Source organism: Zingiber officinale, chromosome 4B (genome assembly GCF_018446385.1).
Source record: "Zingiber officinale cultivar Zhangliang chromosome 4B, Zo_v1.1, whole genome shotgun sequence".
NCBI lineage: Eukaryota > Viridiplantae > Streptophyta > Magnoliopsida > Zingiberales > Zingiberaceae > Zingiber > Zingiber officinale.
The window spans coordinates 8,034,343-8,177,417 of NC_055993.1; the positions used below are offsets into that span (position 1 = coordinate 8,034,343).

The 143,075-nt window shown below is 41.1% G+C and overlaps 12 protein-coding genes across 13 annotated transcripts; 8 read left to right on the forward strand and 4 right to left on the reverse strand.

Annotated features, from left to right (window-relative positions):
- Nucleotides 1–13,254: 13,254 nt before the first annotated feature.
- Nucleotides 13,255–13,954, forward strand: LOC121977357 (transcription repressor OFP13-like). Its single transcript, XM_042529939.1, has one exon. It carries the CDS (start codon nt 13,271–13,273, stop codon nt 13,865–13,867), a length of 597 nt encoding a protein of 198 aa, XP_042385873.1. The 5' UTR covers nt 13,255–13,270; the 3' UTR covers nt 13,868–13,954.
- A 10,863-nt stretch (nt 13,955–24,817) lies between these two features.
- LOC121974633 (protein SMAX1-LIKE 3-like) lies at nt 24,818–27,862 on the forward strand. Its single transcript, XM_042525781.1, has 3 exons — nt 24,818–26,157; nt 26,308–26,533; nt 26,627–27,862. The coding sequence occupies exons 1-3, from the start codon at nt 25,007–25,009 to the stop codon at nt 27,572–27,574; spliced, it is 2,325 nt and encodes a 774-aa protein (XP_042381715.1). The 5' UTR covers nt 24,818–25,006; the 3' UTR covers nt 27,575–27,862.
- A 2,873-nt stretch (nt 27,863–30,735) lies between these two features.
- Nucleotides 30,736–31,558, reverse strand: LOC121977358 (NDR1/HIN1-like protein 3). The gene has a single exon (XM_042529940.1). The coding sequence runs from the start codon at nt 31,508–31,510 to the stop codon at nt 30,833–30,835; it is 678 nt and encodes a 225-aa protein (XP_042385874.1). The 5' UTR covers nt 31,511–31,558; the 3' UTR covers nt 30,736–30,832.
- Nucleotides 31,559–59,013: 27,455 nt separating this feature from the next.
- On the reverse strand, nt 59,014–60,552 carry LOC121974634 (U-box domain-containing protein 28-like). Its single transcript, XM_042525782.1, has one exon. It carries the CDS (start codon nt 60,495–60,497, stop codon nt 59,178–59,180), a length of 1,320 nt encoding a protein of 439 aa, XP_042381716.1. The 5' UTR covers nt 60,498–60,552; the 3' UTR covers nt 59,014–59,177.
- Nucleotides 60,553–65,646: 5,094 nt separating this feature from the next.
- On the forward strand, nt 65,647–67,552 carry LOC121974635 (subtilisin-like protease SBT3.17). The gene is made up of 3 exons (XM_042525783.1): nt 65,647–65,996; nt 66,112–66,209; nt 67,162–67,552. The coding sequence occupies exons 1-3, from the start codon at nt 65,770–65,772 to the stop codon at nt 67,269–67,271; spliced, it is 435 nt and encodes a 144-aa protein (XP_042381717.1). The 5' UTR covers nt 65,647–65,769; the 3' UTR covers nt 67,272–67,552.
- Nucleotides 67,553–69,803: 2,251 nt separating this feature from the next.
- On the forward strand, nt 69,804–72,725 carry LOC121974637 (zinc finger protein STOP1 homolog). Of its 2 annotated transcripts, none has more exons than XM_042525786.1 (2): nt 69,804–70,038; nt 70,831–72,725. In XM_042525786.1, exon 2 carries the CDS (start codon nt 70,946–70,948, stop codon nt 72,491–72,493), a length of 1,548 nt encoding a protein of 515 aa, XP_042381720.1. In that variant the 5' UTR covers nt 69,804–70,038; nt 70,831–70,945; the 3' UTR covers nt 72,494–72,725. The 2 variants fall into 2 exon arrangements, with proteins under 2 accessions (XP_042381720.1, XP_042381719.1); XM_042525785.1 differs by having other exon boundaries at nt 69,804–70,008.
- Nucleotides 72,726–73,087: 362 nt separating this feature from the next.
- LOC121974639 (probable NAD(P)H dehydrogenase subunit CRR3, chloroplastic) lies at nt 73,088–75,277 on the forward strand. The gene is made up of 2 exons (XM_042525788.1): nt 73,088–73,459; nt 75,011–75,277. The coding sequence occupies exons 1-2, from the start codon at nt 73,141–73,143 to the stop codon at nt 75,133–75,135; spliced, it is 444 nt and encodes a 147-aa protein (XP_042381722.1). The 5' UTR covers nt 73,088–73,140; the 3' UTR covers nt 75,136–75,277.
- Nucleotides 75,278–75,419: 142 nt separating this feature from the next.
- LOC121974638 (myb-related protein 308-like) lies at nt 75,420–77,386 on the forward strand. Its single transcript, XM_042525787.1, has 3 exons — nt 75,420–76,219; nt 76,333–76,462; nt 76,683–77,386. Exons 1-3 carry the CDS (start codon nt 76,087–76,089, stop codon nt 77,188–77,190), a joined length of 771 nt encoding a protein of 256 aa, XP_042381721.1. The 5' UTR covers nt 75,420–76,086; the 3' UTR covers nt 77,191–77,386.
- A 6,989-nt stretch (nt 77,387–84,375) lies between these two features.
- On the forward strand, nt 84,376–88,015 carry LOC121974636 (FT-interacting protein 7-like). The gene has a single exon (XM_042525784.1). The coding sequence runs from the start codon at nt 84,658–84,660 to the stop codon at nt 87,778–87,780; it is 3,123 nt and encodes a 1,040-aa protein (XP_042381718.1). The 5' UTR covers nt 84,376–84,657; the 3' UTR covers nt 87,781–88,015.
- Nucleotides 88,016–97,725: 9,710 nt separating this feature from the next.
- LOC121974642 (small nuclear ribonucleoprotein E-like) lies at nt 97,726–101,457 on the forward strand. The gene is made up of 6 exons (XM_042525791.1): nt 97,726–97,900; nt 98,026–98,052; nt 98,149–98,211; nt 100,899–100,977; nt 101,068–101,113; nt 101,197–101,457. Exons 1-6 carry the CDS (start codon nt 97,859–97,861, stop codon nt 101,204–101,206), a joined length of 267 nt encoding a protein of 88 aa, XP_042381725.1. The 5' UTR covers nt 97,726–97,858; the 3' UTR covers nt 101,207–101,457.
- A 1,853-nt stretch (nt 101,458–103,310) lies between these two features.
- On the reverse strand, nt 103,311–105,407 carry LOC121974641. Its single transcript, XM_042525790.1, has 2 exons — nt 104,045–105,407; nt 103,311–103,962 (listed from the first exon to the last, which is right to left on the reverse strand). The coding sequence occupies exons 1-2, from the start codon at nt 104,399–104,401 to the stop codon at nt 103,375–103,377; spliced, it is 945 nt and encodes a 314-aa protein (XP_042381724.1). The 5' UTR covers nt 104,402–105,407; the 3' UTR covers nt 103,311–103,374.
- Nucleotides 105,408–106,049: 642 nt separating this feature from the next.
- On the reverse strand, nt 106,050–107,831 carry LOC121974640 (gibberellin 20 oxidase 2-like). Its single transcript, XM_042525789.1, has 3 exons — nt 107,248–107,831; nt 106,850–107,174; nt 106,050–106,643 (listed from the first exon to the last, which is right to left on the reverse strand). Exons 1-3 carry the CDS (start codon nt 107,796–107,798, stop codon nt 106,374–106,376), a joined length of 1,146 nt encoding a protein of 381 aa, XP_042381723.1. The 5' UTR covers nt 107,799–107,831; the 3' UTR covers nt 106,050–106,373.
- Nucleotides 107,832–143,075: the final 35,244 nt, after the last annotated feature.

Below are 143,075 nucleotides of genomic sequence, written 5' to 3' on the forward strand. Positions count from 1 at the left end.
GTCCGCTCTGCCGAGCTACCGAACAACTAAGACTGCATGCCCGTCCGAGCATGCGACCGAGCGGCTCTCCCGCTCGGCCTAGTAACGGACAAGAGAAGAGGACAAAATGGACAGCTACGATATCCTTCTCGAGACATGCGCCGTCGACAGACAGCATGGTCGGCGACCAGACCGGACAGAAGATCGTACCGTGGAAGTTTCCACTATCATGTCAGAGATATACTTGGACGGTTGCGGTATGACGTTAGACACACTTTTCTGGCACGTCCATTTTGAGGTATGTTTTGAGAAGCGTGCAAACCTCGGCGAGCGTGCACACGCCCCCCTCCCCCGGGATCCTATATAAGGATCCCTAGACTTCAACGGAGGTATGCGATATTATTCACTGTAGCTACAGTCTCGTTACTCTGTTTCTGCTTAATCTCGTCGTTGCCTGACTTGAGCGTCGGAGAGTCATCGCTGGGAACCCCTTCCCGGCTCGGCTTTGTTGCAGGTTCGTCGGAGGTCCACGTCATCTGGGAGGTCATCCGAAGACAGCATAGAGCGCCACGTCCCCAGCATCCGTCGACTCGATTCTCGGACAGGATCAAATTGGCGCCGTCTGTGGGAACACACCTGAATCCGAGAGGAGAAGATGGAAGGAGCTGGACGACCACACACCGTGACGCTTTCTCAAGAGGAGCTCAACTCTCTTATCGAGGCAAGAGAAGCGAAAATCGCGGAGCAGCAGCAGCAGAAAACGTTAGCCGAGCGACTGGCGCAGCAGGCGACTTCGGCATCAAGTGGTCGAGCGGCGCAAGAAGATCGACCAGAGCAATACTCCACTTGGGCACAGAATAAGGGGCATACCGGCACGCCAGGAGATGCACCGCCAGCCCCGATTCCATTTCATCGAGCCCTGTTCCGAACACCCTCCGATCTCGCCCAAGCCAACCAGGGGTCATCCGATGAGGCTCTCGCGCGGGACGTCAAAAAGGGTAAAACGCCTCAAACCGAGTCATCCCCCAAACGGATTAATCGCCAGTTCTCCGAGGTGATTCTGCAGGATCTACTCCCGAGGCACTACGCCCCCCCTGGAGATTGGGGAGTATAGCGGCACAACTGACCAGTACGACCACCTTGGTAAGTTCGATAACGCTGCTACTCTCCATCAATATACTGACGAAGTTAAGTGCCGAGTCTTCCTCACTACACTGTCCGGCTCAGTGCAACGATGGTTCCGGAGGTTACCGAACGGATCGATTCGGAGTTTTAAGGACTTCTGGATGGCGTTCCTCCACCACTTCGCAAGTAGCAGACGATATCAGAAGACGAGCGTCAGCTTATTTTTCATGAAGCAAGGGCCGAGAGAGAGCCTCCGAGCCTACATCCAGTGTTTCAACCAGGCGGCCATAGATATCCCCATGGTCTCATCCGAGACAATGATGCATGCCTTCACTCAGGGCTTAGTCGACGGGGATTTCTTCCGCTCGCTCATCCGAAAGACGTCCTGCGACTACGACCACATGCTGAAGAAGGCAAACAAATATATCAACGTGGAAGAAGCTCAGGCGGCCAGGAGGAAAAAAGCCCTGTCCGAGCCTTGAACTCTGGTCGAGCGGAGGCCGCTGGCCAGCCATCAGCCACCAAGAGGACCCCGCGCTGAGGGAACACGCCCTCATCAGGAAACAAGGCCACACGCTATCCAGCATGTGGCGGTCGATCGACCCAAGCAAAAAGGAAAGGTATGGGCTCCCATGTTTTGTTCGCTTCACCAGTCAGCAACCCACAACATCCGTGATTGTTGGAGTCTTGGCCCGATTACTCACCCGGCGCCGAGAAGCTATCAACGTCGATCACCTTTGCCCGATCGACGCCATCGACACCAGAGTATCGGGCGATGGGTGGCTAGGGAGTCCCCCGAACGACAACATCATCATCAGCCAAGGGTCAATCCTCGAGTCTCGCAGGAGAGAATGAAACCGTCCGCTCGGGAGGAAGAAAACAGGAGCAACACTGCTCGGGGCGAGATCAGCATCATTGTTGGTGGACCAACATGCGGTGACTCAAATCAGGCCAGAAAGTCCCACGCTTGACAGCTAAGGATCCATGCAGTAGGCTGCAGTCGGGAGTGGGCACAGGGCCCCGAGATCAGCTTCGGACCCCGAGATCAGCTTCGGGCCCAAAGACCTGGAAGGAGTTGAAGTGTCGCACGACGACGAACTCATCATCCGGGCGGTAATAGAAAATTATACTATTCATCGCATATTCATTGATACAGGTAGCTCAGTCAACATTATTTTCAAGAAGGCGTTCGATCAACTGTAAATCGACCGGGCCGAACTGCTGCCCATGACAACCCCGCTGTATGGATTTACTGGCAATGAGGTTCTACCGGTTGGGCAAACCAGGCTGGCCATCTCGTTAGGAGAGGAGCCGCTCCGAAGGACGTGGACCACTAACTTTATCGTGGTCGATGCCCCCTCCGCCTACAACGTGATACTGGGACGACCAGCTCTCAATGAGTTCCGGGCGGTCGTCTCAACTTTCTGTCAGAAGATTAAATTCTCCGTGGAGGACAAGGTGGGAAAAAGTCCGCGGAGATCAGCTGTCCGCCCGACGATGTTATGTAGAGATAATTCGAGCTGAATCGATGTCCGCTCGGAAAGCGCCGCGCCTTGAGGTAAACACCATAACCGAAAAGCCTCCCACCTTAGTTTATGAAGAAAAGGAGGAGATACAGATCCAGGATGGCCGACCGGAGGCCACCACATTCATTGCATCAGACCTGGAAGCAGGTCCGAAGGAGGAGCTGATCAGGTGCCTACAGCGCACCCACGACGTCTTCGCGTGGTCAACGCACGAGCTACCAGGCATCTCGTCGATCGTTGTGCAGCACGAGCTCCATGTCCTGCCGGACGCTCGACCCGTCAAGCAGAGGAAGCGGGACTTCAGTGCGGAGCAGAACGTCATCATCCGAGCGGAAGTCGATATACTCGTGGAGGTCGGCCACGTACGGGAGGTGTAGTTCCCGAGCTGGCTCGCGAATATAGTGTTGGTCTCCAAGCCAGACAATAAGTGGAGGGTCTGCATCGACTTCCGGGATCTAAATAAGGCATGTCCAAAAGACTTTTACCCTCTGCCCCGAATTAACCAGATGGTAGACTCGACTGCTGGATGCGAGCTGATATGCATGCTGGATGCCTATCAGGGTTACCACCAAGTGTCGCTCGCCCGGGAAGATCAGGAAAAAGTGAGTTTTATTACGGCGGACGACACCTACTGCTACAACTTAATGCCGTTCGGACTGAAGAACGTCGGTGCCACATACCAGCGGCTCATGAACAAGGTGTTTCGGAAGCAGATCGGGCGAAACTTGGAGGTATATGTTGATGACATACTTATTAAATCAATCCGAGCGGCCAACCTTTGTGCAGATATAGAGGAAACCTTCCAGACGCTGAGGACGTACGACGTCGAGTTAAATCCCTAGAAGTGTCTGTTCAGAGCAAAGAGCGGTTGCTTTCTGGGGTATATCGTTACCGAGCGGGGCATAGAGGCGAATCCCAGTAAAGTGAAAGCGCTGCAGGACATGCCGCCTCCCAGAAACTTGAGGGAAGTGCAACGCCTTACCGGTCGGATAACGGCCTTATCGCGGTTCATCTCCAAAATAACCGATCGGAGCTTGCCTTTCTTCAAGATTCTACGCTGAGCCACCAAATTCCAATGGGACAGAGAATGCGACCAGGCGTTTGAGGAATTAAAGGTTTATCTAAACTCTTTTCCTGTATTAGCTAAGTCCAACACCGACGAGCCGCTCCACATCTACTTATCCTTGACCGAGCACGCTGTAGGCTCGGCATTAGTGCGACAGGACGACGAAGAACAACCCGTGTATTTCTTGAGTCACATTCTAAAGGATGCTGAGTCCCGCTACAGCGGTCTCGAAAAGCTTGCCTTCACGCTAGTCCTTGCCGCTCGGAGGCTTCGACCTTATTTTCTCGCGCACACGATAATCGTCATGACGAACAACCCTCTAGGGAGAGTTCTCCTCAACCCGGAGGCATCCGAGCGGCTGATTAAGTGGACAACCGAGCTTAGTGAATTCGATATCCAATACCAACCCCGCACGACCATTAAGGCACAATCGCTGGGGGATTTCGTCATCGAAATGCAGAATCCCGAACCCGAAGCTTTATGGAGAGTATATGTGGACGGGTCATCCACTCGGCTCGGAAGCGGTATTGGTATTCTATTGATCTCCCCTCAAGAAGAGCGAATGCATCTATCCATCCGGTTGGACTGTCGAGCAACCAATAACGAAGCAGAATATGAAGCCCTCATAGCAGGATTGCAGGCCGCTCGGCATGTGGGAGCGAGCCGAGTAATGATCTACTCAGACTCTCAGCTTGCCGCTCAGCAGCTCTTAGGATCCTTCGAGATAAACAACCCTAGACTCAGGCTCTACGCGGAGGCCTTCAAAAGGCTCAAAACCAACTTTTGCGAGGTTGTCATACAGAAGATCTCCCGAGCGGAGAACCAGGCGGCAGATGAATTGACCAAACTTGCAAGTTTAATAACGGTGATCATCATCCAACAAACGATTGAGCATGTAGCTTTAGTGGCTCACTGTTGGTTAGTCCTAGGAAGATCGTACCGGTTCTACTGTACAAAAATTTTATACAAGTGTCGAACCTTTCCTAAATAACCTATTGTGTTCTTTAGAAGTTAAATTAGGAATCACAACGAAACTTAACATTATTGATTCCAATTTAATTTATCTGTTCTTAATGGTTTAGACTTGGATCGCAAGCCGAACTTAATGCTATTGATCCAAATCCACCTATGTTATAAATTCAATTAAATATTAATTTCCAAAATTGGCTTTCAGGACTGCATGGCGAGGCACATGGCCTTCTTGGGTATGGGAGTATCCACCACCGTCTAGACAAAGTCTTTTAAGAAAAGCTAATATTTAATTTTCTTATATAACTCTAGGTTTAACGAAAAAGAACAATTGAATCACAAATTCGAAAAATAAAGAAAAACACAAACACGAATTACTAATTCGAAAAACTAGATCTAATGTCTCTTGTGTTTGGAATTCATACAAAGAAAAATAACTAGCATGATGCGGAAAATAATTGCTAATTATACCTTTTCTTTGTATGCTAATAACCTCGAGATCTTCTGTCGTATTTCTCGCCTCGCCTTGGAAGTCGTGTGGGCGACGATCCTCTAAGATGAACACCTCCCAAAGCCTTCTACCTCCTCCTCTATAATTCAGCCACCACCACCACTAAGGAGCAAAAGAGAGCAAAGGGAAAAGAGAGGGAGAGAGGGGCCGACCACCAAGAGGAACTCCACCAAGAGAATAAGAATTGATGTCTCATGAGGCCTCCTCACCCCTTCTTTTATATTACTTGCCCAAGGCAAATAAGGGAAGAATTTTTACAAAAATTAAAATCTTCCTCTTGTTTTTCTTTTTCCCTTTTTCTTTTTCCTTTTCTTTCCTCTTGATTGAATCAAACACCAAATCAATGATTGACTTGATTTAATCTTGGCCGGCCCCTTGCTTGGGCACCAAGCAAGGGTGGCCGACCACTTATAGGAAGGAATAATAATTTTTTTAATAAAATTTTACAAGAAGAAATCCTTTTATAAAATTTTACAAGCTCTCTTTCCTAAAGTGGATGTTAAAAAGGAAAGTTTTAAAAATTAAAACCATGTTTTAAAATTTAAAACTTCTCTTCAAAAATTTCCTTTTTTTAACATGAATGGAAAATTTTAATTTTTAAAACTTCTCTTTCTTTTTTCTAAAACCATGAGGATGGTTAAAAAAGGAAAGTTTTAAAACTTTTAAAACTCCCTATTAAACCATGTGGCCTAATTCAAATAAGGAAAGTTTTTAAAATTAAAATCCCTCTTTTAAAACTTATAGTTTTCTACAAAGAGAAGATTTTAAAAATTCAAAACACCCCTCTTATTTGAATTTATTATGGCCGACCCCTACTTGCTTGGTCACCAAGCAAGAGGGCCGACCCTCTTAAGGAGATGGTGGTCAGCCATTGCTTGGTCACCAAGCAATGGGCCGACCTCCTTTCTTGGACACCAAGAAAGGCTTTTAATGAGTGGTTTATAAGGCACTAATGAGGCTACGACAGAGACCTAGATGAGAAATTAGTTTTAGCCTTCCGATGAGCTTGAGTATCCCGTGTTCGCCCTGAACACACAACTCAAGTTCATCAACAATAACTCATTCCACTAGAGAGTTATTGTTGCACTACCGCACCAATCCCAAATTGCATTATGGGCTCCTTCTTACCATGAGTATGTTAGTCTCCCTGTGTTTAAGATAACGAATGTCTACTAATTAAGTAAGTTACTGACAACTCACTTAATTAATATCTAGATCCAAGAGTAGTATCACTCAACTTCATTGTCATGTCAGACTAAGTCCACCTGCAGGGTTTAACATGGCAATCCTTATGAGCTTCTCTTGGGGACATTCTCAACCTAGATAACTAGGACACAGTTTTCTTCTATAATCAACAACACACACTATAAGTAATACCATTTCCCAACTTATCGAGCCTATTGATTTATCAAGCTAAATCTCACCCTTTGATAAGTTAAAGAAATAGATACTAAATATATATGCTTGTTATTATATTAGGATTAAGAGTGCACACTTCCATAATAACTAAGGTGTTGTTCTTTTATTAAGTCAGTATAAAAAAAACTTACCTAAAATGATCCTACTCAATACACTTAGAGTGTACTAGTGTAATTTATTAGTCAAGATAAATTAATACCTAATTACACTACGACTATACCAATAATTTGTTCTTTTCCATCTTAGTTGTGAACAACTATTTATAATTTATAAAGAGCTGATAACATAATCTTCTGTGTGTGACACCACACACCATATTACCTACTTTATAAATTAATTGAACAATTATATTCAACAAATAAATATAGACATTTGACCAATGTGATTCTTTTATTTCAAAAATAAATATTTACAAAAGCTAGGCTTTTAGTATACACTCCAACACTCACATTGATAGGATGGAGGACCTCACATTCCCAAGCGACTGGAGGACGACCTTAATGGAATTTTTGCGATCGGGAGCTACGCCATCCGATCGGGAAGAGACCTAGTTGCTGAGAAGGAAAGCCGATCGGTTCACCCTCATCGGGGATCAGCTCTACAAGAAGGCTTTCTCCCGACCATTGCTAAAATGCGTCAGCTCGGAGGACGCGGAATATATACTAAAATAAATACATCAAGGGTCTTGTGGAGGACACCCGGGCGGCCGCTCATTAGCGAGGAAGATTCTGCTAGCCGGGTACTTTTGGCCGACCCTCCAGGAAGATGCCGCTCGGACCGTCGCTACCTGCCTTTCCTGTCAGAAATATCATAACTCCACCCACCGGCCCACTAAGGAGATGAAGGCGTCTACAACGTCCTGCCTGTTAGACCAGTGGGGCATGGATATTGTGGGACCTTTCCCTATGGCGACCGGGCAACGGAAGTTTTTACTTGTGGCGGTGGACTATTTCTCCAAATGGGTCGAGGCCGAACCACTAGCAAAAATAATCGAGCATATGGTCAAGAAGTTCATCTGGCAGCACATAATATGTCGGTTCGGCATTCCACGTCGGCTCATGTCCGACAATGGGCGGCAGTTCGTTGGACAGCAGCTCCGAGAATGGTGCGAGGGGTACGACATTCAGCAGCACTTCACCTCCGTGGCCTATCCGCAAAGCAACGGGCAGGCCGAAGTCGCCAATCGAGAGATCCTTCGGATTCTTCGAGTTCGGCTCGACCATGTCGGGGGCAGCTGGGTAGATGAGCTCCCAGACATGTTATTGGTGATCCACACTACCCCTAAGGAAGGAACGGGAGTCACGCCCTCCCACTTGGTGTACGGAGGGGAGACTGTCATTCCCGTAGAGGTCGTAGTGGAATCTGATCGGGTGCAACAGTACGACGCGAGTAACGCCGAGCGGAGGCAGCTGGAGTTGGACCTAATAGACGAGGTGCGAGCCAAAGCAGCCGTCCGGCTAATGGCGTACCGGCAGAGAATGAAGCAGAATTACAACAGGTGAGTAATTCCAAGGGCATTCCAGGTCGGCGACTTTATATGGAAGAAGGTGAAGTCGGTCGGCGATGTGAGCAAGCTGGAGGCTCCCTGGGTTGGGCCCTTCAAGGTCATCGAAAAGCTCCGATCGGGCACCTATTACCTCAACGATGAAGACGGACGACAGCTAGAACGACCATGGAGTGCTAACCATCTCCAGCCATACCAAGCTAGGTGAAAGGTGCGCCAATGTAATTCATTATATGTACTTTCCGTTCTTCGGCTCCCTTTGAATGCAGGAATGGAATCAAAAAATAAAGTATGCGCCGAACGGCTAGACTCCATCAAACCGTCGAGCGGCGACGTTAAACTTTAGAGTCGAACCAGCGACTATAAACCCCTCGACCCGAAGGCTATCGAGCGGCGACGTTAAACTCTAGAGTCAAACAAACGACTATAAACCCCCCAGCCTGAAGACCGTCGAGCGGCGACGTTAAACTCTAGAGTCAAACTGACGACTGTAAACCCTCCGGCCGGAAGACCGTCGAGCGGCGACGTTAAACTCTAGAGTCGAACCGGTGACTATAAACCCCCCGGCCCGAAGACCGTCGAGCGGCGACGTTAAACTCTAGAGTCGAACCGGTGACTATAAACCCCCCGGCCCGAAAACCGTCGAGCGACGACGTTAAACTCTAGAGTCGAACCGGCGACTATAAACCCTCCAGCCCGAAGACCGTCGAGCGGCGACGTTAAACTCTAGAGTCGAATCGGCGACTATAAATCCCCCGGCTAGAAGATCGTCGAGCGGTGGCATTAAACGCCAGAGTCGAACGGCTACTATAAAACTCCGCCTTGGCATCGTTTCAATCTGACAGGTTTTATGGAAAAGAGGTGGTCCTGTACTCGATTGTCGAGCAGCGGCTCAGAGATCAAAAGACGAGGCTCTCACGAATTCAGTAACGATAAAGGGAACAAATAACTCGCTCGGATATACACAACGATAGAACAAGCAAACAATGAAAGGCCAAAAGAGTTCTTTAATCAAAATAGGCCGAACGACGAGTACATGCAGTGAAATAGGCCGAACGGTCAGTACACATCCACGACTTCACTCTAGATAAGCAAAAATCTCATCTGGAATCATGGTAAGAAGCTCGACATGGTCACGGACAGGAATGGTGAAATCCTCAGGAAGCCGGCCCTTTGTCTTCAGATAGTCAGCTGTGGCAGTGATGGCCAGATCGAACGTGTGGACACACCGAGCTCAAGCTTTCTCTACAAATTTCTTCAAACGGATGTAATTTTGCTACATGACAGTGAATCAGCTAGGCTCGACCTCCTGATATTCTTTGAGGGCGGCTCGGGAGGCCTCCAGTGCGTCTTGAAAGGTCTTCAGGTCAGCCTGGAGAGCGATCACCTCCGCCGAGTGGCCAACTTTCTCGGCGGTGAGTAGATCAGTCAGCTCCTTAAACTTCAGCTCGAGCGCTCGGGCCTCAACATTCTTCTTCTCCATGTCGGTGATGACCCTATTCTTTCTGGTGTTGGCCTGTTCGATCTTTTTGTCATAGGTCTTAACCTCGGTCTTGAGCCAATACATCATAGTTTGTAGGCCAGAGGATTTGTGCTGCTCGGCCTCCAGCAGTCTCTTGGTCCTATCAAGATCCGCCTTCAACTCAGCGTAAGAGGGGCCTTGAGGGGGAGCACCACCAGAGATCTTGAGCTTCTTGAACTCCTCTTCTAGGAGCGCCAGGCGGTTGCTTACCGCAATGCTTTCCACCCAATACTGCAACCAGATCGGAAGGGAAAGGGTCAGTGCCGAATCGAAAGGAAAAAAGAGAAGGTTATAATAATAGTTACCCCGGTGGCCTGTTGTATGTGGCTGTTGCCGAGCAGCCCCGGGGGCATCAAAGCCATGCGCGCTCGAGTGTCCTCCCAGACATTTGCGAGGGGTCCTCGAATGGTTATTTGGTGTTCAGGGCTCGTCGGCTGTTCGGTCGTCTGCAGATATTCCTCTGTCGGTAGGTAGAGTAAGGCCTTGATAGTCATGCGCCGACCCGGGGTAGACTGAGTAGACGCTGAAGGGGCAGAAGACTGGCCGACAGGATTGGAACGGATGAGAGATCGCCTGATTGTCCGTTTAGCAGGAGGAAGTGAGCTGAGGGGCTGAGCAGCGATGGGGTCGGAAGGCCAATCGCCTTAAGATGGGGTCCGATCGGAAGATAGCGCTTCCACAGTCGCCGGAGCCAATGGAGGGGGATCGTCCATCTGCTCGGACACGTGTATAGTTGAGGTGGCCGAGCGGGTTGGTGTGCCCGTTTGGCGGCGTTTGCGTCCAACCAACGGAAGTTCGTCACCGGAAGACCCGGCTTCCTCGGGCCGAGTGGCCTGTTGAGTACCCGACGGAGCGGTCTCTTTTGCTGCATCGGTAGTGACGGTTCGAGCAGCAGACGCATTGCCCGCCGTCTGCGCCTCTTCGCTCTCGCTTTCATGAGAGCCGACTGAGGCGATGCCGAGTCTCTCCGCCTCCTGCGCTGCAGCTGCCTCTATTTCAGCAGCCTTGCGTTTTAGCATGTCGAGCACCACCAATTTCATCATGGTCGTAGCTGCAAAAAAGAGAAAAGAAATCAGTTAGACCCAAAGAAAAGGAGAGAAAGTTATTTCTTACCAGGACCGTTCGGAAGCCGCGTTCGGATCGGGCTTAAGTCAAACAGATACAGCATCCCTTCGGGCAGTAGCTTGTGGATGTCCAGCTTCAGCCCGGCCAGCAGGTTAGGCGCGTGTAGAAAAGCGGGCTCGGTCCTATACCTTTTCAGGTCGGGGGGAGGTGGCAGAGCAGTTTGCCATTGGGTTTAGAAAGGTGGCGACTCGGGAGGACTCAAAAAGAAAAAATAGTCTTTCCAGTGCTTGTTGGAGGTAGGCATCTTATCAAAGAAAACCAAGCCGATCCGAGATTGAAACAAGAAGGTGCCTATCTTGGACTGCTTGGGATAGTAAAAATAATGAAAAATCTGAGGCTTAAGGGGGATGTTGTGCACTCGGAAGAGCACAACTACGCCACACAGCAGCCTAAAGGAGTTGGGCACAAGTTGGCCGAGAGGAATGCGAAAGTAGTTACACACTTCTATGATGAATGGGTGGATGGGAAACCTAAGACCAGCTACGAATTGGTCGCGGAAGAAAGTAACAATGCCGACTGGTAGGTCATGGGGTCGGTCGGACGGCTCGGCCAGGGTAAGCTTGTGGTCGGCAGGGATATCATAAGTATTAATCAGATTAAAGGCATCTCCCGAGTCAAACCGACTCTCCATGGCTTGGTACTAGAAGCCAGGAGAGGGGTCGGAAGAACTGGCCATGATCGAAAAATGAAAACACAGAAGGTTCGTCGAAAAGATTGACGGAAAGAGCAACGAGAGAGGCAACACCAAGGAAAGCAAAGGGAAGCAAACGCGAAAACAAGAGAGAATCAGAGAGCTTACAAAAGGAGACCTAGGAGAGCAAGGTAGAAGATCGCCGAAATGCTGGAGGCTAAGGAAGTCGATGAAGCACGCGGAGGCAGCAATGATGGAACAAAAGTCGGTGCCGGTGCTTTATAAAGATCGAGCTCGGTCAACCCTAGCCGTCCGATCTAGGTCGCGGAGATCAAAGTTGGCATCCGACCGTTGAATTCAAACCGCTGCATGTCCCATTGGAGTCGACACCCCTACCGCACGATGACATCGACGGCTCCACGTGGCACCAGGTTACAGGGCAACATTTAATGAACTCCATTGCGCCGGCGTGGTCGCGTGCTCGACCTTAATGGTAAGGATTTGTACGAATTCCGAGGAGATCCTAAAGACATTAGCATTAATCGCCCTCGGGTCGGCAAGGCAATCAGCGGCAAGCAAAACTTTCCAAGGCCCAGCAGGTGGGCCGCCGAGCGGTTGCATGGCACTCTCACAGTGCCCGAGCGAAGAATCACTCGCATCAGTGGCCGAGCGGCCGTTACACCACCAAACTAATAGTCCAGTTAGTCAGACTTTCAGCCTCTTTCGACTAGACTTGAGGGGAAGGCACGTGATCCGGTGGTGAAGGAGGGGGCCCGACCGTACAGTGGTCAAAGACTCGTGGAAATCAAAGTCAAGATGGTCAGCCTAATGGTCTTGCCGAGCGGGGAGGTCACCTCGTCGATCGGCCGTGATAGCGCTCATGCCGGCGCGAAGACAACTCGATCGTAGGTCGGGTTTCCGATGCTCAGGGGTTCTCGTATAAAAGAGCCGATGCGCCGAGCGGCATGTCCGCTCGGCCGAGCTACCGAAGAACTAAGACTGCATGCTCACCCGAGCATGCGACCGAGCGGCTCTCCCGCTCAGCCTAATAACGAACAAGAGAAGAGGATAAAATGGACAGCAACATGCCACGTATTAAACACTAAGAGGCCAGGAAATTTTGTGTTTCAGAACATCTGATTCAATCTCAGCATCAGCATTCCAGTCCCTCAGAGATTTTGTGTTCCCTAACTAAACAACCCGACTAAGACATCTAATTACAAAACTATTGGAATTTTGAGATATAACCTTCAACACACCTAATTAGACATTGAAGAAGTTCTTCTGATAAACCAAAACACTCGTGTAACATTACTAAATACCTTGTTGTTCTTGATCTTTCAATTGTTCCTAATATTAGTTGGAAGTCAAACATATTTCTGTCAACGGAGCACAAGTTGTCATGATAGGTACCTTTAAACTCCAGTTAGTTGACTGTATCCTTAGACAGAGACATTAAAATTTGCCTAGGTGATGACCTTAATTAATCCATGGTCGTACTCTAAACCAATATTGATTCCTACTCAGGACCGATAATTTACTGTTTGATTACCTCTGATTGGCAACACCTAAGTGGTGACTTCATTGCCGGTGTTGGACAAAGAATATGATCATCTGAACACCCTGAGACATGACAACTAAGAGATTAAAAGACAATGCTGAATTGATCTGCTACCTAAACGACAACTAAACATTTCCTAATCGCAACCACTTTTCTCTTATGTGTGCATGTCCTGGCCAAATTGAGTGATCATCATGCACTCCCTTAATTTCTTCCTCCCAGCTTCCTCAACCTAACAGATGCCGACCTGATCTTCCACCCACTATTAAAGCCTCGGCAAGAGTTACCTCAGCACCATCGATCGTTCATTCTTGTCCTAGGAAAGAAACGGAATGGCTAGAAAGGTAGCCTTCGCCTCTCTCTTCTTCAAGAAAAGATCAGACATCTCTTCTCCTCCTACTTCTACTTGGCTTTGGCCTTCTTGTAAGCACCCAACGACAGATTCATTCAGGAAGGAAGACAAACAGTGCGATGGCAATGAAGCCTTGTATGAGTTGGATTCGAGTGAGCCATGCTTCTCGGGCTCATCTGAAGCAGAGTGCACGAGCTTCTCGTCGGAGTCGGAGACATCCTCAGCAGCGGAGGCTGCTGTCCTGGCAGTCGCTCACGGAAAGGGATCCGACCGTTTGTTCTTCGAGCCAGGCAGGGCGAGTTCATTAGCGGAAGAGGCAGCCGAAATTGAGAAGCTTCAACAATTTAAGGGAAACTTTGCGACGGAATTGGATTCCGAGGATCCATACTTGGATTTTAGGCTGTCCATGGAAGAGGTGGTGATGGCGAATGGAGAAATGAAGGCGCAGTGGTTAGAAGAGATGCTGTGCTGGTATTTGAAGATGAACGCAAAGAGTTACCATGGGATCATAGTCGAAGCTTTCCTGGATTTACTTCTGACTCTCGCTTCTTCCTTGGACTTAGAGATCGATGGATAAGGAGACTACTCTATTTTGTATTATTCTGTTTCTAGAATGAATTATATACACATTTGTTAAAAACTTGTTATTGTACTGGTATTTACGTGTTTCATACTGGACTCATTTCGCCGGAAACTTAAAATTGAACAGGGATTGGCACTGTGAACAAGCCGAGGCCCAAGTGAAATCTTTTCATCCTTCGCCTCCTACTTCCCCCTGGTTCTCTCGGATTGGTCTAGTACCTAGCGCATGAGGTATTATCATCATGAGGTCTGGAGTTCGAATCTCAATAAAGTCGAGGTAAATACCTTCCTTAAGTGCTAGTCACTATTCCAAAGGCTAGTAGCCGCCCGTGATTTACCTCCTCCGTGTTAACCCTAGGACGGATTGGCGAGGGCGCTGGGGGCGAGCGTATTCATCTTTTGCCATCACGAAGTGAACATTATTGTCCAGCAGAACGGGTAGATGATCATTCAGACAACGAAATATTTATCAGATTCTTACTAATGCGAGGTAACTAGAGAAGGCCACGTGGCTGGAGATGTTAACAGTTTTGCCAAGGGGCAGTCAAAGATGTACTCCCGACTCTGACTCCCTAACTCCCCGACTCGAACATAATTAGGTTGAGATCTGTATGATTGTGATATCAACTTCCTCCGTACGAGAAAGATATATTGTATCGGTCATATCCTTTTCAAGGTCCAAACTCTCCGACTAAGACTTAATCGGGTTGAGATTCGTGTGGCTACGATATCAGGGGGACAGATCTCCTGGTCCACATTTTTGTGGATTAGGGGATGAACTATATGGAATTGTAGTCGGATCATGACGACGATCCAGCCATAATTGATATCGATCCCTCCTTGGGTTCACCGTTCCCCTTGGGTTATAGTATAGTGACCTCGCCCACCGGCTTCGCTTGCCCACCCTCGCTCATGCTTACTCGCCCTCACTCATGCTTGCCCACCCTCACTCATTCTCTCTCCTCGACATCCTCGCTCGCGCTCATCCTCATAGGCCATCGGCCTTGCTTGCCCGCTTGCCCTCTCTCATGTTCGCTCTCGCTCGCGCTCGCCTGCACAGGTCGCCAACCCTGCACCTTTGCAATGCCACAAGACTAGCAGTCGCTCGCTCACGCTCACTCTCAAGAGGACCGCCGACCCCATGAGCGACCTCTGAGGTTGCTCGCCCCTGAGGGGTCGTCATCCCCGCGAGTGACCTCCAAGGACGCTCCCCTTGGAGGCCACCGAGCATAGAAGTGACCTCTTAGGTTGCTCGCCTTAGCTTTGTGGGCCGTCGACCCCTCTAGTAACCTCCGAGGTTGCTCATGCTCACTGGGTCATCTCCTCCCTAGCCGTGTGCATCTCCCTCACAGGGTCGCCGACAAAAAAAAGGCATCGAGTGTAGTCGTCTATCGTCATCTTGTATTGTCAGTAGTGATGATGAGAAATATACGTGTTATGGCAGAAGGGAATTGCTTTATGCTTGATTTAGGCGGAAGCAAAAAATAATGAAAAAATTATTCATGAAAGAATTTATAAATCTATCGATCTATTTGGTAAATAAAAGAAAAGAAAAGAAAAGAAATTCTTATGTTTTTCAAAGTAAATAAAAGAAAGAAATATAATCTTTCTTTGTCTACGAAGTAAACATAGGAAATTTTTTCATAGTTTTTATTTCCTTCCTTTTAAGTAAACAAAGCATGAGTTACAGAATTAATAGATGACACAACAAATGAATGCACTTTTAATTTCTTAGAGAAGGAAAAAACAATGAGTAGGTTATATATATCGATGATAAATTTCCTTGATGAAAATCATCCATGAACTAAAGGGTATGTTGCATTTGCATGAAACATTTGATCCAAAAGCATACTAAATTATGTGTGTTTAATTTGGGACAGTCAAATTCAACTGATGGAAATGGATGGAAAATTGATCGGGGCATCTAGTCAGCCTTGTTTATAATTAACATTCAATAGTATCGCTCACATAGTTTATCAGTAAATGGCACCAATTAAATGAGCACAAATGTTACAAGCAATTAGATTAGAGAAATGAAATCAGATGTTGTGGGCATCAAACCCAGATTCAAGACTTGCAACTTGATATTGTTGTATTGTAGTCTCCACATTAAATCACAAATCAAAAACAGCGCATGACGTTCAATAATTAGCAAAACTCGAATATCCAAATTCAAAATAAGATAACGCATAGGGAGAAGGCGAGAGCTATGAGATTCACTGACTTGGTATCGTAGAAACCACCTCGCCCATTTGAAGCCGATCTAAAACAAACAAACAAACAAACAAAAAAAAAATCAATCCCGGGGGAAAAGGAAACGATGAAGCGGGAAGGTAGACAACAAAAACTCATAGAGAATGGTGTTTTTTCGACATTGTCAAGGCTTAGGAAGCGTTTTCGAGCCTTGTGGCTGCCGAAGAGGATGGAGAACATCCGGGTGAAGAAGATGCCCATGGCTTTGATTCGGAGGACGCGATCTCAAACCCCACGAGCACAGATCAGTTGGTTAACATGAGAAATCAGAATCAACAAAGTGAAATAGCAAGAGAGCGAAATCTTGGAAGGTGAAGGGTGAAATGTGTCGGGTGAAATGTGTCGAGAAAAAAAAGAAATCATTTAGGTGCGTTTGATTCAAATTATCATGTATAAATTTGATTATATGATTACCAAATAATCACATAATCAAGATTATAGGGAATAAAACATAATCAAATGTCATTTAGTTCAATATAGGTAATGCAACAAAAACTTGTTTGTCTGAAGATTTTAATAAATAACTTAGTTTAATATTTTACTATATTACCCTTATTTACAAAACCAACTATATATTATTATTATTATTATTATTTAAATTCTATATTTTTTATTTTTTATTTTTTATTTTTCACATTTTTCTTTATTTTTATGTGTTTTTTTCTATGTTTTTTTAAAGTTTTTTAAATTTTTTCTATTTTTTTATGTTTTAAAATTTTTCCCTATTTTCCTATTTTTTTAATTGTTTATGTATTTTAAAAAAAAATATGTTTTTTTTTATTATTTTTACGTTTTTCTATTTTTATGTTTTTTTTCTCTTTTTTATTATTTTTAATTATTTTTATTTTTTTTCTATTTTAAAATTTTTTTACCTTTTTTTTATTTTTTTAAAAAGTTTTTTATTTTATTTTATTTTATTTACATTTTTATTTTTATCACATTTTTCTTTTATTTGAAGGTATTTTTGGATAAAAAAATTTTGTTAACCCCGGAATCAAGAAATATCTCAGTTTTTCGAGATTTTCCGATTCCGAGTTGCATGCCGCTTTTGCTGACGTGTCGGACATGGAACAGTACTCGGGAATCATCGATTACCTAAACCAAACATGATTAAATATGATTTTCATTGATAATCTTGGATGGATAACCAAAGTTATCAAGGATAATCCCGAACCAAACGCATTAGGATTAGTAAAATGGGGATAAGAAAAAGTATGTGAACCGGCTTAAACTTTTTACTTGGACACTTATAAATTAAAATTTTATTTTATATTTTATTACTTCATTCAATAAATATTATAAAATAAAATATTATTTAAAATTAAAAATACAGTTCATTTTTTTAACTAGTCTAAAATGATATTTATTAATTTTATAATCAAAATTGATTATTATATATTACTTTGTAAATAATCATCTTCGAAGTAATATGTGGCGAACTCTATGACCAATTTTTATATAGTACTATAATATCAACTTCCTTCGCACAAGAAATATATATCATATTTCTCGTGTCCTTTTTAGGGTTAAAAATCCCCAACTTAGAAATAATAGGGTTGAGATTCATGTGGTTGCGATATCAACTTCATCTACATGAGGAACATATATTGTATCGCTCATGTTGTTTTCATGACACAAACTTCCTAACTCAGACATAGTCAGGTCAAGATCCATGTGGCTACGATATCAACTTTCTCCTCATAAGGAACATATATTATATTGCTCGTGTCCTTTTCAGGACCCAAACTTCCCCACTTGGATATAGTCGGGGTCGAGATCTATGTAGTTGTGATATTTAACTTCCTCCACATGAGTAACATATATTGAATCGCCTGTGTCCTTTTTGTTAGAGCAATCTACCTATGTTTTGATATTTAGGTAAAGATTTAAGTTATGTTTATTGTTGTATTTGATATGCATTGTGAGTATGCAGGATACAGGTACAATAAGGAAAATCCAAGTGTAATTTTGGCAAAGGAGAAAAGTCCAAGAGGAGTCTTGGCGGTGTAAGTCCGAGTATGTAGTCTTGGCAACGCAAGTTCAAGTGTAACTTGGCAATGGTTAAAGTCCCGGAGGTGAGGAGCCTCTTGACAAAGGAAGACCCGACAACTAGGACAAGACCGAAGGAAGCTCCAGAAGATAAGATGTGAAGGAGTATCCGAGGGAGGTGAGGTTGATGGAGGAGACTAGAAGGTTAGGTCTAGGTTGGTTGTGCAAGGACGAGTGCTGAGTGAATGTACTCGGGGGGGGGGGTCAAAACCCTAGGGTTAGGATTTTACCAGTCGATTGGCAATTGGACCATTTGATTGGGCTAGGGCACAGAATATTTCTGTGCCCGACAGTTGAGAAAATAGTAAATTGGCACTGCTGCAATTACTGTAGTAGTGTTGGTGCGGTTAGCACTAACGGTCTAACTCAAGTTTTGATAAATGACAAAATAAGTTAAGTTAGGTTTGTTGTAATCTAATGATCTAACCGAATATGCAAGAGAAGTCCAGATAGGTCGACGGGTTGATCGGATATCTGGCAAGAAATCCAGCTAGGTCGACGGGCTAATTCGATAGCTGGTACGAAGTCCAACTAGGTCAACAGTCCAACCGGATAGCTGGCACGAAGTCCAGACAAGTTGATGGGCTGATTAGATGTCTAGCAGGATGGTAAGTTAAGTTAAGGTAAGTCAATAGAGGGGAGTGACTTGGTGAGGACGCGTTCCCTATTTGAGGGAACTATAGATGTCGATCCAATTTAGATCCATTTTAGAAATCTAAGTTGAGATTGTGATTAGATTATGGTCTCAAGGAGACAAAATCTAATTATGACTCTGCTTTTATTATATTTTGTGCTAACTTTTGTTTTGCAGGGTAGTATAATATTTATTGTCAGACTAATCTTTTTCTTGCAAGAAAAAGCTTTTGCTGGAAAAAAGGGGTCCGAGCACTCGGAAGGGATCGGGGCGCCCGGAATGCAAAAGTTTATCTCGTCACAACGTGGAGCGCGTTGATTGGCTGGGTCGACGTCACGGTCCAAGCGCCCAGAGCTACCTTTATAAGGAGCCCTCCACCTGGAGCAAAGATACACAACTTCCTTCTACGATTACTCTATTGCACACTGTTCCTGTGACTCTGTGAAGCTCCTCCGACAGCCAGAGACTCAATTTCTTTTTTCTTGTTGTCGGTATTCTTTTCTTAATTCTTGTACTAAATCGTGTAATATTTTTACGAATTATTAGTCATTGCCCAACGAAAGCACTTTCACGTATGAGTCTTGGAGTAGGAGTTGACGAATGCTCTGAACCAAGTAAAATTGATTTTGTTAGCGTTGTGTTTAATTTTCTATTTCTGCTGCTTACTCGATAACAAATTTTCGACGATCGCTATTCACCCCCTATTGAACTTTATGATCCAACAACAGTTACTATAGCAGTACTGTAGCAGTCGACTGGTGTTTTCATCAGTCGACTGGTATAGAGTCGTTGACATGTAACAGTCGAATTATATAGAGGGCAGTCGACTGGTATACTTACCAGTCGACTGGTATACTTACCAGTCGATTGGTAGGTGGGATTTTTCAACCCGAGGCCTATATAACCAAGACTTTGGGGCTTGATTTGGGTTGATGAAATATACTTGGTTAAAGTCTATTAGAAGTCTCCTAAGTGCTTCAAGCACTTTTTGTGATCTAAGGGTTTTTTGATCAAGGTTGTGGTGAGGTTTTTCCACCAAGAAGGAGGTTTGAGCTAGCCGGAGTTTTTCGGAGAATCAACCGCCGACAGATCAAGATAGTCTACCTTACGAACAGTCATGGTGTAGGAGCTCTAATCTCTGAACCATGTTAAACGAATGTGTATTGGTTTGCTTCTTATTTATCATTTTTCAGGGTTAGCTTTCCTTTTGTTTGTTAGTATTTTTGTTTCTGCTGTGACTAATAATTGTAGGAATCTATTCATCCCCCCTCTCGCGGGCATCATTGTCCTAATACTTTTTAGGACCTAAACTCCTCGACTCGGGCATAGTCGAGTCGACATCTGTATGACTGTTATATTAACGTCCTCCACATGTGGAGTATATATCGTATCACCCACCTTTTTTAATTCGACGTGGTCGAAGTCAAGGTCAAAACTACAACAAATTGTTAAAATCCTAGAAAGGGAATCAGGGAACCAAAAGTTTCATTAACATAAAAGGCCAATTACAAAAGTAAATGGGTCATAAAAAGAAGGAAAGTTTAAGTGAAATCTGTCACATCTTATTCGAGGATACTATCTGAGATCTTTGATAGTTTAATGATTGGAAGAGGCTTATCGGCGAGTAAATATCCGAACTCCAGTAATTGTTTCAGGGTCTTGTCCATGCCATATTGTACCATTCGAGCATAATGGTGCCAACCATACCATACAATTCCTCGAATTTGAGGATTTCCTTCTTTCTGATAGACTCGCGTGCGCCCTCTCGAGCATGATACTCTTTGAGCTCAATCGTCAAGCTTTTCAGCTGGTTTCTTTGGGCCTCGAGAGTTGTTTGTAGTTTGACCTTGGAGAATTTTAGTGCCTTGGTCTCAGCTTGGTTGGTCTCGGCTTCAGAGCGAATAGTCTCAAACTCATGGAGTCGGGGTCTCAGCTAATACTTGGGCAAATTTCGTTTTTTGGTGCATGACTCTAATGTTGCCCAAGCTCATTCTTGCCTCATGTGAGAGTAGCCTCTATGTCGCCGTGAAAGGACTCCAATTCGCTCAATTGATCCTTCCCCAAAGTCTTGCTGGATTCAGTTCCTCCCGAGTAGCTCCTAGCTCTACCTTCAAAAGATTATGCCTCTTCTGATAGGTGTCCAACTCACCTTTGACAATATTCATCCATGCTTCAGCTACCCCCCAGCTTCACCTCTTGCACTCCCACCATGGTTTTTAACTTCCTAACTTCCTTTCATTGCTTTTTCCTCCCCGACTACAACTTTTGGCTTCCAAGGAATTTATTTCTCTTTTTAGTAGATCAATCTCATACGTTGCTTAGAGACTATCCGACTTCCCCTCGAATATAATCTTCCTTAAGTGAAGAATTTTCGATTGCTCTACAGCTAGATCACCCCTCAGGTTCTTCAGGCATGTCAACTCTATTTGGGCCGGGAAGCTTTGGTTTTTAAAGAAGCCAACTGAGTCTCCAATATTCAATTATACGAGTATGCATTTCTTAACGACCTTGCCACACTTCTGGGAATCATCGACTAAAGACCATCAACTTTGACATATCATCGGTCCTTGATCCCATCAACTCCTCTACTAGAGCTTTGAGAGAAAGACCTTCTGTGACTGCTTCACCTTCCTTCCACCTCCCCGCCACCGGGCCAAGGAAAGTGAGATCTAAGTAGAACTCCTCTGGGATTGCTTGTCCTTGGGGTGGTATCGTAGTCATTCCGGCTCGAGGGGCCAAGAGATCGAGCTCCAATTGGGGGACATGAAGAGATGGTCCCTAGGTCTCTTTGCAAGAGGGAAGTGGGGGTTGTGGCCTCAAGAGGAGTTGGAGCAAGTGGATGTAGGGAACTGACATCTATTGGATCCCTTGTTGCCTCGGCAAGCGAAGTTGGGAGTTGGACAGGTAGAAGCGAAGGACCACCAGCAGGTAGAATCCTGACACAAGAATTATGTGACTTGAGAGGAGAAATTGAACCTTGAGCCCATGACTGAGAGGGCACCTTTTGTGAGTTATCCGAAAGGGAGACATAGAGTCGTCCATGTTTGTGGGTTATGCGTCTGTTGGTGCAGGAGGGGCAGCTTCCATCAAACTGGTACTGGGTCGGATAAAGCCTCCTTATTATTAATTTCTGCCACCCTGGTCAAATCAACAATTTCAATGTTGTGGGCCTCCAACTAGATGTCTAACAACCTCATCGCCTGACCCAAAAAGGCTTTTAAAATGGTAGCAACTATAGAAACAAAGATAAACTTTTAGTTAGAAATCAAAGCTCAAAGAAAAAGAAAAAAAAAAGAGCATGTACCAAAAGAGAGTTGAAGGGGAGATAGAGTAGGGCTCAACCCAAATAGGTGAAGCAACCCTTCCTCCAGTAAAAAAGTGTTGTTGAACTTTAAATCTTGTAGTTGTTCAAAGGTATGAAAATAGTATCACTCCATGTGATAATTTTTTAAAGATAGGAGATAGGGGTAATTCACGCTGCCAGCTAGTTAGCCAAGACACAGGGTTGGGGGGTCGGATGAAAAAGAAGAATACTCCATCCTTTTATATGATGATGGAAGCCCCTTAAGTGGGTCATGACAAACTTCAGATGAAAAAAGAATACTTCATCCTTTATTATCTTGAGATAAAAGAAGCAGTGGAAGAGTTGAACAGATAGAGGGATTCAATACATGCGAAACAGGATGACTACTTTGATTAAAATACTAAATGATTTTGGCCCCAACTGAGACAAAGGAATACAGAAATATTGGGACACCTCAGTAAAGAAAACAAGAATAGGAAAGCATAGCCCACTAATCAAGTGACTGCGAAAGAAAGTCACACTTCCCGAAGGAGGATAATCGAGACAGTCATTACCATTAGGGAGTATCAGGCCATGGTCGGCTGGAATCCCATAGGTGACTCTTATTCAAACTAATAAAGCATTACTAAGATTAGACTCTATGGACTAGTACCAAGGAGTAGATGAAGATTTCGTAGTCATCACAAGGCCAATAAGGACACATGCACTAGCAAAGAAAGGGAGGGCTAAGGATAGGTTGGTGAATAACAAACATTATGGAGACGAGTGACTTACTCAAGGACGGAAATGCAGAAAGCTTGAAGTGAAGATGACGAAGAACAGTGCACGCACAAAAAAGGGTTGCACAAAGTGACAACAACCCATGCAACCTAATCTACATATTGTAGGCGTTTGAACAGGACCCTTGGATCCGTATCATCTTAAAAGTAGGGGATCATTGGCCGCTCGATCAAACACAAATTGCGACAATTCTTAATAATTATTACATTGAGATAGACGTTGAATCTTCCCTGTCAAGGGTCACTTCATATTAATGTGATATAATTTCGGAGATAATGGTACCTTTGGGGCTCGAAAGTCGAAGTTGATAAAGCATGCCTCACATTTAAAAGGCGTGGCAGTAATTATGACCTAGATCTTATTAAAGGTCATGCTAGGGATTTTTTTTTAGCCATATGCCCCGCTAATCAAGATGTCCTGCCATATAATATTAATATAGTCAGTCGAATTTTCGCTTTCTTCGACTAGAGTTAAGGGAGATTAGTGATATGGGGGTAACCAAATGAGATCATGTGGTTAAAGAGGTCAACAGTCTTACCAAGAGGGCAATCGAAAGTCAAAGATGCACTCCCGACTCCTCAACTCCTTACTCCAACTCAAGTTACGAGTGCTCTCTGGCTAAACTGAAACGGGTCTAGTTATCAATAATTAAAGCAACGAGTTGTTATTCATTGAGGACGTGGATAACTTAGCTGTTATCACGAGAAAGGTACAAAGCACAACTATTTACTCTAAAATAAATGGGTCGTAATGGTCATTTATTTCGGGAAATGTGCCAATGGTTGCGAAGAATGAGGGGAACAAGGAGAATGTTGTGGATAATCACGATCCTATAAAAGGTAGCTAACCCTTGTAAGAAACAGTATGCGCACATCATTTTCATAAACCCTAATACTGTTTATTTTCTTCTTCACTCCACCGAAATCCTAACTTGAGCGTTGGAGTGATAACACCGGAAAACTTCTTGGTTGTCCCTCTAACCTCTTGCCCTTCGTCTTCTCTCCTACACAAGCATCGACGAATCTCCTCGTGATCTTATTGTAGCCTAACGATTGATGGTTTAGTCAACACTAACGTCAACTCACCAGTGACTCATCCATCGACGTCCCAGATAAGATCACTTGTCCTTCCTATGCAATGGTCATTGTTCAAAAAAACAAAAAAAAAGTTGATTTACCTTTATACAAATGATTGTGGGACCGATCATGTGAAGTGTCTCTGGTCATTATATAACCTTTTGCCACTACTAAGAGAGAATTTTTATCCTAACGAGTTAGAATAATTGATATTTATATGAGTGTTTACAACAATAAATTTTAGGATCAATACTTAATATGTGTAAAATGACTTGTTATGTATTTAATCTCTTTAGGATAAAATATCTTCAATAATTTATTTATATATATTTTATCATAGGAACGAGGATAACAGACCGTTTCACAAGAGCAACATCATTTTTTACTATAAATACTATAAAAGAAGATAGTTTATTTAGTCAAATCGATCAAAAGATGCATAATTGATCAAAACATGCATCATTAGAGCTACATTGTGTACGTATGGTATGTCCTTGGTTCTGCTTGTTTACTACACCTGCTCCACTTTCCACCACAGGATCAAACGCTTTGCCCTCCATTTTCCCTCCCTCGCAAGAAAAGCACCCTTCTTAATTCCTTTCCGTCCATCTCAATGCATGGCGAAGTGCCAAACCATTCACCCCTCGGTCCCATCATCAACTCTCACGTTCCTCCAACCCAGAAAGAAACCGAATTTCTCAAATCTCCAAAAGGATTTTTTGTAAAAATAAAAAATAAAAAAAATAAAAAGAAGTAAAATTAAAGCGAACAAAAGCGGCCAAAGCAGAGACAGCAACAGCCATGCAGCTCCGCTCCCTAACTCAGCAATACCCAGATGTTCTCGGCTCGACCAAAACTAAAAGCACCTCTACAAAGTCCTCCTCACTTCCTCTGCCTCAGCCATCTCATTCGTTCCCTCCCAAATCGCTCCACCATTAATTCTTCTTCTTCTTCATCATCATCATCGTATATATATAGAGAGAGAGAGGGGGGGTTGGTTTGTTGTACAAGTCGAATCGAAGACGAAGAAGAAGAAGAATGAGAGGAGGCAGCACGGTGCAACAATCGCTGAGCCCGGAGGCGGCGAGCGTGGTGGGACAAGCCGTCGGCCTGGCGCAGCAGCGAGGCCACGCACAGGTCACTCCGCTCCACGTGGCTAGCGTCATGCTTTCCTCTTCCGGCGCCGGCGGTCTACTCCGCTCCGCCTGCCTACGCTCCCACTCCCATCCGCTCCGCTGCAAGGCCCTCGAGCTCTGCTTCAACGTCGCCCTCAACCGCCTCCCCACCGCAGCCGCCGCCGCCTCCCCTTCCTCCTCCGCCTCCTGTTCCCTCCTCGGCGCCTACGCCCACCACCACCACCACCTCCACCGTCCCCCGGCCCTGTCCAACGCCCTCGTCGCTGCCTTCAAGCGCGCACAGGCTCACCAGCGCCGAGGCTCCGTCGAGGCTCAGCAGCAGCCGCTGCTCGTCGTCAAGGTCGAGCTCCACCAGCTCGTCGTCTCCATCTTGGATGACCCCAGCGTGAGCAGAGTAATGCGGGAGGCCGGTTTCTCCAGCACACAAGTCAAGTGCAATGTGGAGCAGTCCATCTCTCCCACGTCCGAAGACACCTACGCTCTCTCGCCGCTACCCAAGAAAACAAGGTCCCTAGACGCTGCTCGAGCGCGAGAGAACGACGTCGACGCCGTCATGGAGTCGCTAGTGAAATCCAAACAGAGCGGCTTCGTCATCGTCGCTGAAAATTTAGCCACCTGCGAGGCCGTCATGAGAAGGGTCATGGAGAGGGCCGTGAGTGGCGACGTTCCTCATACTCTGAGGAGCCTCCAGCTCACAAACCTCTCGCTCTCTTCTCTCGAGCGCTCGTCGAGAGCAGAGGTGGAGGAGAAGACCAAGGAACTGAGTTGCCTCGTGAATGGAAGGAGCAGCGTAATCTACCTGGGAGATCTCAGTGGATTCAAGATTACAGATCAAAAAGAAGGGATCTTGTGTTCCCCCATGGAGCACGCGGTCAAGGAGCTCGGAAGGTTGGTCTCTCATGGTGTCGAAGGCGGCAAGATTTGGGTCGTGGGAATCGCAACCTACCTCACTTACGAAACTTCCATCTCTTGGCTTGATGATTTAGGAGTTCATGATATCGAGCCACTGTTTGTTCCAGGTGGAAGCTTGGAGCTGAGCCTCAGCTTTGACAGGTACATTTTCTCAAACTCCACTTTGAAGTGGATTTTTACGTTTAGATGGGCGACTGATGCAATCAGTCACTAGTTGATGTAACCTTCCGAAAGATCTCTTGCATTCGCCTAGTGGAAATAATACCTGATTGATATCTACTGTCTTTCTAGCACTGGAGTTGATAGACATGTCCGAGGAAAGGGGCTTGGAGTGGAACCATCATGGCAACTGGATGCTCGAGAGAGGAACAAGAACTTTGGCTCTGCTGACTGGTGCAGCATAATTAAAGGAGCTCAAAGAACTGGTGTTAACGGTGGCCACGGCCCAAGACCTTCAAGCTGCCTACCTTCATGGCTTCAAAAGTTTGAAAAAGGAGGCATATCAAGTGACTCTACTGTATGCATGCCTCTTTGTGTTGTTCCTTTCATATGCTAGCTCAAAATAGTTCATGCCGATTTATGATGAATGATCACCTTCCAACTTTTATAGGATTCTCCCCAGATCACTGATCTATGCAAATGGAGCAGCTCAGGCAATTCAAATCAGCCCAAGAAAACACTCAATTTCTCTTGGAGTTTTCCATCATCTTCCATCCAGGGGAAGGAAAAAGATTCCTGTCACGAGTTCGATTTCTGGACGAGTGGAGCTACTCACAAGGACCAGGATGAGGATCCAGTGCCATCAATCAATAGTGAGAAAGTACTCTGTGTTAACATGAGCTCCTCTAGTGACTCCATGGAAGTTGAATACACCTCAAAGTTCAAGGAGCTCAGTGCGAAGAATCTCAAGACGCTATGCAGTGCATTGGAGGAGCAAGTCCCATGGCAGAAGCACATCATCTCTGACATAGCAAGCACCATTCTTCAATGCAGATCGGGCATGCGAAGGAGGAGTGAGAGATCGGAACCAGAGGAGGCCAAGCAAGAGACATGGCTGCTCTTCCAGGGTAGCGATTTCGAAGGCAAAGTAAAGATCGCCATGGAGATAGCCAGATTAGTCTTTGGTTCCTACACCGACTTCATTTCGATTAGCTCCGAAGCAAGCCATGGCTACATTGAAAGGTTTGCCGAAGCAATCAGAGATAATCCTCACAGTTGTATCTTGATGGAAGACATGGAGCAAGTGGACTACCAAACGCAACAAGGTATTATGAACGCGATAGGAAGTGGAAGAATTAAGAGGTCCGGTGGAGAGGAGATTAGTGTGAGTGATGCAATCATCATTTTGACCTGTGAAAGCATTGAGTATTCCAGTTCCAGTGCATGCTCTACTCCAACAGCCAAGCCAGGAACCGATTTTGACGACAGGAAGGATGCCAAGGATCCCCATCCTTTTGTTCTAGATCTGAATCTATCTGCTCCTGGTGATTTGGATGGCGCGGAGATTTCTGAACTTGTTGATAGAACAGTCCTTTTCAAACTCCCTGAACACAATTGATTACGTCGAGTCGATACAGCAGGGTGTGCATGGTGGTGCAACTGGGTTAATTAGGATGAACACAAGTGCAACGTGTGTATTTGCAGCTTGTTATCCACACTGCTAGAATCCAAATATTCATTCTTCATCTTACAATTTTGTCATCTGAATTAGATATTAGCAAATTCATGGTAAAGACAGTGTTAACTTGTGCTTTTGACAGTCTTGTAGCTAGTTCATATATTATGCTTGTTGATTAAGCTCCATATCTGAAGGAAGAGAAAAAAAAAAGGAAGATATTTTCTTTAAGTCAAAGAATCTTTTGTTACCAAAAGAATGAACAGCAAAAAGGATCATGTATGCTTAAATCATTGTCACTTTGAGTGCTGCTCAAATCACTTTTGCTTAACTAGTAGCAATAATGCTCTTTAATAATTTTCATCATGTCTTCAACTTTCCAGCCACTGAGGGAGAGAGGGTATAATTAAAAAGAGAAATTTAATTACCCTTAAGAAAGAACTGCAGTTTGGGTTAAAACTTAAGAATATATAAAAGAAGCGAGCAATGTAGATAATGGCAAAGCTTTTCGAAGGATGAGCTAAATTTGAAAGGCAAAAGCAGCACAACATCTTCACTAACAATTATTAAAAGGAGCTACTTTCATGCATAATGATGAAGAGGAATCACTTTTCTCCACTTTGGGGTACAAGACTCAACATTCTCATCTTTGGAAACTAGTGAAAGTGAAAAGACTAACGCAACTAAGGATAGCATATTGCCTTTAGGCCTCAAAGTTGATGATTTGGAATCTTACTAGTAAGATAATCTTGAGGCAGGCAGGTGTTTGTGCTCTGTTCTGTGTGATCTTTGGTTTACAGTCTATTAATATACTTTCACAAATGAATCGTGCGATCTTAAATAGTGATGCTTGCCTTAAAATGAGAGGGGATTTGGGAGTATCCTGTGGAGGGTGTTAAAAGCTGAAATGAGATATGGGGGAAGGGGAGTTAACAATGTTTTAGTGGATTCTCTTCCTTGGATTGTGCAAAAAAAAAAAAAAAAACAGCAGGAACAGCAACAGCAGGGTAAAAAGTCACAAGTATATAATATATAAATTACAAAGTGAATGGTGCCTTTAAAAAAACTAGCCTCCTCTTCTCACCTTTTTCTTGTCTACCTTTTGACTGATGTCTCCAATGACTGCTTTGTTTGCAGACACATTCCAAATACCAAGTTGTTCATCTGATCTGCAGGTTTCTGTGGTTTTTTTTTCATCATCCATTTTGTGCTTGTGTTTTTTATGATCACCACCCAGATTGCTGTTTTGTAGTCTACACCTGATGCTTTACTGGTTTGACTGATCAGTTTCGACCAATTAATTCGAATCATTTATAGACTTGAAAAGAATCATTATATGTTACTGAAAGATAGTAAAAGAGCAAGTATAATACAACTTGATTGCACTGCAGATATTTGGGCATTGGAATAATATATATGAACTCCAATGGATATATTATGCATTTTGGATTAGCCATAGCCAAGAATATCATAGAAAAAATTTAACACGTTGCAAAACAAACTTTTGATTTTCTTTCTTTTGTACCATTCGGTAATCTCCTATATGCAATAGTGTTACTGATCCTCAGTTTGGCCACTTGAGTAGAGACAAACTTTTGCTTTTCTCCTTGTACTTGTGTTTATTTTAGAACTCTGGATGATTCATAAACAACTTCTAACTTAATTTAACAAGAAGTAAACATATTTGAACATTTTTTTTAAGCATGACAAAAAAAAACAAGCTTTATCGATCGAATACCATGAACTTATATAGAACAATTCATACACAAAGTTATAAATCTCATTTTCTTTACTTTTCTGTTTGAAGATATAAAGAATATAAAATTATGTACATATTTATAATACTGTGTCATATGTATCGGAACTACGATTAGATACAAGCAAGTAAATCAGGGGGTATTTTACTCTTAATATGGAAGAAGTCAGGCAAGTACCGACTATACCAATCCATAGGGGCATGTGTGTCATATTGATGAATTTAAGGTTAATAAGCTCAAACAATAAATATTAAGCTTGGCTAATAGTGAACTTTGCTTGAGTTTGATGGGGACTATGACAACAATCTTCATCCTTCACAGTAAAATCATCTTCAAGTCTATAATTAGTAAATAGAATGTCGAAGCATGTTCTATGATTAGTAAATCATCTTTAAGTTTATTTAGTTTAAGCCGATATAAAATGAACCGATCGAAGACAAATATTGAATGTATATTTAATTACTAACAATTCGTTTACAAGCTTTAATCTAGATTTCTGAAATCTACGTACGAAAAGAAAAACTAGAGATGGGACGATGATATCGATCCCGGGACTGAGAGACAAAGTTTCCACGCCACAAAATCTTTTGCAGTAGCAGCAGCGCTTTGAGATATATAAAAGGGGAAGCCATTAACGTCCCTCCTCGTTGAACGCCTTTCTCCTCCTAATCCCATGCAGATGCATGGAAGTAAGGGAAGCCTAAGAATGAATCTTTCTTTCTTGCTTTCTTCCTTTCCTTCCTTCTTTCTTTCTTTCTGCAAATGGAGGTCATGATTGTGTTCGATGGAATAAAATCATAAACGGATGGAGATGTGTGTGTGTGTGAGAGAGAGAGAGGGGCAGCAATCGATCGATCTCATGATTTCAAAGGTGATTGAGGCGTTGAGGGATCCGAGGAGATGGGCTGCCTCTCTTTACTTGATACTTTGCCCGAGAAATTGAACGCTTGGGGCTCCTCGCTGCTCTCTTTAAATTTGCTGCGGTGGCTTCCTCAGAGAAGAAAGGAAAGGAAAGGAAAGGAAAGGGTGGTCAAAAAGAGAATGCATATGGATGTAAAGATAAAAGGAGGAGGAGGGAACGAGGAGGGAATTGAAGCCGATCAAGCTCAGCTTTCGGTCACGGAGTCTTCGCTCCCTTTCTTTCTCGAATGCCGACAGGCGGGATCTACATTTGTTTTGTTTAGTTTTATGTCGGCCCAAGAGGCCTTTGACCCGGTTACTTTACATAGCCCAAATAATTAGCAATCGCAGCCCAAATTGAAGCGCCAGCAGAGCCCATCACGAGGCCTGGCCCTGGGGAGAGCCACGCACGCTCGGGCCTAAATTTTCGATGCAGAAACAAATTTCTGATAACTACGAATATGTGCCAAATAAAATAATAGGGGGAAAATGACATATCGAACAGTACAGATCGATCGAAATATAAATGAGATATCGTATTCTATCAGAAGACGTCCACGTCGCAGTCCGTGCTCTCGAACTTGCCGCCGGTGCCGGGCACCGGCAACTTCAGCGTGCAGTCGATGTGGGGCCGGTTGTACCGGAGCTTAAATATCCAAACTTTGACCCTCATCTTGCCCCGCACCTTGACGTCGATGTAGTAGAAGCCCTCGCTCGTCTCCCTCAGGTAGGTTTCGCCGACGTCGGAGTCCCCGAGCAAGCGCTGCGTGCCGTCGAACAGGATCGAGCCGATCACTGTGGTGTTCTTGTGTCCCTGGTAGAAGGTGGGAAGGCTGGAGAAGCCGAAACGGTTTTCGTCGTACTCCGCGAGGGCCTCCAGGCGGTCGTAGTAGAAGGAGAGCCGCCGGTTGGGGTTGCGGACGGTGAGACCGAGGGAGAGGTTGTAGCGGAGGGTGGAGGAGCCGTCGAGATCGAATCGGACGAGAGAGGCGGTGTCAACGCGGGCCGTGGGCTGGTTGGGGCGGAAGACGAGCCAGAGGACGAGGACGACGACGCCGAGGGCGACGAGGAGGGAGAGGAGGAACATGAAGAGGTTGCAGAGGAGGCAGCCGCAGCAGCAGCGGGAGGATCGGCCGACGCTGCGGAAGGAATGATGCCGAGGAGGCACCGGAGGGCCGTAATAGGCGCCGTTCAGATGCACTTGTTGCTTAGCGTCCGCCATGACGTACGATTACAGAGACAGAGGAGGTGATGGTTTAGCGATGCGGTGGCGGTACTGGATGGTGTTTGGTTCTTATAGCGGATGAGACGAGAAGGTTCTGAGAACCGCGGCCGTGCGTGACGTTGGTTGCCGGAGGGGAGAAGGAATTGAAATGAATCGGGTGGCGAAGCAAGCGCGTTGGGAGAACTGAGAAGGTGGGCCGCCGTCGATTCACGCGTCACGCGGGAAAAAAAAACAAAAAAACAAAAAACAAAAATGATAAATCCACTAGCTGGTTAATCCGTCCAATCATAATAAGTCATTCCCATATCTCCCCCTTCAATTAGTCATTATTTTATTTTTAACAATCAAAATATTTTCATATTCTAAAAATACTCTTGATCCAAAACTAAAATTTTTTCCCTTAATATCAAATATCAAAACATATTTATTTAATTTTTTTTTCATATCATTTTCTCTCTCCTCGTTCTCTCTCACCATATTTTCTCTCCCCTCATTTTATCATCCACTTTCTCTCTCCTAAATCTCTCTCATCACACTTTTTTCCTCTTTTTTTCTCATTACACTTTCTCTCTCATCACACTCTTCCATCACACTTTCTTCCATTTTTTTTTTAATCATACTTCCTCTCTCATCATATTTTCTTTCTTCTTAATCTTTCACATCATACTCTTTTTTCTCTTTTTTCTCATCACACTTTTTCTCTCATCATGTTTTCTATCTCATCACACTTTCTCTCTCCTCAATCTCTCCCTTTTTTTCGTAACACACTTTCTCTCTCATCATACTTTTTCTCTCATGATATTTTCTCTCTCCTCAATCACTCCCCTCACATCTGTTTTTCTATTTTTTTCTCATCACACTTTCTCCCTCATCATACTTTCTCTCTCCTCAATCTCTCCCATCGCACTCTCTCTCCTCTTTTTCCTTTACACTTTCTCTCTCTTCATCTCTCTCATTATATTTTCTCTCACACCATATTTTCTTTCTAATCTTCTATCATCATACTCTCTCCCATCATACTCTCTTTCCTTATTTTCTCCCATCGTACTTTCTCTCTCTTCATTCCTTTTCATCATACTTTCTCTCTCATCATACTTTCTCTCTCAACATTCTCTCTCATCATATTTTTCTCTCACATTCAACTTTCTCTCACAACTAATTCTTTTCTTATTTTCCTTTAAGGTTACGTTTGGTTGGGTGCATGTGTAATGTAATCGAGCTTGTAATGTAATTAAATTTGTAATGTAATGTAATGTAATCTTGATTACATTACTACGTTTGGTAATATAATGTATGTAATCTTTGATTACAAGGGTGATTACATTCTTTTGTTTGATATCAATTATTTTTTATAAGGAATGTAATTCATATTATTATAAAATAATAAAAATATCCTGCGACTTCTATAGACGGTCGTCGCACCTTTGTCGGAGCTTACGACCATCGGCGGTCGGCGATCGTTGCCGACCGGTGGTGGCGGCAGCCGGCGACGGCGATGGCCGACGACCGGTGGCGGCGGTTGACGACCGACGGCAGAGGCGGGCGGTGGGCGGGCGATGGCCGACGGGCGGTTGGCGGGCGACGGCTGATTAGTGGTATATTCGGCATTCAAATTTTGATTAAACAGTGACCTCGTAATGTAATCGGATTACATAGTATTTGTTTTGTAATTCAAATTACAAAACTTCACTACCTTTTGTAATCGAGATTACATTATATTATATGTTTAAAGTTAAAATAAACAAAAATAATCAGCCTTGTAATGTAATCCTGATTACATTAAAAGGCATATTACACGCTACCAAACGTAGCCTAAGGGTAAAAAAAGAAATTTTGATTTATTCCGATAGAAAATATTCAGCTAACCAAACATTACTTTTAAGAGTGATATCCATGCGCATACTCATTCCTATTCTACCATACTATAATTCTCATTCCGATTCCTATTCCTAGGAAAGAACCAAACACCCCCTTAATCTGTGTCTGTTCTTACAGTATCACACTCAGATTTAGGAAGTCCAGCCGGCTATCAGCGATAGTTGACTACCCGACCTCAACTGTCGTGGACACCTAGTGATGTGATAAATCTATAAGTGCTGTTAGGATGTATACTAAAAGCCTAGCTTTTGGTATAAACATTTATCTAGAAATAAGAATCACATTGGTCAAATGTCTACATTTATGATAAATGAAGTTGTTCAATTAATTTATATTGTAGATAACATGGTGTGTGGTGTCACACATAGAGGATCATGTTATCAGTACCTTATAAATTATAAACAGTAGCTCACGATCAAAATGGAAAGGAACAAACCATTGGAATGTCGTAGTGTAATTAGGTATTAGTTTATCTTAACTATATAATTACACTAGTACACTTAGAGTGTATTGAGTAGGACCATTAGAGGTCGTTTCTTTTATACTAACTTTATAAAGGAACAAATACCTCAGTTATTATGGAAGTGTGTGCTCTTAATCCTAATATAATAACAAGCACAAATATTTGATATTTATTTCTTTAATTTATCAATGGGTGAGATTTAGTTCGATAAATCAATAAGCCCGATAAGTTGGGAAATGATATCACTTATAGTGTGTGTTGTTAATTATAGAAGGAAACTGTGTCCTAGTAATCTAGGTTGAGAATGTCCCCAAGAGGAGCTCATAAGGATTGTCATGTTAAACCCTGCAGGTGGACTTAGTCCAACAAGACGATAAGGTTGAGTGGTACTACTTTTGGACTAAGATATTAATTAAATGAGTTGTCAGTAACTCACTTAATTAGTGGGCATTCGACATCTTAAACACAGGGAGACTAACACACTCATAATAAGAAGGAGCCCAAAATGTAATTTGGGATTGGTGCGGTAGTTCAATAATAGTTCTCTAGTGGAATGAATTATTATTGATAAAATTAAGTTGTGTGTTCGGGGCGAACACGGGATGCTTAATTTTATCGGGAGACCAAAACTAATTCCTCCTCTCGGTCTCTACCGTAGCCTCTAGTATATAGAGATTTATACCCACCGCATACCCACCTTCTTACTCATCCAATGGGGCTGGCCAAGCTAGCTTGGAACCCAAGCTAGGGCCGGCCAAGACCAAGTGGATGAGCCATGTAGGTGGCCGGCCAAAGCTTAGGTCCCAAGCTTAGGTGGCCGGCCACTAGAATATTAAAAAGGATTTTTATTAAAATTATTTCTTATGTGGATATCATGATTTTAAAAGAGAGTCTAAAAAATAAAAATTTCCTTTTATAGCTTTCTACAAAAGATTAAGAGAAGAGATTAATCTCTTTCCTTATTTGTAGTTTAAAACGATGGTTTTAATTTTTTGGTAAAAACTTTCCTTATTTGTAAATCATCTACATGTTTAAAAGAGAGTTTAAAATTTGAAATCTTTCTTTATTTGTTGATTAAAGGATGATTTTAAATTTTAAGAAAATTTTCCTTTTTAATCATGTTCATGATTTAAAAGAGAGTTTAAAATTAAATATTCTCTTTTATAGTTTCTACAAAAGATTAAGAAAAGATTTGATATCTTTCTTTATTTGTAGATTAAAAGAGATTTTAATTTATAGAGATAACTTTCTTTTTATCCACATGTTTAAAAGAAAGATTTTAATTTATTAAATTTTCTTTTTATAAACCAATCATGAAGGGATAAAAATTATTGGAAATTTTTTTATAAATTTCCGGAAGCAAATAAGGAAGTTTTAATTGGTGTTTAAAATTTTATCTGCTTGGAGATTTTATTTGTTATGGTCGGCCATTGTAATTTGAAAAGAGAAAATTGTTTTAATTAAATAAATTTTCCTTTTCAATGGCAAAAGAATTAAGGAAGTTTTTATTAAATTTTCCTTATTTGCCAAGACCAAGGATTATAAAAGAGGGGGTAGAGGAGGCTTCAAGGCTAAGGACTCTATTATATTTTTCTCCCTCTTTTCCTTGGTGTGGTGGCCGGCCCTTCCCTTTCTCTTCTCTCCTCTTGTTGTGGCCGAAATCTATCATCTCTTGGAGCTTGGAGGATGTGGCCTGATCAAGGAAGGAGAAGGAGAGAAAGCATGCATCCCTTGGAGCTTGGTTGATGAAAAATTCTTCATCCTTTGGAAGTTCTTGTGCTTGGCCGATACTTGAAGGAAGAAGGAAGAAGGTGTCTAGGTGGTTCTCATCTTGGAAGATCGTTGCCCACACAACGTCCGAGGTTAGAAGAGGAATACGGTAGAAGATCAAGAGGTCTTTCTAAAAGGTATAACTAGTATTTTTCCTTTCCGCATCATACTAGTTATTTTAGGAAATAATACTAAATACAAGAGGCATACGATTCTAGTATTTCGAATTTGTTTTCGATGTTGTGTTCTTTTTGTTTTTTCTTTTCCTTATGATTTGATTGTTCTTTTCGGTTGACCTAAAGTTATTTAAGGAAATTAAATATTAACTTTCCTTAAAAGGCTTTGTCTAGTCGGTGGTGGTTGTTCCCATATCCAAGAAGGTCATGTGCCTCGCCACGTCAGTACTGGGAGCCAATTTTGGAAACTAATATTTAATGAAATTAATAACCTAGGTGATTTGGATCAAACGTGTTAAGTTCCGCAGGAGATCCAAGTCAAAACCTAAAAGAACAAATAGATTAAACTTTGGATCAAACGTGTTAAGTTCCGCAGACGATCCAAGTTTAATTTAAAAGAACACATGGTAGCTAGGAAAAAGGTTCAGACCTTTGTACAAAATTTTTGTACAGTGGAACCATTAGGTTTTCCGAGTAGCAACCAACAAATGGTATCAGAGCTAGAGTTTTGCCTCTGTGTATTTGGTATTAGTTTAATTATGCACATGTCATACATAATTTAGGCAGGATAATAGTAGGATGTGCTAACTTTGTGGATGCAGGATCCAACTATTATGGCTTATAGTTATTATGTGTGTGATTGGACCCTTGGACATGTCAAGGGCATTTATTGTGTGTGCATGATTGTATTATAAAATACAGCAGGAGCTGTATTTAGTTTTATTAGGATTTTATTTTTGATCTAGTTACATGTACATTCCTTTTATGGAATATAGGATCGATGGATGTAAATTTTATTTTATGTTCGATCTAGTTTACATGTACATTCCTTCGAGGAATATAGGATCGAAAATGTAAAATTCTATTTATGTCGCGGATCGAATCTTGCAAGGCGTGGAACCTTTTGAGGACCAGAGGCGCAGCGGAACAAGGAGCAAGATGGATGCGACAACTAGACCCAGTGGCGGTGGCTAAAGATGGCAACAGCTAGGGTTGGCGACACACGGAGGACAGAAATAGATAAAAGCCATAATAGTTGAAAATTAGGTTTTCTATTTTTTGCTTTTTATGTTGTGTTGTGTGTGCTTGTTAGTATGCATGCTAAGTAGGCTAGCATAGTCAAAATTCCTCAATTTAAATAACTAAGTGGGAGAGAGATTTATTTTTAAATAAATTCCATGGTCTCCATTACTAGTTTATAAGTGATGCAATAAGCTTGCACGTTGGCTCTGAGTGCCTTCCTCCATATCGGATGAGCTTGTTTGCGGATCACTAGCTTAATCTTCCATTTTGGATGACTATAGGAAGTTAATTAAGAGCGTGTGATCTTCCCCATCGGAAGGGGCACAATCTTATTAATGGACTTAGTGTCAAGTAATGGTATACACTTAGGCACGTCTAATAGTATCTTCCCCATCGGAGCCACTGCTATTATTTGTGTGACCGAAGAAAACCAACTATTAATTTGTCAAATAAATAAGTTGACAAGATAATAAAATTAAAAACTCCTCTTACAAATGTTTGATTTTGTATACGTCCACACTATCGTGGCATACAAAATTCACGGTGTTTGAGGTAATTTTCTTTTGTCATAAAGATTTATTGACAAGATAATTAATGGGTAAAACCCTTCTCTTACAAATGTTTAAATTTTGTATACGTCCACACTATCGTGGCATGCAAAATTTACGGTGTTTAAGGTGTTGGTGAATTTAAATAATATTGTTTGAGGAATTAATGTTATTTTAAATTCAAAAAGTTTTGACCAAATATTTGATCAAAGACAGATCAACTATTAATTTTATTCGTCATAAAGTAAAGTTGACGAGATAATAAAATTAATGGATAAATTTTTTTTTTGATTTTGTATACGTCCACACTATCGTGGCATACAAAATTCATAGGGATTTTAAAAGAATTGATCTTGACCAAATATTTTTGTGATTCTTAGGATTTAAAATGTTTGTCAATCCCCTAGTTGTTATACTATAGAAAAGACTTAGTAGTCCCAATTGTAATGATTGGAAATAGGACTTGGACATTAAGGTAGACTGTCTTCTTAGAACTAAGAACAATTTAGGTGTATTTAATCATTAGTTGAAACATGTCTAGTGGTGTTATCTACCAGAACCTGGAGTGTAGATACGATGCCATTAATCATGTCTGCAATTCATTACAGGGTTCCAAGAAACCCGACAACTAAATGAAAATTAAAACACCGTCCACATGGGCATTACTGCAAAAATAACAGCTGTTGCAGTGGGAGAGGTTTATTCTCTAATAGGAATAAAATATGGATTATTAGAAATTGTCTTTACATACTAAGTTTAGAAAGAACCTGATTTCAGTTTCTAAACTATTATAGAATAGATATTGTGTCTATTTTGATAACAAAGTTGTTATCAAGAAAAATAGGGAAGTTATCTATTCTGGTATGTTGGTTGACAACTTATAATCCAACAAGCTCGGCCAAGCTCCTCTCCTTGAGATGAAGAGTTTCGACCACTACCACCAAGCTCCAAGGGATGCTAGAAACAAAGTCTCCTTTCTCTCCTTCTTCTCCTAGCTAGAACCGGCCACCAACAAGAGTTCCAAGAGAGGGATGAATCCAGCCACTAAAGAAGAAGAGAAGAGGAGAAGAGCAAGGTCTAGGGTCGGCCACCACCAAGGAAGAGAGGGAGGAAAATAGAATAGAGTTGTCTTTTGTTAGGATCGTTCATACTCGGCTAGAGAGGGGGGTGTGAATAGCCGACCCCTAATCGTCGTTTCTTTCTACAAAACGTGTTAGCGCAGCAGAAAATACAAAGAAACGAAAGAGAAGAAAACCAAACCTTAACACAAGGATGTAACGAGGTTCGGAGATTATGGCTCCTACTCCTAGGCATGTCCGTAAGGTGGACGAGTCCAGTCAATCCGTCGGTGGATGAGTCCCCAGAAACCCGGCTAATAGATACTCCTTGTGGGTGGAGAAACCTCGCCACAATAACTCGCAACAGCAAGATAGAATACAAGGAATACAAGAAGTAAATACAATGAATGTAACAATACAAGCTTGCCTTCTTGTCGTCGACTGAAGTCCTGGAAGCAACAACTTCACGGACGAATGCCAACAAGCAGCTCAGCTGGGAGAAGCTCACGCGGGGCTTCGGAAGTGAGCTCAACAAAGCTCAGTCGAAGCTGAAACTTCAGCAGCAGAACAGAAGTTCTAAGGAGGAAAAAGGAAGAGTGAACTGCACAGAAGATGCCTTCGTCTCCTTATACCTGCGAAGAAGAAACAGCGAAGAAACTAGCCGTTGCGTCACAACGGCTAGAACTCTGATCGGTCTATGGACCGATCAGGTAACATCCTGATCGGTCTGCAGACCGATCAGGGAAGCTCGCCGTTCTGATCGGTCCACGGACGATCAGGGAACCTCTCGATCGATCCGTAGACCGATCGGCTTCTCTCTCGCTAGTTTGCCATCTCGATCTCGATCGGTCTCCGGACCGATCGATAACCATCGATATCTTGATCGGTCACCGATCGGTCACCGTCGGATGAGCTATCATTGGATCGATGCGCGGCCCGATCCAAACTTCTCGACCCTAAACCTAAGGCTTTCACACCAACATCCGGTCAACCTTGACTGTTGGTACATCATGCCTAGCATCCGGTCACTCCCTTGACTTGCTAGCACTCCCGCTAAGTGTCCGGTCAATCCCTTTGACCCACTTAGACTTTTCCACACCGGATGTCCGATCATCCCGATCCATCTGGATTTTCCTCTTCGTGCCAAGTATCCGATCATTCCTTGACCTACTTGGACTTTCCAACACCGGAAGTCCGATCATCCCCGATCCATCTGGCCGGGTTCACTCACGGGACTTTCACCTAGCTTCACTCACTAGGGTTTCGCCTGCCTAACATCCCGTTAGGACTTTCTCCTGGGTTCACTCACGGGACTTTCCAACCGCCTAACATCCAGTTAGGACTTTCCCACCGCCTCACTCAGGACTTTCCAACCGCCTAACATCGGTTAGGACTTTCCTCGTGCCAAGCTCCTGCTTGGACTTTTCCGTCCAAGCTGCTTGGACTTCTCCGATGCCAAGTCTCCATACTTGGACTTTTCGCGTGCCAAGCTCCCTGCTTGGACTTTTCCAGTGCCAAGTCTCCATACTTGGACTTTTCAGGTCAACCAGGTCAACCTTGACCTAGGGTTGCACCAATAATCTCCCAACTATCTATTCTTGTCTCACATCAAGAATAGAACTCTCTCACGAGTGTCAAACATCAACATGCAACTCAACTAGGTCAACCTTGACCTAAGGTTGCACCGACAATCTTCCCAAGTCAAACATCAAAATACAACTCGAGTCAAGTCACCTCGAGTCGGGTCAACCAGGTCAACCTTGACCTAAGGTTGCACCAACAATCTCCCCCTTTTTGATGTTTGACAAAACCCATAATCAAGTTAGGTTAACCCGATAACCTAACTTAGGTTTTCCAACCATCTTCCAATGTCCAATGTTCTTTCCTTGAACATTCTCTAGACATTCTCCCCTTAGGTTAACCCGATAACCTAACTTGGGTTCTCCAATAATTCTCCCCCTTTTTGACACACATCAAAAAGAATTCCAATGTTCTTCCTCGAACATTCCTTGACATTCTTCCCCTAGCTTAAGTTAACCCGATAACCTAACTTGGGTTCTCCAATAATTCTCCAATGAACACTCTCCCCTTTTTGACACACATCAAAAAGAAGAAAAAAAAGGAGGGTATCAAGGTCAAGAGTTTCTTCCTAATGAAAGTCTCATACCTTTCATTGAAACTCTTAATTTTCCCCTTGATACTAAACTCAACAATCAACTTAGTGATAATCTCATATCACTAATCCTCAAAAGTCTTAAGGAGTAAAAACTCCCCCTAAAAGTCAACTCCCCCTTGACAATTAGGTAAAACTCCCCCTAAAGGTCAACTCCCCCTTGACCATTGCACCAACAATGTCTTGGAGAGTTTCAAACCTTTAGAAACCCGAAACTCACTCCCAAAAACTGAAATTTCAGACACCTGCTGAAAATCAGAAACTGGCACGCTCGGACCGATCAGAAGCCCCCTGGATCGGTCCCCAGACCGATCCAAGCTTCACTGATCGCACTGGATCGTCACTGATCGGTCACCAGACCAATCAGGCCTTCCCTGGATCGGTCCGGTGACCGATCCAGCCTCTGAAATCAGAGATTTCTGATTTTCTCCCCGGGAGAAGTTCAGAAACTCACAGAAAATTCCAAAAATTACGAAACTTTGAGGATACATTCCTCATATCATACACTATCAAGGAAAAATAGTTTTCTATGAAAATAGTTTCCATTTTTCAATCTTGATCAAAGTTCAAAAACTTTGAAATAGTTCAAGTTTAACTCAACTTTGTATCACAATGTTCAATGATGAATGCTATCACTAGGAAAGCTTCATCAAGGTTTTTCAAATCAATTTTGAAATGATTTTAAACCCTTTAATTTAGGATCATAATCTTAGAACTATATGTACATGACTTGTACACAAGTTTTCCCTATGATCCTCCATTTCTTGAATTAGGCTCATCTAGGTACAAGAACTATGCACCTTGATCCTAACTCATGATCTTAATATCTCACACACATCTAAAGTGTATCAAACACATCCATGTCAATTTTGATGTGAGATATGGGTTTAGATCAACTTAGGCTAAGTTCTCATGCATTTTCTAAACACCAATTTGATCTCAATATCAAATTATATGTTTGTCCTTAAATCAATTTCATTGATTATAATGCAAGAGATGATGACATGGCATATAATGATATCATAAGTAAAAACATGTGCCAATGTCATGATGTCATGGGCATAAAGTTTGAAAACTTAAATAAAGCATGACATATAAACTAGCCTAAGCATTATCATGACATTTCAAATGATAATAAAACTAAACATGATGTCATGACATGTGAGGGCAAACAATCATGGCAAGATTTAGCATAAATAAATATACCTAGATTACCTATCTAAGTATCCTTAACCACTTTGCTAACCTAAAATTTAACCCTTGATTGCCCTAAAATGCCAAAATCCTAATTTTGACACTTCTTGAACTCTAGATTAATTCATGCCACTTAAAGATCAAATTTATCCTCAAAACTTGGCATGTTTCATTTTTCCTCCAGAGTTCTCTAGATTTTCTCAAATTGTGCCAATTGAGATTAAAAATGAAATTTCCAATCTTTAGGCACATTTAACTCTTCAAAGGAGTAAATGATAATTCCATTTCATTTTCAAAAGTTCTCAAAACCTTGAAAATGCTCCTTGAGTGTCAATTTCCTCAAAGTTGGGTTAACTACCCTTCTAATCGGAGTTGACACTCTCTAACCCATCTATGGGGTAGAGAAGATGCTCCTAGGAACCCAATACCTATTTGAGCTCATTGGGTTGACTAAATATTCACTAGGGATAACTTCCCTAGCAACCCTCCTAATGACCCTCTTAGGCTTTGAAGCCTTGGTCATTTGGGACTCATCAAGATCAACTCTAGGGGTGACTCCCCTTGTGACCTTGGTGGTGGTCTTCCTAGCCCTAGGTTTTGTTCCATAATCGAATGGAACATTGTGGTAAGTGGGCTTAACCACTTGGGACTTAGATTTGTGACCCAAACCTTTCTTGTCCTGGGACTTTTGACCCTTAGGCCCTAGAGTTGACTTCTCTAAATTTTTAAGGGCCTTTTCTAGGGTATCAAACCTTGACCTCAAGACTTGATTCTCCTTTTCTATTACCTCAAGTTTTGATTTGTCATTCTTTCTTGAGGTGTTCCTAGGCATGTGTCTAGTTGATTTAGGGTTTCTACCTAGGTTTTCTTTAACCTTAGAAGTGTTAATCCTAGGGTTAGCATTCCTAGTAGTATCCCTATCTAGGTTGACATGTTTAGCACCTAAGCACATGTATTGATTTCTAGTGTTAACATGCTTATCATTATTGACTAATGCAATAAAATTACTAGCATGTATCCTACTAGAATTGCACGAATGAGCCTTAAAAGATACCTTAGGGTTTGTCTTAGCTCCCCCTATCGATGTGCATCCCTTGTCCTTGTGAGGTTTCCTCCCCTTCGGACATTGGCTCCTATAGTGTCCCCGTTGCTTGCACTGAAATCACACCACGTGCTTCTTGCCTTTGCGTGTTGGGACGCCGGTTTCCTTGACCTTTGGTGCCGGTGGAGTCTTTCTAACCCTCTTTGGACACTTGCTCTTGTAGTGCCCAAACTCCCTACACTCGAAGCACATTATGTGTAATTTGCTAGAAATTAAAATGCTTGAGTTACCTAGGGTTGAGGATGGATGAACGCTCTCATCTTCATCCCTTCCGGAGGTAGAAGCTTCTTCTTCTTGCTCCGACCTTGAAGAGGAACTCTCCTCCTCTTCTTCTTTAGATGTTGAGTGGCCCTCAACTTCTAAATCTTCTTCTCCATGATGTGAGCTACTTGGCTCACTTAGCTCCTCTTCATGGCTTGAATTTGAGCTTCCCTCATGGAACTTGGCCAAGTTATCCCATAATTCCTTGGCATTGTTGTAACCTATCTTACACAAGATGTTAGTAGGCAATGAAAATTCAATTATTCTCGTTACCTCCTCGTTGATTTCGGATTTGTGAATTTGTTCTCTTGTCCACTCCTTCTTCTTAAGTGGTTTTCCTTCCTTATCCACCGGAGAAGTAAAACCTTCTTGTACACAAAACCAATTCATTATGTTAGTCATAAGAAAGTACTTCATCCTTACCTTCCAATACGCGAAGTCGCCGCATTCGTAGAAGGGTGGAATGGTGATGTCTTCTCCATAGAGATCCATTCTCTAGCTTTGCTCTCACGGGTGTTGATCCGACGAAGAGCGCGCCTCGCTCTGATACCACTTGTTAGGATCGTTCGTACTCGGCTAGAGAGGGGGGTGTGAATAGCCGACCCCTAATCGTCGTTTCTTTCTACAAAACGTGTTAGCGCAGCAGAAAATACAAAGAAACGAAAGAGAAGAAAACCAAACCTTAACACAAGGATGTAACGAGGTTCGGAGATTAGGGCTCCTACTCCTCGGCGTGTCCGTAAGGTGGACGAGTCCAGTCAATCCGTCGGTGGATGAGTCCCCGGAAACCCGGCTAATAGATACTCCTTGTGGGTGGAGAAATCTCGCCACAATAACTCGCAACAGCAAGATAGAATACAAGGAATACAAGAAGTAAATACAATGAATGTAACAATACAAGCTTGCCTTCTTGTCGTCGACTGAAGTCCTGGAAGCAACAACTTCACGGACGAATGCCAACAAGCAGCTCAGCCGGGAGAAGCTCACGCGGGGCTTCGGAAGTGAGCTCAACAAAGCTCAGTCGAAGCTGAAACTTCAGCAGCAGAACAGAAGTTCTAAGGAGGAAAAAGAAAGAGTGAACTGCACAGAAGATGCCCTCGTCTCCTTATACCTGCGAAGAAGAAACAGCGAAGAAACTAGCCGTTGCGTCACAACGGCTAGAACTCTGATCGGTCTATGGACCGATCAGGCAACATCCTGATCGGTCTGCAGACCGATCAGGAGTTTCTGCTTTCGATCGGACTGTGGACCGATCAGGAACCTCCCGATCGGTCCGTAGACCGATCGGGCTTCTCTTCTCTGCTAGTTTGCCACCGATCTCCTTGATCGGTCTCCAGATAACTCATCGATAACATCGATCGGTCACCAGACCGATCAGATGAGCCATGTATCATTGGATCGGTCTGCAGCCCGATCCAAACTTCTCAGCCCTAAACCTAAGGCTTTCACACCAACATCCGGTCAACCTTGACCTGTTGGTACATCATGCCTAGCATCCGGTCACTCCCTTGACTTGCTAGCACTCCCCGCTAAGTGTCCGGTCAATCCCTTTGACCCACTTAGACTTTTCCACACCAGATGTCCGATCATCCCTGATCCATCTGGATTTTCCTCTTCGTGCCAAGTATCCGATCATTCCCTTGACCTACTTGGACTTTCCAACACCAGAAGTCCGATCATCCCTGATCCATCTGGATTTTCCCTTGCCTGGGTTCACTCACCAGGACTTTCACCTAGCTTCACTCACTAGGGTTTTCGCACTGCCTAACATCCCAGTTAGGACTTTCTCACTGCCTGGGTTCACTCACCAGGACTTTTCAACTGCCTAACATCCCAGTTAGGACTTTCCCACTGCTTGGCTTCACTCACCGGGACTTTCCAACTGCCTAACATCCCAGTTAGGACTTTCCCTCGTGCCAAGCTCCCTGCTTGGACTTTTCCCGTGCCAAGCTCCCTGCTTGGACTTCTCCAGTGCCAAGTCTCCATACTTGGACTTTTCGCGTGCCAAGCTCCCTGCTTGGACTTTTCCAGTGCCATGTCTCCATACTTGGAATTTTCAGGTCAACCAGGTCAACCTTGACCTAGGGTTGCACCAATAATCTCCCAACCATCTATTCTTGTCTCACATCAAGAATAGAACTCTCTTTCACGAGTGTCAAACATCAACATGCAACTCAACTAGGTCAACTTTGACCTAAGGTTGCACCGACAATCTTCCCAAGTCAAACATCAAAATACAACTCGAGTCAAGTCACCTCGAGTCGGGTCAACCATGTCAACCTTGACCTAAGGTTGCACCAACATCTTTCATAAAGGCACCCTACCCCCTCTTTTATAATCCTTGGTCTTGTCAAATAAGGAAAATTTAAATAAAAACTTCCTTATTTTTTTTACCATGAAAAGAAAATTTTAATTAATTAAAATCAATTTCTTTTTCTTAAATCCATATGGCCGGCCACCTCATAACTCCAAGTAAGGAAAGTTTTAACACAAGAATTAAAACTTCCTAATTTGTTTCCGGAAATTTTTAATAAAAATTTCTCTAATAATTTTTCCCTTCATAGTTGGTTATAAAAGGAAATTTTATAAATTAAAATCTCTCTATTAAAACATGTGGATGATTTCCAAAAAGGAAAGTTTTCTCTAAAATTAAAATTATCCTTTCAATATACAATAAGGAAATATATCAAATATTTTCTTAATCTTTTGTAGAAACTTATAAAAGGAAATATTTAATTTTAAAACTCTCTTTTTAAATCATGAACATGGTTAAAAAAGGAAAGTTTTCTCAAAATTAAAATCTTCCTTTCAATCTACAAATAAAGAAAGATATCAAATATTTTCTTAATCTTTTGTAGAAAGCTATAAAAGGAAAGATTTAAATTTTAAACTCTCTTTTAAAACAATGGAATCCACATAAGAAAATTTTTAAATAAAATCTCTTCTATTGTTCTAGTGGTCGACCACCTAAGCTTGGGATCCAAGCTTTGGCTGGCCACCTTAAATTGGCTCCACCTTTAGCTTTGGCTGGCCCTAGCTTGGGCTCCAAGCTAGCTTGGCGGCCATCTCAAGGTGGGTAGAAAAGTGGATATAGGTGGATATAATTCTCTATATACAAGAGGCTACAATAGGGACCGAGAGGAGGAATTTGTTTTGGTCTTCCGATGAAATTAAGCTTCCCGTGTTCGCCCCGAACACTCAACTTAATTTCATCAATAATAATTCATACCACTAAAGAATTAATATTGAACTACCGCACTAATCCCAAAGTACATTTTGGGCTCCTTCTTATTATGAGTGTGTTAGTCTCCCTGTGTTTAAGATGTCGGATGTCCATTAATTAATTGAGTTACTGATAACTCATTTTAATTAATATCTTTGTCCAAGAGTAGTACCACTCAACCTAGCTTATTGTCATGTCGGACTAAGTCCACCTGCAGGGTTTAACATGACAATTCTTATGAACTCCTCTTGGAGACATTATCAACCTAGATTACTAGGACACAGTTTCTTCTATAATCAACAATACACACTATAAGTAATATCATTTCCCAACTTATCGGGCCTATTGATTTATCGAGCTAAATCTCACCCTCTGATAAATCAAAGAAATAAATACTAAATATATGTGTTTGTTATTATATTAGGATTAAGAGCACATACTTCCATAATAACTAAGGTCTTGTTCTTTTATTAAGTCAGCATAAAAAGAACTTACCTTTGTTGGTTGGTCTTAGGAAGATCGTACCGGTTCTACTGTACAAAAATTTTGTACAAGTGTCGAACCTTTCCTAAACGACCTATATATTGTGTTCTTTAGAAATTAAATTAGGAATCGCAAACGAAACTTAACATTATTAATTCCAAATTTAACTTATCTGTTCTTAATGATTTAGACTTAGATCGCAAGCGGAACTTAACACTATTGATCTAAGTCCAACCTATGTTACAAAGTTAATTAAATATTTATTTCTAAAATTAGCTCCCAGGTCAAATATGGCGAGGCACAAGGCCTTCTTGGGTATGAGATTGTCCACCACTGTCTCGACAAAGCCTTTAATAGAAATTCAATATTTAATTTTCTAAAATAACATTAGGTTTAACCAAAAAGAACAATCGAATCACAAATTCAAAAAAACAAAACAAAAAACACAAACTCGAATTACAAATTCGAAACTCTAGAATCATATGCCTTTTGTGTTTGGTATTTCTAAAAATAACTATACAAAGAAAACTAGTATAATGCGGAAAACAATTACTAGTTATACCTTTCTTTGTAAGCAAATAACCTCTTGATCTTTTACCGTATTCCTCTTCTAATCTCGGACGTTATGTGGGCAACGATCTTCCAAGACGAGAACCACCAAGCTCCTTCTTCTCCAAGCTAGATTCGACCACCATCAATTCTCCAAGAGAAGTAGAGGTCCGGTCACCACCACCAAGCTCCAAGGGATGCAAGAAACATATGTGTTTGTTATTATATTAGGATTAAGAGCACACATTCCATAATAACTAAGAACTTGTTCTTTTATTAAATCAGTATAAAAAGAACTTTCCTTAAATGATCCTGCTCAATACACTTAGAGTGTACTAGTGTAATTTATTAGTCAAGACAAACTAATACCTAATTACACTACGACTATTCCAATGGTTTGTTCCTTTCCATCTTAGTCGTGAGCTACTGTTTATAATTTATAAAGAACTGATAACATGATCTCCTATGTGTGACACCACACACCGTGTTATCTACAATATAAATTAATTGAACAACTACACTCAGTATATATAAATGTAGACACTTGACCAATGTGATTCTTATTTTTAAATAAATGTTTATACAAAAAGCTAGACTTTTAGTATACACTCTAATAACCTTAAATGATCCTGCTCAATACACTCAGAATGTACTAGTGTAATTTTATAGTTAAGATAAACTAATACTAAATTACACTACGACTATTCCAATGGTTTGTTTCTTTCCATTTTAGTCGTAAGTTACTGTTTATAATTTATAAGGAATTGATAACATGATCTTCTACGTGTGACACCACACACCATGTTATCTACAATATAAACTAATTAAACAACTACACTTAGCATATAAATGTAGACATTTGACCAATGTGATTCTTATTTCTAAATAAATGTTTATACAAAAAGCTAGGCTTTTAGTATACACTCTAACAATCTCCACTTATACTAAAAGACTATGCTACCATATCCCCTGCCATACATCTGATTCCCAACCCTTTAACATGCCCATCAAAAGTTCTTGCCTTAAGGGCCTTAGTGAAAGGATCTCTCAGGTTATCATCTGATGCAATCTAGGCGGCAACAACTTCTCATCGTTATACGATGTCTCGTATTGGGTGGTACTTGCGCTCTATTGTGTTTACTTGCCTTATGAACTTATGGTTTCTTCGAGTTTACTGCTGCACCATTATTATTACAATAAATTATAATAATTTTTGGACAAACCAGAAATCATATCTAAGTCCATTATGAAGTTTCTGAGTCATTCAGCTTCTATGGTTGCCTCAGAGGCTGCCACATATTCAGCTTCTATGGTGGAGTCCGAAAAACATCTATGCTTAACACTCCTCCATTGTTATAGCTTTACCTCCTAAAGTAAACACAAAACCCCAAGGTCGACTTACTATTGTCCCTATCTGATTGGAAGTCAAAATCCGTGTAACCCATAGGGATCAAATTATTTGCCTTGTAAACTAGCATATAATCTCTAGTCCCTCTAAGGTACTTTAATATATGTTTTACGGCAATCTAGTGTCCTGGTCCTGGGTTACTTCGATATCTGTTAACTATGTCCTGGGCAAAATAGATATCCAGTCTCGTACACAGCATTACATACATTAGGCTTCCGATAGCCGAAACATAAGAAACTGCCTTCATGTCCTCTATCTATTTTGATGTCTTCGGGGACATCTATTTAGATAAAGATTCTCCATGCCCAAAAGGTAAAAAAACATTTCATGGAGTCTTGCATGCTAAAATGAGCTAGGATAGTATGAAGCTCGGGATAAGCACAATATTTTTTTCTTGCGATCTCTTTGATCCCGAGAATATGTGTGCATTCTCCCAAGTCCTTCATATTGAATTGCTTGGACAACCATACCCTTACTTCTGACAACACTTTGATATTGTTTCCAACTACCAAAAATATCATCTACGTATAGTACAAGAAATACCACGACGTTTCCATCACACTTCTTGTATACGCAAGACTTATTTGGACACTGAATAAATCCATAGGTCTGGATTACTCCATTAAACCGGATGTTCCAAGACCTTGAAGCTTTACTTCAGTCCATAAATAGACCGATTGAGCTTACATACTAAATGTTCTTTGCCCTTTGCAATGAACCCCTCTGGTTGCTTCATATGGATGCTTCCTTTAAGACTTCCATTAAGGAAAGCTGTCTTGACATCCACTTGCCAACTCTCATAATCCATATGAGCAGCAATAGATAAAAGAATCCGGATAGACTTAAGCATGACTATTGGTAAAAGGTTTTCCTTTTTCAACAAGCCTTGCTTTGAAAGTTTCAACCTTCCCGTCTGTCCCTCTTTTCTATTATAAATTTATTTTCACCCAATGACTTTTACACCATTTGGTGGTTTTATAAGTTCTCATACTCTATTAGAATACATAGATTCTATTTCAGTATTCATTTCTCTTTGTCAAGATGCTGCATCTTTATCTTGGAGTGCTTCATCATATGTCTGGGGATCAGGTTCATGTTCACCAAGGATCAAGTCCAAAGACTCTTCCAAAACATGAATCTTTCAAGTTGCCTAATAACCCTCCCACTACGACAAGACACTTTATGCAATTATGTATCATTTATGATACGTGTTACAGTTTCTTGTGATATTTCATCTTGTACAGTTGATACTAGATTAGACGTGTCCTTTATTATTTCCTTAAGAATAAATTTACTTATAGGCTTATGGTTCATTACATAGTCCTCTTCTAAAAATCGAGCATTGGTGCTAATAATGACCTTCTGATTTTTATGACTATAAACATTCTTTTGTTTCTCTGGGATAACCCACAAACAAATGAACTCCTGTCCAACTTATCAGTGTCTCCTTTCAGCACAAGTGCTGGACTACCCCAAATCCGAATATGATTCAGACTAGGCTTACGCCCATTCTACAATTCTATGGGAGTAGAGAGTACTAACTTAGAAGGTACTATGTTCACTTCCATTTCCAGAGTATATCTTCAAAATGAATTTGGTATTTCTGAATAGCTCATCATCGATCTAATCATTTTCATGAAAGTCTTATACCTTCTTTCTGTCACACCATTCTGTTGGGGTATACCAGGTGCAGTTAGTTGGGATTGAATCCCGATTTCTGATAAGTGACTCCTAAATTCTCCTAAGAGGTACTCGCCACTACGATCTCACTACAGTGTCTTGATACTTTTACCTTGACATTTTTCTACATCAGCCTTGTACTCTTTGAACTTATCAAAGTACATAGACTTGCAGCGCATCAAGTAAATGTACCCGTATCTCAAATAGTCGTCTATAAAAGAGATGAAATATTCGAAACCACCGTTTGCCTGGATAGTTATAAGTCCTCACAAATCAGAATGAATCAATTCCAACACTTCTTTGGCTTTATACCCCTTAGACTTAAAAAACCTCTTGGTCATTTTTTCCTTTCAAGTAAGACTCGTAGGTTGAAAAGTTTTCCACCGTCAATAAACCCAAAAGTTCATTGACTATTATCCTTTGAATTCTACTCAAGCCAATATGACCTAGCATTAGATGTCAAAGATATGATTGGTTCATTTCCGAATGTTGCTTTCTCTTATTAGAGTTAGAAGATGTGTTATTAATTTTCATTTGTTGTATCGTGGGAGCTATTGGATTATATATTGTCAACCAACGTACCAAAACAAATAACTTCCTTATTTATCTTGATAACAACTTTGTTATAAAAAAATAAAATATCAAGTTCTTTTGAATAGTTTATAAACTGAAATCTAGTTCTTTTTAAACTTGGTATGTAAAGACAATTGCTCAAAATTCATGTTTTATTCTTATCAGAGGATAAACATCTCTCACTGCAATAGCTGCTACTTTTGCAGTAATGCCCATGTAGACGGTGATTTTCCCTTCATATAGTTGTCGGGTTTCCTGGAACCTCTGCTCGATTGGAGTCACCATCAATAGACCATCCAACTATCATATTAATGCTTCCTCTAGCGGCATTGCTATGATTCTCTTCTTGCCACATTGAGGGTTGCCCTCGCTACTCTTGTCAAGTTCGAACAGGAGCTTGAGTTTGATCAGCCTGTTGTTGGGGCGCTCTTGGTTGTTGCTCAACCACCTGATACTCAATTATGAGAGGACTGTTGGGCTGGTAAGGTCGGCGATTAGGTGCTGGAGAATGCCGATGATGTAGAGGATTATTCTGTTGATTTCGCAGAGTGTAGTAATCTTCTGTGTTATGGGTGGAAGGCCGATGATAGGTGCACCATCTTCATGGAGCTTCTCTAGTAATCTCCACATGTTGATCAACTTGCGGTCGTGTCTCTGGATGATAATATTGAGGACCCGCGCGGGGTCACTTAGGAGGAGGAGCAAACAACATTGGCCTTTTACTGGCAGGAACAGGAGCGGGCGTGGGGGCCTCCTTCCTATGAGCAGCTTGTACTTCTTTTACATTAATAAATTTAGTTGCTTTTTTAATTAATAGATCAAAGTTGGCTGAAGATTTTTTAACCAAATCCTTAAAAATACTCATTATCATTAAGTCCTTGAGAAAAAGCATTTACCAGCATCTCTGTGGCGGATGTAGGAACATCCATGGTCACCTGATTCAACCTTTTGATATAGGCTCAAATGGACTCCTTGGGTCCCTATTTGAGTGAAAAGAGGCTCCAAGGAGTTTTACGATATCATCGATTACTAGAAAAGTGATGGAGAAATACCTTGTGGAAATTCTTGAATCGACGAATAGAATTGTCTGGTAATCGTTTGAATCATCGTTGAGCTACTCCATCGAAGGTGATGAGAAACATTCGATATTTTACACCATCCGTTAATTGCTGAAGAAGGGTGGTGTGCTCAAATTTGAGGAGATGATCTTCTGGATAAGTCGTTCCTGAGTATTCTCCAATATTCAAATTCTGATAATGCTTTGGCAGGGGATCATCCATCACTCTTTGAGAGAATGAGGTAGCAATTCACTCAAGGGAGCTATCACTTGCTACTGCTTTTCCTTTGCGGCGATCTCGTGCAGGTGCTTCCCTTGAAGACTCTTGGAGCGCCCCTCCTTGTGCCAACTGCTCCACCGGAGTACGAAATAGTACATGAGAACAAATCGGAGAAAAAGGTGCAGGAAGCAAACGAGTAAGACCCTCTTCTTGTCTCCCTTTTTCCCATTGATGGGTTGTTGTTGATGCCGCCAGATTTGGTGGAGGCAAAGTACCTCCAGTGTTTGCTTGTTGTTGTAAAACCTTTTGCACTCGAGCCTCCACTATCATTTCTAATTCTTCCGGTGTTAAAGAAATGGTGGTAAGTTTTCCATCCTCTTCTATCCCGAAGCTTCAGATTCAGGCGAAGATTCCCACAGACAACATCAAATTTGATCATGTTTGAAAGCTGAGAGATGACACGCTAGTGTTGATGGTGGCTTGGTTGTTGACCGAAGTTGGACTTACAATCACCGAGAGGGAATCTCCTTCCAATCTTGCACACAATCTGATGATCTAACATAACGTTAGTGACTAAGACCGGGGTGGGGATCCCTGGCAAAACCTCCGATGCTCAAATTAGTACGAATCTGATGGAGAAGAAGAAGAACAGTGGTAGAGAAAGTGCTTGCGTGATAGTAAAGTTCAAATGCAAATGTTTGTGTACCTTACCAGCGGAGAGGATTCCCTTTTTTATGCCACTTCACTTAACCTCCGCGATCATTAGGTGGTCCCTCAGTACTTGGGAGTTTTTTAGAAAATAGAATAAGTACAGGCTAAGCCTCATGCAATAATTCTCTGAGAAATTTTTTTTCTACCCCAGATGTACCTTTCTTGTCGTTTATGAAGGAAATGTGTTGTTACAACCGATCAATAGATCGTGAGGTGGCCCCTCGGTACTTACGAGTTTGTTAGAAGATGGAAGTAGTACAGCCTGGGCCTCATACGATAATTCTCCGAGGAATCTTTTTTCTACCCTAGATGTACCTCCTTTGTTGTTTATGAAGGAAATGTGTTGTTACAACCGATCAATTAAGGAAGAAGCTTTGAAGTAATATCCTCCGACAAACTGCCAAGCTGTTAAGATATTGTTTGTTGTTTGTCTCTCAGATATGCCTCGGACTATCACTGAGTCGATCGAACTCGTGAATACTGACCAGATGCTCACAATACCTCTTGTTGAACATACTTCAGCCTGTCACCGAGCCTGTCGTACATTGAGAATAGCGTCAGTTGAACATGCTTCAGCTGGTCCTTAAGCCGGTCGTGCATTGAGAGTACCTTCTGTTGAACATATTTCAACCGGTCATTAAGTTGGTCGTGTATTGAGAATACCTTTTGTTGAACATACTTCAACCGATCATTTAGTGGGTCGTACATTGAGAATACCTTCTGTTGAGCATATTTTGGTTGGTCATTGAGTTGGTTGTGTATTGAGAATACCTTCTGTTAAGCATATTTTGACCGGTCATTGAGCCGGTCGCGCATTGAAATTCTCATCAAGTTGAGTACCTTTGAACTTTCCTAAGCTTCACCCAGTTGAGTATATATGGTGCCTTTTATTCGATTGGCCTCTGCCTAGCCAATCATATTTTAAGAACTTTGGGTGAAGTTAAGTGTTTTAAGCTTGTTCAGGCTTTGCCCGGTCGATCATGTATAAAGAGTCTTCTGTTTGTTCGACCTTCGTCCGATCAATCATATGCTAATGATTGTGCATAAGGCTGAGTATCTTTAGGCTCATCTAGGATTTTCCCAGTCGAGCATGTATGAAGAGTCTTCTGTTTGTTTAGCCTTCGTCCGTCCAATCATATGTTAATGACTGTGCATAAGGATGAGTGTCTTTAGGCTTGTTCGGGATTTGCCCGGTCAAGCATGTACAAAGAGCCTTCTGTTCGTTCGGCCTTCGTTCGGCCAATCATATGTTAATGACTATGCATAAGGTTGAGTGTCTTTAGGCTAGTCCTAGCTTTGCTCGGTCGAGCGTGTATAAAGAACCTTCTATTCATTTGGCATTCGTTCAGCCAATCATATGTTAAAAACTGTGCATAAGACTGAGTGTCTTTAGGCTCATTCGGGCTTTGCCTAGTCGAGCGTGTACAAAGAGTCTTCTGTTTGTTCGACCTTCATTAGGCTAATCATATGTTAAGAACTGTGCATAAGGCTAAGTGTCTTTAGGCTCGTCCAGGCTTTGCCTAGTCGAGCACACACGAACAGCCTCACGTTTAATCGGATTTATAATCAGTCGACCTTATCCAAGCGTTCTATTCAGGGAACATCCAGGCCTAACCTCAGCACTTCTACTATGAGGCGCCCAACGGAGTTGAGTAGCAAATATCACCCTATTCCCACCTTGACCGCCACCTCATCTTAACTTCAATATCTACATCATCTTCCAAACCTACCCATCATAACCCATATCAACGGGAAATGGAAGTGAGTGACAATGTAAAAGGATAAAAATATAAAAGAACTATGTGAGCTTTGATTTCCCTATACCCTAAGGGGATACATAGATAACTTAAATAAGTGCTAGCCTTTTTTACATCAAATTTAAATTTATAATTTTTAATTTTTTAAATATAATAATCTTGAATCGTGGCTAATAGTGAACCAGCGGTTTCGAATCGTGAATTATAACCGTCTTGGGTTGTTAAGGTTAAGGGTTGACCTGCCTGGAACCGTCGAACCAATGATTCAGAATCGTCGAACCGTTAGTTCCGAACCGTGAAAAGGTCTAGCAGGTACATAAGCATAGGCATAAGCATATTGGCACACCATGACGCCACGTTCACAACCATGTTTCTAAAAAGGATTATATATCTTAAAATCTTTTTAAGGCAAGGTTGAATCGTTGATAGTGACTAGCTATCATCATAGGGTCGATTGATCAATCTTAGCATATAAAATCATGGTATCAAGCGACAGGACATCAACAACCACTTTTCCGTTACTGTGTCTTTGGCGAGGTCTCCAATAACCCTTTTATCACTGGACCATGCCCTATGGAAATATGGTGTTGGGCTCCCTCTAGGGCCCTGACCTGTAAATGGAGTCTCTTTGGGATCTTTTCCCTCACAGTATTTTCATCAAATCATTATCATTTTGTCACAGTCAACTTACCCGATATTCGGCTCCCTCTCGGGCTTTTTTTTCCGCAAACGGGCTCCCTCTGGGGCCTTTTCTCGTAAACGGGTTTCCTTTGGGGTATTTTCTCGTAAATGGACTCTCTTTGGGGGCCTTTTTCCGTAAATGGGCTTCCTCTGGGGTCTTTTCCTTACGGTATCCTTATTAAATCTTTATCATTATTATTATCACCTTATTACAGTCAACTTACTCAATATTGGGCTTCTTTTGGGGTATTTTTCCGTAAACGAGCTCCCTCTGAGGCCTTCTCTCTCCCGGTATCCACATTAAATCTTTATCATTATTGTAATTATCTTCATAGCATGTTAAATCCTAAGGATTCACAAACTTAACATGTAACCTATAAATGTTATCATGATAAGATGTAAGAACAAACATAAACATATACCTAAACCTTGAATTTCGTAATTTACCTCTATCACCTTAAGGTATCATAATCAGACATAAGAAGAACATGACATAAACTTAAGCACAAGCGTGCAATATTCATAACATAAGCTTAAGTATAAACTTGTACATCAACATAGCATGAGCATGTATAGCAACTTAGACATGACATAATCATAAACTTAAACGTAAGCATACAAATTCATATCATACATATAGATTACTAAACTATCATAATGTGAATCAAGAGTAAGCACAAGCACACTAAGCAAATTCCGAAACTTACAAATTTATAGGAGCTAACATGATATCAAAGAAAACACATTCCAAGGGGTTTATGCTCCATTTATGCTCTCGAAAGACATCCTATCAATTAAAATAAAAAAAGTGTCATTCTCCGAACTAAAAGAGTAAAAATAACGAAATCACATAGAAATAAGATGCGATAATATAAATCATGCTCATAAAATGTAAGTAAATGTATGATAATTAATGTTTAGAAATATGCATAATCTATGCTCATCACCTGGCCAATGGCCCGACAACCTTCAACAACTCGGACAAAAGGTGACACCTAGTCAAGGACTCGACGGTGTCAAGGTACGGTCCAATGGTTGTCACCTCCAGTGCTCTAACCGCCTCGTAGGTAACACAGTTGGTAGGCACGTGGTATCCTGCATGGAGATTCCGCTTGACTATATCAACATACGATTCAATTGTTGGAGCAATCCCAATGGTTCGTGGGACCATGTATTTTGGTGTTTGGGCAAAGGGTTTAAGTTAGGTTTACCCTTGTTATTTGATATGTGTACTTGAGTTGTGCAGGACTGCAGGTGACACATGTGACTCAGGTTGACAGATTCGGGTCCGGTGAAGGATGGAGCATCCGAGGGACCATGGACAAGGCAGCAAGGACAATGGCCGAGGGAAGCGACTTCGAGGCATACGCGAAGGATGGCATTGGAGACAAGCCGCGGGCTTGGATGCATCCGAGGGACGAGAGCCAAAGGAAGTAGGCTTGAAGGCAAGAGGTCAAGGCTGCAAAGAAGAGTCAAATGAGTCGCGAGGGTACGAGTGCATGAGAGATTGTACTCGGAGTAAAATCCTAGTTTTAGGGTTTTACTGTAGCGGCACTATAGCAGTTTCTGTAGCGCACTGTAGCAGTTACTGTAGCGTACTGTAGCAGTCGACTGGTGCACTGTAGCAGATAGCCGTTGAGAGAGCCGTTGGGCTGGCATCAGTCGACTGGTGCAAGGACCAGTCGACTGGTAACGGGCAAATCAGGTTCTGATTTGTTCCAAGCTCTATAAGAAGGAGCTTGGTATGGCCGGCCAAGGTGACGATATTAGACTTGGTTAAAGCCTAATTAGTAGTCACCAAAGTGCTCAAGGTTCCCTTGTGTCCAAGTGTTGTTGGCGAGTGTTGTGGTGAGGTTTCTCCACCCACAAGGAGGTTTGAGCTAGCCGGAGGTCTTCCGGGGAGTAATCCACCGACGGATAGGGATCGTCCACCTTACGGAGACGCCGTGGAGTAGGAGCTTTATCTCCGAACCACGTAAATCGGCGCGTGTTGGTTTGCTTGCTCTTTCTTGTTCTTTGTATTTGTATTTAGCTTTCGTATTTGTGTTTGTATTATTTGTATTCCGCTGCGCAACTAACAAATACGTAGAAAGCGAACGATTTGGGGGTGCCGTCTATCCAACCCCCCTTCAAGCCGGCCACCGATCCTCCAACATCAATGACTGTCTTCTCCGGTACCCTAATTGCCTCTCAGGCAGACATTTAGTGAGCATGTGGCATCCCACGTAAAGATTTCCTTCGACTATATAAGGATCGATTGAGGTAAGTGAAAGGTATGATGGTTTTTTCTTACACGCGGATATAACGATTGCACTCTCTCTCCCATGTCTGTGAGTTTCATTTCTCAACTCATTACTAACTTGTTCATTGGAGGTACGTCAATAACACCGACTCCCGTTGACTTGCTTTGCGTCACAGGCCACCGTATATTGACCAACTAGGAGATTGTCACAGCTTCAACTCCAAAGGCATTGGGAGAGGAGAAGCCCAAGCGAGTAAATAACAATGTCATCAATGTCTTAAAAAAAAAAAGATAGCCCAGTGCACGAAGCTCCCGTCATGCGGGGTCTCGAGAAAAAATCCATTGTACGTCTTGCCTTACTTTTTGCAAGAGGCTATTTTCAAGATTCAAACTCGTGACCTTTTGATCACATGATAATAATTTTACCGTTGCGCCAAGACTCTCCTTTGATGTCATCAATATCTTATTGACTTTATATTTGTCTTCTCCACATGGGTCATTTGGATTGATTTCGGAGCATCTTCTTTCCCTTTGTTTTTTCTTCCATTGGAGATCGAGATGAATCTTGATGAGGTTGCACCTTAGAACACAATTTAAAGAGAGAGCACCTTGTTGTTGGTATATCTTCAAACTTTACCTCCTTTTCCATGCAACACATAAAGCAGACACACATTCTTTGAATGACACTTCTTTTTCTCTTCAGGCTTTTTGAGGCCTTTGCATATGCGATATGATATGCAATCGTAGGTAAGGTTTATAAAGGTTCTTCACCGACGAGATGTTGGTCTAATTAAGTCCTAGTATGAGCACTTCGTTTAGTTGTTTATTATTAAATTTCAGTTTCAAAATTAAAAAAAATTAATTCAGATTAAAATTGTAAGTTTTTATTTAACATTAATTGAGAATTTTAAGATCTAATTTCTCTTCGGAGTTGAGCATAAGTAAGCTCCTTTTTACGCTAAAGCTGAAAATTTCCAATAATCAAGAACAAAGTGATCTATGAGACCAAGAAAAAGGATAAAGTGGTCAAAAAGTAAAGAGGCATAAGTTGAATATTTTAAAAGCTTCAAATTTCCTCGACCTTTTTAGATCACGATGCAAAAAAAAATGTCTTCCCAATTTCTCTAAAATTATAAAGTGAATTTATAAACAAATTTTCAATGAATATTTTGTATTAATTTAATCATACTTAAAATATAATTCAATAGTAATTAAAAAAAAGGACAAGCTAAGCTATTGTAATGATGAGATGGACCTATACAGACATGAGTTATATCAAACTTTGGTTGTTTTATTAAACAAAACTTTACCCTTTATTTTATGTGATTTCCATAATCCCAAAATTAATGAGATTAATGTCTACCCATTTACAACAGGCATCATTATCACCTAATTAGCTGCAAAAACATGCCTTGAGATTAAGTTAGAGCATTATTAGTAAGGCATTATGTGAGTGCTCTTGGTGTGGTAGCCAACGCAGCAGCCCTTGGCGTCTACCCTAAAGATCTTCAGCAGTTCGCCCGCCATCCTCGCCGCCGCCGGCGAGCACTCCCCTTGCATCACCATCAGTATCTTCACAGCGCCGCCCTTCGCCTCCGATACCGCCTCCCTCGCCCTCCGGTTCCCCTCGGCTACGCACGCCGTCCACAGCACCGACACAGCCGCCTCCTTCCCCTCCCGCCTCACCTTCATCAATCGCCCCATCACCGCCCGCACGCACGCCTCCGCCTCTTCGCAGATCGCTGCCCGTCCCTCTGCGCTGCCGGCGGCTACCTCCATTGCCCGCAGCGCCAGCTCCGCTGCCTCGGCCGGTACCTCGGCGGCGACCAGAATCCTCGTCAGCACCGGCACCGCCCCGGCCCGCACCAACAGCGCCTTCGCGTGCCTTCCCTTGGTCACCGCAAGTAAGCACCGCAGCCCAGAGTCGGCGGCTTCAGGGTCCACCGCGCCGCGGTCGTCGTCGATTAGTAAGAGGCGGATCAGCTCGGGAAATAGATATGGCTTCTCCACGATCGAGATCGTTTTATCCCCGTCGCAGGAAGAGGACGAGAGGATCGACTCGAGAACCTTGGCGGCATCGATTCGAGATCTAAGTTGCGACTCGTCGCCCCGAAGGATTTCGATCAGGGCGGCTACGGCACCGTCGAGGTCGGCGAGGATCGCTTCGATAACGATCTCCCTTCCGCGATCGTCGGTGTATTCCATTCCCAGGACCAAGGCGAGAATCTCGGTGGCCAACCGCGACACTTCGGATCCGGCCGTACTGTCGGCGAGGAAGGAAACGAGGGCGGGGGCGAAAAAGGGGGAGGAAGCGAGGCGGTTCTTGTCAGAATCATGGGAGGTGGAGAGGAAGGCGGAGAGGCGGTGGAGAAGGGGGAGGGGGTCGAAGAGGGAGAGGGATCGGAGATGAAGAAGGAGATCATCGATGGAGGGTGCGGGGGAATGCGATGGGGGCGCCACGGGAGGGAGGAGGTGCGGAGAGGAAGATGAAGAGGAGGACCAGAGGCGGATGAGGCGTCGGAGGGTGAGGTTGGGAACGAGGTGAACAGGGGAGGGGAGTGGGAGGCGGGTGGCAGGGCAGGTCCGGTGGCCGGAATCGATCCAGCTCTGGATGGAGGAGCGGTCGTAGGTGACGCCGGTGGACAAGCTAACGGGTGACCGCATCACCTCCAGCGATATCGGGCAGCGGAAGAAGGTGGGTAACTTCACCTCCAGACCTTCTAACTTCCCACCCTTCTCTCTCCGTCTCCCCATCTATAAATCTGTTTTGATTTAATTTGATTCGTTTTGATATCTTCCCCTTCCCCCTTTCTCTTGTTTCCTTCGTCTTTATAACAGCGTAGAGAGAGAAGGAAAGATACTCCGGGATTCGACGTCAGCTTTCAACGGTCAAAAGGCAAAGCAACTTAAAGGAATGGATGTAGGGGCCCACTTACTCTCTCTCTCTCTCTCACCAGGTTTGATTTAATTTCATATAAATAGTTTCTAGAAAATTTGTTTTATTTTAAAAAAAATTCTGAAATGTACTTTTAGATGACTAAAATTTGGTGAATTATAAATAAATAAAACTTTTTATAATTACAAATTTTTTTAGACACGAACAAGTGTAATAGAAAATATAGATTTATAATTTGATTTAAATATTCAAAATATACATATTATATTACTTTCAATTTATAGGTAGTATGTTATCCTCTAAAATCAATGTCATATTACGGCTTTATTTCATTTAGTGATAAGATTTAGAAATATAAAAAAAGTTGATATCGTGATATGTCAGCCTCTAAACTTCTGCTAACTAAATAAGAAATTTCAATTTATTCTTCAACTTTTATCAATCTAATTCCTAGATTCTATCCTAATTCAGTGTATTTTTATGTTTCAATTTTTTATTTTTTATTTTTTATTTTTACACTATGCATGAAGAACTTTTATTATTATATCTATTTAGTAATGAAAGATCATACATGTTTAAAAACATACTTCAATAACAACTTAACATACTATAAATATAAAAAAAAAATAGTTATAATTATTACACAAAAACTATAAAATTTGGCTCCTGCTAGAATGATAATAATTTTACTGGGGTTTGAGCCTTAAGAATTAATGTAAGCTAGGCTATACAATAAATTTTATAAATATGTTGTAATTTAGTTTGAGAAAAAATGATGGAGAATGAAGTTCAACAATGGCAATTTCAAACTAGGTCACACCACTGGTTAAATTAGAACCAGAGACCAGGTGGACTAGCTGAAGATGAATGGATCATGGATGTCAGTTTAATTTCTAAAATTGGATCCAACCAACTAGTTAAACCAGAGGTCAAATGTTGGAATGATAGTTAACTTGAACTTAGGCTTCAGGTCAGCTGGATTTTGAGTAATCAGCAATGGAGAAACTGAGAACCATTTTAAGGTGGCCTGGGTCATTCTCGGTTCTATCTTACCGATAGTAAATAATGCCCATGTAAGGATGTTGTCAATAAAATGACAATCAATATCCATATTTTGATTCATATGTATGAGTAGGCTGGTAGATAACATGTGAAGTTGCCACCAAACAACTATATATAAAAGTAGTTGCCTTTGTTAAGTCGTGACAATCAGACTCGATTCTGAGGTAAGAATTCAAAAATTCAAGGAATATGGTTGAGTTGTGATTATTTATATCCATAGATCAGATCTGAATTTCCAACTGAGTTGATAAAGAACTTAGAAATTGTTGTGTAGATCTTGGATTTAGTATATATATATATATAACCATTTATCCCTAAAACTAGAAATAAACTCTTTTATGTTTACATTCTTAATAATCTTAATTGAGCTTGAAGTTGAAGAGGCGAGCAAAGAAGGTGAGACAAGTATCTAGCACTCATGTTTTTTTATTAGACTCTTCAATGATAATTTTAATTGGATATACTTTCTCATCTGCTTTCTAATTGCATAAGAAAACTTAGTTGTACTAGAAAATAGCCCATACATCGATATTGTTAGGCAAGTCTCCAACACCTCACCCATCAAAATAAATAAAAAAAATACATTTCTTATGTTTATAATCTGTCTGAGGCTGTGTAATTCTGCCAACTGGGTGTATGCAGTCTGTGATAAGGTCAAAGTTGGAGTTACTCTCGGACTGTGATACCTATTAAACTAAGTAAAGACGCAGTGCATGTTGGAGATACACTCCATGTCATTGTAATTATTAATAGTAGAAGTTATTTTCTACTAGGTAAGGCCAGCTGATTGATGACAGATACGGAAGACAATTTCTGTTTCTGTTTAGGTCAACATTTTTTACTTTGGTGCTTTGTCACGCTGTGCCTTTGTGCATGGCTCTGTTGCAGTGGAACTCCAAGTGGGAGACGAATATTAAAATGGCGAAGAATAACATATAAAAAGGAATTTCATAGGCATCAAAGACTTTGATGATACATAATAAATGACGTGTTTTCATGTTATGATATGGTTTAAGGTAGATCGGGAATAGATGCAAAGTTAAATAAATGTGCTCTTTTTAAATGGATAGTATTGCGAGCTCAACAAAGAAAAAAGGAGCCTTCCTCTCTCTTTATAAAAGTGGGAAATTTTGGAGAGTGTCTCTATGTGGTTTTATGCTTCATGACAAAGCGTAATAACATAAAAGATATATAGATTGTACACTTTTATTTGGTCCAGAATTCATTGCTGTTTTGATCAACACTAAACATAATTTTTCCCCTCAGTTCTTAAATTTCTATTTGGTCATAATTTCCATCACTTATCAATATAAGCATAATAATTTCTGAATCTCCCCAGATAGTCCAAATTATTTGCTCTTGAAGAACATGAGAAACTCTTGGGTGGGCTGAAAAGTCCAAGATATGGCCTTAGCACACAACTAGGCTTCATTAACATATTAGTGGAGAAAAATATAGGATTTCCTTATTGAAGTATCCTTCTAAACATCTGAGTGCCTTCTCCCCTATAGTTCTCTGAGAATCAAGTTTTCCATTTTATATTTTTCAAGACCCATCTGATAGGATTTTCATATCCCTCCATATGACCATGCTACAGTTTATGAATCAACAAGGAATGATTCATACGATCCAACACAGGATCTTGTCGGAGATCTACGACAAATATGCGAAAAACGAAAGTGGAAGCATAAAGACATAAACTGCAAATCTGCACCTGAATCTATTGACATTTTCATCCTTATTTGTTGTTGGAAGAATATGAAGATCAGAACACCAATTAGCTACAGGGTGTGATCTTCCGTAGGTGCGAGGGCAACGGCTCAGTAATCTTGATCCTATGGAGAAAGCAAGAAATGCATCGGTCCACTCTCCTATGAAAATCACACCTATATATATATATATATGGCCCAACCCCATTAGCTATCCATCAATGCTAATGGTAATTGGCTAATGAGTTCTACACATAGTCCACATCCAATACCATAAATTTGTGATTCAACACACAAATTAGATCAATTTAATGGGTTCATCTACCATGACAATCTATGTGTTATTAAGACACCTTATGGAGACTAAATCCAACACCATCAAATTATAACGCACATATACATGCAAATTAATGCAGAAGACTAATACATGAATAGGGCAGTTCAGAAAATCAGAAGCCCTACGTTTAATCGACCTATTCTTGTTAATACCATGGAACATGCTAATTATACACTAGAGAATCAGTGGACAGAGGAACTACTTAGAGCTTATTAAATTGACCTAGGTTGGTTTGAGTAGGTCATCGGAAACACAAATCTGATTTAACTTTCGTGAATATAAAAGGTTGCTAGTTTAAGTATTGTCCATGGGATCGGTATTTATTCAATCTTATTGAGAGCTGCTGGTGCTAATTTATTGTATAGCATCAATTTTAGAGCCATTTTTGTAAATTCAGCTGCAGTTTTTCAACTGCTGGTATGGATTTGATCTATAGTAGCAATTTTTTTAGTTGTATCATAAAATGTACTGAAAGATGATTTGTGAAAATAACATAAATGATTATCTTTAGCATTTATGAGGTTTAAAATAACTTGATTTAGAAAATATTCTTATCATTGGGATATGTAGATACATGCGGCTAAGCTAAGTCTTTTCCATCCTTGCAACATATACGATATTTCTCATGAAATTGATAAGATCATGCTGATTTTTCCTTGGCAGGGTGTCAAGGACACTTCCTCCAAAGCTAGGTATTCTCTTGATGGTGTGGCTCTGAAAAAATGATCCTAAGACTAAGGCAGCTTGGAAGGAAGTCGTAGCCGCTTCTCTTATCTTTCATTTGAAAGGATTTTCTTGGAGATGTTGGGATGACTCGTATTAGTAGCTTCTCGCATAGCATCCAAAAAGGTTAGGATTTTTTTTTTTTCAAATATTTGTGGCCTCATTTTTATATGATTCTTTAAATATTCTACTATTTAAATATTCCAAATTTCATAATAAAATATACCACCAATTAAATATTTATGGATCCCACCCATCAAATATTCACTTTCAAATATTCCTAATTTCACAATCAAATATCTCACCAACCAAAATTTTTATCCATTTCTCTTTAAATTTTTGATAGACAATGAATATGGAAGTGATGAAAATAGATAAAAAAAAACGATGTATATATAGGGAGAAATAAACGTTACCCAACGTTCGAAAAAATAAACGTTGAGATTAACGTTCGCTTTTTTCTTATTTGATTTTTGATTCCGTTATTGTTTTTTTTTTATATTTTTTTCTGACTTTTGTTCGTTCGAACGTTTGATTTTGTTTCTTCTAACGTTCATTTTTTTCCAATTTAATTGAATAAAAAAAATAACAAATAATGGTAGCCCACCATTTTGGTAGGCCTCGTAAGAGATTAGTACCTGATGATTTCTAATCATTCCTTAAATATTTCTCATAATGGAAGGTATTTGAGAAAGGAGATATTTGGAAAAATATACCCTTCAAATATCCCATGCTCTCACATCAAACTCCTCTCTCCCACTTTAGTTCTTGGACAAGCGAGGGATAATGTACTCTAAAAGCCCCTTTCTATAGTTCTCTAACACATGTTCTTGAAGGTTTAGAAATATTAGAAAGAAATGCCTTATCGTAATAATCTCAAATTATAAATGACATTGAGGAATTAAATTCCCATGGTAATATTAAGGAAGGTGAGTTAATGAATAATATTTAATCACCATTGCAATATTAAGATTTAAGGAAGGTAAACTTCTGAATTGGCCCTCGAACTTGACCTCGTCTTAATTCCTCAAAGTTTTATTAATTCTACACAAGCGAGTCAATGAATATCGTGGAATGTGGAAATTCAGAAAATGTTGAGGATCAAAATGCTGACACGGTGGTCTTTTCAAATTTGCCCTCCGAATTAAAGCATCCCAAATGCAGCAGCAGCAACGCGTGGTGCCACGTCAGCATCCGAATTTTGGACTTTGGCCGGCAGTTTCCTTACCTTCGTTTCTTAACGCCGAAGAGACCGACTCGAGGCAATCGATTTATATAAACCCACTTCCTCCGGCGACGATGACCATGCCCTCGTTCCGCTCCCTTCTCTCCGTACTTTCTCTCCTTTCCCTTGCCGTGCTACTCGACCCCTCCCCTCTCTCTGTCTCGCCCTACGCCATGGCCGATGCAACCACGAAGCTCCCGGAGACGGAGGAGGCTACCGTCCAAATCGTCTTCGTAGAAAAGCCCGAGACTGAAGAACCCGAGGCCTTCCACATCCGAACCCTCGCCGCCGTTCTCGGCAGGTCTGTCGATTTGCTCGCAAGGGTTATAATTTCGCTGCGGAAATTTGAGTTTCCTGGTATGCGTTTCAAGATTCGGGTTTCTTTTGGTAAAGGTCTGATTCTATTTCTCTCGCAGCGAGGAAGCCGCCAAGGAATCCCTGATTTATCATTACACACATGCAGCTAGTGGATTCTCGGCGAAGCTGACCAAGTCACAGATCGAGGAATTATCGAGTGAGTTCTCCTAGATTATTTGTTCTTTCTTAGCTTCTTGGCATGAAGAATAAATCAGATCTGTTTCATCTTTTTCTTGTTCTCAATGATTTGATTTGGAATAGTTTGTTGCGACGTTGAACTCAAAATCTTACTCTTACGGATCTAGATTTGAAGGAAAAGTGTAATCCTTTCCCTAAATTCAAAACGTCAGCCTTTCCCTGGCATTCATATCTGTTTTTTTCTTGTTCTTTGATTGGCTTGAACTCTAAATCTTGCTAGTTATGCATATAGATCAGAAGGTAAAATTTACTTGCAAACTCAAATAAGTATCATGCAATCAGAAAACACTAAGGTAATATTGACTCTGCTTGGCCTACTTCCAATCACTCGATCAATCTCAAGATATTTACATCTGCAATCTAATAGGATGTTGTCACCATGCTCCTGAATAAGCTACGTTCAACTGGTTTAATTGATTCCAACCAATTAATATTTAGGTTTCAAGTGCAAATTTTCCTAAACAGAACTTAATTCCAGTTGGATCTCAATTTATGCAATAGAGATGAGCTCTTATTTGTTTTGGCAGAATTTGAAAACTCAAAATGCATATTTCCTCTTCGTCAATTGGGTTATTTTCTAATTAAACAAACGAAACTAAAGCAAACAGAAACTGCATATACAGTTCCCTGAGCCAGCCGGAGCAAACTTAATACTTTTCTGTTTAGTTCAGTCTACATGTTGTGGTTTTCTTTCCAATTGCCAGTGCTTTGGCTTTATTTAACTATTATTGTGGGATTCATATTGTTCCCTGGATTTTTAAGCTTCCGTTTGTTCACATTTGTGCTAACCTGAGACAAATAACAGCTGCTCTGTGCTTTTCTTGACGGATTTTACAAATTTTTTGACTGTTAAAATCAACTGTTGTAGTCTATTTCACCAAATTTTATCTATATTAAATTGAATCGTGCAGAGCAACCCGGCGTTTTTCGGGTTATGCCAAGTAGGACTCTGAACCTCATGGGAGGAGGATCCGGCCCCTCTGCCGGTGCTCGTGGTTTTGGTCTCGCACGGCACATGTAGATGTGAACTCTAGTAAATGAAGAAATGGTAAGTGCATAAGAGACTTTGAGTTTTATATAAAAATCTAATAATGTCGCGCTCGATATGATGTGTGAAACTGATTGCGCAGTCTTAATTGTTTCATTGGCAATGCTAAACTGGTTCATACTTCTCGTTTGCTCTCATTGTTTTGGCCAGTGCTATGTTTTGATAGAGCCTCGGTTGCGATGTTATCTCAGAAGAGTGTTAATTTACTTACCTCTTGTGAGTTTGGAAAGGCTCAAGTTTGCAACTTCGCATTATTCTAATTTTGATTTTTCAGTTTTTCTTAGAGTCGCAATTGAAATTTGATCTTACATGTCTGCTTAAAAAGTCTAACACCGTTGCCTGCTTCGCCTCGAGAGCGTGTGGTTCATTGGTGGGGAAGGGAAGGAAAGACTCCACCGTAAAACCATTTACTACTTAGATCGAATTTGACTTCACTAACCTCAAGCAAAGTAGGAGGCGGCTCGATTTCTTCCAGAAATTTAAGCAAGAAAGTCTATAAATTCAAGTAGAAAACCCCTTCCACACATTCTCCATTTTCTTTCCTCACTTTGATTCGTGGATTCTGAATAGGATCAAGCTGTTCATGCGAATAGCATCTTGTTGTTTTGCCAAGTTTATCCATTCATTCCAAAGTTGCTCTGGACCACATTTTGGCACTTACAATTCCAGAATAATTTGAGGTGTTTGCATGTATTATAGCTTCTGACCTACTGAATTATTTAATATTGTTTGGCTAGCTCTTGTTCTTTTCAAAAACAAAACAAGGCTCATGTAGTTTCATCGTCAGTTTGTAAATTGACAAACAAAGTTGACCGCATCAACTAGTCATTTAACCTCTGAAAGCTGGCAAAACCTGCTCCATATTGATTGGTTTAGATGTTTCAGAAGAAAAGTATTGTTGTTCCACTTGCTAGATTCAAAGCATCAATGCATGCACGCTGCTGCAACCAAACACATAATATTCTACTTGACAGTGATGACTTTTAATGCCATGAATGATGAGATAACATTAGTTGCTATTCAGTCATAATATAGCAAGCCTTCACCGACACAATATTGTAGAATTGCCTGTCTGATCTCAAAGCCTAGCTCTAGCTATTTCATCTTTTCGTACAACTTGAAATATTTGTTTGTTCTGAATTTATGTTAAGTGGAATGAAACTGAAAGGCAGGATGATCGAGTGAGGGACTTATCTATAAGCCCAAACAAGTTCTGATAATTTATCTCTGTGACTTGACTGATAAATGGTTCGGTGAATCAATGACAGCGCTTCACTGTCATTTATTTATTGTTGCTGCTAGAGATCAAATTTACATGTACACAAAAGGTTTTTTTTTTTCTTTCTCTCTCTTCTATCTTCACATTATTTTTAAGTTCTGAAGAATGACAAAATTAGTCCATGTGCAGACACTAAAAACCAAATCAATCAACTCGTATACGAGAGCAAAATTGGCATGCTAACCATCGAAGCGTGAAAGAGACGACCTTTGGCAATGCAGTGAATGGATCTTTCAATTTCAAGTTTTCAAAGCGATTAAAATGCGTTTCGATTAACGAATCACAGAGAACTCCAAAGCTGATTTTTCTTAATTCACTTTTGCGCGTGGGATCACTTTTCTATGAGCAAATTGGAAGAAGTTGGTAGTGGATTGATCACAAAACGCAGGGATCCATCAATCACAGTGCGGAGGAAGAAGAAGGAGAGTGGTCCTTTGCTTCTTAAATTACCCTTACCCTCTGTACTAGAGTAAGTAGTGGGTGGTGATCCGACCGCTTGGTCCGGGCCTTTGTCAGAATCCGCTCACCGCCTCATCGCTCACGTCACCTCTCCCCGTCGCTTCCGCCTGCCTTCCTCCTACCATTGTTATTCCTCCCGTTCTCTTATTCACTAACTGGTTCCTTCACTGAACATTGGAGGAACTATCTGTGCTTATCGGGTGTAATCAAGTCTGAGTCAAATTTTTAAATATTTAAATTTAATTGATAATTGAATCGAATTTAAATTTTATTTAATGAATATATTTCAGATTCATAAATTTATTCAAATTTTTATCGAGTATAAATAAATTTAATAAATATAAATTATAAATTTAAATATTAATTAAAAATTTAATTATATATTTAAAAAAAATTATAATATACTTATTAAAATTTATAATTTTATTTTAATAAATAAATTTAATATATTTATTTATATTTTCATAAATAAAATATAAATTATAAATTTAATATTAAAATTATTATTTCTTCATTTAAAAATTAATTCATGAATTATAAATATGTTCATGAATTAATGAGATGAGTATTTTAAAATTTGAATTTGATTTATTTATTTTAATGAATCTTATTAAATGAATTTTCATCTAATCAAATTTTGAATAGTGTGGAGGATGTAGGTTCATTTGCACCCTTATCTGCGCTTGCTTTACTTTAATTTAGCTTCGGTGCAGGTTAAAGTACAATGAGGAGAAGGTACGCCAGGAACGCCTTTTCTCGACTTTATATATTCTTTCTTTTGTGGTGAACGAACCAGGAGGGGTCAACCAAAGAGTGCCGTGAGAGAGATAGAGAGCGAGAAGTCTATGGACGAGGAGGTCGAGCTGGATCAGGATATGGATGGATTTATCAGGTTCATGACGCCGGAGATGGACCGCAGGTGAGGAGCCGCACAGGGGAGGGGGAGCTCTACTTGCTGCTCAAAGCTCGTTTGTAAGCGCTTCTCTTTCTCGATTTTTGGGGGTAGGTTTGTTGATGAATCAGTGGGGAAAGGGGGATTTTTAGGGCTATTCTTGTTCAAAATTTATTTTTTTTGGTGATTAATCGTTATATGTGCGATCTTTTCGACTTAGGCTTCTGCTGTATTGTAGTAAACTTGCAGATTTGGGATCAATCTCGGTTTTTCCCCTTCTCTTGGCGATTGATGGTCTATTTTTTTTCTCTCTCTCGACTTGAATATGGTGAATTCTGTAAGATTGATTCTCTAATAAATATTCTTATCTCTATTCGTTCATAGATTCTTCATGAAGTTCTTCAAGATTTGTTATTTTGCGCTGTAGATTTGCATGTGCTATTCAGATATGTAAGAAAGAAATAGTTATTGGGATATGTTGGTTCAGATCACCATTTTCTTCTGAAACCAAACGTCTGCTCCTTGGAAATTTCGATCCTGTTTCTCGTTATGAGCTTGTATGATTTGAACTTGTGCTATATCTGAGAAATTGTTTTGCCCTCTTTTCTCCTTCAGCTTAGTGTAGATTAAACTGTTTCAGTTCATGACTGTGCAACTGATTTTTGCCTGTAACAAATTAGATCAGTAATTTTTATCATCAATAACTTTGAGATTTACAAACATCCCATACCTTTTCTTCCATTCACAACTGATCATTTGGTTCTATAAAATGATCACACCTTATGTGAATCTGTTCTAATTCTTATTATCGCTGTTGAGAAATTTCTGTTTTCTTTTCATCTGTGTCTCCTTTCCTTGCTCTGTTGAATGGTTAATTGGTTTCATTGTCTGGGGTTTTTCAGTTTTGCTCGGCAACTGATCGCAAGGCATGACTCTATTTAATGACTGAACAACTTCTTGTTTGAAAGAAGGAGAATAGGGCATGAAATACTTGTAGTTATAGAGCCAAGAACTAAGATGGATCTTAAGCTGAGAAAACCTCCTGAAACATCATCAAGAGCTTCCTCCACAATGGTGAATGATATTTCTAAAAATCTCAAGCCAGACATGCCGTTCATCCAGTTTGATTCTTCAAGTTTGGGCTACAGTGTTGGACAGGATCGATCCATGTCTGAAGTCTCTCCACAAGTAGTAAACCAATCTCACTGTTTTTATGCTCCAGAAAGAGAGACAAAAATAAAAAATCATCTTGGACCTTCGTCAGTCATCGATTGGAACCCTAGACTTATGCTGAGCAATCTCTCATTCCTTGAACAAAAGATCCACCAAGTACAGGATATTGTGCGTTCGATAATCAGCCAGGAAGATCATGTAGTTGATAGAGGTAATGAGTTAGCAGCGCAACAACAGCTTGTCACAGCAGATCTAACTTACATCATAATTCAATTGATCTCTACGGCTGGCACTCTTCTTCCCAATATTAAAAATACACTTCTCTCTACTGATCCTGCTGTTGGTCAGCCAAGCAGTGCCATGGGCATGAACACTAACCTATCTTCCTGTGGTGGTCAGAAACCAATTGAGATCTTGCCTCCAGAGGTTGCTAAATCTTCCGAGTACGACGAGCTGATGAAAGATTTCGATGCTTGTGTTGGTGAAGGAGATGAGCTGATCAAATGCTTGAATAATGCTGGGGCTGAGTTATCTGAGTCTATGCCAATTGATGACCATGATGCGAAGGACTATGACGACGGAATGGATGGAGAGAACCTCCCCCCTGGTTCCTATGAGGTACTGCAACTGGAGAAAGAGGAGATTCTGGCACCACATACCCATTTCTGTTTGATATGTGGAAAGGGGTTCAAGCGAGATGCAAACCTAAGGATGCATATGAGAGGACACGGTGATGAGTATAAGACTCCAGCTGCTCTCGCAAAGCCCAGCAAGGAAGCAAGCTCGGAACCGCCAATAATCAGGCGATATTCATGCCCTTTTGTTGGTTGCAAGAGGAATAAAGAGCACAAGAAGTTCCAGCCTCTCAAGACTATCCTGTGTGTGAAGAATCACTACAAGAGAAGCCACTGCGACAAGAGTTATACCTGCTGTCGATGCAAAACAAAGAAATTTTCTGTCATCGCAGACCTGAAAACACATGAGAAGCACTGCGGCAGAGACAAGTGGATTTGTTCCTGCGGGACTACTTTTTCGAGAAAGGATAAGTTGTTTGGGCATGTTGCGCTGTTTCAAGGTCACACTCCTGCCATTCCCATGGACGATGCCAAAGTCTCAGGAGCACCAGACCAAGTTCAAGCAAGCGAATCAACAAATGGAATGGCGGAGCATACGGGCTTCAACTTCACCGGGAACACCCCAAATGATGCTCAGAGTCTTGATATAAAGGGCGCTGATGACTGCCAGGGTTATTTCTCACCCATGAACTTCGACGCATGCAACTTCATGGGGCTCGACGAATTCCCACGTTCAGTATATGAAGTTTCTGAAAGCCCTTTCTCCTTTCTTTCAACTGGTTCCTTCAGTTTCATACAAAGACATGGAGAAAATTAGTTTCATTGGGGAGTGGAAGATCAATGGCTTAGAAAACCATGTTTATCTAGTTTAATAATAAATTCTGCTGTATGGTTGTAATAGTGTGGTGAAAAGAATCACCATTATCTGATGGTTGTCCTAGTTTGATGCTCTTTCTTCTGTTGCCATGACATTTCAAGAAGCAGTGTTATCACCATTATCTCATCATACAATCCTTAATTCAATTGTGGGTCAGTGGGTGTTCATTTCAGATATTTAAGATTGAATTTGTTTCTCTTGGATAAGCTGGAGATAAGATTAAAGGATTTGTTAAATTGATGATTAATTATATTTATTACAAAGTTGAAAGTATGTTTGTTGATTTGGTAAAGTTCTAATTCGAATGTCAAAAGCTTGTATATTCAGTAATTAACTAAAAATTTTCAAAGTGAAGATGAATTAGTAAATTTAAAAAAATTTTAATTGGAATGTCAAAACTCGTCTGTAAAGGCGGACCCCTCGATTTAAGCCTTGTAATAGTATCTTAATAACATTAAACTTAGTTATTAGAGGAAATAAGACAAGAAAAAAAATCTACGGTGCAAAATGAAAAAGTCCCCCTCCCTCAACTTTGATATCTGTATCGTATCCAAAGCCGAAAGGGAGGAGAGGACAGAGGAGGGCTCATGGAGGCTTTCGCAGTTGCAAGATCTTCGTCGTTGTCTTCTTTGCCCGTCGTCGTTCTCGCCTACAAGACCACGCCGCCTCCTCGCAAGAACAACGCCTCGCCGCCCCGCAAGCAGAAGCCACCCACCATCGCCGAGGTCCAGAGGGCCATTGGCGTCGCCGACGAGCCCTTCCTCCGCTCACCTGGCGGATCCGAATCTTCTTCTTCCTCTTCTCCTCCTTTTCTCGGGTTCTTCATGCAGGAGAGCGCCGCGGAGAGGAAGCTCCGGGAGGCCGCCGAATGGATGGTCGAACGCACCGAGGCCCAGGCGCAGTCTGGTAGGGTTCCCCTCTTGATTTTGTTATACTGCTGCAAAAGGCTTTTTTTTCAAAATAAATAAATTAAGTGATGTCTTTAGTTCATATATCTATTATGTTATCTTAGAAATCACTTGCTAATCGAAATGAATGATCGCCTCTCTCAGTCCAATTCAGCTTCCACTGAAGAGACTGACTGGTTTATGCTAGGTCATGCATCATGTTATGCCTATATAGTTGAAATGGTTAACTTCTGTTGACTGAATCCTTGAGATCCTGAATTGAACTTGGCGAGCGAGTTGCTCTATTCTTAGGAAATTTGAAACCTTCGACAAGCTAGGTCATGCATGATTGATATGGTAAGAGGGAAATGGTACCCTAATCTTACAATTTGTTGGGATATTCTCAAGCAGATTCGTTCTGGAGTAGCAGAAACTGAAACAATCTGCTTCTTTTTGTTATAAATTGCTTTTACCATCTGTAATATATACAAAGTGCACCTCTGTTCTCAACTAGGAGATCAAGTCTCTTGCAGTAATAATTGGCCCAATAGTCTAGGCGGAACAGTGGAAGTCCGGCAATCACCTAGATGCATGCTCAGTCTGTCTTTTCTAGGATGCATTCTGTAAGTGCTTTCAGTGTTTTTGTCCTGTAAAAAGCATTATTTGTTATGTCAGCCAGTGCCCATTAGATCAAGATAATAACTAGTGGTTGTACCAATAAAACTTTGCCAATGAACGGAACAAATGCCTGGCTGTTCATACCTGAACTTCTGAAGTAGGTTTGAGGTTTATTTTTTTTATCGAAAAATCTAAGTGAGAGGAACCATGGTTTCATCGTGTCCAGTAGTAAACAGGAGGCAATCAGAGAGGGAAAAAAAAAGAACAACCAGCTGTCTTGGCTTTCTTGAGATGGTTCACTCTAGATCCATTATTGTTTCTGGTCTATAGTGTAAGTTAGTGGTCAATTTATTTGATGAAACCTGCCTACATTTTCTTAATAAGAACCTTATTTATCATTTAAAATCAAAACGCCAATTATATTACCTGGCTTAATTATTTACTTGTTGATCCAATTTGTGATTAAGCCTAAAAAAGATCATTTCAAAATGATTGAAATGGTATAACACTACAACAGTATGTAGATTTTAGAAAAGCAAAATAGAAAAACATGAAATTTGAAAAAGATGAAGAAGAATGAGATGCTCAAGTTAAACAATTCCCTTAGGGCCTTAGCAATGGTCGGTAGATGCAGAGCTTTCTTCCTTTTTAGTATGTAACCCCCATAACTATCCTTTATGTTCACAACTTTTATTATCATGATGTAGTTGGTAGGTCTTTTGCCACCGTCCCCTTAAAAAAAAATTGTCGCTAGTAACAAAAGACAGATTCTTAAATCTAGCTTTGAAATCTGATGGAGATGGAAAAGCACCATCAAAAATATTTCTTGTTTTTGAAATCTGATAGAAAGAGATTCCTGATGTTTATATTTGCTAATTATGAATCCTAGTCACTGAACACTTCCCTACTAATTGCTTGATAATTTACTTGCATTGCCATGATACTTTTGCAGGGCAAAAGATGTTGTTGCTTTTATGTCTGAACATCCTACCTGTGTGGCTTTTACTACTCTTGGTGGCTTCTGGAGTTTTAAAGTTGCCGTTTGATCTTCCAATTTGGAAAGACATCATCTCCTGATATCCAAATTAATATTTGGTCCTTAGAGGTCCTGCTATATGCATACAAGTGTGCCGTTTAGGCTTTAAGCCTTCATATGTCTAGCTAACCTGTATATTCACTGCTAAGGATCATATTTATCTCATGTTGTTTCATTTGAATATTTGCTGTGGGAAACTGGCCTTCAAATACCCCTGCTCACTGCTGCACTAATCGCATTACAGCCTCGCTATCTCTTTACTCACTGTCAGTGACAACTGATAAGAGGAAGACATGCATTAGATTTAGTTGCAGGATCTATCCTCACAGGAGTTGAATGTCGATAGATTTTTATTTTTTATCTGGAAGTTGGTGTAAACATAAATTGATATCCCATGGCAACTCCTGCAACAGGATGAATATGCCATGTGCAGTGTTTCCAAACCAGATCAGATTCACTTAATCTTCATGCAAAGGGTCACGGTGTGTATTGGGCGAAGTCCTCTATGATTTATGCCCGATTGTATGGGACAGTCGGACTTTCTGCTGAAATCTATTCAAAGTACTGATAGAATAATTCTATTTCACAACTTATCAATCAATTTCATCCAGAGAGCAAATAATGTTCTTGGAGAGGGTACACAAACCGTGCCAACTTGCCTTCCATCATGCAAAGGCAATTACTCCAGAGACCCACCTCAACAACTCGCCAGCCTTTTTATCAGTCGAACAGAAACCAATTACGGATCACAGAATCCAGAAATTTATGAGATTGATTTGAAGTTACTGTGAAATTTATGAGAAAACAAAAGCAGTTCATGTGATTAATCATGGGGCCTTATCATTCATCAGTGTTGGTCAACATGGACCAAGTAGCAGTTAGCAGACCACAACCTGCTCCCTCCCTCCCTCCCATATAAATAAAACTCACTCTTGACTTTTCTGTCCAAATTCCAATCTCGACTCCATCTTCACTCTCTCACAGACACAGCCATGGGCAGGTCTCCCTGCTGTGAGCAGGCTCACACCAACAGAGGAGCTTGGAACAAGGAAGAAGACGATAGACTCATCGCTTACATCAAAGCTCACGGCGAAGGCTGCTGGAGGTCTCTACCCAAAGCTGCAGGTTTTCCTTCCTTTTATATAGATATTGTTTTTTTTTGTAATTTTGATCAATTCCTTCTTGGTTGATTTGATCGCTGAGATTGCAGTTACTTACTCTGTTCGTTTGGTTATTAGGCCTTCTGCGCTGCGGCAAGAGCTGCCGCCTCCGGTGGATGAACTACCTCCGACCCGACCTCAAGCGCGGTAACTTCACCAGCCAAGAGGACGAGATCATCATCAACCTCCACGCCTTGCTCGGAAACAAGTAAGTCATCGCTGTTCAAGGAATTCCATTATTTGTTAATCCCTCTCAATCTATATTTATATATTTATTAATGTTTATCACTTTTATAAAAAAATATTAATAAAGCGTTAATTCTCAATTTTATAATCATTAATAATCTTGTTTTTTTTTTAATTTGCAGCTAAATTTTTGTGATGGAAGCAACTAAATTCGCACTAATATAATTTTGTGGTGTTGGTAGATGGTCGGTGATAGCAGCGAAGCTACCGGGAAGGACGGACAATGAGATCAAGAACCACTGGAATACCCACATCAAGCGCAGGCTCATCGGCCGTGGGCTCGACCCCAAGACCCACCGCCCCATCAAGACTACAGCTGCCGCGGTTTCTCCGGCGCCACCGCCGGCGCACGATTTTGCCGTTGTTTCGTCGAACGATATCGACGCGGCGCCGGAGGAGGGGCAGAGCAGCACCACCTCCGGAGACGTCGTCAACCTCGACCTCAGCATCAGCCTTTGCCTTCCTTCTTCGCGGTCGCGCACGGCCTGGCCGGAGGTCGCGACGACGCCGCCACCTCCGGCGGATGAAGCCGCCGCGTCTCCGACGACCATTTGCTTCTGCTACCACCTGGGCTTTCGCAGCGGGGAGGTCTGCAGCTGCCATATTGCGAGCTCCAGGAGGCATTCCCTTGGCTTATACATGCGATTGGAAGAAGGGCAACGGATTGAAAATTATTGTGTGGACAGCTAATTGGTTAACCATGATTGATGGGGTTTTTTTCCTTCTTTTTTATGAAGTTGCATAGATCAGCTTCAGGTGGTTTGGTAGGCGAATTAATTAGTTAATGAAGAGTCCGTTCACATATGGTTGGGATTCTGCCATGGACGTAGACTTGTCTCCTGCATTGTTTTCGCAGCAGAAATCGGTAGAAATGGAGTTGATGATCCCTCTCTTCTGTTGTAAGTGTTGAATTCTTCGTCTCGCACAACCATCTGAGAGAAATAGTAAAATCGAATTTCTTTCAAACTCAAACAATAGTACGCACTGATAAGTTATCTGTCTATCTTTATAACTTTTTTTTTAATCAAAAAGGAATGATCACTGTTTTACAACATTTTTAATCAGAAACTGTGCAGTATTGGAGATTTTCTAGAGGAAAAATATCGTTAATTACTAGAAAAAAAATTAAACGAGAACATAATTTTTCCCCCTTTCCAATCCATCTTTATCATGCATGTCTCTACGATATCGGTTCCAACTGTTGCCTTCTCCTATCGTGACACCTTTATCTTCATTCATATCCAAGTCTTTTACTTTGCTGAAGATCACCATGATAATTAGTCACGCACGGTTCGTGCCAAAGCCTCCACATGCATCGATTGCCTTATCTTTGTCATTATCATGCCAATGTCATCTAAATCTTCAACCAATGAAACTATGGATCCTAAAAAGGGCAAAAGAGAAGATGAAAAAATTATATATATATTAGTAATAATAATGTAGTTTGATATCTATATATTCATTTTAAAATTCTTAATCTTACTTAGCTTGAAAAGGAGCCGTGCCTTATCCCATTGAAAGACTGAGCTTCAAGCATTGATTAATTTATCTGTAATTTCTTTATCATGTAAAAAAGTTAGTAGTTGGAGGTTAGTAGGGGAATGGTATCAATTCATGCTGCAAAAATTCCACGGAATTGCTATAAAGATAAGTGATGAATTGGTAGGTGTTCTAAAAAAAAATGAAAAAGCTTGGAATAGACTTGGTCAAAGATGAGTTGTTAAAGAATGCTAACTCTCACTGTCTAAATCAGCAGACGCGTACAAAATAATTTAAAGCAAAATTTGGGAGTCAATTTTGGCTTTTAATTGCCTTTCGAGGACTGAAACATAATAACGCTGGAGCCTCTGCTACGCTCTGCTACCAACTATTACTGCCTTCTTCTGGAACAAAGTCATCTTAAAATTTTGACCTAACTCTGTTTTGTTTTAATTGTGCTCATTTGGTCCATGGAATGAAATAATTGTTCTTAGGAAACGAAGGACACAGGGAAAGAATAGATGAAAAACGATCACAGAGAAAATCATTACTAAAAGTAAAGGTGGGTGATGTTAGATCTCGTGGTTGTTTTGATGTGATCAATCAAATTGGTTAGGTCCTATTTTGTGTTTGATCCCTGTGTCTGAGTGTGCAGAAGCTTAGGAGCGCAGGAAGTCGAGCGGAAGACGCAGCTAGCGAGAAGGACAGCACGGGAAGGGAGCCGACGGGCTCGGTGCTTCCGAAGGACGAGAGAGCTGCAGAAGAATACACCGGTGGGCGAGAAGAACATGTGCAGCGTTCGAGGGACGTAAAGTCGGGACGGAAGACTGCTCAAGGAGAAGGCCGGAAATGAGTTCGGATGAACCCTATTTCAGTTGACGGAATCACCCAAAAGAACGGAACTTCGGAAGTCAAAGCAAGCTGGAAAAGCTGCCAGCTTGGAGGCGCCTCCATCAGGCATTAGAGGTGCCTCTAGCTTGAAGGCGCCTTCAGTCCTTGTTGAAGGCACCTTCAACCAGGTCAAACTGACCGTTTGCATTCGGATAGAGTTCTATCCGATCACTCACTTGGAGGCGCCTTGGGCCTCTGTTGGAGGCGCCTTGGACCTTCGGGATAGACTTTCCAGGGACTATAAAAAGACCCCTGGAGCTAGGATTTATTCATCGATTCAAGTCTTCAACTCTGTAGTCATTCCTAGCAACTTGTCTGAGATTTTCATTGTGTAAAAGGCTTCTCCGTCTTCAGAGAAGGAGATATTTTCATAGTGCTTTTCTTCTGCCTTGGATTAACAACCGTCTTGGTTGTAACCAAGTAAATTACTGAGTTCTTTTTTTTATTTATGTTAAGTTTAATTTTTAATTGTTGCTATCTTTTTTGAGTTGAAAGACGAGGAGGGTATACTTTATTTTTTTTTCAAGCAATTCACCCCCCTCTTGCCGGCCTTCGTTGCACCTACAATTGGTATTAGAGCCAGACCGCCGACTGAAGCACGAAGATCAAGACGATGGCCAGAACAAGCATTCATCCCCCGAAGTTCGATGGAGACTTTGCGACATGGAAACGTCGGATGAAGGTATTTTTTAAAACCGACTTCGATATTTTACTAACTATGCAATATGGTTTTGAAGTTCCGAAAGACAAAGAAGAGCATCAGTGGAGCAAGAAGGAGCAAGCCGATTTTGTCACCAACGGAAAGGCAGAGTTCCACCTACTCAGCATTTTGCTGCCGCCCCAGGAGGTAAGTTGGATCGGGAGCTACGATTCCGCTAAAGACCTCTGGGATAAATTCCTAGAGCTTCACGAAGGTACCTCGGAAGCTAAGCTAGCGAGGCGCGACATCCTCCGGACCCAGTTAACGAACCTTCAGATGAACAACGGCGAGAAGGTAGCGCAACTCCAAGCAAGGATTAAGGAGCTAATAACTCAACTAAGCAATCTTGGAGAAGAAGTAACGAACCGGGACTCGATCCGGTACGCCTCAACGCCTTCCCCAGAACTCCAGAATGGGCGCCCTTAGTAGATGCATATTACATCTCTAAGGACTTCGAGGTAAGTACTTTAGAAAATTTATTTTCAACTTTTAAACTTCACGAATCTCGGATTGCAGAGCCCAATGAAGCGGAGAAAACAAGTCAGAACATTGACTTAAAGGCAAGAACAAACGATTCTGACTCCAAAGCCTCGATCGATCAATCGGAAGCGGCACTACTGGTAAAGCGTTTCAATAAGTTTTTTAATTCTAATAAATTTAGATCACAGACAAAGAGGCATGAGCGAAAGAGAAGAACGGTTCGTTGCTACAACTGCAACGAAGAAGGGCACATCAAGGATGATTGCCCAAAATTAAAGAAAAAGGAGAAAGAGAAGGAAAAGACAAAGTACAAGAAACTAGAATCCTCTAAGCACAAGAACTTGAAAGTCACTTGGTCAGATTTGTCTTCTTCCGAATCAGACGTCGAAGCCTTCTCCGGATTAGCGATGATGGCTAACTATCTTCCCGAAAAGTCAAGCTCAGAAATGAGTATAGATGAAGGGGGAGGATCATCAGAAGAAGAAAACGACGATGAAGGGGGAGTATCACCAAGTGAGGTAAGTAAGGTACGTAGTCTAAACCCTACTCAGTCCTTTCAATTTATTAAGTCTCTTTCTAAAGATCTATTTAAGTTAGAAAAAAATGCTGAATTACATAGTATCATAGATAAATTGAACTCTGAAAATGATGATTTGAAAATACAAATTAAAAAATTAAAATGTGTCGCATGTTCAAATGTTTTTCAAAAATCCAAATTAAGTATCTTTGGGAAATTGAATTGGTATGTTAAACATCATCAAGGTCAACTTAGGAAACTTCCCAAGAATTATATACCCCCTAAGATTTTAGTTAATCCGGTAGGAAGGAACCTCTACTGGGTTCCAAAAACATTATTAGAATAAATTTCTTTTAAAAAGCTTCCAGCAGAAAAATTAAACGTTAACATTTCTTTATAAAGTTTTGTCTACGGAAGTTGTTGTTGCTCTAATAACCAAGAAGGCCTAGTGCCTCGCCATGACTTGAAAGCTGAAATATTGAAATAAAATGTTTAATTAACTTTCTGAAAAAATATTTAAACTAGAATTAAATAAAACTTTGAAAGTTTTTTTTGAAATTTCTAAAATAAAAAAAAATCATTTTAGTTTTTTTTTTTGAAAAATTCTAAAAATTGGCTAAATATTTTTTAAAATAAATATCATATTCTCTCATTATTACCCCGTTTTTGCTGTGATTAATGGTCTGTTTGAGAGGGGGTGAGGGAAGGGGAAGGAAGGGGAAATAAGGGAAAGGGGAATTTTGAACCTCGTTTGGGAAGGAGTGAGAAAGGGGAAGGAAAGGTAAGCAATGGTAAGCTTTAACCTTCGTTATCCATGGAAAGAGAGATTTTCTTACACCCCGAATTGGGGTGTAAGGAAGGGGAAGAGAAATAAAAAAAAATGTATTCCAATTTTATCCCTTTTTTTAAATAATTTAAGAAATATTCCAATTTCTAATTTTGCTATGCCGCCGGAGTTCAATTTCCTCGCCTTCTTTACATCTCGCTTGCTGTTAGATTATTAGAGGAGAAGATCCGACACGTCTTCTAATTGAATTGAAGGGAAAAATCATTTTTATCGTCAAAATTTAAGAGGATATTATTATTTTTTAATTTTTCCATCGAAATTTAATAAGTTTTTAAAGAATAGAAATTCTCGTTGTTATCTTTCAAATTTTTTTATTTATTTATTTAAGGTTTCTAAAATTATTATTTTCATTATTTTTCATTTAATTACTTGATTATCGATAATTCATTATTTTGTTACAAATAATATAAAAAAATAATTTTTATTAAAAAAATAGCTAATTTAAATGATAATATAAAAAATTAATTTTATTATTAAAAATATCTAATTTATATTTATAAAATAAATGTTAATATTATGAAAATTTTATAATTTAAAAAGTAAGGGTATTTTTATAATTTTATCTATTTAACCTTCATTCCTTTTCTTTTCCTCCCAAACAAAGTAACACATGTTATGTTAATGAACCTTCCCTCCCTCCCAAACAAGGAAAAGTTAAATACTTTACTTCCCTTCACTTCTCCTTCCTTCCCCTCCCTTCCCCTTCCGTTAATGAACCTTCCCTCACTCCATCCAAACAAAGGGTAAAGGGGGAGAGAAAAGGTACAAGTTTAGGGGGAGAGAATTTTTTCAAAACTTTGAAAAAATATTTTTGAAAAATTCTGTTTAACTCTAAATTAAATAGTTGCAATTTTATTTATTACAAATTTATGCTTAACATGTTAGTTTAATAATTTTCTTTAAAATTACAGTTTGTCTATTTTTACCCTAACTTAAACTTGGGTTGATGCACATCAAAAAGGGGGAGATTGTTAGACCCCGTAGTTGTTTTGATGTGATCAACCAAGTTGGTTAGATCATGTTTTGTGTTTGATCCCGTGTCTAAGTGTGCAGAAGCTTAGGAGCGCAGGAAGTCGAGCGGAAAACGCAACTAACGAGAAGGACGACACAGGAAGGGAACCGACGGGCTCGATGCTTTCGAAGGACGAGAGAGCTGCGGAAGAGTACACCGGTGGGCGAGAAGAACGTGCGCGACGTTCGAGGGACGTAAAGCCGGGACGGAAGACTGCTCGAGGAGAAGGTCGGAAATTGGGTTCGGGTGAGCCCTATTTCAATTGGCCGGAATCACTCAAAAGAATAGAACTTCGGAAGTCGAAGCAAAGAAGCAAGCTGGAAAAGCTGCTAGCTTGGAGGTGCCTCCATCAGGCATCGGAGGCGCCTCCAGCTTGAAGGCGCCTTCAGTCCTTGTTGAAGGCACCTTCAACCAGGTCAAACTGACCGTTTACATTTGGATAGAGTTCTATCCGATCACTCATTTGGAGGGGCCTTGGACCTCTGTTGGAGGCGTCTTGGACATTCGGGATAGACTTTCCAGAGACTATAAAAAGTCCCCTGGAGCTAGGAATTATTCATCGATTCAAGTCTTCAACTCTATAGTCATTCCTAGCAACTTGTCTGAGCTTTTCATTGTGTAAAAGACTTCTCCGTCTTCAGAGAAGGAGATCTTTTCAGAGCGCTTTTCTTCTACCTTGGATTAACAACCGTTTTGGTTGTAACCAAATAAATTTCTGAATTTTTTTTCTTTATTTCTATTAAATTTAATTTTTAATTATTGTTATCTTTTTTAGTTGAATGTCGAGGAGGATATGTTTTATTTTTTTCAAGTAATTCACCTCTTTTTTTATCGGTCTCGGTCTCCGCTGCACTTAGATGGATTATTATCCCATGAAAATTACTGATCCTCTTTTAATGTTGCCGCTAGGTCTTAGTATTAATGGCGTATTTAACTTACAAATCTCGCGTTTGGTTATGAATAATTGTGAAAGATGAAGAGATAGTGAAATTTTTGTAAAATTAATATTTCAATATTTTATTTTTGAATCAGTTCATTGAAGCTTCACGTTCCATCAGCCCTTAATTATTGTTGATTGTAGCCTCGGTCTTTGTCTGCTGTGATAAAGTCAAGGAACGATTACCATACTGATGGTGGTTGACAAGTCAAGTGACATTCAAGTCATGGTGAGAGAGTTAACTTGCTTGTCACAACAAGACAGATTGAACGTTTGAATTCAAGGGATGCATTCCAGAATCGACGACTTGGACTATGCTGTGTGTTTCTACTCTAACAGATTCTAAATCAAGTTTCTTATTTTCATCTTCCACAAGGGAAAACTGATTTTTTTTTTTTTTTTACTTCATTGGTTTCAAAAGTTTCAATCATGCCTCAGTGTGTTATATGTAGACAAACTATATATGCTAATGCCTCTCACTTTTTTGTTGTATTGAACTCGTGAGATTGTTAAAGCTTTGTCATGATCATGATCTTGTTGGGCTTTTACATGAAAAAAGGAATTAAATCTTCAATTGTAGACGAGCTTAAAAGGGCTATGCGACCTGAAAGTTCAGCCCATTTTTTTCTCTAGTCCAACAAAACTTGGGTGATAGAGTGCAAGTCAGTCATGTTGCTATCTTCCCTTCCAATTCCGATTCCAATTCCAATTCCAATTCCAATTTGCGCAGCCATCAATTCCCTAATTCCCTTCCACCAAAACTCCAAGAACCACTCATCGTTCTTGATGATTAATTGAACGATCAAATCCCTGACCGCGACCTTCCTCCTTCCTCCCCACTTTCTAATCTTTGTCCCACTGTTATCGTCTCAAAAGGCAATCCTTTTCTACGGTCCAGGTTTCTGATCAGAGATTATTATCTCGATATATGTGGCTACTGTATAATTGAAGCTTCGTGGTGGAAGCCATCAATTCATGGAGTTGAATTAAGAACCTTTAGAGATGTAATTAATAATAAAATCTCAATATATGCTTGGTTCGTCGTCGATGGCTCTTTGCCTCTTTGGGCACGCAGGCGGTTTTGTGCTGTGCGGGGCTTTTGAAGTGGACACTTACATTACTTGGATTCTGCATGTAGTCAAGTCACCAACGACCTGAGGAATGACATCCGTCTCCGATCAATCCCCACTCCACTTTCCGATTTCCGTTCTTCCTCCTCCCAATTCACCTCGCTGATTCCACCAACTCTGCTTTTTTCTTTCTCTGTGACGATCAAGAACAGAGAAAAACAGGGATGAAGGTGGTGGTGGAGGTTGCGGACGCAGTGGAATTGATGCCGAAGGATGGCCACGGCTCTGCGGACCCGTTCGTGGAGGTGGAGTTCGACGGGCAGCGCCACCGCACGGAGACCAAGTTCAAGGACCTCAGCCCGGCGTGGAATGAGACTTTCGTCTTCAACGTGCTCGACGCCGCGCAGCTCGCCGACGAGACGATCCAGGTGTTGGTGTACCACGATAAGAGGAACGGCGAAGAGGGAAGAAGCGGTCGCGGGCGTGGTGGCGGGCACCACCGCAACTTCCTTGGACGCGTCCGCATCTCCGGGGCCTCCGTACCGTTGTCGGCCAACTACTCCGTGCTCCAGCGGTTTCCCCTCGATAAGCGCGGCCTTTTCTCTAGCGTCCGCGGCGATATCGGACTCCGCGTCTACGCAATGCCGGATTCCGCCGAGGAGGTCCGGCTCTCGGCTGAGGTGCCGCTCGCTGGTCCTTTCGTCCCTGTCGACGAAGTTCCAGTAGAGAACAAAGAAACGACGTTCGCTCCGGATCAGGAGCCGCTGCCGCCTCAGGTGTTCTACTCCGTCGGAATCGGCGAAGCCAGCAGCGCCGCCGCCGCCGCCGCCACCGCCGTTTCGGATGGAGGATTGGCTTACGATATCACCCAGATGAATCAGGCGATGTTCGGATCACCGTCTGTCATCAGCATGTCCCAAGCCCATGCACGGGCTGAGGAGGCGCCGCTTGCGCCTCCACAGCCCCTCATCCAACTCCGCTCTCCTCCCGTCCGCCCTGGCAGTCACTACGACCTCGTGGAGACTCCACCGCCCATGGCAAGCCGTCCTGGGTTTCGCAGTGCAATCCTCGGCGCCGCCGGTGAGAAGATCGCCTCCACCTATGACCTGGTTGAGCAAATGCGATACCTGTACGTGAACGTGGTGAAAGCTCGGGACCTCCCCACCATGGACATCACCGGTTCCCTCGATCCTTACGTGGAGCTCAAGCTCGGCAACTACAGAGCCAGAACGCGATACCTCGACAAGAACTCCAACCCCGTGTGGCACCAGGTCTTCGCCTTCTCCCAGCACAATCTCCAGTCGAACGTCCTCGAGGTGGTCGTCAAGGACAAGGACCTCATGAAGGACGACTTCGTGGGTCGACTCACCTTCCACCTGGAGGAGGTGCCCCTGCGCGTTCCTCCCGACAGCCCCCTGGCCCCGCAATGGTACAAGCCGGAGGACAAGAAAGGGGACAAGATTCACCATGGCGAGCTCATGCTCTCGGTGTGGATGGGGACGCAGGCGGACGAGGCCTTCCCCATTGCGTGGCACTCCGACGCCCATGACGTAGGCCTCGAGGGCCTAGCCAACACCCGTTCCCAGGTGTACTTCTCTCCCAGGCTCGTCTATCTCCGGGTTATCGCCATCGAGGCGCAGGACCTCGTGCCCCACGACAGAAATCGGCCGCCGGTCAACGTGTGGCTCAAGGCGCAACTAGGCCATCAAATCTTGCGCACTCGCGGCGTCGCTGGCACGGTTAACCCCGTTTGGAACGACGATCTGCTGTTCGTTGCGTCGGAGCCGTCCGACGAGCAACTCGTACTGACGGTAGAGGACCGGGTGGCGGCGAATCGGGACGAACCGCTAGGCCGGCTGGTGCTGCCGCTATCCGCCGCGCATAGGCGGATGGAGCATCATCACAAGGCTGTGGAGCCTCGATGGTTCAGCCTCGCCAAACCGACGGCCTCTGACAAGGAGGCCACGGCCGAGAGCGACAAGGAGCAGCACAAGTTCTCCAGCAAGATCCACCTCCATCTCTACCTCGAGATGGGCTACCACGTGCTTGATGAATCAACGCAGTACAGTAGCGACTTCCAGCCGGCGTCCAAGGTGCTCCGGCCGAAACAGAGTATTGGGGTGTTCGATCTCGGTATCCTCGGGGCGCGCAACCTCATGCCGATGAAGGCCAAGGATGGACGGGCTACCGACGCCTACTGCGTGGCCAGGTACGGATCCAAATGGATCCGCACGCGGACGATCCTCAACAGCCTCGCGCCGCAGTGGCACGAGCAGTACACCTGGGAGGTGTTCGATCCCTGCACGGTGCTCACCATCGGCGTCTTCGACAACTGCCATTGGGGAGGCAATAAGGAGGACGTCAGGGACCAGAGGATCGGTAAGGTCCGCATTCGTCTCTCAACGCTGGAGACCGGCCGTGTGTACACCCATTTCTATCCCCTTCTGATGCTGCACACCTCCGGCCTGAGGAAAACAGGGGAGCTGCATTTGGCCGTCAGGTTCACCTGCACCTCGTCGGTGAACATGTTGGCCCTCTACGGCAAGCCGCTGCTGCCGAAGATGCACTACGTCCAGCCGATCTCGATGCGGATGATGGAATACCTCCGGCACCAGGCAATGATCATCGTGGCCTCACGGCTCGGCCGCGCGGAGCCTCCGCTGGTTCGGGAGGCAGTGGAGTACATGCTTGACGTGGACTCGCACATGTTCAGCCTCCGGCGGAGCAAGGCCAACTTCTACCGCATCATGTCGCTGCTCTCCCGCGTGATGGCAGCCGGCCGGTGGTTCGACGCGGTGCGGAACTGGAGGAATCCAGTGACGACCGTATTGGCGCACATCGTGTTCGTGATCCTGGTCTTCTACCCGGAGTTGATCCTGCCCACCGTGTTCCTCTACCTCTTCCTGGTAGGCGCTTGGAACTATCGGTTCCGGCCTCGAAAGCCGTCGCACATGGACACGAGGCTGTCGCACGCGGAGATGGCGAATCCGGACGAGCTCGACGAGGAGGTCGACACGTTCCCGTCTTCGAGGTCCGCCGAGGTTGTGCGAAACCGGTACGACCGGATGCGGAGCGTGGCGGGCAAAGTGCAGACCATCGTGGGCGACATGGCGACGCAGGCCGAGAGAGTGCAGGCGCTGCTCAGCTGGCGAGACCCGCGCGCCACCACCATCTTCATCCTGCTCTCCCTCGCCATTGCCGTCGTCCTCTACGTGACGCCATTCCAGGTGGTGGAGGTGCTCTCCGGGATGTTCCTACTCCGCCACCCCATCTTCCGGAGCAGGATGCCCTCTGTTCCCTTCAATTTGTACCGGAGGTTGCCGGCCAAGTCGGACATGCTTCTATAAACTCTTCGCGATCACTCCATTTCCAGTCCAAGATAAAGGTATTGTGCAATCAATTTGGAATCTCAACCTTGAAGTACGAGATACGGCATCATTCTCAGCAGATTTGGATAAGAATCTTGAAGGCATCATTCTAATATATGCAATTTTTCTGATACAGAGTAAATTCCTGAAATATGCATGCAAATGCGAAAAAGATGAAACTGTCCATCCTTCTTATTCTAATTTTTTTTTTTCAGCTTTCGCATTTGCTAAATGTAAAACTAAGAAAGATTTTTTTTTATTTTACAGCTTTCACATTAAAACTAAGAATTTAATTTAATTTTTGTTTTTAACTTTTGCATTTGCTAAATGTAAAACTAAGAAAGAATTTTTTTTATTTTACAGCTTTCACATTAAAACTAAGAATTTAATTTAATTTTTTTTAGCTTTCGCATTTGCTAAATGCAAATTAAAATTTTATTTTATTTTACAGCTTTCGTATTAAAATTAAGATTTTTTTTTGTTTGCTAAATGTGAAAGTATTAATTTTGCATTTGCCTAAATGCGAAACTAAGGATTTTGGAACTATTGTTTTTCGCATTTGCTAAATGCGCATTTAATACTTTCACATTTGCTAAATATGAAATTATAGATTTTTGCTTCAAGAAGCTTATAAATAAATCTTTTGTTACAAATTCTTTTAACAAAATTGATTTTTGATTGTAAAAGTTATGAGTACAATTTTTTATGAGTATAATTTTTTTTTAAAGAAATATTGATATGGCAATGAGGGGCCCACCCTGTAGAGGATCACGACCATGATGTAGGTCAAAGTCAAGGTTGACCAATGCCCTATATCCTCGATCGTTCGAGTAGCCCACTCGCTCGACCGAGATAAAGAAGACCCGATCCAACATCAATACAGCTCGGTAACACACCGAACATCCGACGCTCTGAAAACCAGGTATCAAGTATCTGCACAGGCGCGTCGAGTGGCAACCCCATTCGGCCTTACATCAACCCTCGAAATCAGCAGAGTGGAGTAACGACCGAGCATATTACATTCAGACACATCAATATTACGGCCGAGCAGCTTCTCGACTCGGCCGTGGAGCAGATCCGTCAGCCAAGCACTAAGCCCGTTCGGTACATCAACGGAATAAAGGATAGCAGAAGGCTGGCCGAGCGTCTATCCCGTTCGGCATAGGGGCAAACAGTGTTCGAACAAGAGAAGGATGACCAAGCGGCTCTTCCGCTCGGCCCAATAACAGACAAAAGGAGTATCTGTCAATACCCCTTTGGGAGTCAGTGCTGCCGATAGACGGCATGGTCAGCGACATGGTCAGACAAAGGATCGTATAGCGAAAACTTCTACTGTCACGTTGGAGATATGCTCAGCTCGTTAAGGTATTGTGTCAGAGACAATTTCCTGACATGTCTTTTCATGAAAATCATGGAGAAGCGCGCACGTCCCGAGAAGCGTGCACGCGTGCTACAGGAGCCCTGTATAAAGGGGGCCCAAACTTCAACGAAGGCATGCGATAATCTACTGTTGCTGTTACTGTTTGCTACTTCGCTTTGCTTCCACACATCGCGGGTGACTGACTTGAGCGTCGGAGGGCCAACGTCGGGGACCCCCTTCCCTGACTCAGCACTAACGCAGTTGTGGTTGTAGGGTCGCGCGGAGTCAACACACGGTCAACCGGAGCGCCACATGCCCAGCTTCCGTCATCTCGACTATCAGACAGGATCAAATATCATATATGAAAAAAGAACCATAATATGAGAGGACCAAATCTCATACTACAGTTTACAAAGACTCCAAAGATTTACATGTATATTCAAAATAAACCAACTCTTCACCATACTTACATTCCAAACACTCAAAACAAGAAAATACTTACAAACTCTTTAATAAGAAAAACATTTCCTTGTAGACTACTAACTCCAAAACAATCAATAAACTCTCTAAAAAAAACTCATATCAAAAAACCTCTTCTTGATAAGGAAAATTCCATCTCTTTTTTTTTTCACGAGCTGCCAAAGAATTCATATTCGTCAACCAAACAGTATCACCAAGTCATCAACCCCTTGCAAGATAGAAAAATTATGAAGTTTTATATCAAATGGATATCCCTTAAAACTTGAAATCTGAACATATCAAGCAAAGCACCATAAAGAATTCCATGCACCACAAAACAGATACACCATAAAATTTCCACAGCACCAAGATCAATAACACGAACAAGAATCCACCAAGAGCCAAATAGCATCCAATTCCACCCACAAAAGTATCTTGATATCAGCAACAAAAAAAAGACACCATAAACCACCAACCCAGACCATCAATATCTCTACAATATCAACCAAAATCTGGAAACATCAAGAAAGACTCATCAAATTTACCACACAAAACACCACCATATTCCACTTCCAACATCATCATTATTTTCAGCAAATTATAATAAAATCAGCAACAAAAGTGCATATTTAGATAAATGCCCAAGTAAATAAGCACAAGTCTATAGCAAAAATAAAATTCACCACATAAAATACCACAAACCACATAAGAACATTTGCACCTCAACAACTTCCAAGAATTCCCCAACTTCATCAATATTTGAAACCAAATTTCTTCAGAATAAAACAATAAGCAACTGCACCACATTCATAAAAGATAAATTGCACATAATATCTACAGCAACTCACCCCTACATATTTTTACAAACCTTCCACTGAAATCCCAACCAAAACATCAACAGCAAAAAAAATCTAATCAAAATTAATATATATCCTTGCAAAGAAACCACCGACCTTAATATATATCCTTGCATATTGTGTGCAATAATATATATCCTTGTATAAGTATCACTAGTAGCACAACGCTAAATTCAGATTCTATCACACCAAAAAGAAATTCATATTCGGCCACAAAAAAATTCATCAAACACACTACACATGAATTTATCCTTCTAACACATTAATGCAAAATCTGCACAAATAATCCGCTACACTAAGGAATGCTTCATGAAACCAAAACATGATTCCAAAACTCCATAAAATAGAAAAACTCCTGTAAACAAAAATACTCAACCAGAAACCAAACTTGCACTGTCGAATACAGCCAATCACAAGAACATAGCAACATCACACACACAAATAAAATCTCAACACTATAAACACTTGCATAGATCATAAGTATCATGCTTAAAGTCAATATTCTGCAACGTGCACACAGATTTAACATCCTGAAAAAATCTATACAAATAATCTAAAACCAGCTACAAATAATCTTTCTGAAAAAAAATCCATAGAACAGAAACTCAACCAGGCTCCATATATCTACTTGAAAAATCTAAAGTTAGTTTTATTCAACTTAAGAAATACACTACTACCAATTAAAACCATCCAACATAAGTTAGTCGTTTCTCATAATACACTATTGTCCAAATAAAATTTACATTTTGCTAAGTAATAATTAGTGCCTCATCCCTAGTCTCCCATGTGTATCGCAATCGATATGTTTTACTGTTCTTTTTTGTTTGTGTAGAGCTATGGGGAGATCACCATGATGTTCAACGGTAGCGTCATTTTGCTCATCCAACTCATTATCATTTACTTGCAATTGACTAGATCCACTATTGTGTGCATTATCATTGATTATGCCAGAATCAAATGTTTGATAAAAAAAAGTGAATTAAAGTAATAGGTGATGGACAAACTGTGGGGGTCTGGATTGTTAATGTAGTATCAGAGTGACTACCATGTTCGAAATTACTTGAAGAACCTCCAAGACCAATATTTGAAAAATGAGATTGAGTAGGTTGAGTTTGACATCTCCTGCCACCTTATCTTCCTCGCTGAACATTTCTTTGTTCTCTATGAATCTTTTGTGTAAATGAACTTTGGTGACCAACTTGTTCAAGTGCATGTGAATGCCTAATATCCAAACGTTGCTGTCCTCTGGCTTGGTGCATGTAGTGGCTAACTATGCCTCAAATTTGTGCAAAATATCTCGCATACCTGACATCACTGATCGCCATCAAGTCTAATGATGTGTAGAACACTTGGCACCTGCCATCCATCTAACAATATATATTAGATGAATTAGTTAGTATGAACATAATAAATGCGAATTAATAGGTACTACTAAAAATTTAATATAGGAAAAAAATACCAAATACTCAGTAGTCTCTCCATCACCCTGAAAGCCATTAGAAGAAAATCACCGACTCGGATTTGTAATGTATATAACTGTCCGCTGTCAATACCAAGACATATATTCTACGGAGGCATGTATTGGATCATTCACTAACTCGCCATTTTCAACATGGTTAAGTGAATCACGCCAATGATCAATATACTATTGATGCGTCTCTATCAAATTAGTGTTGGCTCTACCACTGCATGCCATTTTATGCAATGCAACATGTTTATCTAACATGAGAGGAATTGGGATCGGTTGATGCATACCAAATTGTTGTAAGACTCTGTTTGGTAAGTGAGCTTCAACAATCTCCCAACACATTAAATAGGTGACAGATCTCCAACATGCTCGACCTCTTGTACAATACGAAGGCAATAATTCAAGAACATGTTCTTCATACGGTAGCCAGATAAACTAAAAACATTATTGTAGAATTTTTATTTATATGAATGTTAAGAACCAATATTATTATACCATCCTAATAAAAAACATATAACATATTATCGTTCATTTATACCTGATCAGGTTGTAGACTGGTGAATGCATCTCGATAGGCAGACAAAAACATGCATCGGAACTCTAGTCACTCCAAACTCCACATTCCTCCTTAAATATATATGGATGGAAGGTTATTAAACTTAACGTTGCGTATATAAAAATAATATAAATAAATAATTTAATCCATTGTATTGAAGTAAACGAACCTCGATCCATAAGGGCGAGTGAAATCGACTTCATTAGTGCGTCAGATGAGTTGAATGATGGGTAACCGTTCCCAAGCCAACAACTAAAAGAAAATAATATATATTCAAAGAATTACAATATAATACAAGATATCATTAAGCTATATTCAATTACCTACAATAATACTAGCAGACCACATATCTCATTCGCCTTTAAATTTGATGCTTTGCACAAACGTCTATATAAACAGGCCAAAATAGCACTCCCCCACCTCATAGATACACTAGCAGACATATCGATCAAATTGATGAGGTGGTACATGTACACAGCGCTACCAGATAAATCATATAACAAATTATCATCCAACAAATACAAAATATAGACTCTCGCCCGTTGAATACATGATTCATCTGATGCATTCTCAGGTAGAGGCCTGCATATAATATCATACAAACACCTTAATAGTATTCAATTATTTGATATGACACCATCCGGAGGAGTAAACCCATCATAGTCTCACATATATCTATCCACTGCTCTAATGATTTGTTTATATCAGCAGCACACACAGGAGATCCTATAACTTGGAGGCCTCACAAAATCTCAACATCCTGTAGGGTAAATGTCGCCTCACCAATAGGAAAGTGAAAAGTACGAGTTTCTGGATGCCATCGCTCTACTAGAATAGTAATAAGATCATGATCGAGTTGGATATATCCACACCGAATGACATCCTTAAACCTAGCTTCTTGCATGTGATACATTACATGCTCTGGTATATTATCAACATGTCTCCAAAAACTATTATCATATCTTCTTACTTTAAGTGGACCATCCTTGATTTCCCCATAAAATAGATCCGAAGATCTATGTTCTTTGTGTACGAATAACAAGTTTGGTATCAATGGGCCTGAATTTAAATTATAAACTGGAGGTGATGTTATTTTAAACACCCTGCAAAATTTAAAAATTAAAAACAATATTTAATTTATTCATAGCAGCATAAAGAACTGACATTAACCAAACAATATTTGTAATAAAAAAATAAATAAAGACAAAAGTACAAAGTCTTATATCACAGCAACACCATAAAATAGAGTATAAATAAAGTTGTACAAGATTTCAAATCTCAAATAATATAAATGTATTTGACTTACTGAGATACAATACAAAATACTAATTTCCATCACATGATATTCACTTACTGAGATACATTATATTAAAAAAAACATCAACTATCGACTTCATTATCAACCCTAGGGTATCTATTTTGACAATTTCTCCTATTGTGACCAGTTTGGTGGCAACTTCCACATCTACGAGGTTCATCAGGGTGCCTCAGATCCACTCATTTTGTATTCGACTTTCACGTCTCCTACCTCGCCTATGATTGATCAATCTTGAGTAATCTGTTTGAATTTTCCAATTTAGATTTGTCCAATAATCCTTATGACGAATAGGATAAAAATTACCAAAATATTGTGTCATGTAAGTCTTTATGGTGTGAACTTCATCCACAAGGTCAATAGCATTATACCCTCTATGTCGGCAAATAGCAATTGCATGTAAACATGGAAATCTATGCATTTGCCACTTTCCACATGTGCAATCTTTTTCATAGTAAAGAACCGTGTGTACATGACCACCTTTATCATTCAATTGTCTTGTTGTTACAATCTTGTACACTCCATCTGCATAGTTAAACTCATCAATGTGATGTCCTTGTAATGTCTTTCAGCCTCCATGAATTTACTCCAATGATGTGGCGGGAGGGCTGTATTACAATGATGGGCTACCTGTTTATACCTTTAAAAAAGTTGAACAGTTCTATGAAATGACAAATCAATGCATACCTTAATTGACAACAATCTAGCCCCTCACAAAACATTGTTCAAACTCTCAGAATTATTTGTTGTGAGACATCCCCATCGATGGTTACCATCATAAGCAAGACTCCACCACCTTATATCAATATCTCTCAAATACTGCCATGCGGCTGGATCAAGTGCCCTAATCTGTCTCCTAAATCTGTTGAATTTCCGTCTTTGAGTACTACTGCCAGTAGCCCAACAATAATATTTCAAAGTGACATTCTTAAACTTTGTCATGAAATTACTTCGAACATGTCGAAGGCAAAATCTATGATATGCAATTGGTTCCTTCCATTCCTCTAAATTTGACATAGCATGAATAATACCATGGTGTCTATCAGAAATAACACATAATTGTCTATTTTGTGTCACATAATACCTGAATTGTTCAAAAAATCAACATCAACTAGCTATAGTCTCCTCATCTACTATAGCATAAGCAACAGGTAATATACGATTGTTTGCATCATTAGAAATAGCTATAAGCATCTTTCCGTTATAAGCCCTCGCAAATGTGTACCATCAACACTGATAACCAACCTACACATGTGGAATGCATCAATTACTAGTCCAAATGCCCAAAATATATATTTGAAGACTTTCACATTTTCAGTGCTATTGGGATTAGAATGCTCTAAGGTTGCAATATACGAAGGTAGTCCGACAAAATTACTTTCCGAATTTCCATAAACAATCTCTATGGTTTTTCTCCTCTCATGCCATGCCTTCTTGTATGAAACATCAACATGCAATGACTGTTTACTATCAGCCTGGACATTTTTTTATAGGATATCCAGGGTTCACCTCAATTTGATGGATAATGTGAGACGCAATAATAGTTGAAGTCAAATTTCTATTATTATTGTCACTGATGGAGCCAAGGCAATTTGCATATTCACCCATCGAGTGATTTGCCATATCTTATGCGTCTTCTTATGAACTGCATGAATACACCAAAGACACGATGACTTATAATTCTCAGGTTCACTGTTAGAATCTGTTTGATGGCACCATTTTGCATTTTGCAACCTATGTGTTGATTCTACTTTCAACTACCTTAAACTCCCGATTTTGACTGATAGACCATAATGTCACAACTTTTCACAGTTGAGACTTGCTGTCAAATAACATTCCTAGCCGAATTTGATTTTTTGATTCACTCCAAATATCAATATAAACATTATCTTCTCAATCTATATTGTCATCGTCATTTTTCTCCCCTATATCATTCATGAAGTGCATCACCATTTCATTATATGGTGGAATCTCACCACGATTAAGATGAGTATCATAATCACCATCATCAGGAGAGTTATCATCCATATGAATGCTCAAAATGTCCCCACCATCTTTAGAAAATTGAGAATGAAAATATTCATTGCTCTGTGCCTCATCATCCAACTGCACATTCGGTGGCAATGGGAAAGGAATCATGGTATCATACATTAGAGATTCTACATGAGGAAGCTCAACAAAATCTTGAGATAGTAACGGAGGACCCATATCGATGTTTTCACTTACAGTAATCTGAACTGTAGGTTCAGATATCAAACTTGGTACATAATTCAGTTCAACAGATCCATTAGAAGATCCAACATGAGACATTGATCCCATAAAGTTATTAAGATGCACAACCATGCTCGTGTGTTCGGTTGACAATAATGTTTCCTGTTGGATAGAACTTTGCGGAATTTCTTCCATCTCAACATAGAAGTCAACCCAAAAATCTATAATGACTTATCATTCGTAGTAAGGGTGGATCTGGATTTCCCATTTTATTCATAATCCAAGATGATATTCAGCTTAAAATATTTTCTATCCACACCAACTTATTGACAAATCTCATCTACCATCTCGTCGTAACTCAATTTATGTTCAATCATTATGGTAGCGTCAGAGATAGATTGACCATGCTTAATTAAACCATTCTCATATTCAATCTTAGCTCCCCAAAACAAGCTCACATGAATTGAACATTCTAAAGTCATACTAATAAGCCAAACAATCCTAATTATATGGTATATGCAATACATCAGTATATTACCTTATGAACTATTATTTTAAAAAAAGGAAGACATTTTAGGCCATAAAATTCACTGTTGTTAAGCTGGAGAATAGTTCGATGCCGGTGGATGAGAATCGGGTCTTTATATTCGCAGTTGGGCCTTGCCTTCTAATACTTCACAACGAGTCGGACTTGCCTTATAATCCTTCACAATGAGGCACTTCGACATGGTCTGATTGGATAACTCATGGGGCGAGCGGGCACCGCGACAAGAAGAAGAAGGAGGAGGCGGCGACGACGACAGTTTAGGGTTTAGACGCTCCGGTGTGGCTTGATCGGAATGCTCTTGGGGTGGACGGGTACTCTGAGAAAAAAAGGAGGAGGAGAGGCGGCGACAACAACAGTTTAGGGTTTATTAGGCGTGTATATGAGACGTGAGAGAAACTCAGAAATATGAAAGTTACAGCTTCTGAGAGAAACTCAGAACTCACATTTTGTAATTACCATATTATAGATAATAAATATTTCCTATCAATATTCATGAAAATAATATAAATAATAAGTTACAGCTTTCACATTTAAGAAATGCGAAAGATATAAAATTTAAAAAATTTGTTTTTTTTGGAACGCCTGCTATTTCCATCTAGTTTTGCATTTGAAAGATGGGAAACCATATTAAGTTTCGCATTTTGCAAATGCGAAACACACAAAAAGGTAACTTCTCAAAAAATAAACACATTGTTCTTCATATTTTAAATATTGATATATTTTAAGAATTTTTCCTCAGATATAAGAGATGCTACTCTGCTTTGCCTACATTAATTATCATGCAGCCAGGATGTGTCTCCATTTTGTATGTTTTTCATTATTTTTTCATGATCTTTACAAGCTTGGAGTCCAAGTGATAAGATGAACAATTTGCAAATCTGCTAAACATAGAAAAATTGTATTAAACTGTAGACTAAGATTGGCCAAGATTCAACCAAGTCTGAAAGTTCTACTTGTGAAGTTTAGTAGTCAGGAATTTTTATCTCTTTAATTTTTTTTTTTTAAAATGGACTAAATTGGATAATTCCCCCAAAATTTACACTTCTACGCTTGAACGGGCCGAGGACGACCCGCAAGGAAACGGGCTGCTTAAAGCCCACCCATCCTTTCCGGCCTTTGAAAAACTCATTTAGAATTTCCTTTTTAGGAAAACAAACCGGTACTGAATTAAAATATTCTCCTCAAATTGCAGTACCGTCCCTGGCAACGCAAGCTAGGGTTTTAGTCGAGCATTTGGGAAATTGTAGGCGGAGCGAGACAGCGCGGTCCAACTGCGAAGTAGCAATGGCGTCGACGAAGGTCCAGCGGATCATGACACAACCCATCGTATGCTTTTCCTTCATCTCTTCTTTCCAACCCTGCTTTTCTTTCTGTCTTTGCACATCTTATTAACTGTTTTCTGTGGCGTCTTTCGACTTAACCCTGAATTGGCGTGGGACTTCTTGCCGCAGAATCTAATTTTCAGGTTCCTACAAAGCGTAAGTTTGAGTCAGATACATTTAGTTGGTTTCGTTTACTTGTAACATTGTGTGTCGGAATTGCTTATTTTGCTGGTACTTTGGTTTTGTCTCCAGAAAGCTCGCATTCAGATATGGCTCTTTGAGCAGAAGGATTTGAGGATTGAAGGACGCATTATTGTAAGCAATTTGCTTTGCCTTTTTTAGGGATTCATTTATTTTTGTTTTGATGACGGTTGAATGTTGGTCGAATTATTATTCTTATTGTTGCTGTTTCCTGTGATTGGAAATTCTCTTTTTGTCTGTTAAGTACACATGTCAAAGTTTAAGACTATGGTTTTTTTTATGGTGCATCATGGTGGGATAGGAACTAAAAGAGAAGTGTAAAATCTTTCTTAATATTGTTAGAGCTAAAAGAATTAAGATATCTCCATAATGGTATGATATTGTCCACTTTGAGTCTAAATTCTCATGGTTTTATTTTTGGGCTCTATTCAAAAGACTTCATACCAATAGAGATATCTTTCTCTTATAAACTCATGATCTTTTCCATGTGCGTTTAATGTGAGACTATGTTTGCAATCTTGTAACTCCAACAATCTCTCTCTCAAAAGAAGGACCACAGGGTCTCCTTCAAGCGGAAGGCCTTTTTGAGCCTATCCGTTTGATGTTCGATTCTTGACCCACTTGCCCCTCCGTCTAACCAACCTACTAGGGTTTCTTTGTCTAGCTCAACTAGGACTTCCTTCCCCTCGGTCCAACCGACCTACTAGGACTTCTTTGTCTAGACGTAACTAGGACATCCTGCCCCTCGGTCCAAACAACCTATTAAGACTTCCTTGCCTAGTCGCAACTAGGATTTTTTGCCTAGTGTTTGGTCGTTTTGATCTAGATATGGGAGCCCCCACTACCTTCGTTAAAGGTCAATATTCCACCCATATGACTCGATTGAATCATGCCTCTTGTGCATAGTCAGCTGTTAGTCCTTCTGACAGTCCAGGCTCTAATACCAATTGTTAGGATCAAAAAAATTAAGATATCTCCACAATGGTATAATATTGTTCATTTTATAACTAATATTTTCTTTGGTCTTCCTTCACTTCATTCAAATAGATATTTATTGATCATCTTGGACATTCCCATACGATATCATATATTTCCGCTCTTTTAGCATTTAATGGTGGTATATCTTATAACTCTCAGATACTAATTTTTTTTTCCCTGGAAAAACTATCTTTTCTAGTTTTTTCTATCTATCCATTTTAGCACTCTCAAGTGTATTAACTTTCTGTATATGTTGCTTCCTAACAGTTCATCACTAATATCTGTCAAGTACAATGGGTTATTATCACAATCTTATCATTCTTTCCTTTTAGCCTAAGGAGCACCTTACAAAATATTCCAGAAGTATGTTGTTCGATTTGAATACCTTATTTTTATATATATTCATTCTGATGCTGGAGAACCCTGTGTCCATTGGTCTGGTAGACAATCTATGATCATTTCATCAGTGACCTCAATGGAAAAACTGTCATAATTTTGCTGATGGCCATTGTGGTTAATTTTGGATTTGTGTGGCAAATACTGTTTGGATGATGAGGGTGGGTTTCATTTCCAATTAAGTAAGGTGATTGCGTGTGAATTCTGTTGGAGTAATTCAAACTTAGAAATAATTTCTACAGAGACTAATATATACTCACATGATAATAATGTTGTTACCTTTCACCTATTTGCAGATGTGAAAAATCATCTTCTTTATATTTTTTGCTCCTTTGGCAAGAAATAAATGACATTTATATCAGAGAAACTAATTGATAAATTAGCACGTTGATGATGCTGTATTTTCTTTGAGAAACCTAGTCTTTTGCAATTGAACAGCCTATTTGATCAACTTACTTTAATATCCATCCACCGGTAGATTGCATGGACATTTTCACATGTCATATTGCTTACTTTAATCTGTTCAATTTTTTGAGCTATTATGTTAGCTATCGTTGTCACCTTTTGTAGCCTGTGGGTTGGCATTCCCATTAAACTGTGACTGTATGCATCATTGCTTACGTTGGGTGCCATTTGTCACATGCTAGAGCATCCACAATCTAATAATATTCTCCTACTATAACTATTCATATTACTAATTCGGCAACTGGAATATTTCCATGCATCCAGTCTCATTAGTTATGAATGTAAAGACCTAATTGCTACCTGAGGCAATTGAACCACTAATCATTGTTAGCCTCGATTAGGGAATCTTGAGGCATGCGCTATATAGCGTACACAGTTATTTTTTGTAGTTTGTCAAATTAGCTGCTTTCGCTTTGTTTAGCATTAACATCCAATGCTATGTTATTGGTATGTGCTGGACCTTATCTATATGTCGTACTTTTACTTGAAAAAGTTATATGTTCTGACCTTAAGAAATCTTCTATTATAGCAACAGTTTTTTTAATTCATCGAGAGAGTTCCATTTTTTTTAATACCAGTTGGTCTCGTCTAATTTATCTCATCTGACACTGTTACTTTCAATTCGTCATGTTTTTCGTGTACTATTTGTGATTGCCATCCTCAATTGATAATTGTAATCAACGATTATTATTGTTCTTTCAAAGCAAACATTTGTTTAGCTTGTTGCTTGTTCCACACAACACACTTAGCCAACACATGTACGCGTGCGCTTGCGCGCACACACAATATGCACAATTTTTTATATGCAGATTTAATTTGCATCAGGTGCAATCCAACACATTGAAGATCTTCCAAGTACCTATTCTCTTTATAGGATGGCTTGATGAAAATTACATGATGAAGAACCATCAATACTAAATTTGTCTATTAGTTACAATATGTTTCTTTTTATGGTTATGCAGGGCTTTGATGAATACATGAATCTTGTTCTTGAGGAAGCTGAAGAATTTAATGTCAAGAAGAACACCAGAAAGTCATTGGGTTAGTCACAAACATCCTCCTCTGACAGTTTGACTATTTTCTCCCACTGTTGTCTTTTCGCTTATAATATAGATGTATTCTTTTACATAGGGAGGATTCTGTTAAAAGGAGACAACATTACCTTGATGATGAATACGTAAGTATATAACCATAACTTCTCCAGTTTCTTGAATTTTCTATTACCATGAAGTTTAAGTTTATTCTTCATTTAACTTTCAGGGGTAAATGATTAGTTGACACCAGATGGATTGTTTAACCTGATGCAGTTTTACTAGCTGTCCCTGAGGAAACCATCGAATGTTCAATACTGTGTTGGCAATGAGTCTGTAATTTTACTGATTGTTCAAGATTATGGAAACTATCTTTATAATTCGTAGATGTCCTAACTTGTTCGCTTGAAATATGTCAGAAGCTACATTTAGTGACTTTGCTATTTTTCTTTGTTATCTAATGTGCAAGATTATGAAAAGTTTCTGAATATTTGTCTTTGTGCCGAAACTTGTGCCGCTGCAATATCTTGAAGATTTACAGTGTCTCTGGAGTCTTTGTTTGTTAGAATGTGTACGGTTATAATCCTTTTCTGGAAATTTTTGTTGTTCTAACTTGTGTATTAAGGTATCAGTGCCTTACACAAGAATATTTGTCTTTGTGCCCAAACTTGTGCGGCTGCAATATCTTGAAGATTTACAGTGTCGCTGGAGTTTTGGTTTGTTAGAAGGTGCAAAGTGTACTGATGATGTAGCTTCGCTAGTGAAATGCCTAAGCAACTGATACATGATAGACCTTGTTGTAGATGCCTATTTTGTGCAGATGATTGTGATAGCATGGTTATATTCTTCCAAGTACCGCTGGATTGAAGAAAGAAAAACTATACTATTCCTTAAGATGCTGGCTGCTCTACTCCTTGCACTTCTCGGCTACTCCAACATATTGACTAGGGAGAATAAGGTGTAATGCATGACAGTGCTAGATGTCTTTTTCAGTATTTTCCCTGACACAGCTTGGAGATGTTTGAACTGAGGGATAGGTTCCCTAGCTAATACCCAAAATAAAAAAGCAGAGCCTTCTTTTCACGCCTTGCGAATCTCTTATTCTTCACAAGACTTGGAGGGTTCAGAGTTGATGAGGCTTATAGGATAGATGGAAATCCCCTATCCGTATGCAGTCTATAACATTTATCCACAACATGGTAGTGAAATATCAAGAACTAACTTTACGAATTATTATTTGTGTAATTAGGCTGAGAAAGGATCTAATGTGCTGATCCAGTTACATCTGAAAAATTGTTATGGGCAATAAGATTATTTGACTCTTGGGTAGACATGCATGATCTCCATGTAGGCTTTATCAGGCTATCAAGTTAGCCGATATCTTTACATGTTCATTAATCATTGCAGCATCATATTCAAAGACCCTAATATCTGAGAAAGGAGAGGAGATGCTTGGATGAGTTTTTTTAATTAGCGGTTGATCTAAAAACGCTGAGATTGTCTTTGCTAGCGCTTCTCTTTTTATCCTAATGGCCGATAAAAATTTTTCGTAAGGCCGAATCACCCCCCTCTAAAATTAGTCGGTGTAAGTGGGATGGATATCTGGTGCCAAAAACAGAAGATAAATGAGTCATTGTGCCTAAACGTTTGAGATAGTGATGGGAGTTCTAATGATAAATGGAAATTATGGTTTGAAATGATGAACAATCAATCAAGAACTCAAGAGGTTGTAGTGTCGTTGTGCATGCCAAGTGTTGCAGGAATAGAACATCACGTCTCAGGTTGCTGCTGCAATTCCAGAAGCCTTTTTCATATGTCTTGGTTTCCATCTGTTGGACATGAAACGTATCAGACAAAAGCTTCCATGGTCACAGTCCTTCTGTGCCTTCTCACCTGCAATTTTGTACTCCGACAAGGAATCTGTAGCCCACCCTTTCTCCCTTCAACCTGCTCCAGTGGAATCATTAATGATGGGGAAGAAGGAAAGCAGCAGCTCAGCCACAGCGAAAGCAAAGGCATGAGCAAGCAAAAAAGTAGAGAAACAGAGGGAGAAATTAAAAAAAGGCTCTTCTCTTTTCTTTACTTTTGCTTTCTCTTTAGCATTTCAAGATGCCTAACTTTGTCTTGTTGCACTGAAACAATGTTTCCATCATATCGAAACTTCTAATCTTATTATAGAAGACATTTTTTTCTTTGATTTTTTAGACTTCTTCGTTTATGTTCGCACTCAATTCTTTCAAAGAAACTCTTGCACGCCATTCTCTTACGCTATTACGTCTTAAGATCAACAAGAAAAAGTTGTTTTCTACCTACCTGGTACAGAAAAAGTGATGCGATTGTATGTGTTAGGCAACATTCAACTTTGTTAAATTTTATCCTCAAATTCTTCTTCTTCTTCTTCGAATTACTACCTATGGCAGCACAGATCCAATAGTTTCTTTCTTCCTTCCACGATCTCATCGAAGAAATCATCCATTTGCCCCAAGAGATTCTCAGTTCCGGACTGAAGCATCCCAAACCAAGCCTTCAACCCCTCTGCTTTCTCCATTATGCCTCCTCCGGCGAAGTCCAGCTCACAACCGGCTCTCTCCAGTTCTTCCTGCAGCTCCTCAGCAGACGCCCTCGCCTGCCGAAACTCGTGCATGAGGATCCCCGGCCGGCTGTTGATTCTTTCCGTCTCTCCGACCATCCTCTGCTGCAGCCTCGCTATCGAGGCGGTGAAGCCGGCGCTGCAAAGCGTGGAGCTTTCCATGACGACCAAATCCGGCGAGCAGAAGATCGACCCCCACAGCAGGATCATTAGCAGCAGCGAGCTGGCGTTCCTCAGAGCGTAGAGTGCTCCCCGGAAGCCATTGAATCCGTTGTACCTTGATTCCATCGGCACGCGGTCGTCAAACCGGAGTGACGCCGGCTCGATCCGCGTCTCCGCCAACACTCTATTCTCCTCCTCCAACCCCATGGCTTCCCTCCGGCAGATAGAGATTGCGCGCATCACCTTCACCGAACAGAGGCGGGGGGTTAAAATTCGCATCTTTGAGCTAATTAAAGAGAAAGCCAAGGAAAGATGACGAGCAGACCTGGCGAGTGAGGCGGGGACTATGGTCGTGCCGCCATTGGTCGATCGAGGAGAAGACATCGGCGCCGGTGGAGCAGTAACTCTCCAGGCCGGTGACGCCAAGCTTGATGACATGACACACGTCCCAAAGGCGGGAGCTTTCGTCCATGTACTCGTCGAGCCACTTGCCGCCGGCAGGGAGGCGGAGCTTCTGAACCAGGCAAGTGAACTGCAAGTGGAGCGAGCGGAGGAGGGCGACGGCGCCCTGCAGGAACTGGATAGACACGAAGGCGTCCGACGCCAGCGACCGGTCAAGCTCGTCGAGGCCGTGAATGAGATAGGAGAAGAAGCTGTCGACGGCGCCAGAGGAAGGCTTCATGGTTACGGCCCCAGCGGAAACAGGACCGAGTTGAGGAGTGTAAAAAGGGCGGAGGGAGGAGTTTATAGGTGGCGGAACTGGGGGAAGAGCTCAGCTTCCTAAAACAGCTTAAGAGGAGGTAGAGGCAAATGCAATGATGGCATGTGTCTGCCGTGGAGGGAGAAGGATGATTGGGAATCTGCATCGATGCATCCTCGTTTAATGGCAGAAAGTGGAGCGAGCCACGGAATCTGCCAAAACTAGCGAGCTCATGACTGTACTTCTGTTCGATCTCATTCATTGTCCTTCTTCTCTAGCACACCAGCACTCTCATTCCTTCCGCTCCCTGTTGAATCCTCCTCGGACAAAGGAGCCGAGCCGCTGCATCCGCGACTGTGGGTGTGGGAAGCCCAATTCCATGCTTTGACCGGGTTCGACCGAGTTCTCGGCTTTAATAACTCGTCACTATCCTTCCCTCCAACCATTCTCATTAAACTATCACAAAAAAGATCGAAGAAGCAGTTAATTGGGCATTCTATATGCCTACTGTTCCTCTTCGTACGAGTCCCCATGCTTGGGTTTCACTCATTCCGAGCAGGGGAATGATGGGTTTCCTTGTACCCGCCCAAATCTCTCTACCTTCCACCCGAATGCCCCCTCTTTTCTACCATCGTTTCCCCCCACTCCGAGGAAGACCGACTCAGTCTCCTAAGACCGCGGCAGTACTCCGCCTAATTGCTGCGGCGTTGTCTTCTACGCCTGTGCTCGTGGGCTCTCGGACTTGTGTGGTTAAACAGTCGGTTGGTTGCAGTCCATGGGGCTGGCGCCATCGGAGCCGTTCCATGGATGGTCGGGTGTAGCCGCGGTTGTAGGAGACAGGGCAGGGACACGACTGCGCCTCCGAGTACGAGCGTCAGCGGATCTAATCGCACCCGGTCCTTTAATGTTGGCCTCGGAAAGGGATGCGCCCGCGCAATTTCAAGAGCATGAATCATATTGTTACAGTGTCTTCATTTTGTCTAGCTTTAATCTATCAATTACTGAATTAACTTCGAGCTATCATCATTTAGCAAGCTTTTACTAATCACCCCGTAACAAGAACTGTCCGCTCATTATTTTTGTGACTTTGTTTTCAATCTCTCTTTATCACATGAAACTCTACTGTCATGTCCACCGAGAGTAGTAACATGGAAGACACCGATCGAATAAAAGCAAGATAGCGATAGCCAAAGCTCCTGACTGGCATGCTAATAGGCCTGACCCCTACCCTAAATGGAGGGCCGAATCCTTAACAGTGATGTGGAAAAGGAGCATAAGCCCCATCAATAAGTGAAGGGCCAAGCTATAGCTCCTCCTCTATCAAACGCAAAAACTATGCATTTTGATAAGTTTGGAAAATTGTAGGAAAAGATATAGTCTAGGAATAATAAACTTAGCTTAATAGACAAACTTAGAATTCAAACCATTTAAATTAATTTAAGAAATATAAGTTTTTTAATAAATCTCTATATTACTTGAGATAATAATAATAATAATCTATATTATCATTGAAAGTAAAATAAGAAAAATATGGCTCAATATTCTCTAATTTTATATGATTTAATTGGGCTAATTTGGATTTACGGATTGGGTCTACAAAATGGGCCTCAGCCCATTTGGAAAAGTTTAATTGAAGCTAAGATGGCCGAATGCTTCATTGATTGGAACATAACGAGAATAAAATGATTAGAACAGGGGCACAAACAACCTAATTAATTACCTAAGCAACACGATCCTAATTCCTAATTAATACTGCAACGAACAAGCCAACGATTGCTCTAACAAACACTAGTTAAGGAAGACGATCCTAATTTCTAATGCGAGACACAAATCATTCACACGACATATTTACTACTCTCCGCAGTTAAAAATAAAGAGTGAAAAAAAGAAAAAGAAAAATGAGCAGCGTCGCCTGCACCCCGAGATATACAGCACGACGCCGGCTGCCGGGAATTCATGCTGCCGTGGAAGCGGAGGAGGACTGAATCCAGTTGGCGAAGGTATGGAGCGTCCTGACGTCGGCTCTGTAATGGTAATGGGTGAACTCCACGAACTGCGCCCACGTGAAGTCAGGGTACAACCTCCCGCCGGCGGAGAGATCCGCCGGCGGACGTATCACCTTGTCCTCCCTCGGGCACGCGAAGTACGCCAGAGAGCGGCGCTCCCTGTGCCGGTGCACCACGGCCCTGTGCAAGCAGCTCTTGTACCTCCCGTTCGAGAGTGCCTGTCAATTCACACGGATTTTTAAAATCAAAATTTCATTTTTTTGTGAATTGTTATTAATGAAAGGATTTAAAACGAGGGTGCAAGGAAACAAAAGGTGCAAGCTTCCAAAACAGAGCACTGCAGATGAAAAGCGATTCTTGCGTGGAAAACTTGTTATGTTCCCGAAAGAGAGGAGACAAAGGAAAATGTAGGGAGCTGACGGACCATGAAAGTGTCCCCGATGTTGATGACCAGGGCGTTGTGTAGGGGCCGAACGGCCTGCCACTTGTTGGAGGCGAACACCTCCAGGCCGCCAACATGTTCATCCTGGTTCAGAATCGTTAACGCCGTCGGATCGCAATGAGGCCCCGTCCCCATCGTCATCTCCGGCTCTTGGCACGGCGGGTAGTAGTTGCATCTCATTATGGAACGCCCCTCCTCGAACAACTCGCGGTAGTGCGACCGCTCGATCCCGAGGCTGATGGCCAACAGCTCCATGATCGCCAGCGACAGCTTCTTCATCGATTCGCAGTACATCTGGTACACTTTTCTATAGATTTGCAACGTTAGATTGTTGACGCCGTCATCGAAATTGAAGGTCGGGGAGAAGTTTGCTTACTCACCCCATGCGGTCGAAGTTTTTACCCATGGTGGAGGCGAAGTAGTCGACGACAATGCTCTCGTCGGAGTCGTGGTGTCCGAAGGAGAGCGTTTCCTTCCAGGGGAGCTTGGAGGAGAATCGGTCGGCGTGGGCGCCGGAGTAGCCCCACAAGCTTCCCGGTTTCCGCCGGGCGCGGAGCTTATCGGGGAGCTGGAGCTTGAAGAAGGCGTCGGTGCAGTCCATGGCGTCGCGGACGCGCTGCTCGGCGACGCCGTGGTTGGTCACCTGGAAGAAGCCGTGGCGCTCGCAGGCGAGCCGGACGAGCTCCGCGGCCCGCCGCGTGGACGCCTCGTCGCCGTGGAGGAAGCCATGTAGGTCCACCACCGGGGCGTCGAGCTCCTCGATGGCGACCTGCCGGTCGCTCCGTGGCCATACGAACGCCTTGGGAATCCTGGTCTGCTTCCGGAGGCTGGAGGAGTCGAAGTACACGCCACCGCCGGCGGCGGCGACGTTCTCATTGTTGATGCCTCCCACCGGAGGACACAGGAGAATCGTGGTTGGTCTCGAATCCATGGAGACAAAGAGTATAACGGAGAAGAAGAGAGAACTCGGAATGAATACCCTGTGCAGTGCAGAGGGGTGATGGCAGTATTTGTAAGCAGTCGATCAAGAACACGACAAAACAAAAACCAAATGATTTAACAGTCGATCAGAAATAAATTAAACAAAACCTTACCACAGGAGATGCCTGTTTCAGTGTTTGACGCACACAACCCGTACGACCATGTCGGACCTCACGGCGAAACTGTCGTATCAATCTTAGGTAATGATGGTTCTTCCGGGGGACTCGTATGATTGCAGGTGAATTAAACATCCGACACCATTTCTTTTTTTCCTATAAATTTAAAGACAAAAGTGTAAAACCCATTGCAACTTGTGCTTCTTTTACGATCAAGTGAGATAGATATATATGAAGGAGCATGCTGAGTTCCTTCGTCGAGCTTGATCGCCTTTGTTTGTCACGATTCCATTTTACTTCCCTCACTCGAAGTTGGTTTCATCTGATCTCAGCCGCATGTAAACAAGCAAGTTTTGATTGGTTGTGCAGGAGGGCCTCTGATGAGAGGAGCGATCCCTACCAGGGTTGGACGAGCAGAAAGCAGAGCAGAACAGAGCAGAGCCCACAACTGCTTGCCTCTGCCACTGCCATGTCTTCTCCTTAACTTTGTCTTCTTGCATGCCTACTAGAGTCCAAAAAACAAAATTTTGTGTGCCCCCCATTATTCTCTTGTTTGGATCGATGTGCAGGAGTCCAATTCAACCCATCCTCCCCTTGGGGCCTCCCATTGGCCACCTCCACTCCTCTCTCACTGGCCCTTTGCATACTCATACAGCAACTAATTGACAAAATGCAGCTAATTAATAGGCTGAAATATATTAAAAATAATACCTGATATCGCATTGGCAATGGATAAGCATAACCCCTGTTAGTGTAAGGCTAATTCCCAACCTTCTGAGAATGCCAATCAAGTGGCAGAGAAGGCTGCATCAGAAGCTATGATCGAACTTGATGTTCATTTTGGAAGTATTTGGAGCTCTCTGAGCCATCGGATGACCAGGGATCTACAGTGGAGACCACAACACTGAGAAGACAGAAAAAAAACAGAAAGACCACAGTCGTGTCTGCATGGTGTTCTTTGCAACCTTGTTGGCAGCCTTCGCGCATGCAACCTTATCAGATGAGCTAGCTCCAAAGCATTCACATCCCTCCTTTGAATTCCTCAATCGAGAATGCCTAATACTTGTAAATTTAGTTGGGTATATTTGTCAGAGAAGCGAAACTCCATATGGTGTCTTTTAGTTTTCTTTTTTTTTTTAAAAAATCAGTATTTTTAGGATTAGCAATCGAAGCTGTGATCTCAACCGAAACAATCAAGTTTTGCTTTGCCACGACGAACAGAGGAATATTAGAGTACTTGAACAAACATAAGCACAAAGAGACAAGATATAATCTAAATTCGAAGGGTGTCTATAATACGTCGCTAGTAAAGGAAAAGCCACTGAGATATACAGATGGATAATATATGTCCGACCCAACCTTCACCTCCTCTCATTTTCATGCCCATCACAAGAAAGCAAACGCAACACTTTCATCAACTCTGACACTTCTGGCATGGCATGAGAATATATGTAGAGCCAAGAAACGCATGCTAGTCAGATTCATGAGCTTGCCAGTAAATCTTGATGTTAGGTTTCAACCAGACTAGCTAGAACTTATTCATTGGGAAAATATATAGCATACATAAACAACTGTTAAAAGATGAAAAGAGACGAAAAAACAATCAATATTTAATTGGTATGAATGTTATAGGGAAAAATACAAACTAGTTTTCATTATGAAAAACTAAGTCAATCCACCCTGTCTGAAACTAGTTTTCATAATGGAATAGACATGTAATATCACAGCTGAAACCCTAAACAGTCAATTTTGTGATACACATTTTCACTCGTTTTCCTGCTTATCATTTTGTGTATGGCTGGATCCATCCCTAACAGACAGACCACTATTTGGCAACTCCTCCCACACAAGAAGATTTCTGACACACCAAATCACAGCAACTCTCAACTGCCCTTCTCAATAAATAGCTGGTGTCGTTAATTGCAGGACACAATGTGCCCCACCGTCTAGCCACAGCAGTAGCACAAACCAACGCACCAAAAAGCATAGACCACCTGAAAATCGAAATTAAGTCATCTTTCTTCTTTGCTCCAACTCAATGCACATCTCTGATATATCCGATCATGATCGCGGGCTAGCTTGCTCGTGCGGGAGAAGAGACGTACGAGCTCCCAATTCAGTGTCTCTGTCCCTTGACTCTTCTCGATAACTTGGAGGCTAATTCCACAATTAAAATGATTATGCTGCCTGATTAAGCAGCTACAATTTTTCCACACGAGGGCTGTAGCCACAGTTGAGTGATCTTGAAACTGTCTGAGAAAGAGGCTGAATTAGAGCAACGAAGGATGGGGTTAACGTCGTGGTGGATGGAGTTTCCCGTGGGCTAGCACTGCTGGGTTTTGGATGGAGCAGGTTCACGTGAAGCAGGGACGTGCCGTTGTCTTCTTCGCGTGTTAGCTTCTGATTGCAAGTTGTTGTTATCAGCGACGAGAGAAGCGGTGCTGGCCTGGGAGTTGGGTGCTGGGGTTGTTATCAATTCAACCCCATGCCATGCGCGCGTGTCTCCGTCCTCTTCGACGCTTGCTTCGTTGGGAACGCGACGGATCGAGGTTTTTGTCGTCGCCATTAATGGCGCCTTGGCTGTGTCGGTGGTGTTGCCCTTCTGCTTCGCGATGAAACAGGCCAGAGGACAACTCTAACTCAGCATGGTCCTTTCAAACCGTGTCTCGTACCCATTACCACTCACCCAGCCCCTTTTTCCGGTTCAGACCGGTCCATTGAAATAATACGAACCAGACAAATCATAAACACCACCGTCCTTTATCTCAATTCATCGTTTTGCTAACAGCATAAACCTTTCCATATCAATTAATTAGCTAGGCTCTTAAATTATTTTATTGTCTGTCCTTGTTAGTGCATCAGTCCTTGCTCAAATATGTGAATTATTAAGATATGCATAAAATACATATGAAGAAAATAAAATAGAAGGTGAAATTTTGAATGGCAGGACAGTTGCTCCAACTTATAGGATTTGAAGTGGCAACCGCAGCTTGAGGCAAGCTTGATTTCTTCCAATTAAGAATATGGTATATCAGAATGCACATCGATCGTGTAATTTACTATGAAGAATCTAGAAATTTAGCAATCGAATTGTGTTGCATTTACAAATACATGTCCTTTTTCCTACAAGAATGCATGGTACTTTCAGTGCCTGAGAACTCATTGATGTTCCATATTTTCAAATTCAAGAAGCTGCTGCGACTCTGGGATTCAACCAAAGATGCAACAAACTGCTGAATTCCTTCTTCTATATTCAATCCATTCAGCATCGAGCTACACTTAAGATCGAGCCATCCATTGGTGAAAAGTGCACAAGAATCTACTGCAACTGGATCACCTCTGCTCTCCTCCAACATTTTCATATCTAGCACCTTTGAGTATCGCCTTAACGAACTGATATCTGCTAATATTGGTTCCAACATAAAGTCTCTGGTCACTACGGCATTGCAATTTCCCTCTATCTATTGCTACAAATACGCTTGCAGATACACTGCTTTTTGTTAGAGTGTATACTGAAAGCCTAAGCTTTTGTAAATATTTATTTTGAATAAAAAATCACATTTGATCAAATTATCTACATTTGTTTGTAGTTGTTCAATTAATTTATATTGTAGATAACATAGTATGTGGTGCCACATACAGAAGATGATGTTATCAGTACCTTATAAATTATAAACAGTAGCTCACGACCAAAATGGAAATGAACAAGCCATTGGAAGGTCGTAGTGTAATTAGGTATTAATTTATCTTAACTATATAATTACACTAGTACACTTAGAGTGTATTGAGTAGGACCATTTGAGGTTGTTTCTTTTATACTGACTTTATAAAGAAACAAAGACCTCAGTTATTATGGAAGTGTGTACTCTTAATCCTAATATAATAACAAGCACATATATTTGATATTTATTTCTTTAATTTATCAATGGGTGAGATTTAGTTCGATAAATCAATAAGCCCGATAAGTTGGGAAATGATATCACTTATAGTGTGTGTTGTTGATTATAGAAGGAAACTGTGTCCTAGTAATCTAGGTTGATAATGTCCCCAAGATGAGCTCATAAGGATTGTCATGTTAAACCCTGCAGGTGGACTTAGTCCGACATGACGATAAGGTTGAGTGGTACTATTCTTGGATTAAGATATTAATTAAATGAGTTGTCAGTAACTCACTTAATTAGTGGACATTCGACATCTTAAACACAGGGAGACTAACACACTCATAATAAGAAGGAGCCCAAAAATATAATTTGGGATTGGTGCGGTAGTTCAATAATAGTTCTATAGTGGAATGAATTATCATTGATAAAATTAAGTTGTGTGTTCGGGGCGAACACGAGATGCTTAATTTTATCGGGAGACCAAAACCAATTTCTCCTCTCGGTCCCTATCGTAGCCTCTTATTTATAGAGTACTATACCCACCTATACCCACCTTTGTACCCATGATATAGGGGCCGGCCAAGCTAGCTTGTGGTTCAAGCTAGGGCCGGCCAAGCCTTAATTCATGGGTGGCCGACCCTAGCTTGAACCCAAGCTTAGGTGGCCGACCCCCATTAAATTGAAAAGAATTTTAATTTTTAATTTTTATTATGTGGAAGATATAATTTATTAAAGAGAATTAAAATTAAAATATCTCTCTTAAAAGGATCTACAAAAGATTAAAGAAAGAGATTAGATCTCTTTCCTTATTTGTAGATTGGAAAGATATTTTATTTTTCTCTTTGAAAATTATTCACATATTAAAAAATTAAAATTATAAAAATTTCTTTTTATCAACCATGAAGGGATTATAAAGGAAAATTTTATTTTTTAAAATTTCAAAGATAAATAAGGAAGTTTTAATTGTTGATTAAAATTTATCTTATTTGCTCTACATGAGGTGGCCGGCCACATACAATTAATTAGGAAATTTTATTTAATTTTTCTTAATTAATTGTTGTCAAGGAAAGTTAAGGAAATTTTATTATAAATAAATTTCCTTATTTGCCAAAGCCAAGGAATATAAAAGAAGGGGTAGGGGTGCCTTCATGGGTTACAACTTCTATTATTTTTCTTCTTCTTTTCCTTGGTGTGGTGGCCGGCCAACCTCTTTTCTTCTCTTCCTCTTTGTGGTGGCCGAATCATCCCTATTGCTTGGAGATCTTGTGGAGGCCGGATACTACTTGGAGAAGAAGAAGAAGAAGGAGAGAAAGCTTGCATCCCTTGGAGCTTGGTTGGTGATTTGTTCTTCATCCTTGGTAAAGCTTCCTTGTTGTGGCCGAACCTAGCTAGGAGGAGAAGAAGGTGGTTGGTGGTTTCTCATCTCGGAAGATCGTTGCCCACACAACGTTCGAGGTTAGAAGAGAAATACGGTAGAAGATCAAGAGGTCTTTCTAAAAGGTATAACTAGTAATTTTTCTTTCCGCATCATACTAGTTATTTTTGGAAATAATATCAAATACAAGAGGCTTACGATTCTAGTATTTCGAATATGTTTTTCGATGTTGTTTTTTTTTGTTTTATTTTTCCTTGTGATTTGATTGTTCCTTTTGGTTAACTTAAAGTTATTTTAGGAAATTAAATATTAGCTTTCCATAAAAGGTTTTGTCTAGTCGGTGGTGGTTGCTCCCATATCCAAGAAGGCCGTGTGCCTCGCCACGTCAGTACTAGGAACCAATTATGGAAATTAATATTTAATGGAATTAATAACTTAAGGTGATTTGGGTCGAACGTGTTAAGTTCCGCAGGAGACCCAAGTCAAAACCTAAAAGAACGAATAGATTAAGTTTTGGATCAAACGTGTTAAGTTCCGCAGGCGATCCAAAATTTAATTTAAAAGAACACATGGTAGCTAGGAAAAGGTTCAGACCTTTGTACAAAATTTTTGTACAGTGGAACCTCTAGGTTTTCCGAGTAGCAACCAACAATTGGTATCAGAGCTAGGGTTTTGCCTCTGTGTATTTGGTATTAGTTTAATTATGCACATGTCATACATAATTTAGGCAGGATAATAGTAGGATATGCTAACTTTGTGGATGTAGGATCCAACTATTATGGCTTATAGTTTTATATGTGTGATTGGACCCTTGGACATGTCAAGGGCATTTATATGTGTGTGCATGATTGTATTATAAAATACAGCAGGAGCTGTATTTAGTTTTATTAGGATTTTATTTTTGATCTAGATACATGTACATTCCTTTTATGGAATATAGGATCAAAATTGTAAAATTCTATTTATGTCGCGGATCGAATCTTGCAAAGCGTGGAACCTTCTAAGGACCAGAGGCGCAGCGGAACAAGGAGCAAGATGGATGCGACAGCTAGACCCGGTGGCGGTGGCCAAATATGGCAGCAGCTTGGGATGACAATACACGAAGAACGACTATAGATAAAAGCCATAATAGTTGAAAATTAGATTTTCTATTTATTGCTTTTATATTGTGCTGTGTGTGCATGTTAGTATACATGTTTAGTATGCTAGCATAGTTAAAATTCCTCATTTATAAATAACTAAGTGGGAGAGAGATTTTTAAGTAGATCCCATGGTCTCCATTACTGGTTTGTAAGTGATGCAAACAAGCTTGCGCGTTGGCTCTGAGTGCCTTCCTCCATATCGGATGAGCTTGTTTGTGGATCACTAGAACAGACTTCTATTTTGGATGACTATAGGAAGTTAATTAAGAGCGTGTGATCTTCCCCATCGGAAGAGGCATAATCTTATTAATGGACTTAGTGTCAAGTAATGGTATACACTTAGACACATCTAATAGTATCCTCCCGATGCTGTTATTTGTGTGACCAAAAGAAACCAACTATTAATTTTATTTGTCAAAAGTTAGGTTGACAAGATAATAAAATTAATGGGTTAAAACCCTCCTTTTACAAATGTTGAATTTGTATACGTCCACACTATCGTGGCATACAAAATTCACGGTGTTTTGAGGTGTTGGTTAATTTAAAATAGTATTGTTTGAGGAATCAATATTATTCTAAATTTAGAGTTCGACCAAAAGTTATTTGTGATTCTTAGGATGACTTTCAACCCACTGCCTACTTCAGAATAGACTTATTGGACCAAATTACATAGATTGGAAAAGGAACACGGACATTGTTCTTCACTGAAAGCTATAAATTTGTCTTGTTGAGCCTTGCACAAGCACCTCTTGGTGAATCTACCCAAGAGGAGATTGAATATCATAGGAAATGGGTAAGCGAGATGAGATGACGCGGTGTTACATTTGGCTTCAATGTCAAATGTATTGCAACATCGACATCAAGATTTACCAATGACTATGATATTATGAACAATCTCAAGGAACTCTTTAGTCATCGGGATAGGGCTTCTAGACAAGAAGCCATGAGAAAGATAATGGCACCACCATGCAAGAGGGTACTCTGTGAGGGATCATATCCTGAAGATGATGGCTTATCCGAGCGAGATCAGATCCTTGGAGGAGAAATTGATGGAAACCCGGATCGATATGATCCTCAAACGCTACCTAGAAGTTTTGAGCGGTTCCACCGAACTATAATATGAATAAGAGGATTTATTCATTAGCGGAACTACTGCAAGCAGAAGAAGGATTATTTCGTCACAATTCTCAAATTCACTATCTTGAAAATGGTTCTACTTCTAAACCGAGAGGAAAGAAGAAGAAGAAACAAGTGGCTCAGCAAAGAAAGTGAATAAATCTCAGACTAAAGTTGGAGTGAAGAAGCCGAAGGGCAAGTGCTTCATCTGCAAGCAGTCAGGGCATTGGAAGGCGAACTGTCCTCGTAGGAATCAGAACAACAAAGGTATATCTCATGCTCTAGTTGTTGAAACATGTTTAGCGGTGTTATCTACCAGCACCTGGTGTGTAGATACGGGAGCCACTAATCATGTCTGCAATTCCTTGCAGGGGTTCCAGGAAACCCGACGACTATCTGAAGGAGAGATTACCGTCTACATGGGCAATGCTACTAAGGTGGCAGCTGTTGCAGTGGGAGACGTCTACTTATCTTTCAGAAATAGAAATTTGGTTTTAAGAAATTGTCTTTATGTACCCAGTTTTAGAAAGAATTTAATTTCAGTTTCTAAACTGTTTTTAGATGGATATTCAGTTTCCTTTAGTAATGATTTAGTTATTAAAAGAAATAAAGTGATTATCTGTTCTGGTATATTAGTTGACAATTTATATATTTTAAATCCAATTTCTCCCACAAAGCAAAACATGGAAATTTATAACTCATCTTCTAACTCAAATAAGAGAAAAGAACCTTCGGAAATGAACCAAGCATATCTTTGGCATCTAAGGCTTGGTCATATTAACTTAAGTAGGATTCAGAGGCTTATAGCCGATGGACTTTTGGGTTCATTAGAGTTGGAAAAATTTTCAACTTGTGAATCTTGCTTGGAAGGTAAAATGACCAAAAGGTCGTTCAAGGCCAAGGGGTATAGAGCCAAAGAAGTGTTAGAATTGGTTCATTTTGATTTGTGTGGTCCTATGTCTGTCCAGGCAAGAGGTGGTTTTGAATATTTTGTCTCTTTTATAGATGATTATTCAAGATACAGATATATTTACCTAATGCGCCGCAAGTCCGAGTGCTTTGATAAGTTCAAAGAATACAAGGCTGATGTGGAAAAATGACTAGGTAAAAGTATCAAGACACTACGGTCTGATCGTGGTGGCGAATACCTCTTAGGAGAGTTTAGGAATTACTTATCAGAGATCGGGATTCAATCCCAATTGTCTGCACCTAGAACACCCCAACAGAATGGTGTGGCAGAACGAAGGAATAAGACTCTTATGGAGATGGTTAGATCGATGATGAGTTATTCAGAATTACCAAATTCATTTTGGGGATATGCTCTGAAATAGCAGTATACGTTCTGAACTTAGTACATTCTAAATCAGTTTCTTCTACTCCCACAGAATTGTGGAATGGGCGAAAACCTAGTCTAAGACATATTCGGATTTGGGGTAGCCCAGCACATGTGCTGAAACCAGATGATGATAAGTTGGAATCTCGTACAGAAGTTCGCGTGTTTGTGGGATATCCCAAAGGAACGAGAGGAGGTTTATTTTATAGTCCTAAAGACCAGAAGGTCATTGTTAGCACCAATGTCCAATTTTTAGAAGAAGACTATATAATGGATCATAAGCCCAGTAGCAAAGTTCTTTTAGAAGAACTAAGAGAGGACACGTCTACCTTAGTACCAACAGTACAAGATGAAGTACCACAAGAGACTGCAACACGTGTCACACATGATACACAACCACTGACAGTGCCTCGTCGTAGTGGGAGGGTTGTAAGGCAGCCTGAGAGATTCATGTTTTTGGGAGAGTCTTCGGACTTGATCCCGGGTAAACATGAACCTGATCCCCGGACATATGACGAAGCACTCCAAGATATAGATGCAGCATCTTGGCAAAAGGCGATGAATTCTGAAATAGAGTCTATGTACTCTAATAAGGTCTGGGAGCTTGTAGAACCACCTGATGGTGTAAAAGTCGTTGGATGCAAGTGGATCTACAAAAGGAAAAGAGGGACAGACGGGAAGGTAGAAACCTTCAAAGCTAGGCTTGTTGCGAAAGGGTACACTCAGAAAGAGGGAATCGATTATGAGGAAACCTTTTCACCGGTAGCCATGCTTAAGTCTATCCGGATACTCTTATCCATTGCTGCTCATATGGATTATGAGATTTGGCAAATGGATGTCAAGACAGCTTTCCTTAATGGAAGTCTTGAAGAGAACATCTATATGAAGCAACCAGAAGGGTTCATTGAAAAAGGAAAAAAGCATCTAGTGTGCAAGCTCAATCGGTCCATTTATGGACTGAAGCAAGCTTCAAGATCTTGGAACATCCGGTTTAATGAAGTAATCCAGTCATATGGATTTATTCAAAGTCTAGATGAGTCTTGTGTATATAAGAAGTGTAACGGAAACGTGATGGTATTTCTTGTACTATACGTAGATGATATTTTGTTAATTGACAACAATGTCAAGGTATTATCAGACGTAAGGGTATGGTTGTCCAAATAATTTGATATGAAGGACTTAGGAGAGTGTGCACACATTCTTGGGATCAAAGTAATAAGGGATCGCAAGAAAAGAATGTTGTGTCTATCCTAAGCTTCATATATAGATACAATCCTTGCTCGTTTTAGCATGCAGGATTCCAAGAAAGGTTTCTTACCTTTTAGGCATGGAATAGCTTTATCTAAAGAGATGTCTCCAAAGACATCAAAGGAGATAGAAGACATGAAAGTAGTTCCTTATACTTCGGCTGTAGGAAGCCTTATGTATGCAATGCTATGTACAAGACCTGATATTTGTTTTACTGTGGGCATGGTCAGCAGATATCAGAGTAACCCTGGACAAGGACATTGGACTGCGGTAAAGCATATATTAAAGTACCTGAGAAGGACTAGAGATTATATGCTAGTTTACCAAGCAGACGATTTGCTCCCTGTGGGTTACACGGATTCAGATTTCCAATCAGATAGGGACAACAGTAGGTCTACATCAGGCTATGTGTTTACTTTAGGAGGTGGAGCCATTTCATGGAGGAGTGTTAAGCAGAAATGTGTTTCGGACTCGACCATGGAAGCTGAGTATGTAGCAGCCTCTGAGGCAGCTAAAGAAGCAGTATGACTCAGGAACTTTCTAATGGACTTGGATGTGATTCCTGGTTTGCGTAAAATCATCACAATTTATTGTGATAATAGCGGTGCAGTTGCAAACTCGAAGGAACCACGAGCTCATAAGGTAAGTAAATATATAGAGCGCAAGTACCACCTGATACGAGATATCGTGAAGCGAGGAGAAGTTGTCATCGCCAAGATCGCATCAGCGGATAACCTGGCAGATCCTTTCACTAAGGCCCTTTCGGCGAAAGCTTTCGATCGGCATGTGGAGGGAATGAGAATCAGATGTATGGAAGAAGATATGGCAGCTTAGTCATTAGTATAAGTGGGAGATTGTTAGAGTGTATACTGAAAGCCTAAGCTTTTGTAAACATTTATTTTGAATAAAGAATCACATTTGGTCAAATTATCTACATTTGTTTGTAGTTGTTCAATTAATTTATATTGTAGATAACATAGTATGTGGTGTCACATCGAAAACAAATTCGAAATACTAGAATCGCATGCCTCTTGTATTTGGTATTTTTACAAAGAAGTAAAACTAGTATGATGCGGAAATTAAATACTAGTATACCTTTTCTTTTGCAAGCAAAAACCTCTAGGTCTTCTACCGTATTCCTTTTCTAACCTCGGACGTTGTGTGGGCAACGATCTTCCGAGATGAGAAACCACCAAAACACCTTCTTCTCCTTTCTTCAAGTTTCGGCCAAGCACAATGCTTCCCAAAAGATGAAGATCTTTTTCCACCAACCAAGCTCCAAGGGATGTAAGCTTTCTCTCCTTCTTCTCCAAGCTAGAATCTGGCCACCACTTGATCTCCAAAGAAGATGTGAGGTTCAGCCACAAAGGATGGAGAGAAGAGAAGAAGAGGAAGAGGCCGACCACATCAAGGAAGAAAAGAGGGAGAAAATAATAGAGGTTGTTCACCATGAAGCCTCCTCTACCCCCTCTTTTATAATCCTTGGTCTTGGCAAATAAGGAAAATTTAATAAAAACTTCCTTAATTCTTTTGCCATTGAAAAAGAAAATTTATTTAATTAAAAATAATTTTCTCTTCTCCAATTTATTTGGCCGGCCACTCTTCTCCCCAAATCAAGGAAAGTTTTAATTAAAACAAAAATTAAAACTTCCTAATTTGTTTCCGGAAATTTATAAAAATTTCTCCAATAATTTTATCCCTTCATGATTGGTTTATAAAAAGGAAATTTAATAAATTAAAATATTTCTTTTAAACATGTGGATAAAAAGAAAGTTATCTCTAAAAATTAAAATCTCTTTTAATCTACAAATAAGGAAAGATATCAAATCTTTTCTTAATCTTTTGTAGAAACTTATAAAAGAGAATATTTAATTTTTAAACTCTCTTTTAAATCATGAACATGGTTAAAAAGGAAAGTTTTCTTAAAATTTAAAATTCACCTTTTAATCAACAAATAAGGAAAGATTTCAAATTTTAAACTCTCTTTTAATCATGTGGATGATTTACAAATAAGGAAAGTTTTTACCAAAAATTAAAACCATCATTTTAATCTACAAATAAGGAAAGAGATTAATCTCTTCTCTTAATCTTTTGTAGAAAGCTATAAAAGGATATTTTTAATTTTTAAACTCTCTTTTAAAACCATGATATCCACATAAGAAATAATTTTAATAAAAATTCTTTCTAATATTCTAGTGGCCGACCACCTAACTTGGGACCCAAGCTTTGGCCGGCCACTAATCTTGGCTCATCCATTTGGTCTTGGCCGGCCCTAGCTTGGGTTCCAAGCTAGCTTGGCCGACCCCATTGAATGGGTAAGAAGGTGGGTATGTGGTGGGTATAAATCTCTCTATACATGAGGCTACGATAGGGACCGAGAGGAGGAATTGGTTTTGGTCTCTCGATAAAATTAAGCATCCCGTGTTCGCCCCGAACACACAACTTAATTTTATCAATAATAATTCATTCCACTAAAGAATTATTATTGAACTACCGCACCAATCCCAAATTACATTTTGGGCTCCTTCTTATTATGAGTGTGTTAGTCTCCCTGTGTTTAAGATGTCGAATGTCCACTAATTAAGTGAGTTACTGACAACTCATTTAATTAATATCTCGGTCCAAGAGTATTACCACTCAACCTTATCGTCATGTCGGACTAAGTCCACCTGCAGGGTTTAACATGACAATCCTTATGAGCTCCTCTTGGGGACATTCTCAACCTATATTACTAGGACACAGTTTCCTTTTATAATCAACAACACACACTATAAGTGATATCATTTTCCAACTTATCGGGCTTATTGATTTATCGAACTAAATCTCACCCATTGATAAATTAAAGAAATAAATATCAAATATATGTGCTTGTTATTATATTAGGATTAAGAGCATACACTTCCATAATAACTGAGGTCTTTGTTCCTTTATAAAGTCAGTATAAAAGAAACGACCTCTAATGGTCCTACTCAATACACTCTAAGTGTACTAGTGTAATTATATAGTTAAAATAAACTAATACCTAATTACACTATGACCTGTTGGGATCTTAGATGGCTAGAGGGGGGGGGTGAATAGTCTCTTTAAAAACTTAAGCAGAGAGTTCTACACAGAAACTAGTTAGCGCAGCGGAATAAGCAAACTAAAACAAAACGAAAAACAACATACAAACACTGATACACAGATTTACGAGGTTCGGAGATAACTTGCCCCTACTCCTCGGCGTATCCGTAAGGTGGACGACTCCTTGATCTTCGGTAGATCGCACCCCGGAAGAATTCCGGCTAAAGATCCTCCTTCTAGGTGGAGTAACCTTCCCACAAAGTCTCAAGAAATATCTAAGTTAAGGCACGAGACTTACAGAAACTTGGTTGCAAAGAAGAATAGAAATGCTTACAACCACGCGAGGATCAGTAGCAGAAACAGAGATCGCAGTTCACCCGAGAGCTCAAGAACTTCGCACAACCGCACAGTCTTTTCTTTCAAGCTTTCTTGTTCTGTTCTTGTTCCCCTCTCGCTGTTTTTACTGCTTCTCAAAACCTGATCTCTGCTGTCACAGATCTGGTCCAAACTGCGCAAATCAGCGCTGCAGCCAATCCCTTTTCCTCCTTCTCTGATTCTCTGAACTCACACCAATGATATCACAGTCAACACTGGCGTCTTCTGAGCTCGAACCAATCCCCAGGAGTCAAGCAGATCGCAGCCAGATCACAGCAGTATCCGTTGATGCCTGAAATGCACCATGCGCCGCTGAAACCAACAGAAAGACCATTTGTCGCATTCCTCTTACGAACTTAATTTGAAATTAGGCTTGGAATGATACCTGTTAACCTGCAAACTCAAAAGCTAACAGAGGATTACATCACATAAATGAATGAGATATATCAAAAGCGTGAAGGAATCGTTGATAAAGCGAACAAATCGAGAATGTGGATCGGTCACGGACGATCATGCTGGACCGATCAGCAACGATCGATCGAGGCTTCGATCGATCGTAGTGACCGATCAGATTGAGTGTGGATCGGTCCACGGACCGATCCACCTCTTTCTCTCTTATGCGGGCTTTTCTCGATCGGTCTCACGGCCGGTCAGTTACTCGATGTGCTCGGTGTTTCGATCGAGTCGATCGATTTCCTCGATGTGCTCTTGGTGTCATCGATCGGTCATCGGACCGATCCGTGGAACTTAGCTTTGGATCGGTCCGACCGATCCAGCTGCTTGTGTCCATTGGATCGGTCTGACCGATCCAATGTGCCATTGAAAGTCCACTTAAGTCTCTCTCTGACTTAATCCGGAGAACGAGCTACCGAGCCCTCTCCGACTTCGTCCGGTCTAGAGAACGAGCTACCGAGCCCTCTCTGACCTAGTCCGGAGAACGAGCTACCGAGCCCTCTCCGACTTCATCCGGTCCAGAGAACGAGCTACCGAGCCCTCTCTGACCATTCCGTGCCAAGTCACCATACTTGGACTTTTCCTGTGCCAAGCTTCCTGCTTGGACTTTTCACCAGATGTCTTGACCCATCTGGATTTCCCTTGCCTGGCTTCACTCACCAGGACTTTCCCTCCCAACTGATCAACCTCGATCAGTAGTCATTCTGAGTTTAAACACTATCTGATACAAACTTAAATCAGTGTCAACATCAAAACAACAGCCAGGTCAGACTATATCAACAATCTCCCCCTTTTTGTTGTTTGACAACACGATTTAAGTTTAGATCAGAATTGTTCAAATTTTCATAATTTTAGGGGAATCAAGATCCTCCCCCTAAGACGGATACAACACAATGTGAGGGTCTTCTAAAATCAAATTTCTAAAATCAAATTTGCATTCATCTAAACTTAGTTATCTTCTCCCCCTTTGTCAAACACCGAAAAGGTGCGAATAAGGTAAGATAACTTAAAAAACTCCCCCTTAACCCTTACTGTCTGGTTCTTAAAGCACTGAGAATTCCCTCTAAGTGTATTATAAGACAGTAATAAGGAAATAAAAGACAAACAAGACATGCAAGTGAACAGCATATTAATAACGGATAGAAAATGAAATATAATAAAGAGCAAGCAAATATAAAACTGAGTACCATAAATACATGAGTAGCATCAGTAGTGCAAACATCCAGGTCAGTCATAAAGACTAACAAATAACATCCAAAATACAGACAGTCAACAAACAAACTGTATCAATCAACATCCTCACACTGAGGAACATCACCATCATCGGCAGGAGGGGTGAAATCCTGAGGCGGCACGCTGGAGGATGGATAGCCTGGGTAAGACTGCGGAGGCGGGTAGCGTGCCATCCATCCGAGTAGCAACTGCTGTGTCACCACCTGATGACTGTGCATATCATCGAAACGCTGGTAAATATGCCCGCGCAGGTCATCATAGCGCTGGTCTATCCGAATACGCAGGCCATCCAGCTCAGCAGATATCATCTCATCATGCCGATCAAAGCGGCTCTCCAGCTCGGCGATCTGCCAGCGCAGATCAGGATCGTAGGAGCAGCAACAGGAGCAACCTGTCGTGGAGGTCCCCGTGGTAACTCACCCAAAGCTCTCCCATCCTTCCACTGAACACCCCCATTTTGTCCAATGATGCCAGACTTGGAAAATGCCCGTTTCCCAAGTCGGCAATCCTGCCTGACCATTTTGACTACCCTACCCTTAGACACATCTACCTGAAGGGTCTCGAGCCAATCTGTAATTATATGCACATAAGGCATATAAATAGTGGAGCCGCTGGGCCGAGAATATGAGATGATCGAAGAGTAGATGCTGGACATAATGTCAAAGTCGAGACGCCGACGTAACCCATAAAGCATCAAACAATGATAGGGTCGGATCTCAGCAAGAGGTTTGGATGTGATTGGAAGAATACAGTTTGTGACTATCTTAAAAAGAATATAGTCAGGGGCAGATAGTCGTAGGGCAGCAAAAGTGGGAAAGTCAACATCCAACTCATCCAGGTCATCTGGTCTAGGATGACCGAAGAAGTACTCATAGATGGAGTCAGGTGAGACATCAAGTGGAGGATGTAATGATTCTGGTAAATTAGGATAAATGAAAAAAAGATCCCCCGAACACATCCGGCAGCCTAGATACCCAAAAAATTCTCTGATGGAGAAATCGATAGGTCTTTTAGCGACTCGGGTTTTATAAACACCATCACTGTTCTGATGAAGATTGTTATAAAACTCAGAAACTAGGTCAAGGTTGATGTCCCTTTCTAAGTAGACTACCAAGTCAAGTTTAAAATAGGCTAGGGTTTCGGACACAGAAGGACAAAATTCATCCATATACTTTCGATCCACAGATTGACATGGAAGCAGCTTGAATGTCCGCTGTTGAAATGCTTGCTCAAAATGGCGGTTCGGGAACCTTGAAGAGGAGGAATGTTGAGGTAGGGTGGGTGTCTGGGACTTTGATTTCTCAGGTGACTTAGATTTAGAGCTCCCGTCACCCACTACTTTCTTTCTAAGGGCCAACAATGTGGTAAAATGGGGCAATGAGTGAGCACCGGAACCACCAGCACAAAAAAAAACATATACGGTGAGAAATGAAACCGAAACGCCAAAGGTCTAGAGAGGTAGAGAGTTACCTTGGTGCCATTTAACTTTAGGCTAGGGCTTCCGAGGGCTAGAGCTTCGTCTAGGGTTCGGCGTGCAACGAGAAGAGAGTGAGGTTAGGGAAGGAGTCGGCTAGGGTTCCGCGTGAAAGAGGAAAAGAAGAAATCAGGAGGTTTTAATGGTTACTGATGGGTATACAGTTGAGGAAATGATCGGACGGCTGTCCGATCAGTGAAATCCTGACCGATCAGGGAACGTCCTGATCGGTCAGGGATTGTCCTGATCGGTCGTGGGGACCGATCAGGGAGCTTCCTGATCGGTCCCTGGACCGATCAGATGTGGATCAGAAGGGTCGATGCGTGCCGGTGTCCCCTGATCGATCCCTGGATCGATCCAGTGAACCTTCTGGTTAGGAATGTCCTGATCGGTCGCGGAGACCGATCAGGGATCCTCTGATCGGTCCCTGGACCGATCAGAGGTCGATCAGTAATGAGCATACGCCCCTGATCGGTTGTAGAGACCGATCAGATATCATCCTGATCGGCCCCTGGACCGATCAGTGTCTGATTGTCAGCGATTTCAGCCTCTGAAATTCTTATCAAAAACTCTGAAATTTTGGTTTAACAGCTTCCAAGTTCAGAACCTAGGATCCGGAGAGCCCACAGAGTGGATTTAGTGATACCATTGAATATTTTCTAATGATGAGCTCTAAGGGTTTGGAATTATTAGGGCTCGAAACTTTTTCAGACACATCATAACAGAGGTGCTGAATAAGTTTACTTTGTTTGCTTGTTTGTTGAAACTATGATTTATAGTGAAACAAGTACCCAGGCTATCGGTTCAAAATATCTCCTTGTTATGAGTAGTTCCAAGTTTGTCAAAATATATATATATATTTTTATTTTACCAACTTGTCCTAAATTCAAACAGGAAGGTATCAAGCAATGGTATCAATCAACACAACAAGGTTAGAGAATTTCTAGACATAGGTCCAACCAAGATTCCTTGGTTGGAATATATGAGTAAGATCTAGGAACCAATTACACATGAATTGTGTAAAGGTGTTCCCCATACTCAATTAATGTCTCTTCAACCTAATTATTCAAGGGATGCATGATACATTTTGAATAATTTGGTTGTTCCTAGCATCTCACCCCATTTCTAGCAAACAAAAATATTTTGTTAAACCTTATAGTTTGTGTGAGATGTTCCCAAGTTGCCCAAAATCATTCCCAATTTCTCTTGTCATTTTTAATTTGTCCTTATTGATCATGATGAAGTCCTAAGGACCTAAGGAGCCAAACACATTCCCAACTCCCTCCTTAAATGACTAAATTCATTCTCCGGAAGGGGTTTGGTGAAAATATCAGCTAGGTTTGATTTTGACTCAACATATGTGAGTGCAATGTCTCCCCTAGCTACGTGATCTCTTATGAAGTGATGACGCACTTCTATGTGTTTGGTCCTCGAATGATGGACTGGATTTTTAGTTAGGTTGATCGTGCTAATGTTGTCACATAGCACTTGTACACCCTTATAATAAAGTCCATAATCCTCTAGGGTGTGTATCATCCACAACAACTGTGATACACTCTCTCCCATGGCAATATATTCGGCCTCGGTCGTGGAGAGAGCAACACAATGTTGCTTCCGACTCGACCAACTAACTAGAGATGAACCTAAAAATTGGCAGCCCCCACTAGTACTTTTCCGATCCAATTTGCATCCAGCATAATCGGAATCGGTATAGCCTATCAAATCAAAAGACTCCGTACGAGGGTACCACAGTCCTACTCTCATTGTGCCTTTGAGATATCTCAGAATTCTCTTAACTGCAATTAAGTGAGATTCCTTGGCACAGACTTGATACCTAGCGCACATGCCCACAGCAAAGAGTATGTCCGGTCGACTAGCTGTGAGATATAGAAGACTACCAATCATGCTTCTATATTGCGTTAGATCAATTGGTTTTCCACTCTCATCATTGTCAAGGCGAGTGTTTGTCGCCATTGGAGTGGACACTTCCTTAGAGTCACTCATATTGAATTTTCTAAGCATCTCTTGAGTGTATTTTGTCTGATGGACATAAATTTCATCTCGAGTTTGTTTGATTTCAAGTCCGAGGAAAAATGTCAACTCTCCTACTAGACTCATCTCAAACTCACTTTCCATGTCAGAAATGAATTCATTCAAATAGCCCTTGTTATTTGAGCCACAAATTATGTCATCGACATATACTTGGGCTACAAACATGTTTTCACCATCTCTTTGTAGAAATAGTGTTGGGTCTATTTGGCCTCTTACAAAACCCTTTTCTAATAGGTAAGTTGACAACCTTTCGTACCATGCTCGAGGTGCTTGTTTAAGCCCATAAAGAGCTTTCTTGAGCTTGTATACGTGGTTCGGAGCTTCGGTACTCACAAACCCCGGTGGTTGCTCAACATAGACCTCTTCTTTGATGAGACCGTTTAAGAAAGCCGATTTAACGTCCATTTGATAGAGCTTGAAACCTCTATGTGCAGCAAAAGCTAGCATCAAACGAATGGACTCTAATCGGGCCACGGGAGCATAAGTCTCATCATAATCGAGACCTTCGACTTGACTATAGCCCTTGGCTACAAGTCTTGCCTTGTTTCTTACAACTTCTCCCTTCTGATTTAACTTATTTTTGAAGACCCATTTAGTTCCAATAATGGTGGTCTTCTTAGGTCTAGGAACTAAGTCCCACACTTGGCTCCTTTCAAATTGACCTAACTCATCTTGCATAGCTAAGATCCAATCAGGATCGTGCAATGCCTCATCAACTATTTTTGGTTCAATCTCTGAAATCAATGCGACTTCATTAGACTCATTTCTAAAGAATGACCTAGTCCTAACCCCTTGTTGGATGTCTCCCACAATTTGATCTTGGGGATGACTAGTGGCTAACCTAGACTGCCTTGGTGTTGGCGGTGCCTCATGAGTGGTCTCACTCGGCACAGGCAAGGACTCAATATCAGGCAAAGGATCAGATTGAGTTCTTTGTTGCCTTTGCTCATCAACATCAGAGTCAACTTTGACTCGTTCTTCATTTTGATCATTCAAACTTAGATTTCTAAGTTCAAATTGAATTTCTCCTATATCCCTTGGTTGATCATTTAAGTTAGGGATTTCTTCAAAAGCTACATCGAGGACTCTTCAATCAATTTAGTCCTATTGTTGTAGACTCGATAGACTTTGCTGGTAAGAGAGTACCCACGACCAGTATCCCTTGATCAGCCTTAGCCGTGAACTTCCCAAGATGATCCTTGGTGTTCAAGATAAACACCTTACAACCAAACACCCTAAGATGTTTAATTGTAGGCGGTTTCCCAAACCAAAGTTCATGGGGAGTCTTTCCTAAAAACCTATGTATTAAAACTCAAGCTGTATATACAGCTTCACCCATAAGTAGCTCGGTAGTGAGTACTCATTGAGCATGCTTCGTGCAGCCTCTTGTAGGACTCGGTTCTTTCTCTCCACAACCCCATTTTGCTGTGGGGTCCTTGGAGTAGAGAACTCATGCCTATATCCCTTTTCTTGACAAAACTCTAAAAACCTATGATTTTGAAATTCCCCACCATGATCACTTCTAATGGTTTTAATTGTTGTCGATTTTTCATTTTCAGTTCTTCTACAAAAGGAAATAAAAATATCTATAGTTTGGTCCTTATGTTTCAAAAAGAAAGTCCATGTGTATCTAGTAAAATCATCAACGATTACCAAGCAATATCTATTTCCATTCAATGATATTACACTACTGCAATCAAATAGGTCCATGTGCAATAAATCTAAAGCAGTAGATGTACCTACAATGCTTTTACCTTTATGAACACCTTTTGTTTGCTTACCCTTTTGACATGCATCACATAGTTTGGTCTTGTGGTACTTGATGCTAGTCTCGCACTAATCCTTGGTTGGCCAACTTCCGGATGTTCTTCATGTTTACATGTGCCAACCTTCTATGCCATAGCCAAGACTCTTCTTCTTTCGACATGAAACACTTAATCAAAGCATTAGTAGAACTTTTAAACGATACTTGATAAATATTATCAACCCTTGTGCCTACTAGTACCGTGTCAAGTGTGTCAATGTGTTTAACCAAACATTGACTTGAATGAAATTCAATTGTGTAACCCGTATCACACAATTGACTGACACTTAGGAGATTAAAAGTCATCCTCTTGACTAGAAGGACATTCTTGATATGGAGACATTCGGATATATGAATGTCTCCAACTCCTACAACCTTAAGGCTACCATTGTTACCAAATGACACATTACCTCTATTTTTGTTTTGAATGGTAGAAAACCGGTCATGTGCTTGGAGCATCCACTATCAACAAACCAAGTTGATAGATGCTCCCCCTCGACCAATGCCTACAAGACACGGAAGATAGAGGTTTTAGGTACCCAAATCTTGGGACCTAATGCTTCTACAACGAAAGACCTAGGAACCCATGCCTTGGTCATACCTTTCCTAGTTCCATGAGCCCTAGAAACATGTGATCTACTATGTTGAGTTCTAGACATTAGAGAAATGAAACTCGACTCCTTGGGTTGATACCCTAGTCCGGCCTTGTTGTAGACTGTCCTTTGGGCATTTAGAATCATGTCTAGAGTCTTAGAGCTAGTTGAGAATTTCTCAAGCATTTTCTTGAGTTTCTCAACCTCACCCTTTAACGCCTTGTTCTCATCCTCAAGGACTTCTAGATGTAGGTCATCGACCTCATCTTCCCTAAGGGTCCTTAAGGTTTTTACTTCTTCTTTTAACAATTTATTTTCTATTTTTGACTTTTTAAGCAATGTAGATAAATGAGTGATAGTCTTATAACACTTTTCTATATGAGAAGAGGTTACCTCTTCATCATCCGACGATGATGAAGCCGCGGTTGAGGCGTCGCTCGAATCTTCCTCACTTCCGGAGTCCGAAACTTCCCTTGCCATAAGTGCTAATTGTCGTGTGCTCTTTTCCATCTTCTCTTCTTCCTCCGATGAGCTTGATGAGGACTCATCCCAAGTGGCCTTGAGAGCCTTCTTCTTCTTGGCTCTTTCCTCCTTCTTTTTGGCTCGTTCCTCCTTCTTCTTAAGTTTTGGACACTCACTTCGATAGTGTCCCTTTTTGCTGCACTCATAACACATAACATTAGTTTTGTCAATATTTTGTTCACTAGGTTTACCTTTTCCTTTGTATCTCCTGCTCCTTCTCATGATTCTTCTTACGAAATTCGCCATCTCACTTGATGATGATCCACTTTCATCATCGGATTCTGAGGAAGAGGTGGATGAGGAAATCTCTTTTTCTTTCTTCTTTTCCTTCTTCCTTCTTCCATCCTTGCTCTTTGGTCCTGCAAACAAAGCAATACCCTTGACCTTTGTTAGCAAGCTCATGAAGTTCCATCTCACAGAAAAATTCATCTAATTTAACAATGGAAAGATCCTTGGATACCTTGTAGGCATCTACCATAGATGACCACAAGGCATTCCTAGGAAAAGCTTTTAGAGCATACCTTACGAGATCGCGATTCTCCACTCGTTCGTCCACCGAGTGTAGACCGTTGATGATCTCCTTGAATCTCCCGTGAAGCTCACTTACCGTTTCATTGTCCTTCATAGTTAGATTTTGGAGTTGATTCAAGAATAGGTCCCTCTTGGCAATCCGAGAATCTCGAGTTCCCTCTTGGAGCTCGATGAGTTTGTTCCATAGGTCTCTTGCACTCGAGAACGGACCTACCTTGACGAGTTGGTCCTTGGCGATTCCACATTGCAAGGTGACCATAGCCTTGGCATCGGCTTGTGCTTTGCGTAGTTGTTCAGTAGACCACCTAGACGAATCAAGTTCCTTACCTTCTTCATCTTTTGGTGGTGTAAAACCCTCCTTGATGGAAAACCACATGGCAATGTCGGTCTTGAGGTAATACTCCATGCGGCCCTTCCAATATTGAAAATCTGCTCCTTCGAAGTAGGGTGGTTGATTTGTGCTGAAGCCTTCCTTCATAGCCATCCTTGTTTGCTCTTTTGGGTGTTAATCCGAATCAAAGAGCCCCTTGCTCTGATACCACTTGTTGGGATCTTAGATGGCTAGAGGGGGGGGGGGTGAATAGCCTCTTTAAAAATTTAAGCAGAGAGTTCTACACAGAAACTAGTTAGCGCAGCGGAATAAGCAAACTAAAACAAAACGAAAAACAACACACAAACACTGATACATAGATTTACGAGGTTCGGGGATAACTTGCCCCTACTCCTCGGCGTGTCCGTAAGGTGGACGACTCCTTGATCTTCGGTAGATCGCACCCCGGAAGAATTCCGGCTAAAGATCCTCCTTCTAGGTGGAGTAACCTTCCCACAAAGTCTCAAGAAATATCTAAGTTAAGGCACGAGACTTACAGAAACTCGGTGGCAAAGAAGAATAGAAATGCTTACAACCACGCGAGAATCAGTAGCAGAAAACAGAGATCGCAGTTCACCCGAGAGCTCAAGAACTTCGCACAATCGCACAGTCTTTTCTTTCAAGCTTTCTTCTGTATTGTTCTTGTTCCCCTCTCGCTGTTTTTACTGCTTCTCAAAACCTGATCTCTGCTGTCACAAATCTGGTCCAAACTGCGCAAATCAGCGCTGCAGCCAATCCCTTTTCCTCCTTCTCTGATTCTCTGAACTCACACCAATGATATCACAGTCAACACTGGCGTCTTCTGAGCTCGAACCAATCCCCAGGAGTCAAGCAGATCGCAGCCAGATCACAGCAGTATCCGTTGATGCCTGAAATGCACCATGCGCCGCTGAAACCAACAGAAAGACCATTTGTCGCATTCCTCTTACGAACTTAATTTGAAATTAGGCTTGGAATGATACCTGTTAACCTGCAAACTCAAAAGCTAACAGCACAGAGGATTACATCACATAAATGAATGAGATATATCAAAAGCAGTGAAGGAATCGTTGATAAGGCGAACAAATCAGAATGTGTGGATCGGTCACCGATCGATCACGGTGCTGGACCGATCGAGCAATGATCGGTTCGATCGATCGGTAGTGACCGATCGATTGAGTGTGGATCGGTCCACGGACCGATCCACCTCTTCTCTCTTCTCGGGCTTTTCTCCGATCGGTCTCACGACCGATCGAGTTACCTCGATGTGCTCGAGTGTTTTCGGTCTGCATCGATCAGATTTCACTCGCGTGCTCGGTGTCATCCGATCGGTCATCGACCGATCCGTGGAACTTAGTTTCCGGATCGGTGCCGACCATCCATCGATTCTTGTGAACATCCGGATCGGTCTCACCGATCCAATGTGCCATTGAAAGTCCACTTAAGTCTCTCTCTGACTTAATCCGGAGAACGAGCTACCGAGCCCTCTCCGACTTCGTCCGGTCCAGAGAACGAGCTACCGAGCCCTCTCTGACCTAGTCCGGAGAACGAGCTACCGAGCCCTCTCCGACTTCGTCCGGTCCAGAGAACGAGCTACCGAGCCCTCTCTGACCATTCCGTGTCAAGTCACCATACTTGGACTTTTCCCGTGCCAAGCTCCCTGCTTGGACTTTTAACCAGATGTCTTGACCCATCTGGATTTCCCTTGCCTGGCTTCACTCACCAGGACTTTCCCTCCCAACTGATCAACCTCGATCAGTAGTCATTCTGAGTTTAAACACTATCTGATACAAACTTAAATCAGTGTCAACATCAAAACAACAGCCAGGTCAGACTGTATCAACATGACCTTCCAATGGTTTGTTCCTTTCCATCTTGGTCGTGAGCCACTGTTTATAATTTATAAGGTACTGATAACATGATCTTCTATGTGTGACACCACACACCATGTTATCTACAATATAAATTAATTGAACAACTACATTTATCATAAATGTAGACATTTGACCAATGTGATTCTTATTTCTAAATAAATGTTTATACCAAAAGCGAGGCTTTTAGTATACATCCTAACAATCTCCCACTTATACTAAAATACTAAGCTACCACATCTGCTGCCATACACCTGATTCCCAACCCTTCAACATGCCCATCAAAAGCTCTTGCCTTAAGGGCCTTAGTGAAAAGATCTATAGGTCATCATCTGATGTAATCTAGGTAGCAACAACTTCTCCTCGTTTATACGATTTCTCGTATTGGGTGGTACTTGCGCTCTATTATGTTTACTTGCCTTATAGACTCATGGTTTCTTCGAGTTTGCTACTGCACCACTATTATTACAATAAATTGTAATAATCTTTGGATAAACCAAAAATCATATCTAAGTCTATTTTGAGGTTATTGATTTATTCAGCTTTTATGGCTACCTCAGAGGCTTGCCATATACTCAGCTTCTATGGTGGAGTCCAGATAAACACCTATGCTTATCACTCTTCCATAGTTATGACTTTACCTCCTAAAGTAAACACAAAACCCCGAGGTTGACTTACTATTGTCCCTATCCGATTGGAATCAAAATCCGTGCAACCCACAGGGACCAAATTAACTGCCTTGTAAGCTAGCATATAATCTTAAGTGCCTCTAAGGTACTTCAATATATGCTTTACTGCAGTCCAATGTCCTTGTCCAGGGTTACTTTGATATCTGCTAACTATGCCCTTGGCAAAACATATTTTTGATCTCGTGCATAGCATACATTAGGCTTTCGACAGCCGAAGCATAAAGAACTGCCTTTATTTCCTCTATCTCCTTTGATGTTTTCGGAGACATCTCTTTAGATAAAGCTACTCCAAGCCCAAAAGGTAAGAAACCTTTCTTGGAGTTCTGCATGCTTAAAACGAGCAAGGATTTTTTTCGATATATGAAACTTGGGGTAAGTAAAATATTCTTTTCTTGCGATGCCTTATTACTTTGATCCCAAGAATATATACATTCTCCCAAGTCCTTCATATCGAATTGTTTGGACAACCATACCCTTACTTCTGACAACATTTTGATATTGTTTCCAACTACCAAAAATGTTATCTACGTATAGTACAAGAAATACCACAACGTTTCCATCACACTTTTTGTATACACAAGACTTATCCGTTTACTAAATAAATCCATAGGTCTGGATTATTTTGATAAACCGGATGTTCCAAGACCTTGAAGCTTTGCCTCAGTCCATAGACTGATTGAGCTTGCACTCAAGATGCTCTTTGCCCTTTGCAATGAACTCTTCTGGTTACTTTATATGGATGCTTTCTTCAAGACTTCCATTAAGGAATGCTGTCTTGACATCCACTTGCCAAATAGATAAAAGAATCCAGATAGACTTAAGCATGGTTACCAGTGAAAAAGTTTCCTTTTTCATCAAGCCTTGCTTTGAAAGTTTTCACCTTCCTGTCTATCCATCTTTTCCTATTGTAGACCTATTTTTACCCAATGGCTTTTACACCATCTGGTGGTTCTACAAGCTTCCAGATTTTATTAGAATACATATATTCTAATTCTGTATTCATTGCTCTTTGCCAAGATGCTGCATCTTTATCTTGGAGTGCTTCATCATATGTCCGGGATCAGACTCATGTTCATTTGGGATCAAGTCCAAAAACTCTCCCAAAACATGAATCTTTTAGGTTTGCTTGACAACCCTCCCACTACGATGAGCCACTGTCTATGTATCATTTATGATATGTGTTGCAGTTTCTTGTGATATTTCATCTTGTACAGTTGGTACTAGATTAGACATGTCCTTTATAATTTCTTTAAGAACAAATTTATTTATGGGCTTGTGGTTTATTACATAGTCCTTTTCTAAAAATTGGTCATTGATTCTAACAATGACCTTCTGATTTTTTAAGACTATAAACCTACTTTTGTTTCTTTAGGATAACTCACAAACAAGTGAACTCCTGCCAAACTTATCAATGTCTCTCATGTGCTAGACCACCCAAATCCGAATATGCTTCAGACTAGGCTTACGCCCATTCTGCAATTCTATGGGAGTAGAGAGTTCTGATTTTAGAAGGTATTATGTTCACTTCTGTTTCTAGTGTATATCCTTAAAACGAATTTGGTAATTAATTCATCATCAATCTACTTATTTCCATAAGAGTCCTATACCTTCTTTCTACTACACCATTCTGTTGGGGTGTACTAGGTGCAGCTAGTTGGGATTGAGTCCCGACTTCTGATAAGTGACTCCTAAATTATCCCAAGAGGTACTTGCCACTACGATCTTACCATAGTGACTTAATACTTTTACTTTAACATTTCTCCGCATCAGCTTTGTACTCTTTGAACTAATCAAAGCACTTAGTTTTGCGGCACATCAAGTAAATGTATTTGTATCTTGAATAGTTGTCTATAAAATAGATGAAATATTCGATACTAACTCTTGTCATAGGATCACACAAATCAGAATGAACCTATTCCAATGTATCTTTGGCTCCATACCCCTTATACTTAAAAGCTTCTCGGTTATTTTTCCTTCCAAGTAAGACTCGCAGGTTGGAAAGATTTCCACTACCAATGAACCCAAAAGTTCATCAGCTACCAATGAATCCTACTCAAGTTAATATAACCTAGCCTTAGATGCCAAAGATATAATTGGTTCATTTTCGAAGGTTGCTTTCTCTTAAAGTTAGAAGATGTGTTACTAATTTCCATTTGTTGCATCGTGGGAGTTATTGGATTTATAAATTGCCAACCAACGTACCAGAATAGATAACTTCCCTCTTTTTCTTAATAACAACTTTGTTATTAAAAGAGGTAGAATATCAAGTTCTTTGAATAGTTTAGAAACTGAAAACTAGTTCTTTCTAAACTTGGTACGTAAAGATAATTACTTAAAATCCATATTTTATTCTTATCAAAGGATAAACATCTCCCACTGCAACAGCTGCCATTTTTATAGCAGTGTCCATGTGGACGGTGTTTTTATTTTCATTTAGTTGTCGGGTTTCCTGGAACCCTGCAATGAATTGCGGACATGATTAATGACATCTATATCTACACTCCAGGTTCTGGTAGATAACACCACTAAACATGTTTCAACTAATGAATTAAATACACCTATATTGTTCTTAGTTCTAAAAAGACAGACTACCTTAATGTCCAAGTCCTATTTCCAATCATTACAATTGGGACTACTAAGTCTTTTCTATTGTATAACAACTAGGGAATTGACAAACATTTTAAATCCTAAGAATCACAAAAATATTTGGTCAAGATCAATTCCTTAAAATCCCCATGAATTTTGTATGCCACGATAGTGTAGACGTATACAAAATCAAAGAGGAGATTTTATCCATTAATTTTATTATCTCGTCAACTTTACTTTATGACGAACAAAATCAATAGTTGATCTGTCTTTGATCAAATATTTGGTCAAAACCTTTTGAATTTAAAATAACATTGATTCCTCAAACAATATTATTTAAATTCACCAACACCTCAAACACCGTGAATTTTGCATGCCACGATAGTATGGACGTATACAAAATTTAAACATTTGTAAGAGGAGGGTTTTACCCATTAATTACCTTGTCAATAAGTCTTTATGACAAAATAAAATTACCTCAAACACAGTGAATTTTGTATGCCACGATAGTGTGGATGTATACAAAATCAAACATTTGTAAGAGGAGTTTTTAATTTTATTATCTTGTCATCCTATTTATTTGACAAACTAATAGTTGGTTTTCTTCGGTCACACAAATAATAGCAGTGACTCCGATGGGGAGGATACTATTAGACGTGTCTAAGTGTATACCATTACTTGACACTAAGTTCATTAATAAGATTGTGCCCCTTCCGATGGGGAAGATCACACGCTCTTAATTAACTTCCTATAGTCATCCAAAATGGAAGTTTAAGCTAGTGATCCGCAAACAAACTCATCCGATATGGAGGAAGACACTCAGAGCCAACGCGCAAGCTTGTTGCATTACTTATAAACCAGTAATGGAGACCGTGAAATTTATTTAAAATAAATCCCTCTCCCACTTAGTTATTTAAAGTGAGGAATTTTGACTATGCTAGCCTACTTAGGATGCATACTAACAAGCACACACAACACAGCATAAAAAGCAATAAATAGAAAAACTAATTTTCAACTATTATGACTTTTATCTATTGCTGTCCTCCGTGTGTCGCCAACCCTAGCTGCTGCCATCTTTGGCCACCGCCACCGGGTCTAGTTGTCGCATCCATCTTGCTCCTTGTTCCGCTGCGTCTCTGGTCCTCAAAAGGTTCCACGCCTTGCAAGATTCGATCCGCGACATAAATAGAATTTTACATTTTTCGATCCTATATTCCTCGAAGGAATGTACATGTAACTAGATCAAAAATAAAATTCTAATAAAACTAAATACAACTCCTGCTGTATTTTATAATACAATCATGCACACACAATAAAATGCCCTTGACATGTCCAAGGGTCCAATCACACACATAATAACTATAAGCCATAATAGTTGAATCCTGCATCCACAAAGTTAGCACATCCTACTATTATCCTGCCTAAATTATGTATGACATGTGCATAATTAAACTAATACCAAATACATAGAGGCAAAACTCTAGCTCTGATACCAATTGCTGGTTGCTACTCGGAAAGCCTAACGGTTCCACTGTACAAAAATTTTGTACAAAGGTCTGAATCTTTTCCTAGCTACCATGTGTTCTTTTAAATTAAAATCGGATCGCCTGCGGAACTTAACACGTTTGATCCTAAGTTTAATTTATTTGTTCTTTTAGGTTTATACTTAGATCTCCTGCGGAACTTAACACGTTCGATCCAAATCACCTAGGTTATTAATTCCATTAAATATTAATTTCCAAAATTGGCTTCCAGTACTGACGTGGCGAGGCACATGGCCTTCTTAGATATGGGAACAACCACCACCGACTAGACAAAGCCTTTTAAGGAAAGCTAATATTTAATTTCCTTAAATAACTCTAGGTTAACCAAAAAGAACAATCGAAGCACAAGTTCGAAAAGAAAACACAAAAGAACACAACATCAAAAATAAATTCGAAATACTAGAATCGCATGCCTCTTGTATTTGGTATTTTTACAAAGAAGTAAAACTAGTATGATGCGGAAATTAAATACTAGTATACCTTTTCTTTTGCAGGCAAAAACCTCTAGGTCTTCTACCGTATTCCTCTTCTAACCTCGGACATTGTGTGGGCAACGATCTTCCGAGATGAGAAACCACCAAAACACCTTCTTCTCCTTTCTTCAAGTTTCGGCCAAGCACAATGCTTCCCAAAAGATGAAGATCTTTTTCCACCAACCAAGCTCTAAGGGATGTAAGCTTTCTCTCCTTCTTCTCCAAGCTAGAATCCGGCCACCACTTGATCTCCAAAGAAGATGTGAGGTTTGGCCACAAAGGATGGAGAGAAGAGAAGAAGAGGAAGAGGTCGGCCACATCAAGGAAGAAAAGAGGGAGAAAATAATAGAGGTTGTTCACCATGAAGCCTCCTCTACCCCCTCTTTTATAATCCTTGGTCTTGGCAAATAAGGAAAATTTAATAAAAACTTCCTTAATTCTTTTGCCATTGAAAAGGAAAATTTATTTAATTAAAAATAATTTTCTCTTCTCCAATTTATTTGGCCGGCCACTCTTCTCCCCAAATCAAAGAAAGTTTTAATTAAAACAAAAATTAAAACTTCCTAATTTATTTCCAGAAATTTATAAAAATTTCTCCAATAATTTTATCCCTTCATGATTGGTTTATAAAAAGGAAATTTAATAAATTAAAATATTTCTTTTAAACATGTGGATAAAAAGAAAGTTATCTCTAAAAATTAAAATCTCTTTTAATCTACAAATAAAGAAAGATATCAAATCTTTTCTTAATCTTTTGTAGAAACTTATAAAAGAGAATATTTAATTTTTAAACTCTCTTTTAAATCATGAACATGGTTAAAAAGGAAAGTTTTCTTAAAATTTAAAATCCACCTTTTAATCAACAAATAAGGAAAGATTTCAAATTTTAAACTCTCTTTTAATCATGTGGATGATTTACAAATAAGGAAAGTTTTTACCAAAAATTAAAACCATCCTTTTAATCTACAAATAAGGAAAGAGATTAATCTCTTCTCTTAATCTTGTGTAGAAAGCTATAAAAGGAAATTTTTAATTTTTAAACTCTCTTTTAAAACCATGATATCCACATAAGAAATAATTTTAATAAAAATACTTTTTAATATTCTAGTGGTCGGCCACCTAAACTTGGGACCCAAGCTTTGGCCGACCACCAATCTTGGCTCATCCATTTGGTCTTTGCCGACCCTAGCTTGGGTTCCAATCTAGCTTGGCCGGCCCCATTGAATGGGTAAGAAGGTGGGTATGTGGTGGGTATAAATCTCTCTATACATGAGGCTACGATAGGGACCGAGAGGAGGAATTGGTTTTGGTCTCCCGATAAAATTAAGCATCCCGTGTTCGCCCCGAACACACAACTTAATTTTATCAATAATAATTCATTCCACTAAAGAACTATTATTGAACTACCGCACCAATCCCAAATTACATTTTGGGCTCTTTCTTATTATGAGTGTGTTAGTCTCCCTGTATTTAAGATATCGAATGCCCACTAATTAAGTGAGTTACTGACAACTCATTTAATTAATATCTCGGTCCAAGAGTAGTACCACTCAACCTTATCGTCATGTCGGACTAAGTCCACCTGCAGGGTTTAACATGATAATCCTTATGAGCTCCTCTTGGGGGCATTCTCAACCTAGATTACTAGGACACAGTTTCCTTCTATAATCAACAACACACACTATAAGTGATATCATTTTCCAACTTATCGGGCTTATTGATTTATCGAACTAAATCTCACCCATTGATAAATTAAAGAAATAAATATCAAATATATGTGCTTGTTATTATATTAGGATTAAGAGCATACACTTCCATAATAACTGAGGTCTTTGTTCCTTTATAAAGTCAGTATAAAAGAAACGACCTCTAATGGTCCTACTCAATACACTCTAAGTGTACTAGTGTAATTATATAGTTAAGATAAACTAATACCTAATTACACTACGACCTTGCAATGGTTTGTTTCTTTCCATCTTGGTCGTGAGCTACTGTTTATAATTTATAAGATACTGATAACATGATCTTCTGTGTGTGATACCACACACCATGTTATCTACAATATAAATTAATTGAACAACTACATTTATCATAAATGTAGACATTTGACCAATGTGATTCTTATTTCTAAATAAATATTTATACCAAAAGCTAGGCTTTTAGTATACATCCTAACACTTTGACCCGAGACCAGTGGTGATAGCTTGATCCCGAACGAGGGAGGATAAGGCTTGAAGTCCATAAAAGCGGAGCCCGTAGCAATATGAGGGGGCAGATCCTTTAGCATACCTGATTATGAAGTGGTGTCGACTCGTTGAGGATCAAACTTGATCCCTCGACTCCCAAATGCCCGTGAAGTCGGGGAGAGAAATAGTGTCGATCCCTTGACTCCTAAATGTCTGCGGAGTCAGGGAGAGAATAATCCAAGCCCTAACCATCAAAGAGAGTGAAGTCCATAGCAATATAAGGGAGCAGAGCCCGTAGCAATTGAAGAAAGCAGAGTACCGTGGGTGGAGGATGTGGAGCCTGTAGATGTAAGAGGATGCAAAACCCCATAGGTAGAGGGTGCAGAGCATATAGTAGTAATAGGGTGCAGAGTCTGTAGCAGTAAGAAAATGCAAAGTCTTATGGTTAAGGGTGCAGAGCCTATAGCACACCTAATCAGGGAGCTAGGCCCCTAGTTCCTGATTAGGGAGTAAGGCCCCTAGCTTGTAATCAAAGAGCTAGGCCCCTAGATCCTGATTGGGAAGCTGCATTGCGAGTCTCTGATTAGGAAGTTGTGTCCCTAGTGTATGATCAGGGAGTTGTGCCCCTAATGTTTGATCGGGGAGTTGTACCCCTAGTGTCTGATCAAAGATCTAAGGCCCTAGTTTTTTATCAAGGAATTAAAATCTTACTCTCTTATCAGGGAAATATAGCAGATCTTATAACCATAAAAAGGGAGCAGAGCCCGTAACGTATCTGATCGAGTAGCCACGCAACCGGCTAAGGATTTGTCTCGGTCCCTTGACTCCCGAATACTTGTGGAGTCGGGGAGAAAATATAATGGAAAAACTTACCTGTCAGCCAGCTGAAGCTCCAAGTCAATCCCTTGACTCCCAAATACCCGTGGAGTGAGGGGAGAAGATAATATGTTTATCAGGATCCTCAGGGACTGTGATAATGATAGAAAACCTCCCGACGTCGTCCATCTTCACGTTCCATAATAGGTGGAGAAGATTCCCACAGATAACGCCAAATTGATCCTATCTGGAATCTGAGTCAGATGGACCGCCGGGTGAGGTGGATGAAATGTTGACTGAATCATGATGTCCCGGAGGGTGGTATGCTAAGATGATTTCTATGTTGACCAAGTCGTCAGAAGTCCTTTGGTAACGCTACCTGTAGCTAGAGACCGGGTTAGCCTAGTCTCTGGTACCCCGATGCTCGAAGTAGATCCCATGAATATATAAGTAACGGACTAAGACGTACAATAAGACATTGGTACGCAGGTCGGGATACAATGGCGACACGAAAATTGGACACAATAATACATTGGTAAGTAGATCCCAGAAGGGTAGATGACTCTAAATAGGCTGGAGAGGTGGATCTGATGTTGCGAAGCCAAACGCAGTGGTGCGAAACCGGATGCGACCTCTGCACGCAGGCCGGGATATGACATCGGCACACAAGCTGGGATAAGACATTGGTACGCAGGTCGGGATACAATGGCGACACGAAAATTGGAACATAAAAACATCACACAAGTCAGACGACTACAATGTTAGAATATAGCAAGGCACTAGAGTGGAATGGCGATAGTTGCGAGGGCTCCGAAGTCGAAGACGGGTTCGATCGATGTGGTCAAGCGGAATGCTGGAACGTCATCAAACATGTGTTGTCGGATGGATCAAAAGGGCCTGCGATAAGGATGGTCCAGAGGATAGCATCAGCCGCTGAAGACAGTGTCGCTCGGCTGCGGGCGGTGTCGACTAGATGTGAGCGGCGTCGGCCGCTGGAGCAGTCAGTCGTTCATGGCGAGAAGGTGTATCGGCTGCCGGCGTGTGCAAGGGAAAGATGTAGCACTGGAAAGTGGGAGTGCGGAGGGGCAGTGCTGGCGTTAGAGATCGGCGAGGGGAGGCGGCTGCATGATGAAGGTTGTGTCGAGTCCATCCGATGGCAGCGGTAGCGTGAGGAGGAGAAGGGGAGTGGTGGTCGGCGTCCTCGTGAAGGTGGCGTAGACATGACTGATAGAGGCAGCAACTGGAGGCATCTGCCAGCAAGAGGAGAGGGAGAAAAGGGACGACTCGACGACAGACTCCTCGTTTGAGGAGGAGGCGACGAGAAGCCGGCATGCGAGGCAGCAGAGGTGTGCGCTAGCGTGGGTTAGATGGCGGCGATGTTTCTGGGCAGCGTTGGCTTATAGGAGGTGGCAACGGTATTCCTCGGTGGCTCCGACATGGAGAAGGGAGGAGGTGGTGGCTTTCGTTGGGACTGCCGGCCTGAGGAGAGGTGTTTGAGCTAGCCATGGTTGTGAACAACATGGAGAAGACCACTGTTGGGAGGAAAACATCGCCGGGCTACTGGCACGTGGGCTGTGGATGCAGGAAAAGGGAGATGTAGGTCTGCCGTCTCACATAAGGAGAGAGAGGTGACGACGACGTGCTGAGCAATGTGTGTGAAGAAAGGATGGAGAGAGAGAGAGAAAGAGAGAGCTGTCAGCGTCAAATGTGACCAGCGTCAGAGGTAGAGAAAGTGGCCTCCTCCCTCTTCCTGGTGGCCACCTCCTCCAACGAGCACCCCCCTTTTTCCCATGAATACTTTCTCATAATGTCCTAAATAATGGAATGATCAAAATGCCCCTCTCCTTTTCTCTAATTCTTTTAGGGTCCCTAAGACATATCCACATCAGCAAGTTTTCAGTTTTTCTTCCTAGTCTCTTACTCTGAATAGGATAATAATTATCATGCAGGCCGGCTAGAAATAGAATTAGGAGAAGGCAAGAAAAGATCCTGAAGAAAATAATAAGAAAATCTACCATTTGCTTAAAAAAAGAAACTTTGTTAATAACTAAGGGATGAATTCTCATATGACTAAATAGGTGTATATATAGACTCTAAATCCTAAGACAAAGAAAGAAAAGAAATCCTAATTTATGGATCTCAATTCCTATCTTATAAAGAAAAGGAAATTTCTTATCAAAAAGGAAATTTTTTGACAAAAATTAAAATTAATTAAACAGAATTGTGATATAGACAGAATAGTGATATAGACAAACTCTAACCATGAATATCAGAAATATTAAAAATACTCTAAATATTATAAAAATAAAAATTACTAAAAATAGTAATAAAATTTTTGAAGGCTCTAACGAGGGCCTTAATGGTGGATTTTGGACCCCAAAACTTAATAGTTATGAGTTCCC

Bases quoted from the DNA above. Each gene is read 5' to 3' on its own strand.
- LOC121977357 (XM_042529939.1), top strand. From the start codon at position 13,271: ATGGCTAGAAAGGTAGCCTTCGCCTCTCTCTTCTTCAAGAAAAGATCA.
- LOC121974636 (XM_042525784.1), top strand. From the start codon at position 84,658: ATGAAGGTGGTGGTGGAGGTTGCGGACGCAGTGGAATTGATGCCGAAG.
- LOC121977358 (XM_042529940.1), bottom strand. From the start codon at position 31,510: ATGGCGGACGCTAAGCAACAAGTGCATCTGAACGGCGCCTATTACGGC.
- LOC121974638 (XM_042525787.1), top strand. From the start codon at position 76,087: ATGGGCAGGTCTCCCTGCTGTGAGCAGGCTCACACCAACAGAGGAGCT. The intron at 76,220-76,332 runs GTTTTCCTTCCT...TTTGGTTATTAG, and splicing joins GTCTCTACCCAAAGCTGCAG to GCCTTCTGCGCTGCGGCAAG. The intron at 76,463-76,682 runs GTAAGTCATCGC...TGGTGTTGGTAG, and splicing joins CACGCCTTGCTCGGAAACAA to ATGGTCGGTGATAGCAGCGA.
- LOC121974635 (XM_042525783.1), top strand. From the start codon at position 65,770: ATGACCATGCCCTCGTTCCGCTCCCTTCTCTCCGTACTTTCTCTCCTT. The intron at 65,997-66,111 runs GTCTGTCGATTT...TTTCTCTCGCAG, and splicing joins CTCGCCGCCGTTCTCGGCAG to CGAGGAAGCCGCCAAGGAAT. The intron at 66,210-67,161 runs GTGAGTTCTCCT...TGAATCGTGCAG, and splicing joins ACAGATCGAGGAATTATCGA to AGCAACCCGGCGTTTTTCGG.
- LOC121974640 (XM_042525789.1), bottom strand. From the start codon at position 107,798: ATGGATTCGAGACCAACCACGATTCTCCTGTGTCCTCCGGTGGGAGGC. The intron at 107,175-107,247 runs GTGAGTAAGCAA...GCAAATCTATAG, and splicing joins AAAAACTTCGACCGCATGGG to AAAAGTGTACCAGATGTACT. The intron at 106,644-106,849 runs GTCCGTCAGCTC...GTGAATTGACAG, and splicing joins ACATCGGGGACACTTTCATG to GCACTCTCGAACGGGAGGTA.
- LOC121974633 (XM_042525781.1), top strand. From the start codon at position 25,007: ATGAGAGGAGGCAGCACGGTGCAACAATCGCTGAGCCCGGAGGCGGCG. The intron at 26,158-26,307 runs GTACATTTTCTC...CTGTCTTTCTAG, and splicing joins CTGAGCCTCAGCTTTGACAG to CACTGGAGTTGATAGACATG. The intron at 26,534-26,626 runs GTATGCATGCCT...CAACTTTTATAG, and splicing joins GCATATCAAGTGACTCTACT to GATTCTCCCCAGATCACTGA.
- LOC121974641 (XM_042525790.1), bottom strand. From the start codon at position 104,401: ATGAAGCCTTCCTCTGGCGCCGTCGACAGCTTCTTCTCCTATCTCATT. The intron at 103,963-104,044 runs GTCTGCTCGTCA...TGTTCGGTGAAG, and splicing joins GTCCCCGCCTCACTCGCCAG to GTGATGCGCGCAATCTCTAT.
- LOC121974639 (XM_042525788.1), top strand. From the start codon at position 73,141: ATGGAGGCTTTCGCAGTTGCAAGATCTTCGTCGTTGTCTTCTTTGCCC. The intron at 73,460-75,010 runs GTAGGGTTCCCC...ATACTTTTGCAG, and splicing joins CGAGGCCCAGGCGCAGTCTG to GGCAAAAGATGTTGTTGCTT.
- LOC121974637 (XM_042525786.1), top strand. From the start codon at position 70,946: ATGGATCTTAAGCTGAGAAAACCTCCTGAAACATCATCAAGAGCTTCC.
- LOC121974634 (XM_042525782.1), bottom strand. From the start codon at position 60,497: ATGGGGAGACGGAGAGAGAAGGGTGGGAAGTTAGAAGGTCTGGAGGTG.
- LOC121974642 (XM_042525791.1), top strand. From the start codon at position 97,859: ATGGCGTCGACGAAGGTCCAGCGGATCATGACACAACCCATC. The intron at 97,901-98,025 runs GTATGCTTTTCC...TTCTTGCCGCAG, and splicing joins GGATCATGACACAACCCATC to AATCTAATTTTCAGGTTCCT. The intron at 98,053-98,148 runs GTAAGTTTGAGT...TTTTGTCTCCAG, and splicing joins TTTTCAGGTTCCTACAAAGC to AAAGCTCGCATTCAGATATG.